Consider the following 135986-nt stretch of genomic DNA (forward strand, 5'->3'; position numbering starts at 1 on the left):
GTGGTGAATTGGTTCACCTCCACCAGACATTGCTGTCCTACCTGTGGGATACTGTGCCGTCACGTAACCAATTCTCATGACCTTGGCCTGGTTCCCGCTAATCCGGAAGCCCACTTTGGCTGCCTCTTGCTCCAAGTTTTCATGTCATGGTCTTCATGTTTTTCCAGACGTCAGCCAACAAAACAATGCCATCTGCGAAGTTGAGGTCCGTCTGGCGTGTTGATGGACGCCAAGGTATCCCAAAGCCATCTTGGTCCATAGAAGTCTGCATAATAATAATAATAATAATAATAATAATAATGATGATGATGATGATAGTAATAGTAATAATAATGAGTAATAATAAATAGTAATAATAATTTTGAGCTGTGACTTAAATAAGGGAACGGAATCTATATTTCTTATAACTGGAGGAAGTGAGTTCCTGAGCCGAGGAGCAGAGCAACTGAAAGACAAGATGAGCAGAAGGAACAACAAGATGAGTGGCAGATGAAGATCTGAGAGAGCAGGAAACAGAGGTTATTTGAAGCAGATCACACAGATAAGGAGGGGCAAGGTTATGGATGCACTTAAACGTGAGAATTTAATATTTAAAGTTTATCTGAGCTTCTATGGGCAACCAGTGAAGCTGTTGAAGAATTGGGGTAATATGGTCTCTTAATGGAGTATGAGTTATGACCTGAGCTGCAGAAAGAAGAAGTTGAAGTTTATGGAGGGACTTATTGGGGAGACCAAATAAGAGGGAGTTGCAATAATTGATCTGGGAAGTAATAAGACTATAGACAAGGATGGCAGCAGCACGGGGAGTAAGGAAGGGACGAAGTCGGTTAATGTTAGGTAAGTGAAAGTATGTGTAACGATGTAAAATAATGAACATGGTTTTGTTGTGGTTAAATTCCTGTTAAACTTGGGATCGCAACCATGGGTTTATTTTGAAAGATTTGATTTTAAAACTTTTATTTTGAAAATCCGCAGTGGAAGTCTGCTACTGGTAAACGGGCTTTCCCTAAGCTTATCCCTTTAGTAGCAAAGAAGCTTTTGCTGTGGTAAGTTCTTCCTCAGTCCGCCCTGACTGAACATGAGTTTAAAACATATTTGAAGATCCCCATTGAGGTTAACATGACAGTGCATTAACAGCATGAACTGCCCCTCCAGTAGCATCTGAGTAGATTTCAGTTTTATGATCTTGTTTCGCAATTAATGGGTTAGACGGTAGGAAAAATGGACACGCTGAGCTAGCAGCTAACAGCTAGAGGAGACTGTCGTGTCTAATAATTTGAAATTTCTCTTGATAGTTGGGCGGGATCCTGTTGCTGGAAACCCATGGTTACTCATGTCCCATGTTATTGCAGGTATGTGTATTTTGTGCTGCAGGCTAATTCTGTTTAAGAAGTACTGCTTATTAAGTTTTGCCCAGTAGATGGCAGCATTGTTCCATTTACTATTGTACATGAAAGGAAATTTTGGCTTTGGTCTGGAAGTGTATTTATTTTCACATGAATGCGCATTTAAGTGAATTAATTTCTCTTTTTTCTTTACCTAAACCACAATGCAGTAATATTTTTATTTTATTTTATAGAATGCACCCTTTCCTCATATCGGTCTCAGTGGTGATGTAGCGATCCTCTGTGAGGACGCAGCAACTGGATCGAAGGTAGAGGGTTCAGAATATTTTGATGAACTGTTCAGGGATGCCATATGACGCTATCAAATGCCTATGTGAAATCGACAAAATTAATCGAGAGATGCTGCTGGTATTCCAAAGTCTGTTCGGTGATTGTGAACAGGATTAAATTCTGCTCTGTGCACAACCAGCCACTGCAGAATCCGGCTTGTTCTTCCCGGAATTTCTGGTCCAGGGCCTTATGAAGTCTTCGGCTATAGTGTGATTCCTCAGTTGTTGCAGTCCGCCAGGTTGCCTTTCTTGGGGAGCTTTACTGTAACTCCTCTTAGCCAATCTTCTTGCACTTGTGCCGATGACCAACATAAGCTGACGGGGCACTGATGTGCTTCAGCATTTCTGCAGACACCATGTACATGCCCAATGCATTGCCATTCTCAAGGAGTTTGATCACGGCTGCAGTTTCTTCAGTGGTTATGGCGTCTGTCCTAATGTCCAAGTCATTCAGAGTCTTTTTGAAGTGTTCCACCCCTGACAACAGAGGCCTCTAGTATAAGAGGAGATTTTGTCATATCCAGGTAACTTCAGGGTTAACCCCGGGTTTTCTGCTTCAAATGTGATTCACTTTTTACTGAGTTAAATCAGGACTTAACTTATGCCCTAATCTGGAAACTAGCCTGCTTGTTATGCCATTCCATGCTAAAACCACCAACTGTAGTTCACATTTTGTATCACATTGTTGCAGGAATGTGCATGTACTAATTGGTAATTTAGAAAATGTATAAATGTAGTTATACGTGATTCTATTCTGCTGCTGAGTGTATGTTCTTTAAGGCTCAGAACTGAAGGCTGCATTCAGGACTTTATCACACTGGTACATAACGAGAGGGACCTTGAACAAGTGTGCACACACGTACACACACAAACAGCATCTCACTTCATGCTTGCTCTTTCCCTAGCCTCTTATGTCACTTATATGTTTGGTCTTATTATTGTCTTATTTGTTGTGATTTCTGAGCACATGCAGAGGTTTTTGCTTGGGAAGCAACTGTCACCTTGTTTTCAGGGTCTTATGTAACACTCAGTGGTATTGAAATATGTAAAGCTTTTCTACTCTACCTAAAGTTAAACAGCTGAGAGCATCTTGAGGACTGCAGAGAAAAAGGTTTGCACTTGGGATTTTGAACTGTGGTGTTTCCACTGCTGAGGACTTTTGGACACAGTTTAAAAAAGTCTTCATCAGAAAAGCACTTGTAATTGTTAGAATTGATATTTTTTAGGTTGTCATTTGTGCTTAGAAACATATAATTATTTATGCTTGGAGATATATAATCATTTATATGTTGATAAAATATCTTAACCTTATTAGGTCTGATAAGGACTGTGTACACTCTGTACCATGAGATGAGAGGAAGCGGTCTCGAGTTGGCCATGTCATCAGAGAATTTCTGGAGGAGACAGTCACAGATGGTGAAGAGGAAAGGGGACAGAACAGGGTGCTCAGTTGCTGCAGTCTCACAAACAGTGGTCTGCCTGTCAGGAAGTCACTGATCCACTGGACCTGTGTATCCTCCACCTGCATGTCTTCCAGCTTCTCCCTCAGCATCCTGGACTGGATCATGTTATCGGGGCCAGAGAAGTCGAAGAAAATTATCCGAATTGTGGTGCTCGTTGTTATTAAAGCTTTAGCTTGAGTGTAGAAAGGAGCTCTTCTCTTCTGTGGTGGTTAAGAGAAAGTGATGTATGGTTCTAATGAAAACATTAGACAGAACTCTTTTGCTTTGATTTTTTTTTTCAGTCACATTCTGTTTACATAATTTTTATTTAGACGATGTGTTCTCAAACTTCTACTTGCAAATGCATTTCTGTCTGATTCATCTTTTTAACACTCCTCATAGCATGAAAAATAGAAAACAGCGTTCACCTGGCGTGTTCTTTATTTGATTAGACATTTACAGGAACAGGTCTCTGTTTACAGCTTATCATCCTCAAACTTTCAGACCAGTCAATATTTGCGTGGACTTTGTCCCTTAAAAATACATGACATAAACAGAACTGACCTAAACAGCTGTTTTCTCTCTTCTCAGTAATTTGGTCACTCTGTTATTGCCTCAGAGGTAATTTGTTGTTATGCATATCTCAGGACATCTGACTTTTCAGATGTTAAATGGATTTCCTGCAGGTGCTCCAGTAGCATACCGGCCCACAGTTTGTAGGATTCTCATGTATTTTTAAAACATGTCTGAGAATCACATTATATTTTGCATACTATGTCTGGAACTTCTTCTTTTCTTTTCTTTTTTGCCGTAACATCTCAAAAATGTTGCGATGGGGGCAACAGAACCCTGGAACAGAAAGTAATACTAAGAAAGAAAGAACTGTTGGAACATTTTACACATGATTAGTTGATAACAGGTTAGTAAGATGATTCAGTCTAAAAACAGCATCTCTGATGGTATGGTGCTGCATTAGTGCCTAATGCCATAGCAGCTTTCACATCTGAAAAGGCGTACATGTTAAACAGTATGTACAGGTTATAGAGCAGGAAATGCTCTGATCCAGACATCCTTTTTAGGGAAGGCCTTCATGTGTCAGCATGATGATGCTAAACCACATACTGCATTTATCCCAGCAGCATGGCTTCATAGCAGGCGAATGTAAAATGGCATGATTACTCAGTTCAAACATTTGATGTTTTTCTGTGTTCTATTGAAGATAAAATACAATTGTATGGAATTGTAATTGAAATTGATTCTATTTCTTACAGTTCAAGTACACTAAACCTTGAGCTTATTAAGCAATAAAATGGGGAGCAAATAGTAAGGGATACAATATCTGAGAGATCTTCAGTTTTTCCTTTTTATCCTGTTTTTTCTGGGAAAATCAAATTTGTGTTGACACAGTATTTCGTTAATATTTCAAACAAATGTACACACAAAGTTCACACAGTCCTGTGTGGTCTCCTGTTTTTCTGTTTCTCCTGAGAATCTTCACTTATCAGCAAAATGTTAACGAACTTCTTCTAGGAAAACCTTAATTTTTAAATGAAAAAAACAATAAAAGGGAAATATAAATTACACTATTTTGTGTGCATGTAGTGTTTAATTTATTTTGACTTTGCATGTTTCAAAGTGAGTACTGTGTTATTGTTCAAAAACACAAGTTATTCTTATAAACTTAATTGAAGCTGTATTTGTATCCTTTTAATTAAGCAATTAATTCATCTTCTTAGGTATGAAAGAAAATTAAAGAAGCAGAAATTCAAACACCAGGAGGCACTGCAGAAAGGGTCAACAACTGCAGAATAAATGACAATGAGTGAAAGCATAACAAACATAACATAAACCAGATGTATTTTATCCAGATTTATTATTTTATTGTTTGTCATATTGTCACACATCTTTTCAGAATGATAATTAAACTAACACTTACGAATCTTTCCTTTTCCTTATGTTTTTAATATTTAACGGCAGGATTGGTAAAGTCCACAGTGAAGTAAAGTTGAGCTGTTTTCAGCCTGTCACTGACGGATCCAAGTGGATTATTTTTGAGTCAGGCTCACAGTCACTGGTGTCCATGGTGGTTGGGGTCGTACTACATTCATCAAACTCTCTAGCAAACTCCCAGAACTTGTCTCTTACGTCTCTGTTCACAATGCACAGCGCCCCGCCTCGTCTCTGATACTGGGTTTCAGCCCTGTTGACATCAGCTGTACAGGTCCATTCACTGTTGGATTCACTGTTGGTCACACACCACTTTGAATGGTCCTTTGTAGGACTCCATGTACTAGCAGGACCCAGAACCTTTTTTATAGTTTTAATGTTGTACACATGATTGGGGCCTGAGCAGTCAGAATCGGCCCGATCTTTCTGGCAGCCCCACGTCTGCACATACACATGACTCTGAACTGCCTGGGCAATAGTGTGGTACAGGTCTCCATCTGCAAAAGGATCAAGGAGCATTTAAAGCATTTCCTGTCTTTTTGAAACATTGAACATTTTAAAACCCGTTTACACTCACACTCTCTTCTCAGACACTGCATTTCAGCCATTGATGAAGACATAACGTCAGTAACAAAGTGAATAACAGTACGTGGATTTCAGATATGCAGCAGCTGTCGGCAGCTATAGGCAGCATAAATATCATCGCCTAAATTTCTATTTGGATGTAAATACATATATGTCAACTGGCATTGAGCTAGGCTGATCCTAAAACCTGTCCTCTCTTTAAAGATTCCAAGTCATCCATTCTCATCCCCAGTGATATTTGTCTGGTTTAAGACCAGACAAATATCACTGTAACCATTAAAAGCTTAACCAACAAAAACGGGTGTTATGGCAGCCAACTAGGGGGCTCCACTCACACCCAGGTTGCTGGGAGGTTTGTTGTCAAGTGTGTGGCGCAAAGTTATGTGGAGACGGATAAAGTCGGAGTGAAAAGCTGGAGTTCCTGTGTCGTCTGTGCCATACCTCCACAGTGTAATTTAAAGGATGATTATTACTTTAACCTTTAAACATGCAGACATCTCACCTGGCTCTTGCAACTGTTGTTTAGCAATGCTATAAAACCTCAGACCTCCTCTTGATGTGAGTGTTTGGTAATCACTCGATGGGGGAACTTCAACCCATTTTGTTGCATCTATGAGCTCTTGATGGAAATCATCTGGAATATCATGTTCAAATGGAAAAGCTCTGATGTACTGCAGATGTTTGCCTGGAAAAAGTTAAACAAGATCTTTACTGTGAGGTTTAGATCAGCCTCTGGGCTTTAAATTGTGAAATGTCCAGAGTTCGAACTGAGCTTTTTACCGATCTGTATGAACTGGTTATAGTTGAAAGTTACACAGATGAACGTCTGAGCAAGTTGTAATCCAGATTCAGGCCAGAAATTGTTTTGGTCTCTTCTGAAGGGGAATTGAGGTGTGCTGTGCAAGAGCCAGACCCCAGGTCTGTCTCTTTCCACCATGATCACCCCTGTGGACAGTAAACAGTTACAGTGCTGGTCATAAAATAAGGAATAGGATGCATTTTATTCAAAGCACTTTAATCCTTTCACTGCCTTCATAATAATGATTCAGTCATTTTATAAGATCAATAGTCTAACAAACTTTTTCCAGTGTTTGTTTTATATGTTTGACAATGTGTTGTCTGTAAAAAGAAGCTTTCTTTACCTTTACTGTGGCCAAATGTGGTATGTGAGGAACATCCTGGAGGTTGATCACTGTAGCTGATGAATCCAAAGTTTGGCAGCTGTAAATCATACAAAAAAAAAAAAGAAAAAATCTGCATTAACACTTTCAAGAGACATCCTCGACCTACATGACAGCACAGTCTCATAGACGTTTGTGAAATGGTGAAAACACTGAATCTAATCTAATTCCTGCTTCTGGATGTGGATTTTTTTCTCCTGGTAATAAAAATTCCTCAGTTGCCTGAAGCTGTCTCATGTGATGCGCTTTTGCCTCTTCGACTAAAGTGGGCATGTTGTTTTTTTCACTTGTCCACTGACAGCACTACCCAGCCATTGTTTTTCTTCAATCCCTTGCATGCGCTTGTAATAGTTTCAACTGGATATGTCAGAACTACTGTTAAGCACCTACAATTTAAACTAATCATTATTTCTCTCCATTTCATGGAGCTAAAATGAAAAATCATGATAAAACAGCATTCACACTTTAAATCTGCACGTGTACCTGTATTGAGTGTTTCCAGCATATGCATTAAATGATGTGTTTTGGTAGAGGACCATTACTGGACCAAACTAATGGTCTCACCATGTTTCTAATTTTCTTCAAGATTGGTCTCAGGGTGTGGGCCAAGGCACCAGATGGATCTTTGAGGTTCTTGTAGTCGGGTCTATTGTGCATGTAGGACTTGCTGTTTGCTGAATCAATGTACAAGTAGTTCATCTTGTTGTTATATCTTCTAGGGTTAGATCTAGGGATAATCTCTCCAGGTGCTTTGTAAATGATGAACCTGATGAGAAACAAACAAAACATGACATGAAAAGAAACAAACTCCAAAGTGAAAATGTTAACCTGTTAGATGCACCTGTTCACCCAACATCAGCCTACGCAGAGGTTTGATCAAAAACCCCTTCGTATCATATTTTGATGCTCTCCGTACACTCTTAGTGGCATTTTCCAACATGAGGAAGAATGAAAACTTCTTATTGGGAGGTAAAAAATTAAGCCACATACAGTCGGGCAAAAAAGCATTTAGTCAGCCACCAGATGTGCAAGTTCTCCCACTTAAAAAGATGAGAGAGGCCTGTAATTTTCATCTTGGGTATGAGAGACAAAATGAGAAAAGAAAATCCAAAAAAAATCACATTGTCTGATTGAGGTGGGGGTGTGGTCTCTGGCCTGCTGCAGTATGGTGAGCTCTCAGGGCAGCGTTGAGGTGGCAGAGGAATTAGGTGTGGACTAAAATTAATCATGCTCTTTCTGCTCTATTTATGTACAGTGATGAAGGAGGTGAGGAGAAGAGTGTGAGGAGTCGTGAGAGCAGGGGATGCTCCTGGAGTAGGGATGGGTACCGGTATCCGGTGCCATGATGGCACTGGTTCTGACATAAACAGTAGTAACCAGACCGAAAAGCAGCGCACATTTCGGTGCTTTATTTTCCTGAGCTGTGATACACTTTAGATTCTAGCCAATCATTTTACGTTTCCGAGGATAGTAGGCGGGTCCAGGTACGTACGTTCTTTTAGAGCAGAGCTACAGATTAAAAATGCCCAAGACGAAGTGGTCAAAAGTCTGGCTGTACTTCACAGCAAAAGATGCAAACTCAGCAGCAACAAGTGCTTTAAGGTGATACTGTGCAAAGGAGGTAGCACCTCGAATCTGATGAATCACCTGGCGACGTATAGCATCCCCCAAGAACCCGAAGAAGAGAGTCCTGGCCCCTAGCCCTGCCAGTGTAGCAGAAATGATGAGGATGATGATGCAGCAGCAGCCGTTCTTCTCTGCGTGAGTAGCTTAATGTTGTTCATGTGTAATTTACGTTGAGTAGGCTAACCACATTATTACATTAATGCATGTAAGGTGAACTAGCAAACATCATCATATCTACATGCGGCTGTCTTCTTGTTTGATGGCAGATGCTCCCTTCACCCTGGCCAAAAAGGCTAAAATGACCAAAGAAAAAGAGGGAAACAGTTAAACATGAGAGGTTTTTGGACAAAGTTTGTGTTTTTTCCATTGTTTAAGCACTGCTTCCAGCCTAGAGTGATACCATATATGCCCCATAGCTGCAGAAAAGGCTAACATTGTTATCTTTTTACAAAAAAACAGCTGAACATGAGAGGTTTTTGGACAAAGTTGGTGTTCTCCATTCTTTAAGCACCGGTTTGAGCACCGTTTAAGCACCGGCACTGTTTCAGAAGTACCGGTTTGGCACCGGTATCGGATAAAACCTAAACGATACCCATCCCTATCCTGGAGTTACCTGTGCTGTCACGTTGAAAAGTGAAACAGCTGAAAGTCGCAAAGAGTTGTGAGCACAGAAATCCTGTGTGTGTGTGTGTGTGTGTGTGTGTGTGTGTGTGTGTGTGTGTGTGTGTGTGTGTGGAGTCCGTGCCACACCAATTACTAAAGAATTTTTTGCTAATTATGGTGGAAAATAAGTATTTGATCAGTAAGAAAAGTTAATCACAAAACTTGGTTATATACCATTTGTTTTCAATGACAGAGGTCAGGAGGGGAAATCTGAACTGTGTATAATGTGCCATAGCCCCGTCCCCCAGGGCATGAAGCAGGCATGGAGGAGATCCAGGCCCAAGACATCCCGAGGCCCCAGAGTATAAGAGCCCAAGGAGGACCACTGGAGGGGCATCGTGCCACCCTCATGGGAAGGGCTGAGGATCCCCAGACGAGGCGTCACCCAGTAGCCACCGAGCAGAAGCTAGAGGGGGCTGCACCGGCGTGCCCGCTGGCTCTGCCGGCAGCCAGCTGTGCCAGAGTGAACCGAGCCGCAGGCCCAGAGGCCGGAGGCCCGAGGGCCCCCCGCACCCCGGAGGAGGCCTGACCGAGCAACAGGCGCCAGGCCCCGCCAAGTAGTCACCGGGAGTGAGCCGGTACATACCTGAGTGCCCAGCCCCGGACACCAAGAACCACCAATGCACCGACCCCTGAGGGCATCAGTCACCGGCAGGGAGTGTGGTGAGGGGAGATAGGGGAGAGACCTGACATATAGACACAGACACAAACATGCATTCCCACCCTCATGCACACATATACAAACACTCAGCACTCACCCAACGTAAGGATTGACATAAATGGACATGTACACACAATCACACTCCCCAAACATACTCTTTACCCCGGGTGTTGTTCTAAAGTGCATTTAAAACAAGGGAGAGCATGGTGCTGCTGCCAGAGAGCAGCAGGTGTTAGCACGGCCCCTCCCGAGAACCCTCAGTGTCTACATGGATTTAAAATTGAGAGGTGGGCACCAGCGCCAGAGGTAGGTTTGAGTACACAGACCGTCCACTGGACGCCATTAACGTGCCCACCCTCAAGGCCCTATATATATGTGTGTGTTATGAGAGTGTGAGTATTGTGAATGTCTAAGTTGTGAGATAAAATTGAGGCACAGGTGGCCAGAAGGGGACAGGGGGGGAAGGGTCTCCCCTGCACCCTTGTGACACACCCGCACCCCAAGGCCCTACCTGTGTGGGTGAGTGTGGTGGAGCGGGAAGAGGGAGGTAGCCGGGGATGGGGAGGAAAAGGAGGGAGGGGACAGTTGAGATGACATCATACAATCTAGTAAGAGTGGTTAGTTGCCTGGATCCAGCCACTCTTACTAGATTGTATGATGTCATCTCAACAAGGACAAATTAAGTTGCTGAATTTCATGCAGATGCTACATAATTTAATTACGTTCACCATAGAAACATGGAATTATTTAGTTCAAATTACAAGTTTGGATCTTATGCATGTAACAACCATCCAATTTCATTTTTTTGAGTGCATCTTTTGCTCGTTTCTCCTCCTCTTCTTTTCTCTTTTTTCTAAACTGAGCACCTGATGACTTTTCTTGTCCATCTTCCATTGGTTTTAATTTTGCACTCCAGTATGAACACCCATCCCCTACAACCTACACCTTAGTTCACAGATTCACTTTGTCTATGGTTTATTTCTGGGATTTCACACAACCCAGGATTCAAATCATGAATACATGATGGGCTTGGATTTACATCATTATGAATGAAATGTGCTCTATTTGGAAGCAGCCAGCCCCGCCCCTTTCGACGGGTTGTGTGTGAGACTTTAAATCATCAAACTGTAAATTATAAATTGTTATTGATCCTTTACCCCGAGTCCTAAAGTGTATATTTATTTTCTTACTCTTCTTATATTTATTGTTTGTTTACTTGCACTGCTGTAACTGGAGCCTCGTCGTCTCGTCTCTATATGCTGGACTGTCTGTAGCGGAGATGACAATAAAGTTTACTTTGACTTCAGCAGCGAGCAGGCGCACCGAGGGCTCTCGCGCTCACTTTTCGCGTACAGAATTTCTAAAAAACATCGGTGCAAATTATAAGTCTGTATCATGATGTCTGGTGTTTTCGTGTTTGTTGGTTTGTTTTTATTTTTGTTTTACTTTGGTTGGTTATTAGACGCCGCTCCAGCCACCAGTGATTCCCACACGGAGAGTGGAATATGTAAACAAACCGGTTAACGTAACCCCCTCGGTGCGCTCTGCATGCTAATTGTTAGCAGAGCTAGTGAAATCTCTGAAAACATCTGAGCACTTTTGCAAACATGTTCTATGTTGACAACCTGACCAGAATGTCGCGCATACGGCGCGACATTCGCGCCGTATGCGCGACATTCGCGGCTAAAACACTGTTAAAAGTGTAGCTGGTGACAGAAAAACGGGGTATTTTAAAACTACACCACCACCATTGCTGCTTGTGATTTGATCTGCATTCTGGGATAACTGGCTGCCCCAAGTCTACACAAGCAATCGATTATCTAGGATCGACCTGTTTTGACTTACTTTGCACGGCAACCAATCAAATGTTAGAGAAGCTGCATGGGCAGCGTTAACCCCGCCTCCTGAGTTTGATGGGTGAGGCTGACAGATAAAATTATTTCATGATGAGAGCCAGGCACCAGGACTGCCAAAATGAATTAATTAAATACACCATTAAATAATTAATTAAATGTGTCAATAATTAATTAATTAAATGTGTCAATAATTAATTAAAATGTGAAATACATAAATAATTAATTAAATGTGTCAATAATTAATTAATTAAATGTGTCAATAATTAATTAAAATGTGAAATACATAAATAATTAATTAAATGTGTCAATAATTAATTAATTACATGTGTCATAACTATTTATTTAATTAATTAATTCCAATTTTAATTAATTATTGCCACATTTAATTAATTATTTAATGGTGTATTTAATTAATTCATTATGGCAGTCCTGGCGTTCCATACATGACAGTCCGCATGATAATAATAATAATAATAATAATAATAATAATAATAATAATAATACATTATATTTGAGGGTGCCTTTCTGAAACCCAAGTTCACCTTACAAAGAGAAAAATGTATCAATATAGCAGTAGATTAAAAATAGATTAAAATAAATTAAAATAGCAAAACAATAAACAATAAACAAGATTTGACAACATCTGTATTAAAGTGAGTAAGCCATACAAGTATGTTTTGAGCTGTGACTTAAATAAGGGAAGAGAATCTAGGGGGACACTGATTCAGGGTCTCTTTGAAGTGTTCCACCCCTGACACAACAAATCCAGTAAACGTGTTTTTATGGTTTGGTGTAGTAATCTGTCCTCATCTCTTTTTATTTAAATGTTTTTTTTTCTCTGTACTTTATGTTTATTTTATTGGTAAAAGTCCTGTCAGCCTTCTGCTGAGATCTGTTCTGTTCTAATAAACCCAAATTTCAGGAACACCTTTGGAGCTGTTCAGTTTAGCACCACTTAGCAGTCAACAAATGTTGTCTGAAGGTAAAGACCCTACAGTGTTAATCTAGCACACATGCTCAGTCTGATTTCATTTGGGAATAAAAGGTGAGTTTAAAAAAAAAACTTTGACCATAACTGACTACATATACTGTATCATCAGCTCAGCAACCACAAGGCAGCGATCCTACCTTAAAGCCACTCTGGATGTTATTATGTCTATAGTATATTATTTTTATTATATTGGTAAATGTTGGGATTGTCAGGTATCCTGTTTGAAGAAAACACGTCGCAGCCACTTAAATGAATGTATATCAACGTATTCACATAAAGAAACATTTATTTCAAGGAACATAAAAATGCTCAAATTTTAAAGATGACTTATTTTGTTCACGTGTTAGCTGTTTACTCGTTTTATGACGAGGTGGATGTTGTCGTTAGTATCCCAGATATCAAATACTGATTGAAACAAAGTTAAATCAGTATCAGGCAATTCTGTTGAATCAACACTGAAATCTGATATCTGCAACTCAAGAACTATATAAGGATATTTAACATTAATTGTACAAATGTTGCTGTTTACAAAGCACAGATTATTTTAAGAAGTTTACATTTAAGAATTTGTGAGCAAATGGTGCATTAGGTTGTAATTGTGTGGAAATATGTGTTTAAGGATATAAAGACGTACATTTAATGAGTTACAGTAAAACTCTAAATGTTAACATAAACGGAAAATATCCGTCAAAAATGGTACCAAAATATAACGTGAATTTAACATCCGTAGCCGATATCGGGCTTAATTTGATTTTGGGGGACGTACGTTGGAAATGCCAGTTTTGGCACTATTTAGGAACAGCTTTCAGATACATAAAGTTGCCTCTGATGTCGCTGCTGATGTGACGTTAAATATGAGGAAAGCAAAGAGGGAAACCTTTACGATGTGTTTTAAACGCAGAGGAACAGTCGCACAGATAAGTGCTGCTTATGCGCCATAATCACCACAAATGATGCCATAACACCTAAGCGTGAGCAGCGTGTGGCAAAGCAGCATTCATATTACGTTTAAGAATATGTGAAACAGACGTTTTTGCATGCACATCCACTTTGGTGGTCCACCGTCAGCCCTCCTCAGTGCGTCTGCGCTCTCCCCCCCCCCCCCCCCATTCTTTCCTCCTCTCGCTCTGTTGCTCAGGCGCTGTTCTCTACCTGACAGCAAGCGGAGAGAAACACACAGAACCGCGCTCCCAGCAGCTCACCAGCAGCTCACCAGCAGGTATAAAGGGTCGCGCTGGAGGGAGCATCGGGTCCCCGTGCTGAACACTGAGCGGTTGTTGCATACTGCTATACACAGCGGTATGGAGCGCTCCTGATTCCAGCAGGACGCCTGGAGGAGCGCAGCCATTCTTTCCTCGTTACATCTCGGATCTGTTTGGACGTTCAGAGGCCGACCATGTCTGTACGAGAGAAGAGGATCCAGACTAAAGACAGTGTTAGCCTGCTGCCCTGCTTCTATTTCGTAGAGGTGAGTCAGGCTTTGCTTTGTACCTCCATCAAACGCCTGCTACAGCGAGGATGTCATTTGATTTGATCGTATTTATATCAGAGCTGCATTATTATACACGAGCCTCTATTAGTAGGTGCGTTATATGAAGCTATATAAAAATAGGTAATTCTAATTGGTCAGCATTAAAATGCAATAGCCTGTGATGAGCAAATGGCGCGCACGTTTTCATCGAGATTTTCATCCACTTAAAGTATGTGATAAAGCACAGCATCCCCCCTTTACCCCCTCTGCATGTGCTCAGCACAGCCACCTGTTCTCATTATCAAAATAGGTCAAGTAAAAGCCAATGGGCTGCTGCTTTTTTCTATTTTTTAAGTAGCTGTGCAGCTGCAGCTATTGAATTTTATATTTCTAATATGTATGATATTAGCTGCTCACACAGTAAAACGCTGACATCTCAACAATCATCCGTGGTAATAATATCACAACGTAGCATCATTTCTTAATTTATTTTTAATTTTTTCTGCTTTCTGTTGGATCCAATAGAAAGCAAAATGCAAACCACGAAAACAAATGTTTTTAAATTAGGGGAGACCGGGGATAGTTGTAACACTTCCAATTTCTCCAATCAGGGCTAAGTTTCAAATGATGTGACTCATCCTGTGCATGCCCAATTCAGTTCTGCTATTACATGTGAAAAATCAGCACATTTTGTCAAACACAGACAATTTAACATGAAAAAAAGTAATTTGTATGCCAAAAAGTACGTTTTTCTACTCTATTTCAATTTCTAATAGCATTATCTGCTTTGCAGTTAAACTCATCAAACTTAAATTATGTTATTTGTATGTCTATGGGGATATATTCTGTGTAAGTCTTTAGTGCTAATGTTTTAGCCGTTGGCTGTAATGTTAGCTAGTTCATGGCTATAGGAGTCTGGGTCAGTTGTAACAGCAACAGTCTGGGTTAGTTGTAACAATAATGCAGATGTTACCACACTATTACTTTAACTTATATTAAACAAGTTGGGGCAACGGCATCAGCAGAGAGAGGTTCACTGGTCGCTTTTGTATATGCGGTTAATGCCATTGGCAACACAATTCCTCCACTGTTTGTGTTCCCACACATACATTATGCAGACCTCTGTGTCAGAGATGGACCAGTAGGAAGTACTGGTAGTGGAAATAAATCAGGATGGGTGCAAGAAACAGATTTCCTCATCTTTCTGAAGCACTTTGCAAACCTCACCAAGGTAAGCCATGATAAAAAGTAATGGAATTGCGATGCTGGTGAACAACTACATTTTTTCAGCTTCATTGTTATGTTCAAAATTGGTGCAAGAGTTGTAGGTTATAATGCCCACTGAGCCAATGAGGCCAAACTCAAGGAAGACCAACCAAAGTTAATGAAATATTCAGTTGCAGAAAATTCTATAATTTGTCTTTTTTGGGGGGTTGGAATATGTTCAAAAGCTAGATTTCTGCATTCTGTCACACACACACACACACACACACACACACACACACACACACACACACACACACACACACACACACAGCTACATAAATGGCTCTAAGTGCATTCATGTGTTGAATAAACAAAGATTACATGTTAATGTTTTGTCAGTACCCTTATTTCATTGTGTTACATTTCACCCCAGGATATGTTACAACTAACCCAGACTATGGGGTTAATTGTAACATTTCACTCTTTGTGCTTGAGACCATACCATGCAATGGGTAATTGTGCTGCAGAGAAAATAGCTGCACTATTTAATAGCAGAGACATGTAAATACTTTGCATTACATTTTGAATCCACTACCTTAAACGAGCTCCAATTTACAGACAGAAATGTCAAAAATGTTACAACTATCCCCGGTCTCCCCTTTAAGTGTTTGGGTTCATGAGCATCAGTTATGAGACCTCAACATTTCTGAAATATGTATCATTCAAAAAGCAAAAATCACATATCATAATCATCAGATTTTGCAGAAATCATTGCACAGTCTCACATTCAGCTGCTGTTTTTAGCCCAACTTAGAATCGTCCATCTGCTATTCGTTTTTCCAGCCAACCCCCAAAATACAAAATGAAAACACGCTGGTTTTAACTCCTTCTCAATTGAAAACATTTTAGTTGCTGGATAGTTTTTAGGCTGTGAGTATACATCTAAGGGAATCATTAGACGTATAATATACCCTAAACCAAAAAGACCTTTGTCTAAGGACCTGGAATTAGTCTCCTGCCTACTGTAACAAAAGGAGATCAGAGTCAAAATTTCAAGTTGCAGGGTCTACACAAAAATGCTTTAAGCAGAATATTATGGAAAAAGTATGTAAGTGCATGTTAGGAAGCTGTAAAGTTTAGTCAGTAAAAAGAAAGTACACCTGCCAATTGTAAGTCTTTTCTTCTCAGGAATAATACCACGATCTGAAGCACACTGGCATCAGATAATGGAAAGAATCAAAATATTACGAGGTTAGTTCAGGCCTCAAACGCTGTGGTGAGGAGTCAAGAAAGCTGTGGATAAACTAGAGACCTCAATGAACCGAAGCAATGTTTTAAAGAACAGTGGATCAAAATGAGTGTTGCTCACTATGTGTTTATACTCCTCTCTGCATTTAATTATTAGTTTAATTAATTATTAGTTACTATTAACCTCTGTCTCTCTTCCACAGCAGGTCTTTATCCTGTCTTCCTTCTCTCACCCCAACCAATCACAGCAGGTGGCCCCGCCCCTCCCTGAGCCTGGTTCTGCTGGAGGTTTCTTCCTGTTAAAAGGGAGTTTTTCCTTCCCACTGTTGCCAAAGTGCTGCTCATAGGGGTTCATATGATTGTTGGGCTTTCTCTGTTCTCTTTGTATTATTGGAGGGTCTTTGCCTTACAATATAAGGCGACTGTTGTTATAATTTGGCACTGTATATATAAAATTAAAATGAACTGAATAGAAAACAACTACTTGAAAGGAAGAGTTCTGCAAGCTGCTGGATTATGGTGTATTGAGTTGTTCACACAGTCCCCTGCATTGTGTCTTAGTTTTTGTTAAAATGACACAGTGTAATTTCACTTGTGTTGTTGTTCTCAGGTTGTAGTTACCTAATCTATCAAATTTTGTAATTTCTTGTTATGTCCTGATAGTAAAACCTTAGAACTCAAAGGGGGTGCACTTTCTTTTTTACCATTTTTAGGTGACAAATTAGTGCATTTAGTGCAGCCATGACAGAAGCAGATGAAGGCCAACAGTGTAGCGGTGCATTTTTATTTTCACACACATTTATATCAGGAAAATCAGGTTAAAAGGTCGGTTACAAGATAATGAAAATGAACTGATGATTTCAAACACTGAAGCGCTGCATGCAGCTTCTGTTGGCCGTTGCTCATTCCCCCACTGCTATCTTTATGCATGCCCTAATTCATTGCTGGCCTTTGGCTCTACAGTTATACAGCATTATGTATAATATATGACTCCATTTAATACTGTGTGATAGGTATTTCTGGAATGACTGCAACATTTCCATGAACGTCTCTCTCAGCAGTGACATTGTCAGGGGATTCCCTGGATTTTGTTTTGGGAATCTTTCATTCACACAGCAGTGCGACCTCACTGCAGTTAATGTGGCAGAACAGTGAAAGTCAGCCTCGAGCTTTTTAGAATCACTGAAGCAGCTCACTGAAGGATTTTTGCTTTTCTATTTTTGCAAACAGCAGGAGGCTTAAAGTAGGTCAGTGCTGAAAGTTTACTGTGCCCAAAGAACAAAGTCCCTCGTACTTATTGTTGTGGTGAGAATGATGTGTACACCGATCATGGGCATGCATGTCATGTTAATGTGAGCTTCACATGATTTCTTTGAAGTCTTGTCTTTGCAGGGTGGACTGATTGTACAGCATTCACCTTTAATACTTAAAACAACAACAATTGAAAGCACACGTTTTAGTTAATGTTGGAGTTTCTCTAATTCACATATGCTCAAAAGCTTAAAACATCTAGCTGTTGATGTGAGGTGAAGTTGAAGAATTTGGAGGCAGTCCTCCTCCTCCTGTTTACTTTGTGCAATGTACCAGTACCACTGGGAGCAAAACAGCCCCAGAGCATGATCCTACTGGGAGCAAAACAGTGAGTTAAACGTATTTATATGTCATTAAAGTTACAATACAACCAGAAATATAAATAATAATATAAAACATTAATTAAAAGCTTGTTTGTATAGAAATGTCTTCAGCTGCTTTTTAAAGAGTCGATGGAGTCTGTACAGCGTAAAGACAACAGAGCTCCACAGCCTTGGTGCCCGGGACCAACAGTGACCTCTGACCTGACGACCTAAGTGCTCAGGATGAAGTTTCAGCAGGTCAGAGATAAACTGGGGAGCCTCACCGTGCAGAGCGCTAAAAGATAAAACTACAATTTTAAAATGAAACCTAAAATTTACTGACAACCAATGAAGAGAAGCCAAAACTGGATTCTGGAGCGTTCTGTACAGTCTGAAGGCGATCCAAAGCTGATTTGAAACAAGTAAAAAGACCACTACAATAATCCAAACGAGAAGAAATAAAAGCAGGTTCTGCCTTTGACACCAGCAGTCTGAGTTTAGAAATGTTTCTTGGATGAAAAAAACAGTTGTTTGGAGTGTTTGTCAAGCGACATTGAACTGTCAAATATAACACTCAAATTTCTGAGACAGCCAGAGCATGCTCGGCAGCTGGAACAGTTTTCTTAGGTTTCAAAGCCTCGCTTTTACTCCTCTCGCCGTTGTGGCCACGTAGCTCAATTCTCGTCTCATCGTTAGAACGGCAAATGTTCAGTTGAGCTTTGGAGGAGTGGATTTTGGAGCAGTTTGCAGTTTGACCCTGGAAAAGGTGTGCTTATGTACATTTGTCTGATCTCATTATGTTGGAATCTGCAGTTGTTTAGGAAGAGTTTCAAGAGACCTACCAACTAGTGTAAATTTGTAATTCTGCTTCTTTGACTTGACTTTTGTTGTGAATACCAGTCAGTCCAATGACTGTTGTTAAATCCTTGCTACGCTGCAAAGAGAAACGAGTAGTTGTGGTAAACGATGAGCAGTTAATAGACTTTGGTCAAGTTAGAAGACACCGTAGATCCTTTAGCACCACTTACTGAAAGGCTTGAATGCATGTATATATTTGTATGTATACTTCTGACCCTGTGTGGATTAGATCAGTAGTCCCCAACCTTTTTTGCACCACAGACCGGTTTATGTCTGACAATATTTTCACGCACCGCCCTTTAAGGTGTCGCAGATAAGTACAACAAAATAAAACCAAAAAAAAGAAGAAGATTTATTCATAACAGACGGGAAAAGACCCAGGGACACCGAGTTAATGATAAAAGCCCTGAAAACCATATTTCACACCGAAGCCTCAGCTCTCGCGGCCCGGTACTAAATGGCTCACGGACCAGGACCGGTCCGTGGCCTGGGGGTTGGGGACCGCTGGATTAGAATAAATCTAAAATAAAGTGAACCTTGTTCACCCACTTTCTTTTTGAACATGAATATTGTACAATCATTCTACCCCAGGAAAAAACATTTGAGGGGCAGACAGTAAGCAGGGCATTACTGCTAATCGAGTGAGTCAGTTTTGTGCAATTATAAGAGAATCACAGTTCATCTGCGTGTTTTAATGCAGCTCTGGAGGCTTTGCTGCAGATTTTCTCTGTGTAAAACAAACGGTGGTGGATCAGGTGCTCTGATGAAGGAGTCCTGTTAGCGTTAGTCAAGGTTTTAATGGTGAGCACAGTAACAGCGCGACTGCTTTGGAGGCTAGAAACATGTTTTCTTCACTCTGCTTGAGATCACGGTCTCAGTAATGGCTCCGCCTCTTCGTTCTTCACGGTGCGTAAACAAACGCCGACTCCATGTTAAACTGTGAAAGTGTCATCACGTCTGCTGCTGTTGTGTTATCAGTGTTTCTGTTTAAAACCGGCGCGTCACAGAGCCGTGCCTTCAGTGAAGCATCGAAGAAAAGAATTTGTGTCGAGAATTTTTTATTATCAAATTATTCGAAATACTCGATGAATCGTTGCAGCTCTATTTCCAACTAGAGCATGGATCACACTCGTCAGGCTCCCCAGGAACCTGATGTGTGTGCCAGGACACCTGAGAGGAGAGGTTGCCTGCTTTGGAGGAACAGTGCGGTGTTTATTCTGGTTGTGTAACGCTGGAGAAGCTCTTCATGCATGTATTCGTCTTACAGCTTGTTTAATGTGAGGAACAGAGAATCTGTTGTCTTCCACTGTGTGACAAACTGAGCCTGACTCTGTGCGCCTCGTCCGCTGTTTTCTCAGCCTGCAAACTGCAAAGCAAGCTATTATGTGGCTGCATGTCAAACAGCAAACTATCTGGATTCATTAAGCTTTGATGCTATCAAGTATTTCCCTCAATATTCATTCAATAAAAATGATATATGATAATAATAATACATAGTCAGCTTTATCACGGCTTTAGTCTAACATGTGCTTAACACGGTCTTTTAAGTTTGCCCCAAAGGTTTTTCAGAATGCTAAAAACTGACAATGTTTTTCAAGGTTCTGTGGTTCGGTGGCTAAAAACAGAACTTGTTGTTTGAGACAGATGTCCTGAGCGTATGTGTGAAGCAAAGCTGCCAACATTTATTTTATGTGCCATTAAAAGTGTGCACTTCACACAGCTAGTCCTGACTTACTGCAGCCTCAAATTCTGCCAAGAGGCTCTTGTACATCAGCCATGGAAACAGTTGGCATTGCCACCCAGTCACACCTGACACCCCCGTGCTTTCAAACAGCTTGCTTCATCTGTTGGTCTAATAATAGGAACACACAGAGCAGAATGAGGTGGAAACAGTCTATTTAGCCCTTCATCCATTCATCTTAACTGCTTATCCAGCTTGGGCCAGTGTGGGGACTAGACGCAGAGAACAGCCTGGGCAGGTCACTGAGCTCAAACAGACACAGTGCTTATTAAATATTTCCTACAGAATTTCAGTGAGGATTACTGAATATTAACACGTTTATATAGATGTAAATATCGCTGAGGTTTGGTTCAGCTCACTGGTGTGACTGCACAGTCCGTAACTCAACATGTTACACTGTAGTGGGACAGTTCAAGCTTCCAAGCCTTTAGTTTATGAGCACTGTTGCCTTTTTATGGGTATTTTTCAAGCTAACATTTGTTAGCCTCAAAGTTAGAGAACAGCACAGGCCTGGAAGTTTGTGCAAGCAAAGATGACACAGACATCAGTACAAGCTACATATGAACTTAATATTATTGTTAAGACAAAAAACAGACAAAAGACTTGGAGACGAGGAACAAAGTTTCGTTGATTGAAGTTGCTGCAATATTCTTTTTCTTGTCACAATAAGAACAGCTCCACCTCCTTTGTTTACTGTTGTTGGCAGTCACATCTGATTTGCTTTTCCTCTTCTGCTTCAGATATTATTTAGCATCAGCTGACAGCAGGTGGACTTCTATTCCAAATGTTATTTGACAGTAAACTGAAAGTGGGTTGTGAACCTAAATAGATTCAACCTGTTTCGAATGTTCTCCTGGTGACGTGAGTCATTATTAGCAGGAAGTTTCACTAAGCCTCGTGGATTTTAAAAGATTAATGTTTGATTCCTGTAATACTGCGATTGCCAAGCAATATTTACGGGAACACAGACAAAAATGAAAAAGTATATATATAAGTATAAGTAAGTATATATGAAGGTATTTTTAGTCTATGAGTCTCAAAGTTTAAGGAAGCTGCAACTAATGTAATCATGCTGCCTGCACAGTTTGGTGATTGGATACTGTAGCAACTATCCAGCTACTGTGGGTCGTCCTCAATAAGAGTGAGAGCACTTCACTGTTTTGTACAGTTCAGTTACTTTTTGCATGCATACCTAATACTGCTGGGTGCATACTATGACCCAGCCAAGGAGCAGTCTTTCTTTAGAGATTCTCACAGCTACCTACTCATTAGTTATTATTCATCTCTAGCTACAGAGCTAATCTCTCTCTTCGACAGCATGTTCTCCTCCTCCTGTTACCCCAAACTGGCCCCTGAGCCTCTGTCAGAGGTTTCTTCTTATTAAAGACGGTTTTTCCTTCTCACTGTCATGAAGTGCTTTCTCAGAGGGGATCATTTGATTGTTGGGCTTTTCTCTGTATTATTGTAGGGTCCTAACCTTACAATATAAAGAGCACCGTGATTTGGCACTGCGTAATTAAAAATGAATTGAACTGAACTGTGTGCACTGCTCCGCCTCCATGTGCATGTCGTGGGCCTACATGTGTTATCTAAGGAGAGGAGATTCTCAGCTAAATCACAGCCACACTTCTTCCTTCTGCAGCTAAGCCAGAACAAACACAGCTGACAGCCACAGCAAAGCTTCAGCAACACTTGTAGGATAAAGAACAACTCTGTTGTTCGACTGACACATTTCATCTCGTGCCCTTCACCAGGGTCATGGTGACAGGCTTTTTTTTAATGCATCTTGGAAGTAGGTGAAGTTGTGCCAGAAACCACTGCTTCTGCAGTAGTTCAGTCATGAGTTTGCTGGGCTCCTAAATAAGACTTTGAGTAAAAATGCAAGGCACAATCAATTTTATTTGCAGTTTTGAAATAAAACTTATGATATGACAAAAAGAAAAGGGCAATGAGACACAAAGTAGGCTGGCAGCGAGTGTTTGCATATGTAGGCCAATGGAGGATCTCTGCTGGGCTGAGCTATCCCACAGGAGACGAGGCTTTTCAGAGAAAGGCAGCATAAGCAATGCAAGACAGTCTTGGCTCCGATCACTCTGCTAATCTTCCATTCTGACAGCACTGGTCGCTTTGCGAGCCTTCAGTTGACTCACTAATCACTGTCTGTAAAATAACTGTGTTCATTAGGTATTCAGTCAAATAGTCATTACTTGGGTAAACTAGCCTATCACTAAAATGGTCCAGTAACCCTCATTCTGTTTGTCTTCTAGCTGAGTGTGAAAAGCCTTTGCCTCTGGATGCTGTACAACAGCCAAGCCTGTTTTTGAAATATGTGTCAAGTTGGGTGCTTCAGATGCTTCAGATGCTTTAGAAAATGTTGTTTTTTCTTTTCTATTCATTCTCTGAGAAACGGGGAATTAATATGACAGAAATATCCATAGTACCAGTTTGCCCAGTGGTAGAACTCTCCATCTATGTACAAATGTGTTGTTAAAATAAGTAATTGACATCTATCCGTCTGGAAAGGGTTACAAAGCCATCTCTAAGGCGTGAACCACAGCGGCAGTCAGAATCCATAAAAGGAGAAAATATAGCCAGCCTACCAAAATTACTGCAAGAGTGCAACTAATCCGAAGGCAAGAAAACCATCCAAACATCATTAACCTGCAGGCTATTTGTCTCAGTTAAGGTCAAAGTTCTTTGTTCAACAACAAGAAAGAGACTGGACAAGTGGCATTGATGGCAGTGTTCAAAGGAGAAAACCACTGCTGACAAAAAGAACACAAAGACTCGTCTCTTTTGGGCCAATATTCTGTGGATTGACAAAAGTGGAACTTTTTGAATGTACAACTTCCAAAAAGTTCAACTTTGGAACTTACATCCCATTACATTAGTGTCTTAAAACTAACACATTTGCTGGAAGCATCAAACATGGCGGTGGTAGCATGATGGTTTGGGGCTGCTTTGCTGCTTCAGTGCTTGAATGCTTCGCCTCTACTGATGGAACCATGAATTCTGCTCTCTATCAGATAATCCTGAAGGTCACAGACATGACTTTCAACATTTTGCTACAAGTCAGACACTTAACCCACACATTACAATGAATAACAGGGGTTTTTAATCGTATATACAGAAACCTGACAGAGATGACTGGCAATACTTTACCTCAAACAACTGAATGGATACATACGCTGTTTGAAGCAACTATTTAAGATAAGATAAGATAAGATAAGATAACCTTTATTAGTCCCACACGTGGGAAATTTGTTTTGTCACAGCAGGAAGTGGACAGTGCAAAAGTTATGAGGCAAAAATTAGAATACAATAAGAATAAATACAGTACACAACTGTACAGAATAGAATAAAATAAAATACTATATACAGTAGAATAAAATAAAATAAATATACAATAAGATAAAAATAGAATACAAATACAAATACTATATACAACTGAGTAAAAATACAACGATGACAGAAAGGATTATTGCACTTAGTATTATTGCATATGTATGGATGTGTGTGCTTGATCAGTTAAAGTCTTTATTATGGAGTCTGACAGCAGTGGGGAGGAAAGACCTGCGAAATCTCTCCGTCCCACACCGTGGAGCAGCCCGTGATGCACTAAGTGTATTTTTTAAGCCACTTATTGTGTTTGTGTCAAGAGATTTTTGTTTTTATATAATTTGATCAGCTTTATGAAATGTGTTTTTCTGTTGTTTAAGCAATCTAAATGTCTATGTGATCTTTCACCTAATAACTTTCTGATGAACTTATTCAGCTACTAAATCCACTTCCTGTTTTTTCTGAGAACAAATGTAGAAAGGGGAAATAACCCGTTGCTTTGGGTTTGTGCAGAGTCAGAGTGACGTTGTTACTTTTACACACACACAGACATGTATAAAAATAAAAGTACGCAGGCAGCAGGGCGCAGTTGTAGGGTGCGTTTGCTGCTGCCCACATGTGTAAAAACGACTGCAGTCTCTGTGTTTTCTAACTCAGGTGTCTTAGCTGAAGAATTACAGGGTGATTTAAAGAAATCCCCTGTCAGTTTGTTTGGTTTTTTTCCACAAAACAGTAAATTTCAGAAAGGAACCCTTCCTTACTATTCAGTTACAATACCCCGTCTGCCTTATATGTTAGGGACTCATCTAATTATTGTGTAGTTTCTTATAACTATTTAAATAATAATAATCGATTGGATTCATATAGCACTTTTCAAGGCACCCAAAGTGCTTTACAATGCCACTATTCATTCACACACTGGTGGAGGCAGCTACAGTTGTAGCCACAGCTGCCCTGGGGCAGACTGACAGAAGCAAAGGTGCCATATCGCGCCATCGGCCCCTCTGGCCAACACCAGTAGGGTAAGGTGTCTTGCCCAAGGACACAACGACAGAGAGCCCGGGAATCGAACCGGGACCTTCTGGTTACAGATGCGCTTCCTAACCCCCTGAGCCACGGTCGCCCCAATGTAGCTTCTTTCCATATTGCTTATGCTCCCTCTCTCTTTTTAATTTCATTTTCCAGTTGTTGCTGGTTTTTGAGCCTTTTTTGAGAGAAGCTTCCCCCTTACTGTGGCCTTACTTGCATCCCACATCAAGAGAAAACATTACCTTCATCGAACAAAGTATTCGAGTAAAGCAGCTTGTAGTTCTTGTTTAATCCAAGTATCTGTTAGTAATGAAACATTTAGCCTAAAATGGTCCCGTAGTCCTGTATTAATGTTGATGACAGCTGGGTATAGTCAGAAATAGTGACTGGTTCAATTGCTGTTGTGTCTTTCAACCTATACTTTTTTTTTTTTTTTTTCAGTTCACTCAGCATACCTCTATATTTCTTCTTGGAACGGGCCTTAATACTGTGTCCCTCTAGTCCTAACGTTGCTCCTCCAGCCTTCCTTCAGCTCTTTCTGCTCAGTGCGTCTCAGCTCAGAGCTGCTTCAGCTGCAGCGAGGCCTCTGTTAGTGCTGCAAAGATGGTGTCCAGTTTCATTTGCACTTTTGCTGGATACAGACATTTTACTTGTACATCTTTTCTTTTGAGTTGTCTGATCATTTTGTAAACCTTGGATTTTGATGTCCTTTTCTGGTAGTTGTGTCACTTTCTACCGAAGCAGCTTCACAAATCCGATCATATCTTCACTCTGGAATAAGGAGCTTGGAAAAGTCATCACATCAAACATTAGGATCTTCACTCTGAAAGATGCTAATGTTGTTGCATCTCAGTCTGATTTGGAGATCCTTGCAGCTTGTGGAGAGGTCCATATCATGGTGAATCTGGTATGGTGCAAAATCGCTGTCTTTGACTGTGCAAGCTCTTTCCTCTATTTGTCCTGTTCTTCCTTTGTGTTTAGCAATTTGGTCTTTAATATCTGTAACCGCTCAAGACATTTTTGTGTAATTATGCCCATCTTGATATACTTTATGCAGCGTTTTCAACTCTTTGAGTAGCATTAGGTCAGGCTGGCTTGGTGCTCTCTGTTTATCTTCCTTTTCTTTCCAAGTATCTGTACACAGAGTTATTGTCTCATGGTTGTAGTCATTTTGTAGGAGTGTATTTATTTTTTGCTGCTATTATGTATAATGTCACTTATTTTTCTCACTGTTTGGTGGAGCACCACTGTTTTGCTAAATTAGCTTCTGTGATGTCACTGGAAGTGTTACTTTGTTTTGTTTTTATTCATTCATTTTTGTGATAATCCAACAGAAACACAACGTTAACATTCTCTGACAAAGGAGCATAAAAAACAAACATATCCCAGACCAAGATCAATAAAATAAGATATCATAAAGGGAATTTACAACCTTATAATACAGCATTCCAGGATTCTTGTTCATTCACCCAGGTATCTGGTCATTTTCAGTTGTCATTCACTCCTTTGTGTGAACTCTTTTCAGTATGTTTCCATTGTTATGGACGGTGGGCTTGTTTCTTTCCATTAGTATCTGTAGAATACAGTTTTTGACTGGACTGTATGTCTCTCAAGGTATAGCTCATTTAGTGGAGAATTAACTAGAAGGATTTTCTCTGTTTCTTCTTTGATTCTTATCCAGAATCCTTGGATTCGGACATATTTCTATATTTTAGGTTTTTTTATAACATGGGGAGATAACAAGAGGTGTATTAAAAATCAGATTTTAAATTTCCAATCAGATTCTCTCCACAGTTGACTAGTTGACTGCTTATTCGCCTCTGTCAGTGCGCCCCAGGGTGGCTGTGGCTACAATGTATCTGCCATCACCAGTGTGTGAATGTGTGTGTGGATGGGTGGATGACTGGTTGTGTAACGCGCTTTGGGGTCCTTAGGGACTAGTAAAGCGCTATACAAATACAGGCCATTTACCATTTATTCCCTTGTGACAGGGGTTGCACAAGAACTATATAAGGATATTTAACATTAATTGTACAAATGTTGCTGTTTACAAAGCACAGATTATTTTAAGAAGTTTACATTTAAGAATTTGTGAGCAAATGGTGCATTAGGTTGTAATTGTGTGGAAATATGTGTTTAAGGATATAAAGACGTACATTTAATGAGTTACAGTAAAAAGAAGTCCCTCTAAATGTTAACATAAACGGAAAATATCCGTCAATGGTACCAAAATATAACGTGAATTTAACATCCGTAGCCGATATCGGGCTTAATTTGATTTTGGGGGACGTACGTTGGAAATGCCAGTTTTGGCACTATTTAGGAACAGCTTTCAGATACATAACGTTGCCTCTGATGTCGCTGCTGATGTGACGTTAAATATGAGGAAAGCAAAGAGGGAAACCTTTACGATGTGTTTTAAACGCAGAGGAACAGTCGCACAGATAATGATCTTCCGATACATTATCAGTGATAATAACACTCAATAGTTCCCATTTCTCCTAAATATGTCCTGTATTTTGGCAGGACTCATATAAGGCTTTTGTATTTATGAGAAACATGTTCCTTAGTTGGGAGATGTTTTTCTTCTATGCTGTTAGGATCAATCAAAGCTCTTTCTTTGTGGTTCAGGATGTAGTGTCTTATTTGAAGATATCTATATGCGTGTTTAGAGGGGAGTTGGAATTGTTCCTGAAGCTGGTTAAATGACTTGTTCCATTAATGAGTTGATTTATTGTATTAAGGCCTGCATTGGCTACCTACTAAATCCACTGTCCACACAGGGACAGTTCTACATTGCCTCTCACTGGCATGGCACTTGAGACAGATAAAGAGCCCCCCAATTTTTTACTTATTGTTGTCCACACCTCCAGAGTATGTTTTGTCCAATCCTTTTCTATTTTTAGGTTTTTGTCAGATTTTGCATTAATGAAAGGTAAAGTGTTGGAGTCCCCGCCATAAGTAAGAGTCCTTCACCTTTTTCATCTTCATTTGGAGCATATAAGCCTCCAGTTGTTCCAGTTACCATCATATAACGGCCTTCATCATCCTGAAAAACCTTTCCATTACTGTAATAAGCACATTTGTTAAACAGGACAGCAACCCCTCTGTTCGTCCTGCTCCTGCAGGATGCATCATATTCTTGGTTGATGTTCTGTCTCAGATGCGCGAGTTTATTGAATGAGAGCTACAGAGCACCGCAGTCTCTTTAATTGTCCGAGGATTTTTTTCCCTTAATTAGGTTATTAATTCTTTTTACGTTATAACTAACAAAGTTCATATCTGTCATATTCGCCACATGATGGCATATTCCCCTTTGTGTTCTAACATGTGTATAATGTATACATGCTTAGTCTGTAAGTGAAAATGTAAACTATGTCTGTAACATGTCAGAGAGAAGGAAAAAGAACAGGGCTTCCACGCTTCCAGTCGTCCACATTGTGGACAACCCCATTTATACTGGGGCAGAGAAGTGTGACCCTCCTTCTCTGTGGGAAAAAATGCTTAATGCACAAATAACCAATATCCCACTGTTGTGTAAAAATGAGTGTGGTCCACTCATATTAATCCTACACATCCACCGCCTGGACTTTATGAAGCATAATGTTTGTAAATATGTGACAGTTTACATCTATATTTTGGGGCGATTGTGGCTCAAGAGTTGGGAGTTCGCCTTGTAATCGGAAGGTTGCTGGTTCGAGCCCCGGCTTGGACAGTCTCGGTCGTTGTGTCCTTGGGCGAGACACTTCACCCGTTGCCTACTGGTGGTGGTCAGAGGGCCCGGTGGCGCCAGTGTCCGACAGCCTCGCGTCTGTCAGTGCGCCCCAGGGTGACTGTGGCTACAATGTAGCTGCCATCACCAATGTGTGTGTGAATGGGTGGATGACTGGATATATAAAGCGCTTTGGGGTCCTTAGGGACTAGTAAAGTAAAGACTAGTATTATAAATACAGGCCATTTACCATTTATATTTTGGCAGGAACAAATATCCAGATATACTCTGTCTTCTTTCTTTTTTCCTTTTCTACATGTCAATCAGCGTACCTTTAAGTCACTCTAGCATTTAACTCATTTAAAGTTCTTCCTGCATGAGGGCTCTTAGGTCTGATGTTGACAACGCTGTGTCTCTTTGGGTCTTCCTGTTGCATGTCCAACCTTCCTTCCGCTCGTCTTCGATGTCGCACCATGTTCTGACTCTGAGCTCTTTCAGCAGCGGTCTTCTCTCCTGCATCCAGTTTTATTCTCAGGTTTGCTGGGTATAGACATTTCGCCTGCACCTTGTTGCTTGATAACCTCATATGTTCTGGTTCTCTTCTTCTGTAGGTCGGACGAGTAGTCGTGGTCACAAAAGATTTGTGTATCTTTGAAAAAGACTTGTCTCTGGCTCCATGCTGTCTGTATGGTCATCTCACTATGATAGATCTAGGAGGCGTCGTGGGGTCTTTAGGTCGAGGACCACATGAAGGATGCACCCTCTCAATGATGATACCCATCTCCATTGGGAGTTTCAGTGATCCAGCTTCCGGTTAATTTTGATCATATCATTTCCTTCACTTCCCTCTGGAATCTGAAAAATCCACGTTGTTGCGTGTCAGTCTGTTTTGTAGCAGGAATCACAGCGCCGTCTGGTGTCGCATAACTGTGTCTTCTGCTAGTTCTTTCATCTATTGGTCCAATTCGCTCTTCGAGTTGGTCTCTAATATCTGTGACCTCTTGTTCCAGTCTTTCGAGTGACATCTTTGTGTGGTTGTGTCCATCTTGGTTCTCTTTACGTAGCTTTTGCAGTTCTTCCAGTAGCATTAGATCCGGCTTTGTTTTTTGTTCATAGTCATTTCATATAGGTTTTCTGTTCACCTGGCTGTTTAACAGCCTGTTGACTTCAGTCATCCCTTATTTCGTGTGTTGTGTGGCGGCGCTTTGTTGTTTTGCTGCTTCACCGGCATCACCGGAAGTCCGCCTGAAGTGTTTCTTTTTTAGTCACTATGTGTTTATATACAACTCTGCATGTGATCATTAGTTATTATTAATCTCTGGCTCTCTTCCACAGCGTGTCTTCGTCTCGTCTTCCTCCCCTCACCCCACCCAGTTACGGCAGATGGCCGCCCCTGAGCCTGGTTCTGCCGGAGGTATCTTCCTGTTCAAAGGCAGTTTTTGCTTCCCACTGTTGCCAAAGCAGTTGCTCATAGGGGATATAATAAGCAAACTTACAGAAAGATTACTCCCCTGTCTCTGCCATCTGTTGTGGCGTCTTTCAATGGTGTAGAATTATAGGAAATTAAACATTGCCAATTCTTAAAACTTAGACCCTGTAATGATGGGTTAAAATATACGTGGAACGTGCATATCAACATAAAAATGTGATATTCAATTTATGTGAATAAAATCAGCATGTACTCATGTACATGCTGATTGTTGGGTTTTTCTCTGTATCTATGAAGCGCCTTGAGGCGACTTTTGTTGTGATTTGGCGCTATATAAATAAAATTGAATTGAATTGAATTCGTCTTGATCACGTAGTTTCTGTCAGGGTGGTGAGGCCATTATGGAAAAATGCACCCAAAAGCAGAGCGACAAAGACTAAGATTTACAGAGTTTACTTTTACACCAGAGAATGAAGATAAGTACAAGTCTGGGGAAGGAACACACAGGTTTCTTCCTCGTCTGAAGGATGTATTGACTAGGGATGGGAATTGATAAGAATTTGGTGAGTCTGATTCATTATCGATATTACTTATCGATTGTCACTGGGTTCTCACTAGTGCCGCTTAGTGATGGTGGTAACTCTCAAAGACATTTCTGCAAATATCTGCATGTTGTATTGTCAAATGTTTGTGCATGTTGGATGTATTTCCCCTCTTTGTTGTGATCAGTGTTGGGTTGTTACTCAAAAAAGAAATGTATTACACACATCACACAGAATGCTTTTATTCAAAGTACGTTAGTTAATCACTCCAAGGAGACAATAATTCATTATATTGCTCATAGCGTAACTCTTGGTTTTTAGCTAGCTTAGCGTTAGCATGCTGTCTGTGCAGGTGCTTGCAAAGAGCCTAAGTTGTGTTAGCAGCATAATACAGTTGTTTCTGTCCTGGATGCAGTTTGCACTTTACCATTAGCTCTCGTCCTTAAAAATACAAGTAATGTCCAAATCCGCCCTATAAGTGCCCAACTATTCCAAAGATTCTCCCTGGATTCAAATTCAAATTCAAATTCAAATTTTATTTGTCACACACACACAACCATACACAGTATGACATGGGGGTGAAATGCTTGTAGCTGTACAATGCCCGACCATTAAATGACAGAAGAAAAGTTTTACAATATTTACAATTTACAGTTTACTACAAAAATTTACAAATTAACTTAGGAATTTACAGTAAAGAATGTGCAAATAGCAGAAGAGATTATAAAGATAAGGATTATAAATTATAGGAATTATAGGATTATAGGAAATGTGTGGTGGTGCGTGTGGTGACGTGTGTGAGAGTCCAGTCTTATAGTGACATGTTTGGGAGAGTCCAGTCCTACACCTGGTTCAGGCCCCGAATAGCCTGGGGGAAGAAGCTCCTCCTCATTCTCTCTGTTTTGGCCTTAAGGGAGCGGAAGCGCTTCCCAGACCTCAACAGTGAGAAGAGTCCATTGTTGGGATGGGAGAGATCCATCATAATCTTCCTAGCTTTGGACTTGCACCGCTTGGTGTAGATGGACAGCAGGTCAGGGAGCTCTGATTGAATGATGCGTTCGGCTGAGCGCACCACTCTTTGCAGATCTCGTCTGTCCTGCTTGGTGCTGTTCCCAAATCAGGTCCAGATTCTCAGCAGGGTTGAAGATTCAGCTCTCACATGCCAGCAGGCCATTAATCACTGAGATATGAAATTATCCTGCGGGCCGGATATAATTGTATCATGGGTCACATGTACGTTTGACTTCCCTGGCAGGATCGATAGGCCACAGCCTAACAAGAGAGTATAGTTTTTATATACCAATACATGGAAAAAGAAAATTTTATAGTAAACATTTTAATTTTGAATCAGTCACCTTATAGATGTTATGAATTTTGGTTCTCTAGGAAGTTTCATCTAGATTAAACCGGTCATGTAGGAGGAATTCAGGAGCAATTGTGGAATTATTTTTGTCTAACATTAAAATTAGTTTGATGATCTGAAACATCATCGTCATCCTCATCATCAGCGTTTATTTATATAGCACTGTAAAAACACACCTGGGAGACCAAAGTGCTGTACAATACAAATATAAATATAGTAATAAAATAGCAAAAAGCAGACATAGCAATAAAATTAATAAAAGTGTCAGTTACCCACAGAGTTAAAAGCCAGGGAATAAAAATAGGTTTTTAATCTGAACTTTACAACTGGCACTGATGTAGTCTGTCTAATATGGAGAGGAAGGCTATTCCAAAGCATTGGCGCTGCAACAGGAAATGCTCGGTCTCCTCTAAGTTTTAGCCGTGACTTTGGGACCGAAAGCAACAGCTGCTCAGCTGACCGAAGTGAAAGAATGGGGACGTGGGGCTTCAACAAATCAGACGAATTTCCTTTTGCCAGTTAAAGATCGTACCGCAGCATTTTGCACTAGTTGCAAGCGTGACAAAGTGCCCTGCCCAACCCCTATTAACAGAATTCCGATAATCCAAACGTGAAGTAATAAAGGCGTGAATAACACTTTCCAAGTCACGCTTGGAAAGAAATGGCTCAACCTTTCTTTAAACATTCTTAAACATTTAAGTTTGACAAAAAGCTGAGAAATCAGGAAGGAGGTAAAGACTTTGTCATAGCGCTGTAGCTTGGTTATACATTTGATGCTGAATCCTCTTATAGCGAGTTTGGTATTCCTTCAAACTGTAAATGCATCACTCAGCAGCTTCAGGCTAAATCAGTGCCTCCTCCTTTATGTAACTACACTGACACATGTGGACGGTGGTGCTACAGAGGGTATCTGCCCCCAGCAGGATGTAATCACAGCTGCAGCACTGACCCTCTAACCTGGAGGCTGGTTCCAAAGGGCTTTGTGTCCATTCTACTTTTGTGTGACAGAATTCACTTTATGACATTTTTAACTTTCTGCTGATATACTGGAATTACTACCAGTGAGTCACTCAAAAAGCTCTATGACTGTTGGTGCCATTGGCCCAGGACCCACCAAAAATAACTGCCAGGAAAAGCCCACTGGAGCCTGCTTTCCATTTTTACACATCTATTATTCAAAATGCACTGTCTCTACGCTGTGCTCTCATCTCTGTAATCACTAAGGAGCTGCCAGGAACACATACGAGCCAGTAGAAGGATTGTGTCAGAAGAACTTTAAGGGATTTTATATGCTTCAAGTCCAAAATTCTGATCATTATGGGTTACAGCTCATGGAATCCTGTACCTTAAATGATTATAATATTTATTTTCAAATGTGAGTAAATTACTGTTCAAACTCTGTAAGTACTGTGTGTTCATGCCAATGCCTGTCCCTGCTTTTACACTCCGGCAGGAGTGTGAACAGTGTGTGCTGTGGGTGGGTGCGGTCCTTGATGATATTGTGTGCCCTTTTCCTGACCCGAGTGCTGTAAATGTCCTGAGTGGTGCTGTTCCCTGGGGTGGCTGTAGCTCAGATAGCAGAGCAGGTCAGCCACTAATCAGAAGGTCGGTGGTTCGATCCCAGGCTGCATCCTGGCTGCATGCCAAATATCCTTGGGCAAGATACTAACCCCATGTTTGCCTACTGGTGGTGGTCAGAGGGCCTGGTGGCTTGCTATCGCCAGTGTGTGAATGGGTGTGTGAATGGGTGAATGACTGAATGTAGTGCAAAGCGCTTTGGGGTCCTATGAACTAGAAAAGCGCTATACAAATGCAGGCCATTTACCACACTGTGATGGAGTTTGTCAGGATACGCTCCACTGTGCATCTGTAGAAGTTGCTGAGAAGCTTGGAGGTTAATTCACAATTTTATTGTTGAGCCTTCATGATGATCTGCCATGTGTTATGGGTCCAGGTGAGATTCTCACTGATATGGGTGCCGAGGCATTAAAGAAAAACTTTAACCATTGGAGAAAAAATTATTCATAAACATCCCACAGATGTAATATTATCTACAGCTACTCTTAGTACCATTGATGTTAAGTTAGACTCTTTTTCTCCAATTGATCTTTCTGAGTTAACTTCAATAATTACTTCCTCCAAACCATCAACTTGTCTTTTAGACCCCATTCCTACAAAACTGCTCAAAGAAGTCCTGCCATTAATTAATTCTTCAATCTTAAATATGATCAACCTATCTCTAATGATCAGCTATGTACCACAGGCCTTCAAGCTGGCTGTAGTTAAACCTTTACTCAAAAAGCATCTCTAGACCCAGCAGTCTTAGCTAATTATAGGCCAATCTCCATTAACCTTCCTACAGTAGTTGTCAAACAGCTAACTGATCATCTGAGGAATGGTTTATTTGAACAGCTTTAGAGACGGTTACATTACATTATATAGGTTTCCCTTAGGCCAGGGGTGTCAAACATACATGTGGCCCATGACACAACTATATCCGGGATATGGTATGTTTGTTTGTGGGAGCTGAATCCCTGCTGAAAATCCATGGAGAGTCCTTGGAATCATTAGTCTGCTTGCCTATTGATTCTGCTCATAGGTTCTTGCATTTGTCCTTTAGTGCAATAAAAATAAAAGTAAAGTGCAAACTGCATGCAGGACAGGAACATCTGCATACTGCTTCTAACACTCTCGCTCTTTGCAAGCATCTGCACAGATAGCATGCTAACGCTAAACTAGCCAAGGACCCCAAGTGACAAACATTTGACCACACAACATGCAATTAATTTCCACAAATGTAATGTCTTTGATATGCTGCTTACTAATGGTGTTGACTCTTAAAGTGGAGCTAGTGAGAACCCAATGAGAATCAATAAGTAATAACAATAATGGAATTGGAATAGCTAAATTCTTGTCAATTCCCATCCCGAAGACAGCAAGTGTAGTGGTACGTTCCAGGTATACTGAGAGATGGAGGAGCCTGATTTAAGTGCAAGCATGCTGGGGAAAAGTGAAGAAATAAGGGAAAGCATAAAGTGAGCAGCATCTGGGTGCATTTCAATGATATTGGAGACGGCAAAGCTGAGGGCAGAATTTATAAAATTAGGAGCTGACACCCATTTTTATTTTTACCCATTTTCCATTGTGGAAGACAGAAAATTCCAAACCTGTCCAGGCCTTAAACTTCATGTTTGTTTACCCTCGTAAATGCATAGAAACAAGGTTTTTATGAAAACACTGAACAAAAAATTTCCTTGAAAAAGTCTAAAATCTACAGTTCAGTATTGAGTGTTACATAAAATAAAGTAGATACAAGGTGTCTTTGATTAGCAGAGATGCAGAGATGTCTGCATGTACCACAGAGCCATGGCTCAGTGTCTATCTAATTGAGTCTCACAGGCCTGAATGTGCGCTTGAAGCCATTTTTAATTATTAACTGCTCACCAAACACAAACAGAAGCTGAAATTTTGGACTTTTAACTGTATTTTCTTCAGTTTTACTGCTTTTCCTACAGATAAAAACTTCCCTTATGGCCACTCATACTACACAAAGCAATTAAGCAATTACAAATTAACCTGTTTAACTCCAATGCCCTCGGTACCAGAGGTTCTCTACTATAGAAATTTCAGTTTCTTTATAGCTACAGTTAAAAAACAAAACAAAACTGGACAGTCTGGGCAATGAACTGTTTACACATTTCTTCCAATCTAACTCCAAAGAGTCGCACTGACAAATTTCTCTCTCTGTCACAGCATCTTTTTTGTAATCATGTAGAAAAACAATATGTAAGTTCTTTCCTCTGACAGAAAGGAGAATGTCACTGGTGCAGCCCACTTAAGGTCAGAGTGGACTGTATGTGGCCCACAGTGTAAAATGAATTTGACAGCCGTCTCATGCATCAGAAGACATAGCATACATTTACACTGCTATGCAGATGACACCCAGCTCTATCTGTCCATGAAGCCAGATAACACACACCAATGAGTTAAACTGCAGGAATGTCTTAAAGACATAAAGACCTGGATGGCTGCTAACTTTCTGCTTCTTAATTCAAATAAAACTGAGGTTATTGTACTCGGCCCTGAAAATCTTAGAAATATGGTATCTAATCAGATTCTTACTCTGGATGGCATTACCTCGGCCTCCAGTAACACTGTGAGGAACCTTGGAGTCATTTTTGACCAGGACATGTCCTTCAACGCACATATTAAACACATATAGCCTTCAGTCTTTCAGTCTGTGGCACCAAGGCCGTGGAACAGTCAACCACCACAACTACGTTTGGTTGACTCTGTGGAATCCTTTAAAAAGCAGTTAAAAACTTTTCTGTTTAAATCAGCCTTTTGTTGATCAACGCTTTTTAAATTTTAAATTTTTCATTTACATTTAACATTTTTTATTGTGTATATTGTCTAATTTGTTACTTAACTTTCTGTTTGTTTTCATCTTTGTGTACAGCCCTGTCTATGAAAAGCGCTTAATAAATAAACTTTACTTACTTACTTACTACATAGTACTGCTTTCTTCCATTTGTGAAATATTTCTAAAATAAGAAACATCCTGTCTCAGAGTGATGTTGGAAAAACATGCACTCATTACTTCCGGGCTGGACGACTGTAATTCATTATTATCAGGATGTCCTAAAAACTCCATGAAAAGCCTTCAGTTAATCCAAGTGTTTTTATCTCAGTTTGAAAATCTCTTCAGTGATCTATTGGTTTACCTTTTCAGCTTCATTTACTGATATTCACTGAGGATCATCTCTGTACAATGAAATAAATTCAACGTGGCTTTAGCAAGAACCCAGAACAACAGCACCATCCCTTCTAACCAGGGCATTCTCCTTTGTGGCATACATCTAACTCACGATGTTTCACAGCATCTGAAAAACATTTAATTACTTTGTTAGGCAATTAACAGAGAAATTCAATTAAATGTTTGTTAATTACATAGAGGACAGTGAACTTTACTTATTTCAGGGGTTGGTTACAATAAACTCTACGATTCATTCCGCCTTTGTGAGACTTTTAAATAATGGAGGTGAGCCAAAAAAAAGCATTGATGTGTGTTACCTCACAGCTGAAAGGAATCATGACACTATGAAATGTTTCAAATGCAGTTAGCTGCTATTGACCTGTGCAAATCATACTGCACTCTCAAAATGAGACCATGTGACATAAATTATTCCGCTAAAATCGGCTTTGAAGAATGAAGGGTACAGTATTTCTCCTGGAGCAGCTTCGTCTGCAGTGTTAGCAACGTGAGTCACTGACCTATATTTGTCATATTCACAAGCTGAGGGAAGCTGGCAGCGGCCGGGAAAAAACAGACGAGAAAATGGGAGTCGGGAGGAACGTAGGGATGAGCTCAGTGTGTGGAGGTGGTTCACTGTCAAACATGGATGACTCCTGCATCCATCGTGCTTCCTTTATTCATTCACCCAGCATGTTATATTTAATAGGCATCATCAAAGGAAGATGGACGCTTTCACAGCTCTGATTAGTCTTTTTATTTTTTATCAGCAAACACTAATCACAGCTTGTTTGAATGCACTCTGTGCAGACCGGTGTAAAACTAGCAGGGCTCAACAACCTCATTCACCTCGCAGTAGTGCACACGGGGGCAGGGATAGCTCAGTAGGTAGAGTGGTGGCCCCATGATCGGAAGGTCGGGGGTTCGATTCCCCTGAACAGCTACCCTGAGGTACCCCTGAGCAAGGTACCGTCCCCACACACTGCTCCCCGGGCGCCCAGTGGCTGCCCACTGCTTCACTGAGTGAATGGGTTAAATGCAGAGAGGGATTTTCCCCACGGGGACCAATAAAGTACACCTTCTTCTTCTAAAGAAGCATATAGACCCATCTTCACTATGCACTGTGTGACTCTTCCATCATTCTCATCTCCAGCATGGCAGCTAAGTCCTTCTGAAGTATTTATCTTTCATGTCCAGGTAATCTGTAGGGCTGGGCAGGGGGTCATCTGTTGAAAAATCTACTGTCGAGGCTGGTGTGGGAAGGTTTTTCACAACAGGGTGAGGCAGGAATGATGAGTTTGGTGCCTCAGGCCCCGGCTCATTTCTGTCCACCAAACTGTGGATTCTTCGTCCTTCCATTTTTTAGGAGGTTCCAGCACTTCCAGCACTCCTGCCTATGAGTGGAAACCAGTGTCCATAGCTGCTCTGGGACCTGAAGAGAGAGAGCAGACACGAAGGTGTTACTGCATGTGCTAGGTTGTGGTGGCCCATGATGATGATGATGGTCCAGGAGAAGCAATGAATCCTGCTTCTTCACAGGCAGCCCGTCCACAAACTGCTCTCACACACTCACAGTCACATTTCTCTCTCCGGCTGCAGCCAGTTGGTCACCGTGTCTCTGAGCCTCTGGACATAAGAGAGGACAGTGTTTAATGATTGTAGCTGCTATACATGGTTCTAGAATGTTTATGCAACTTACCCTTTGAAAACAATATAAATTGAGAACATAATATTGTCTGATAATAGATGTTTGTATCCAAAAATCAGTGTTGTTAAAGCTAAACAATACATTCTTCCAGGTCTCTGAAACATTAATTAGGTATTAATCATCCATTTATACATTCTCAATAGAAGTGTGTAGGCACGTAAGTACTTGGTCAAAATTGAACCAAAAATGCTGGAAAGGCATGTAAAGAGCATGTAAGGGTTGTCCTGGTCCTGCTCTGTCGACCCAGTGTTTATGTTTTTGATGATTAATATTCTTTGATGAATGTTTCCATGGTTCAGTCTCTTGCAGTTCTTTTGTATTTTGTGATTTCTTCTGCGTTTCATGTGTCACGTCTCATCGAGTTACATCCTCGTTCCAGCGTCAGCTCTGCGTCTCTCTTTTTATCTCTTGTTTCCTATTGTATTTACTTCCTGTTCTAGTGTTAGTGTGTTCAGTTTTGCTAACACAGCATACCTTCAGAGTGTTGTTTGTGAGTTTGTGTGTTTAATGTTGGGATTTTCATTTCTTTCTTATTATGTCTTGATTACAAAAATCTCAGCAGAGCAACATTAGATGCTCAAATTTCCGGGCCAAGTAATAAGACAAGCAATTTAATGACTTGTAATGGCTCATTCATCATAAAATATCGATATTTTAGTAATTTAGAGTAAATTTGTAGTTTATCATTAACAGGAACACAGTGGAAAAGAAACTATAACATTCGGATTGTCTACATTCAAAGGAACTACTTCCTCTTCCGCCTTTCACAGTCATGTGCAAAATAGGGCTGTATAAATGCCTCGCAGCCCCTTGGCGTGCGCACTCACAACAATGGCTGAGCGTAATCGTAGTCACGTGCGGACTTATTTTACCTCCACAAACAGCTGAGACGTGGTTTGCGATACATGTGGCAAAAAAGTGCTCCAAGAGTGAGGTGTTGTGGCCATACTAGGGAGACATTCATAAGGGCTGTTGGGGGGGATGGGGGGGTAAAAACATTTTACAGAGTTTATTTATCGGATAAACTACGTTAAATGTCACCGTTATTATTGGCCGGCCCAGAAACAGCGGGGGTGTCCAAATTCAGAGGATGCTTCCACCTGAGGACCCGGCCTTCACGGTCTAAAGAAAGCCGGGTAGTACGTCACGAGCTCCCTCGGTGGAGTAAAACTGCCGTCTGCTCCTTGCTATCTAAAATATAACCGGGCGCTGACGTAAACTCTTCTGTTTAATTATTTTCTGTTTGACGTTTATTCAGCTGTGTGAAAACCCCAGAGGAACCCTCCCAAGTAGGGATGGGTACCGGTTCTGACATAAACGGTAGTAACCAGACCGAAAAGCAGCGCACATTTCGGTGCTTTATTTCGGTGCTTTTTTTCCTGAGATGTCATACACTTTAGATTCTAGCCAATCATTTTACCTTTCCAAGGATAGTAGGCGGGCCCAGGTACGTACGTTCTTTTAGAGCAGAGCTACAGATTAAAAATGCCCAAGGCGAAGCGGTCAAAAGTCTGGCTGTACTTCACAGCAAAAGATGCAAACTCAGCAGCCTGCAACAAGTGCTTTAAGCTGATACTGTGATACTGTCAAAGGAGGTAACACCTCGAATCTGATGAAACACCTGGCGACGCATAGCATTTTTTTAAGAGCCGAGAAATGCGCCGTATTTGATAGCTTGCTGCGAGACCTCACACCGTGCACATCTACTGCGGGTGTGGTGCCTGTTATCGGACCCGGAGTTAGCAACATCCCCCAAAAACACGAAGAGGAGAGTCGTCTGTGAAGGTTCTCAGTCATCCAGGTCATCGTAGTCAAAGGAGCTTGCAAAGAAAAGCGTCTGGACTTCTTTAAGTTACTTGAAGACGTTTCACCTCTCATCCGAGAAGCTTCTTCAGTTCTAAGGTCAAATGGTGGAGAGTCCCAGATATAAACCTAGTGGGAGTTTCCCCCCACAGAGGGACAAAAGGACCCCCTGATGATCCTCTAATCGCCTGAGCCAAGGTGTGAAACTGGGTGTGGGTCCCGTGGATGAGAGGTGAAACGTCTTCAAGTAACTTAAAGAAGTCCAGACGCTTTTCTTTGCAAGCTCCTTTGATGAAGAGCAGAGTCCTGGCCCCTAGCCCTGCCAGTGTAGCAGAAATGATGAGGATGATGATGCAGCAGCAGCCGTTCTTCTCTGCGTGAGTAGCTTAATGTTGTTCATGTGTAATTCACGTTGAGTAGGCTAACCACGTTATTACATTAATGCAGGTAAGGTGAACTAGCAAACATCATCATAGCTACATGCGGCTGTCTTCTTGTTTGATGGCAGATACTCCCTTCACCCTGGCCAAAAAGGCTAAAATGACCAAAGAAAAAGTGGAAAACAGTTAAACATGAGAGGTTTTTGGACAAAGTTTGTGTTTTTTCCATTGATTAAGCACTGCTTCCAGCCAAGAGTGATACCATATATGCCCCATAGCTGCAGAAAAGGCTAACATTGTTATCTTTTTACAAAAAAACAGCTGAACATGAGAGGTTTTTGGACAAAGTTGGTGTTCTCCATTCTTTAAGCACCGGCACCGTTTCAAAAGTACCGGTTTGGCACCGGTATCGGATAAAACCTAAACGATACCCATCCCTACTCCCGAGGGAATAATAAAGTTAAATTTAATTTAATCTAATCTAATAACTTTAATCTCAGCCAAACCGATTTACTCACGAACAAATAAAACACTGAAAAAGTCAAACAATAACATTTTTAAGTTATCAAAGTGACTTATATATCATGCTTAACCCGAGTAGCGAAAGACCGCAGGGTTTGAAGACGATGTGTCAGTCGGCTCAGATATTTGAAGTTTACACAGCTACATTCACTCCTGAAAATATGTTAAAAGTTTTTTTGCGACCCAGAAAGAGAAATAAGAGTAATATTAAAACTAAGTTGCTGCTGCCATTGTTAGAGACTGGAATTGGCTGGGCCGCGCTATGAATTCTGCGATATGGTTTTTTGAATTTTGTTGTCTGGGTGGAAATTTGGGAGAAATTCGGGAGAATGGTGGCTCCGGGAGATTTTCGGGAGGGGCACTAAAAGACCACGCAGACCACGCCCCACCACAGATTGATTCACACTATTTGCTCAAATCCAGCTAAATGCACTCAGACTGACTCGGTGGCGTTTCATAAAACAGATGCACTGAAAGAAAACAAAAAACACTAAAGCAATATCAAATATGGTACTTCATATTTTTCCCATATTATAGTTTTTCTTCTTGGTAAAACCCACTGCTCATCTGGCAAGCAGAGTGTGGTTAGATGGGCCATGCTGGGCACCTAGGAGATGTTATGGTACTGGGCACTGGCAGTTGAACTCTGGTGAAGAATGTCAAAAGGAAAACCGAGTATGCTCCCGTTTGCACACATAAACCTCCTCTCAGCTTCACAGTTCTGCTAAAAACAATGTCCCTAGCTCACTGTATAAAGCAGATATTTATGTAACTAGTTGAGTATTTTGCTTACACATCAGTACAGCGAGTACTTCCATTTGCTGAATTGAAAAAGTAAATACCACATTTATAACTCTGACCTTATTTTATAGTTGGGATTGAACTGAACATGTTATAATTAATGTTGTCTTAAGACCTGGTTGTCATTTTGTTTGTTGGGATGTAATTAATAAGAGGAATTAAGTCCACGTGCCATCTTGCATAACCGTCCATCCATCCTGACCTTTCTATGTTGTTGTTCTTATTATGAAATGAAATGTTAATGTGCTCATTGACCCACGGGTTCATATGGGCATTTGCAGCTTTGACTGGCTGTTTAGCTATTCAGTGGCAATCTGCTGAAGCTCTTGCTGTTTATGACTTTGAACTAACGCCTCATTTTCTCTGTCTGCTGATGTTGTGTCTGTGTGTAGCTGCCCATCCTGGTCTCATCTGTGGTGAGTCTGTACTTCCTGGAGTGGACGGATGTGTTCAAGCCAGTGAAGTCTGGCTTCAACTGTCATGACCGCAGCCTAAGCCTGCCCTACATTGACCCTAACCACGAGGTCATCCCCTTCCTGATGTTGCTCAGCCTGGCCTTTGCTGGACCTGCCATCACAGTAAGGCTTCACACTTGACAACAGCCTTATTTTAAGTCTTGAAACAGTGCAAAATAGCCTTTAGCAGTCATTATGGAGGTGCTCTAGTCTTAGATTTTATAGTATAAACACACAACCATTGTAAAATGTAAATTAGAAAGAAGGGGAAGAGATCTGCATTTTTTCCTCTGGGTGTCCGTCATCTTTATCACAAATCAAATTACCAGAAAAGCTCTGAGAAAACTGTCAAAGCTAACAGGCAGTGAGACTCCAGACCTGGACAACTCAAGTGCAGGACTCGGGAGATTACAGCTCAGTGCATTTATTTACAGTGAAGTTATTTACAGTTACCTTTGCAGTTATTTATTTGTAAAACATGCTTGGAATCGTATGATTTTCGTTCCACTTCTCACGTGTGCACCACTTTGTGTTGGTCTTTCACGTGGAATTCCAATAAAATTGATTCATGTTTGTGGCTGTAATGTGACAAAATGTGGGAAAGTTCAAGGGGGCGAAATACTTTTGCAAGCCACTGTATGTACGACAGTTACAATACAATACAACTTTATTTATGTAGCACAAAGACCAGAGGTACATCAAAGTGCTTCTCAATAATACAATAGTAGGAAACTAAATTAAAATTACATAAAATTGAAATCACTTAAGGAAGTGCAAAATACACTACCAGATGAAACAGAGCGCTAATTACTCGGCAGTGCTAAGTTAAATAAATAAGTTATTGATCGTAATTTAAAAGATTGAATGAATTCAGACACGGGAATATCAACTGGAAGATTATTCCAGTAATGCAATAATATAAGTTAAGATTGCATACAGGTGCGATTGGAAAATGCAATGAATACTACCTGATAAAAACACCAACTAGTGTCAGAGTTCATGTGCAAGTGGGGGTGGGGCAGTCAGTGAAAGGGCGGTGTTGGATTCGGAGGGAGGAGCTGGATACAGGTCTGGAGTTCATGTGTGTGAGAGTCGAGAGGGACGGAGCAGGGCGAGACTTCAGCTTCCTGACAGCCTGATGGACGAAGCTGTCTCTCAGTCTGCTGGTTCTAGCCCGGAGGCTCTGGAGTAGCAGGAGCACGGTTTTAACTAACCGATTAGCTCGATGATCCAGTGAATACAAAGTCTCAGCAGCTACTTTAAGTAGTGGCTTCTTAATTAGATCATTAGGTGGGTGATTGGAGCAGGTGTGTTCGGCCACAGACGGGAACCTGTGATGAGTCCCGCCCACAAACACATACAAACAAGAACAAGGACCCAAGGAAAAAGAGAATGTCATGAGGGACCATGACCAAAAACAGGGTGAGGACATCTAACAAAGCTGAAGTCACAGAAAACTAAGAACTAAAGTCACAAATAACAATACAATAAAAAATCATCTTAAGACAACAAGAAGTTCAGGGAAATGCAGAATAAAATTATTAACAGAAAAAAAAATAATACAGAACTCGAACACATAATATATCAATAAAGAGCTGTAAAAGCTGCTAATAATAAAATGCTCAAACAGATTTAAGGAAGGATCATGTCAGTTAAACCTCAGTTAAGTAGCAGAAGTGTTGATGAAATTAACAGGCATGAATTAACATGTGTGCTAGAGTGGCAACAATGAGACAACCCCCAGGACAATGTTAAATTGTCTCTGATCAAGGAATCAGAAACTGACTTCATGAGGGGGGCCTGAGGGCCCAGCGTACTCTAGTGGGTGCCTGTGAACAGCTGAAATTACATTATTTGGAAATGGTCCAGGAAACCTTACCAACTTTGATTCTACAAGTTTTCTTCTTAGATCTTCACTGAGTTCATTAGAGTTCAAGGTTCAAGGCTCAAGGTTCTTTATTTGTCACATGCATAGTTAAACAAGTATAACACACAGTGAAATGTAGCCTGACACGCTCCTCGACATTTGCAAAAAGGGGGGGGGGGGGGGGGGTAGAGGAAGAACATTATATATATAGTATATACATTAGGTGAATGTACAGTAGTAGCAGCAAGCAGGTGAATTCTGTGCATTAAGTGAATTAAATAAGAATAGACAATCTGACTATTTTACAGGATAGACAATATAAACATATTTAAAATTAAAGGAATTTGAAATGTACATTGTGCCTTGGTTTAGTGTCTGGGAGAGTCCTGTCTCAGTCAATTATAGATGATGTGAGAGGGCGGGTGTGTGTGTTTAGGGCACGGATGGCTTGGGGATAGAAGCTCCTCTTGAGTCTCTCTGTCCTTACCCGGATGATGCTGAACCTTCTACCAGATTGCAGAAGTTGGAACAGTTTGTTGCCTGGATGGGACGGGTCCTTCAGTATCTGCGCTGCTCTAGTCCGGCATCTCCTGGTGTAGGTGTCCTGAAGCGGGGGGAGAGCAATCCTGCAGCAGCGTTCTGCTGTACGGATCACTCTCTGGAGAGCTTTTTGGTCCTTCACACAGCTGTTCCCAAACCACGATGTCATGTTCTGTGTGAGGATGCTCTCCACAGCGCCTGTATAGAAAATCCTGAGGATCTTTGGAGAGACCCTGAACTTCCTCAGTTGTCGTAGGTGATACAGGCGCTGCCTAGCCTTTTTGGTCTGGACCTGAATGTGGGCAGCCCATGTCAGGTCTGAGGAGATGTGGACACCAAGATACTTGAAGGACTGCACCCTCTCCACTGGAGCTCCATTGATGATAATGGGCTTGTAGTCTCTGTGCTGACTCCTTCTGAAGTCCACCACCAGCTCCTTGGTCTTGCTGACGTTCAGCTGGAGGTGGTTGTCCTGGCACCATGATGCCAGATTCTTCACTTCATCCATGTAGGCTGCCTCATCGTTGTTGGAGATGGCACCCAACACCACTGTGTCGTCAGCAAACTTCACAAGGGTGTTGGAGCCGTGGGTGGCCACACAGTCTGAAGTGTAGAGGGAGTAGAGCAGTGGCGAGAGGACACATCCCTGAGGTGCTCCTGTGTTGATGGTGATGCTGTTAGAGACGCATCTATCCACCCTCACCACCTGAGTTCTGCCAGTGAGGAAGTCCAACACCCATGCACACAGACGGCTGTTAAGTCCCAGATCCCTCAGCTTTGTGAACAGTCTGCAGAGCACTATTGTGTTAAACGCTGAACTGTAATCAACAAACAGCATTCGCACATAGTTACCCTGTTTCTTGTCCACGTGGCTGAGAGTGGTGTGTAGGACGTGGGCGATGGCATCCTCTGTGGATCTGTTGGATCTGTAGGCGAACTGCAGCGGATCTGTGGTGTCTGGGATGGAGGAGGAGATGATGTTCTTCAGCAGCCTCTCAAACACCTTCATTACTACCGAGGTCAGTGCAACTGGCCGGTAATCGTTCAGGGATGAGGGTTTGCTGTTCTTGGGCACAGGGATGATGGTGGATCTTTTGAAGCATGTGGGGACCGCAGACTTCGCCAGGGACTCGTTGAAGATGTAAGTGAACACACCTGCTAGCTGGTCAGCACAGCAGCGCAGCAGACGGCCGGTGATGCCGTCTGGCCCCGCCGCTTTCCTTGTGTTCACTCTCCTCAATGCCGCTCGGACGTCATGCTCCGCGATGCTGGTCACCGGTCTCTCGCTGATGACGTCACTGTCCTCGGTAGTCAGGCGGTAGATAGCATTAGTGAATGCAGAGTCAGCATTGTTCTGAATTCTGTCCACTACCAGAAAATCCTTGGCTTCAAAGTGGCTTCAAAGTTTCTCCATCCATCCATCCATCTATCCATCCATCTTCTTCCGCTTTATCCGGGGCCGGGTCACGGGGGCAGCAGCCTAGCAGGGAAGCCCAGACTTCCCTCTTCCCAGCCACCTCCTCCAGCTTATCCGGGGGAACACCAAGGCGTTCCCAGGCCAGCCAAGAGATATAAGCTTTCCAGCGTGTCCTGGGTCTGCCCTGGGGCCTCCTCCCAGTGGGACATGCCCGGAACACCTCACCCAGGAGGCGCCCAGGAGGCATCCTTGTCAGATGCCTGAACCACCTCAGCTGGCTCCTTTCGATGTAGAGGAGCAGCGGCTCTACTCTGAGCCTCTCCCGGATGGCTGAACTTCTCACCCTATCTCTAAGGGAGAGGCCAGCCACCCTTCGAAGAAAGCTCATTTACACCGCTTGTTTTCGCGATCTCGTTCTCGTCATTACCCACAGCTCGTGGCCATAGGTGAGGGTAGGGACGTAGATCGACCGGTAAATTGAGAGCTTCGCTTTTACACTCAGCTCTTTCTTCACCATGACAGACCGGTGCAGCGTCCACATCACTGCGGCCGCAGCACCAGTTCGTCTGTCGATCTCCAGCTCACTTCTCCTATCACTCGCGAACAAGACCTCAAGATACTTGAACTCCTCCACTTGGGGCAGGAATTCATCCCCAACCCGGAGTGGGCACTCCACCTTTTTCCGGCTGAGAACCATGGCCTCAGATTTGGAGGTGCTGATCCTCATTCCCGCTGCTTCACACTCGACACTAATAACTGCTGTCATATCGAGTGAAAAAAATACAACATGCTTTTTTTACATAAATATTGGTACAATAAGTGGTGTAAAGTGTGTAATATAAAGTATTGAATGAATGTGTTTGAATGGGTGAGTGCAGCTTATAGTGTAAAATGACTGAATTGCCAGTAAGTGTAGAAAAGTTCCGCATATAAATATCAGTGCCATAATATTTAGACACAGTCGTGTAAATCTGATGTAGAAACCTGGTTTGGATATAGGGCTGGGATAACGCGTCGACGTAATCGATTACGTCGACGCAAAAAATACGTCGACGTAAAAAAATCTGCGTCGATGCGTCGTCACTTTCAAAAAAAGACATGGCGGCAGCGAGTAGCGGAATCATGAGTGAGGCAGTTGCAGTCAACTTAAATCACTCCACCCGAACACGCAGTTCTACAGTATGGGGATATTTTAACAGAAAAGGAAGTGATTCAGTCGTTTGCCGACTTTGTAAGGTGGAAATAGCCTATCATAAAAGCACGACGGCTATGCACCAGCACCTCAAACGACTGCATCCAGGAGCAGCTTCTGCAAAGGACAAACCACCGTAAGTTTTCAACTTTTTTACTAACGCTAGTTTTTACCCGTTAATTCATCCAGACCCCCCCACGCAGACGTACACTCACTCATAGACACAGGGATAAACACCCAACCTCCGTAAATGCAAAACTCATTTAAGCTGCTGAGCAGTAACATATAGCAGTTGCTGTTGTTATTGTTTTTTTGGTTTGTGGCCCATGCTGGCGAAATGAGTCTGAATGCACGCAGGCTGATTATCAGAATCGGCGAAAGACAAAAATGTGAGACAGCGAATTGGCCGCAGGAGAAATGTTAACAAGGATAATGCACCACCTGCTAAACGTAGCCGTCGTGGACACTATTACAACATTGTTAAAGTGCTTGCAAAAGCAAAATGACAATGAACTCTTGATTTGTCAAATTTAATGTGTTTCATCCTATTTGAACGCTGTTTTTATACATAATGCTTCTCCAGCTTGATCTTATAGGTCAAAGTTATGCCATCTAATGACTAGAAAGCAGTGCACCAGTAAAGGTGCCATCAGCCCTGGGTGTTTAAACGTTATCTTTTCCAGCCATCATGATTACTGCATATCATATGTTCAACATTGGGGATTATCATTAACCTCTTACTGTTATGCTATGAAAGCACATGGCATAACAGTATGTGTGTATATATCTATCTCAACCAGATCCTTATCAAATTATTTTGATATTATGCTTTCCATATGATTATTTTGTAATTATTCGAATTCATCTGTGTGCTGTGTGTGATTTATGATTTCAGGAATAAACAGAAAAGTCTGGAGGACTACTGTCAGAGAAGAAGTATACCATGCACCCCCCAGGGGGTGGCTGTACTTACTGAGAGCGTCTTAGCTATGATTTTAAAAGACAAGAGACCACTTGCTGTGGGTGAGGGATTCAAAGAAATGCTGACCACTTTCCAGCCAGGTTACACTCTGCCGTCTAAGCGTCATTTTACAAGCATGATGGAGAGAAAGTATGAAACTTCAGTGGAGAAACTAAGGAATGAACTAAAAAAAAAGCCTCCAAAACATCCAAAATCTCCCTTACCACTGATGCTTGGACAAGTCTGGTCACAGAGTCCTACTTAGGGGTAACTTGTCATTTCATTATTTGTTCAAAGACGCCATTTCTGCTGTTTGTATATTATTAATTTTTTGCTATGATTTCCTTTGTTATATTTGTTTTGCAAAACATTTAATTTTTTGTTTAAAACAGAAGATTGTAGTACAATGTTATTGTGGATTTTGTTTTGTGAATGAAGAGCACTTTTTGGCAGAAAGCAAAGTGAATGTTACATTTTGTTTGTTTAAAGACACCATTGTTGCTATTTATTTGAAATGTTTTGTTAACTTTTCCTTAATTTTATGTATGTTTGCACATTTCATTTCTTGTTAAATGCTATCTCTATTGTATTGATTGTACGACCTCTACAACTTTATTTTGAATTTTTTTTTATTAAAAGGTCTTCAAATGAATAAATTTGTGTTTTTCATTTATATACATAAATTAGTAAATGTGAAATTGCTATACAAGTCAAATAATGGGGGAAGAAATCGTTAATCGAATTGAAATCGAATCGGATTGAAAAATGAATCGTTAGATTAATCGATGCATCGAAAAATTAATCGCTAGATTCATCGATTAGGAAAATAATCATTTTGCCCAGCCCTATTTGGATAATTTACTTCTATGCATCTCTGAGTCTTTGGACGTGTTGGTTACTTTCACAGTAAGTTTTATAGACTTTTAGATATCATCACTGTAAAAAGCATAAAACTTAAAACACCTTGGAAAGTAATTAAACTTTGCAAACATAAATTCCCGTATGAAAAATTTGCAAGAGAAAAATGTGGTGTACATTTCTCTCTGGTTTAGGGTGGGTCATGTGTCCAGGGTCAGTTTTGATAATATGCACATCACTGGAGCCCCCCTCTCCCTCTCCCTTTTGCACCTGTCCAATGCTAAATAATCTCTAAATATTTATTTTTTCCATCCTTCTGGTTCTGCAAAGATGTGTAATCCCATGCAGAGTGCATTTGTGTGTTAGCTACGTGGCTGGGTTTATCCGAGAGCTTTGAGTGGAATCCAAAGAACAAGCTGTGGCACATTGCTCACATAAAGCAACCAGTTCCCGTTCATGTTCTCAAACTGGCTGATTATGTCAGAACCACTTTGGCAGAGATTTATAGTCTGAATTTTCTGAGTGTCTCCTCCTCTGTGAGCAGACGTAACAGGTGAGTTGTTGTGTTGACAGATAATGATTGGAGAGGCCATCCTGTTTTGCTGTCTGTCTCGGAGAAAGCTCGGCGGTGGCGGTGAGGCTAACATCAACGCAGCTGGCTGCAACTTCAATTCCTTCATACGCAGAGCCGTCCGATTTGTTGGTAGGTTGATTTTTTTAAACTGCACACTTACTCATGTCACATAAAGGCAGTCCATGGTAGCCAGTTAAGAATTCTAGTACCTTTGTGGTGACACTTTTTTCCTTATGGGAGCTCAAAATGGGAATTTTACAAGACTCCCCAATTTATTCATATACATGCTGTTTTTTTATTCTATGCCATCAAGTGCTTTATAATTATTTTACGCACACTCTCGATACATTGGGAGGTGCCCAAGGGTACTTGGGCATTCCGAGTGGAGCAGCAAGGAATCAAACCATCAAACCTCTGATTAGCAGACCTGCTCTACCCTCTCTGAGCCACAGCCACCTCTATGTGTGCATTTTATCTGCTAACAGTAAAATTACTATTATCTCAATGGATTCATGCTTTTCGTTTTGGTTTTGCTTTATTAGCATTGGATATTAAAACTGATTCAGTCTCTAAAGACGATGCATTCATCCACAGTGCTAAACCAAAATCATATAATTCCAGCATTACCCAAAAGTAACAAACACAAACTTTGTTTTTAAACCATTTTTGGTTTGGTCATTACTACATGGTAAATCATCCAAATGGTAAATCATCCAAATGCATCCACTTTATAAATTAGCACATCATCCACATTGCAGTGTCACACTATTTGCTTCACTTAATAAATCCGGCCTGTCATGGTCCTGGGCCATGTTGGCCCAGTGTTCTTAGTTTTCTTGTATGTTTGTATTTTGTTCCCTGTTTAGGTTCTGTTTCCTGAGTTGCCCTGTTGTGTTGTTCCCTGAGTGCTTTCCCTTTGTGACTCTCACCCCCTGTGTGCCCCTCTGTGTATTCATGAGCCCTCGTCCCCTTTCGTGTTTATTCCGTGTCTCCCCTGCCCGTTATGTTGGTGTTCTCCCCGTGCTCTCTCTCCTCCTGTCTGAACCTCTGTACTTCCTGTTTCACCTCTACCGTCAGTGTTGTGTTCACTCCTGCCATGTCCCGTGATTATTATCAGTGTCACCTGTGTTCCCCGTGTGCTCCCACTTCCCTCGTTAACCCTCTGTGTATTTATGTCTGCGTCTCCCTCAGTTCTGTGTCGCGTTTTCCCTCATGTTGTGTGTGTTCTTCCCTGTGTTTCTTGGCGAGCTTTGTATTTAGTTTTCCCAGTTTAGTTTTGTATTTCCTACGTTCTGCCTCTCCAGCATTAAAGCTGTAATTTTTGAGTTCATCCCCGTGTCTGTGAGTTTTGCATTTTGGGTCCTCCTCGTGCCTGCCACACAGCGATCCATGACACGGCCACATAAATACTCTCTCACTCACACAAAGAAAATATAATACATAATACAACACTTCACGGTAATTTTATGGCAAAGTTGTTTGTCGACTGCAGCCTCAATTGTGTAGTTAATTTATTATTCATCGTCATTTTACCCTCCTTCATTTTTGCTATTATTAATTGTTGGACAATTCGTGCGGCGTTGAGAGCAACCATTGAAAAACTGAGCTGAGTTAAACTGGACTGGATTGTGAAGTGATCCAGCGTCAGACTATACCGCGATACATTATTTTGTCTAAATAATACAACCATACAATTTAAACTAAACATTGTAAAATCTGATATTCTCACTCTTTTTCCTCTTGGTAAGCACATATCTCACCATCTATCCTCAGGAGTTCATGCGTTCGGTCTTTGTGCCACGGCCCTCATCACAGACGTCCTCCAACTGATGACTGGATACCCAACACCATATTTCCTAACTGTGTGTAAACCCAATTACACCACCCTAAATGTCAGCTGTGAACAGAACCCATACATAATGGAAGATATTTGCTCAGGGAGTGACCCTGCAGCAATCAACCAGGGCAGGTAAGGAAAGAAAAAACACTCGATATGCTCCACTTTACACTGAAAGACTTGGATTCTGAACACTTTCACGCAAACGACACACAAATTAAGAGTGGATCAGTTTTGTAGTCAAGAAAAATCATTTAACGTGATTCTTTGTGATGCTTTATATCACTAGCTATAAAGTACATTAGCACTCTTAGAGGGGAATATAAGACAATTGTCTTATAAAACAGAGAAAAAAAGGCTTTTTCTTTTTAATATTATTATGAAGTATATCACATAAAGAACAGAGCAGGGATAGATTGGAAAACTTACAGACAAGACAGAGTTGGTAAGAAAAATAATACCAGCAGGACTGTGAATGTGTGCAGTGAATGTGAGGGTGTTAATTTTATTCAGTCCAGGTTTAATGCAAATTAGGAGAGAATTATGACAATAATAATAATTATAGTTCAAGCCAAACATCACCACCAATAATCCCAATCAATAACTACGACCAACAATGACAATAATAACAGTGTCAATCCCAAAATGACTTACTTACCTGGATGACTGAGCATGCATCAAGACAGATAATGACAACAAATTACAACAATAATACCGTTATAAGAAAATTATAGGGAATAACTCAATTGCATGCATCATCAATTCTGCAAAAGTATGCTGGAAGGATGATGACGCTTCTTCAGAAGCTGGACAATGATGCCAGGAAAAGCATGAAGCAACTAAGTAGGTCATTAGAAGAAGAAACAAACTACTGGAGAGAGGAAGATGATCAGGGAGCCAGAAAGAGCCAGAAAGAGACATTCTCTCGTTAAAGAGAATGAGGGAAGGAAAACAGCCTAATTACACACCAGGGAGGGAGAGAGTGTATGAAACAAGTGAATTCAAACACATGACATTAATGAAAACAGGAAAAAAGAACAAAGGGGAAAACACAGATAAGTCAAATGAAAATTCAGTTTGGATTTCATTTCTGCTGTGCTAATAGCAACACAGGCAAAGTCACCACTCTGAAAGACTTTTGTCATTTGGCTCTTTTACATCAACAATGTGGACTTGTGATTTAAATCAAAGGATTTAACACAAGTTTTGCACAAATTGTTTAGATGTATCGCCATTTCAATACATGTCACATATTTCAAAATCAAATGTTCAAAGTAAAGCTTTTAAATATGGATTGTTTTTTAGATCTGGATAAAACACCTTTAGAGTCAATGGCCTGTATTTGTGTAGCACTTTTACTAGCCCTAAGGACCCCATGGCACTTTACACATCCAGTCATCCACCCATCAGTGATGGCAGCTACATTGTAGTAGCTGACCACCACCAGTAGGCACCGGGTGAAGTGTCTTGCCCAAGGACACAACGACCAAGACTGTCCAAGCCGGGGCTCGAACCGGCAACCTTCCGATTACAAGGCGACCTCCCAACACTTGAGCCACGATCGCCCCACCAATGACCACCTTAAATGACCAGCTACAAATATCACACGATACTGTGTTTCCTGTGATTTATCTTCATGCTTGTTTGAATTATGATCAGGTGAATGACTTTCTTTGCCTTAAGAAACTCTTGAGCTGTTTTTGCAATATGAATAAGACTGAAACTGAGAAGAAAGTACGAGCCTGTACACTTCACAACTCATTCTGCTACTTCTATCAGCAGTCACATCAGCAAGAAACATTACTGAAACAGTTCCACCTTGTACCATACATGCCCATGCAATAATGCTGTGATATACTTCAGATCATGAGTGTTCTTTTCCATCTCTATACCTTTCTCTTACCATCCTTCTAGTACAAGTTAATCTTGATTTCCCCTACCCAAAGATTTTTCTTGACTGAGTAGGTCATGTTGTGTGGTCATCATGGTCTTTTGGTGTTGCTGAGTTGGCCGGTGCATTCTTTTTTTTTAACAATGTACCATGTTCTGCCTTTTAGAAGTTACGCTGGATTATACAGTTTTGCACACTGCACTAGAGCTCCCTCTTGTGGCTGATGTGTAATATTGTTTTAAGTGCTTTGGAAAAAGAAAAATAGAGGAAGTCCATCCAAGATGGCTGAACGTAATGCCGAAATATTAAAGTTTTAACCTGATATGGACCTTAAAATATTGTTGCTTTGGACGATATTTGTCTGTAAGAATGAGTGATGATAAAATAATAATTTTTGTTTTGTTTTGTTTAAAAATGGTATGATAATTTGTAAGTTTAGGTGAGATCAACACCAAGGTACCTGTAGCTGTCCACAGTCTCAATGTACCTTGTATGTTCAGTGGTTGCAGTGGAGGATGTTTGTGCCTGTGGAAGTCTACCACCAGCTCCTTGGTTTTTCTAGTGTTGATCTGGAGGTAGTTCTGCTGACACCAGTCCACAAGGCCATGGGTCAGTTTTCATCAGTGATGAGGCCAACTATTGCAGAGTCATCAGAGAACTTCTGCAGGAAGCACTGGGTGGAGTTGTGAGAGAAGTCTGCAGTGTAGATGGTGAAGAGGAACGGAGCCAGAACCGTTCCCTGTGGGGCCCCGTACTGCAGACGACCCTGTCCGACACACAGCCCTGAGTTCTCACATACTGTGAGCGGTCAGTGAGGTAGTGAAAGGTTGTGAAAACTGCATTCCCCAGAATCCTTTGCAGTAGAGATGGAATGTACTCAGGTTTAGCTAGAAAATGAAAAGTTTTTGGGAAGCCATTATATATCTTGCTCTGATGTCAGGTTTTTGTGTTGTACCCCCTTTTTTTGAAGTCTCATATGATGACTATTGTTCCTGTCCATTTTCTTGGCTAAGTGCATTTGCTACAACAGAATCCACCATTCCATACTTGGTATCCGTAGCCAGTCTTGGTAATGATCTGGCTGAGTTTGTTCGCCACTTCCCAATCCTCCTGATGAAGGCCCTTCCTGTTGATCTTGTACAGTTCAAGGCATTACAGGATCCATGTGTGAGGCACTGAGTCATAGGCTTTGTTGTAGTCTATTCATGCAGCGCGCAGGTTGGCCAGTCTGGTCTCACAGTCTCAAGTGACTGCCCTGTCTACACTTGTACTGTATTGACTCTGTGTTTAATCATTACAAGACAAAAAATTAGATTAGATACAACCTCCTCTTTTTGGAATCTGTACATGCTTATTCCAATATAAGTAAGACAAGACATTGTAATTCACATGCTTAAAATGGATGGAACCTGGACTTTTCTGGTCATGATTTCCGATACCATACTTATCCATACCCATAGAAAAAGTGCTTGTGTTAATAGGTGAATGAGGCAAGTTCTGTAAAGCTTTGAGTGCTCCGGTGCTTTGGAGTAAAAAAAGCATGTTTCACTTCGCATTACCTCAGTAAGGCGATGTGAAAATGAACAAATATCATCTTAGGCTGACTTAAATGTGCTTTGTTCCCCTTTTATTAAAACACAGAAAAACACGTCACACAAAAATATTGCAAAAGGAAACAGTTGCCTTATATGCATAAAGTATATAAAGTCAAAACGCACATCTCACTTAAAAATTAAGATAGCCAAATGTAAACAAATCAACTTGTTAGAGTCCTAAATGATCACCTTTAAAGTGCTAATAACATCATGTACAGTGAGACAAGCATGGAGAACAGCACTGACTGGGAGAGGCTTTGAACAGACGACATACTCAGTTCAATTCAACATGTACGACTTTAAGAATGCACAATGCACTCTTTACTGTAACATAAGTAATACCACACAAATTCATTATTACCATTTGCATAATGTGCTTCTTCTGCAATAAATAATTTCAACTTGTTCTAGAATATATTTCACCTTCACAACCTGCAATGAAATTGTTGACATATTTTTTTATTAAATACTTTTTAATTCAATCTAATTAATAATAACTTCTGTTGTTGCAGGATGTGGTAATAATCTTCCCTGTGGTATCAAAAATGGTATTCTGTATCAAGTATTTTCCTAGACATTGGCATGAAGTTTAAATATCTAGTAATGTGACAACTAGAGATGGACCGATCCGATATTACGTATCGGTATCGGTCCGATACTGACCTAAATTACTGGATCGGATATTGGAGAAAAATAAAAAATGTAATCCGATCCATTAAATATCACGAAAGCACCTCGCAAAACTTGCAACACGCCGTAACTCACCTCAGAACGTTAGCACGTCGGAGCAGTGTGCATCACGTGATAGAGCGGCTGTGGCATGCGGGACCTGTCGGTGGTCTGGATAGCATGTGGAGCTTCGCTAGCAACCCGGCATTTCATCTCCGACAAAGTTATCCCCGAGAGAAGTAAAGCAAGTGTGTAAGTCCATCTCTGAATGTTTGTAAAGCATTCCCACGTTAAGCTTAACAAGCGACTGCCTCTCGCTCTCCGGCTGCTACTTCAATCATGAAACTGATCAATGATCAGCTGATCGGCTTTTCTGTCGTGAGTCCGTCTCTCTTGTTTGTTTTTGGTCCACTTTGCACCAGAAAGAGGAAACCAGCGGCTGAACAACAGCAGCACGTTTAAGCTTGATAAGCTGTTGTTAGAATTTATTTAATATTACTTTCTACTCGAGGATCTTTTTCTACGTAGCTGACGGCTGGTAACTGTGCAGGGGCGGATCTAGCAAAGTTTAGCCAGGGGGGCCGATAGGGCATTAACAGGGAAAAGGGGGCACAAAGACATACTTTTCTTTCTTATTCTCATTTAAAATGTCGAGCTTTTAATAAATAATTATCTGACACCCAAAGTTTTAATTTGATGTAAAAGGAATAGAAGTCAATTACTGTATATAGTGACTATTAAGTCTAATATATATACCCTAGTAAGCTATAGTACTTTTTCCTTTGGGAAGGTACCATCTGTGCAGTCTGCAATTTTGTTGAAGAAAGATGTTGAATCTATTTAATATTTCTTGAAAAATAATTGATTTCTGTGCATTTTTTTGTCACACTGCATCAAATTAAGGTTGATTACGTCGATTAAGCATCATGAGGTGGAGCGTGAGGGGTGGTTCCCTATTTTTTATTTATTTATTTTTGTTGTTGCTGGGAGTTGGAACCCTATTAGTTAGGTTGCTTAATATTTACGCTAAGTACTCTTTAAAATACCAGAATAGGGAGGATGGTGTAGGTCTAAGTTTATTAGATTGATCAGTATTGCTGAACTATGAAATTTATTTTTTTTGCATACAGGTATAACAGAATAGCTTTAGTGTAGTTGTTGTTTTAAACTTGAGTATGAAGTTATACAAAATGCAGCAAGATATTTAAAAAAAAAAGTTTTGTTGATTAAAAAACACTATATCGGATTCATATCGGTATCGGCAGATATCCAAATTTATGATATCGGTATCGGACATAAAAAAGTGGTATCGTGCCATCTCTAGTGACAACCATAGTCCTTTAAGATGCAGCTATAAAAAAATAGAAGTATTTTAGATGTTAGGAGGGGTATCACTGCATAAATGGATTGGTTCTTATAAAGTGCTTTTCTACTCCACCTGAGTACTTTTTGCCTCATTCACCCATTCATGCAAGCACTTTTTTCTATGCAAGATTTATACTCTGATGGATGCACCAGAGAACAACTTGTAGTTATTTTCTTGGCCAAATACATTTGGTATGCAGACTGGAGCATGCAGGGATTGAACTACCAACCACTAACCTTCTAATAAGGCAGACGACCTGCTCTGCCTCCTGAGCTATAGACACCACATAGCAGTGGGATGCCTCACATTACAAGGGTGCACAGTCTCGTCACATCTGATTTGTAGAACTGAACAATAAACACAAACGTTTTTCCTTTTGCTCCCTACATTTTACATAAATATATATTTTCTACTCCTTACATTTTCAAAACAGGCTCACTACTTCTTACTGACCAGTTGGTATAGAAGAGAATAACTCCCCCCAAAATGCAGCATTTATGTCATGAGAACTGCCCTGAGCAGTAATGACAAGAAAAATGATATCCTAGTCATTATACAAGAAGGGAAAAAAAACAATTTAAATTGGAAAACCAACTGGAAAAATCAATTTGTCATCAACATGATTACAATTACCAGTAATCAAGTAACTTGAACAAATACTTGTTTGTACAAAAGATGTACAAAAAAAACAACCACACAATTTCTAGGATGTTATGTGTTTTCAACGGGTACTTTATTTTCAGATGCCATGGTTTTCTTCGTATATGTCCCCTAAGGCTGAAGTATCATTTTCTGATTGTTAATTAGAAAGAAAATACAAAAGCTGAAGCAGAAGAGACAAGTTTCTCTGAAGAGATGGTGAATAGACAGATTTTACAGAATGAACATTACAAACATTTAACCTCTCTAATATTGATCACCACCTGCACTCATGTATATATCATGTATATATCTATCCACTTAGCACTTTTAATTCTTATTCTTATTTTTATATTTTTATGACAGTATGTTTGCACTGAAGCACCGCAGCAATTTCCTAATGTTGTAAACCTGCTCAACATTTGGCAATAAAACCCTTTCTGATTCTGATTGTATCTGACAGAATTTCTTTTAAAGCAGCACAACTGTGTGTATGTGCTGTATGTGTTGTTCTAAGTTTACAACTGGACTTCCTCCCCCTCTGAGAGAGACAGTGGTCTGTTCCTTCCTGCATGTGTTCCAAGAGCCAAAGAGGTGCTTTTTGGACGCTACTACTACGACTGGTTTAAAGGAGGCTTCAAATGATTATTGCACTCCAGCTTTAAATATTATGCATGTCTTTTGTATTATTTATTACGTTTTGTATTGAAACCTCAGTTTTAAACTGACATACATTGTAACACTTGTGTTACAATGAGATTATTGCAGGTATAATTATAATGGTTATGTCAGCACTAGAGTTGACCCACTTCTAGTGCTGACATAAGCTGTGCTATCTGTTTTCAAACCCTTAATGCAATTTGCATGACACCACAGATGTTGCAACTGTGCAACTATGTTTCCATAAATGCACCAACACTTACCAATGTGCACATATGCAGAGTCAGGAGTTAGCATGAGGCTTTAATATCAGGAGCTGTCATAAGTAGGTCATGGATGGAGCAGAGTGAGAAACAAAGCTACAGATTCACTTTCCTTCTGTAGCACTCTGCAGTTTATAACGCTAGCTTAATTTGGTTCTGCTTTGTTTATATAGGCCAGTTTACAACAATAGTAGCCTTAGGCAAGCCTTGTCTCTATGCTTGTATGTGTTTCATTAGTAAACATATGACTGCAATGTTGCAGAGCACCAGTGTTGGGGAGTAACGGAATACATGTACCGCCGTTATGTATTTAAAATACAAAATATGAGTAACTGTATTCTGTTACAGTTACCGTTTAAAAAGGTGGTATTCAGAATACAGTTACTTTGTTGAAATAAATGGATTACACTGCGGTACTTTCCTGTTTCATTTTGTCGCGGGTCAGGACTGTTTGGGTTTGTTTGACTGTTGTTCTGTTGTTCTAGGCAGCGTTACGGTTGCCATGGTTACAGGGCGACGCTCTCTCTCTCTCTCTCTGTGACTGCGTGCTTCCTGGGTGAGAGAGCGCCTTTTCGTCGTTGTTGTTGTTGTTGTTGTGCTAAGCTAACAGGCAGAATGCTACAAGCATAGCTCTAAAGAATGTAGCATCATGGGCAGTGTAGTCCGTGCTGCAGGGAGAATGGACTGCCATACACGTTATGGGTCTGTGAGCGCGAGGAGGGAGAAAAAGGGGAGTGGAAAGGTACGAGCTGTCATCGAGGAAAAACGGGAGCTGGAAGCATGTAAATATAATAATAACCACTGCAGCCAAACAGAGTGCCTGACGAGCCCAGTTGTAAGTAAGCTATTAAGACTCGACTGTACACCGTGTTCGTGTTTTCCTCCGAAACAATAAGTTCCGTTGGAGCAGCCTTTCAACGCGTCTCTCTGTCAAGAAAAGTTGACCCACACAACAAAGTAAAGCTAGTTTTCGGCTACGAGCCAACAGGGACCCCGCCGTATTAGTCAGAGGTGTCACGGTCCTGGGTCTCCTGACCCAGCGTCTTAGTTCTTTGTGATTTTTGTATTATTGTACTTGGTGTGAGTTTCTATGGTTTCTTGTTTCGATCCCTTGCCCTTCATGTTTCTCTATGTCCCCTCTGTTCTGTGTAAGTCTGTGTCTGCATGTTTGAGTTCCCCTCTGTGTCTCTCGGTTCTTAGAGTCCTCTGCCTTATGGTTTATGTCTCTGTGTTTCTTAGTTGCTGTCTCCACTGTGTCAAGTTCGCGTCTCTGTGTGATACTTCCTGTTTTACTTTGAAGGTCCGTGTCTTATGTGAATGTGTCCTGCTTTGCTTGTCTCGTCAGTTCTAATTTCCCCCAGCTGTGCTCTCCTTCTGTGTCTCATTCTCCTCGTTACTTCCCAGTGTATTTAGTCCCTGTGTTTCTCTGAGTCAGTGTTGCGTCGCACCCTCAACAAGCTGTGTGTGTTTTCCCTCCGTGTTACCAGTGTTTTGTTTCCAGCTCAGTATTTCTGCTTCAGTGTTTTAGTCCACCAGCGTTTTTGTTTGTCTTTTGGTGAGTTTAGTTAGTAAGAGGTTTTACAGCAATAAAGCTGCACTTTAAGTTGAACTTCTGTGTCTGAGTCCTGCATTTTGGATCCACCACTCCTGCTTACCCACCTGCCACACAGCCAACCATGACAAGAGGTCCCTTTACTACAGTTCGGAGTCGCGGACCTTCAGTAATAGTAATAAATCACACAGCAATAGTACATTCACGTTGTTGTAAAAAGCATGATAATATATTAAGTAATCCTAAGTATTCAGAATACGTTACTGTCATTGAGTAACGTAACGGAATACGTTACAGAATACATTTTGGAGCATGTATTCTGTAATCTGTAATGGAATACATTTTAAAAGTAACCTTCCCAACACTGCAGAGCACATGAAATGAGGTTCAGTTTTGGTTCAGTCATTTAGTCCCTAAGATAGTGTGTAGGATTTTGTTTTTGATATCTCAGGCCAGTTGTGTTTCTTTTTACCTCCTGCTCTCCTGCTGAGGTGAATCTTGGATGAATTTGTTTTTGTTCTTTTGTCTCTTGCAGGAAATCCTTCCCATCACAGCATGCTACTCTGGCATCCTTTGCTGCCGTCTATGTTTCGGTGAGTGATGTTTTGAGCTCGTGCAAATGGTGATCCCCAGTGTTACAGCAGAAGTCCCTCACATCTTCTTAGGATACCGTTGTTTATTTGACTTAACAAAAAAACTTCAATTCAACTTATCTTCTTATTTTTTTATCAGTTACATAACAAACAACTCAACCCTCTGTGAACCAAACAGGCTTTCTTTTCAGTTAAAATGTAAAATGAGTTTTTCTCCTTATGGAATATGTCTGTGAAGGTTCTCAGTCATCCAGGTTATCGTAGTTTAAGGAGCTTGAAAAGAAAAGGATCTGGACAAAGAGTGACCTTGGTCCTTTAGATGCAGATGGACAGTCAAGTCCATCTCGATGGGACAAGACTCAGCTGTCCATCTGAAGGACAAAGGTCACTCTTTTGAGGACGCCATTGTTCACATTTTGGACAGAGAAGACCAATGGTTTGAAAGAAGGGTGAAAGAAGCCATCTATGTCCTCTGTGAGCGACCATCTTTGAACAGAGGCGGGGCTTACGACACCAACTGTCTGCCATCTATAATCCCGTTTTGAGATCCTTCCCTCCGCACACATCCTAGAGCATTTGACCTCAGGAAATCACAAGATGGGGTGGGGCTAGGTTTCACAATGAGCTCACCCAAAACCCTGGCTGATTGTGACCTACACCCGTTTTCACACCTTGGCTCATGTGATTAGGGAGAGGATCATTAGGGGGTCCATGCCTTGAGGCGACTTTTGTTGTGATTTGGCGCTATATAAATAAAATTGAATTGAAATTGAATTGAATGACGTTCATGGGGGGACACTCCCATGGACCTTAAATCTGGGACCCTTTACACCAGTTGCTCTTAGAACTGAAGAAGCTTCTCGGATGAAACAACTTCAAGGAAACTTAAAGAAGTCCAGACACTTTTCTTTCCGAGCTCCTTAGACTCCTCATGGAAGATGCTTTGAGCAGCAAAAGTGAAAATTGTTGTATTTAGACATAGGAAGAATGCACTTATATTGGTGAATGAGACATATTGTACAAAGTGCTGAAATTGTTCAAAATCAATTGTATCAGCTTCAGCTGAGCATAGCTTCAGCTCATTCCTTAGCTGTGCAGTCCATAAATTTGTTTTTATTGTTTGGGGGAAATGGTAGTATTTTGAGACAGACCCACAGTATGCTACCTCCCTAAGCGTATATGACAAAAACCAATAAGCTTAAGGCTATAAATAAAACCAGTATTGTATTTGCTGTATGTTGCAGATGTATTTCAACAGCACTCTGACGGACTCATCCAAGCTACTTAAGCCCCTGCTCGTCTTTTCTTTTATTATGAGTGCCATCATTTGTGGCTTGACCAGGATTATTCAATACAAGAACCATGCAATGGACGTCTACCTGGGCTTTCTACTTGGAGGTGCTGTTGCTGTCTATCTGGTATGGAATTAGATGTGGTTTTTGCCACTATGGGTACAGATGTTCTCATCATAATAAAAGTTTATGTTTGGAGAAACATGTGTTGGCTGCTTTTAAGTTTTCAACCAACTTAATTTAAATCAAGGTTAGATATTTTATCAGGTATGTATGAGATTTAATTGGATTCAAATTGAGTTAGACAATCACCAAAGCCAGTGGGATTTTTTCTCACATCAAAGCACTCGATCAAATAGTCTCATGAAAGACTGGGGCTTTCAATGTAGTATAAAGCATTGAACCGACTAAATTGTTCACAGTGTTATGGGTGGGATTAAGGGACCTGAATCCATCCAGTTCAACAATAGACCCATCCTGAAGGCCCATGAGAAGTATTTTCTGTTTTTCCTTAATTTATACACACACTTGAAATCGCTTGTAATAAAAAGGGTAGTATTACTGTAGTTACAAGGCCCTGCCCAAATTACACTAGGGCTGCCACAAACGATTATTTTGATAGTCGACTAGTCACCGATTATTTTTGCGATTAGTCGACTAATCAGATCATCATCCATTGAACGTAAAAGTACAGCTTATTGCACCAGCAGCATCTGCTCTTATATAACTATCATTAGCTTACAGCTTTAAGTGTTTAAGGTCTGTGCTAACTAAAAATAAAGACGAGATGATAGTTTATTCAATTTTAATGAAATCTGCAGATTGTTTCGGTGAAGTTTAATAAACTCTTGCTATCTAAAATATAACAGGACACCGGAGTAAATTCTCAGCATCTCACACTTCTGATAATCAGCTGTCTGCTTGACGTTTATTCAGCTGTGTAAAAACTATAACTTTAATCTCAGCCAAACCGATTTACTCAGGAACAAATAAAATACTGAAAGAAGCCAAACAATAACATTTTTAAGTTATCTAAGTGACTCATATATATTTAACCTGAGTAGCGAAAGACGGCGGTGGGTTTGAAAACGATTTGCCGGGAGTCTGGTGTTCTCACGGCTCTAGCTAGCCTCGCCCCCGGCTCGCTATCGAGCTAGTGGGTAACAGACGTCTCCGAAAACGTCGGAGCGCTTTTGAAAATATGTGGTGTCTTGATAAACTGAGCAGATATTTGAGGTTTACACAGCTACATTCTCGCCTGAAAATATGTTAAACGTTTATTTTGTGACCCAGAAAGAATAATAAGAGTAATATTAAAACTAAGTAGCTGCCGCCATTGTTGGAAACTAAGCTGGGCCGCGCTATGAATTCTGGGACACAGCTTCTTCTTTTTCGGGGTTTAACGGCAGCTGGCATCCTTGTACATGCAGTGCTTCCATCTTCTGTTTCAGTCCGTTATTACACTCTTAAATCCTGCTACTTATTCCTGCGTCTTTTGTGATCTTACAAAGCTTCAAACGACGCGTCGACTATTAAATCAGTCGTCGACGATTTTGATAGTCGACGTAATCGTGACTAGTCGACTAATAATGGCAGCCCTAATTTACACTAGCCTATCCAAAATCAGAATCCAGGTATCAAGCATGAAATCATATTAATATCATATTAGGTTTTAAGTAAAAGAACCTAGAAGTGTTTCTCTGTTTCTCTGTTGCCAGGGATTGTATGCAGTTGGAAATTTTCAGTCTAGTGAGGAGACCAGCAGCAGTCCTCCTGCACTTGTGCACTGCCCACCTTGCTCCTTGCCACATATTAGCCAGGAAGCTGTCCTCAACCACCTGCAAATGAAAGCTAGCATATCTGGGGAGCCTACCATCCCCATCTCCCATTCTGAGGGTCTGCTTCACCGAGGTCTTCAGCAGCAGAGGCCCGATGGAAGCCTGAAGCGCTCTAGTGCAGATGTGGAAGTGATATCCCCACACAGCCCCCACAGCAAAGATGCCATGATGACCTTTAGTCACACTCTCCCTCGGGTCCACACCCCACAGGCTATGGCAGCATATGAAGAGGCAGCTAGGCGCCATGCTGCCACCCTCCACCATGCCTCCATGGACTCTAGCCGCTCAAAGCAGCTTTTGTCTCAATGGAAAAGTAAGAACAACACTCATAAGTGTTCTCTTCAGGTCCCAGATTCATTCTCCTCGTCTGTAGACTCGTCATCAGGGCCACCCTCCCAGCATCCACACCATCATGGCAGCATGGAGCTCCGATCAAGCTCTGAGCCATCTGCAATGGGTCTGAATGGTGGTTTTGATGCCCATGCATATATGGCCAAACTGGCCACAGGTGCTAGTACCACTTTACCCACTAACTGTAGTGGTATCACTGGAGGAGCTAGGATAAACATGCAGCCTCGACCTGGGTCTTCTCAACTGGTCCACATACCAGAGGAAGGTCATGAAAGTTATGCCATCTCTGACAGGACAGTGGGAGGCAGAGGAGGAAAAGAGGGGATGTCAACAACAAACAGCACTATCCAGGCTACCTGGCAAAGAGCTGCAGAGAAGACTGCAACCTGCAGGACTAATGAAAATGGGCAGAATCTCCAACCTCGAATCATGCAAGTGATTGCTATGTCTAAACAGCAAGGACTTCTACAGACCCATTCCAAAAGCTTAGATGAAAGCAGCATGGCGTGCAACAACACAGGGAGTTTCCAAGGCACTGCTCACTACAGGGCACTTACTGATCAAGACCCCACCAACACCACAGGGCCCAGCTCATTGGGCAGCACATCAGGCAGTATTTCAGGGAGCACTGGTGCAATTGTCAGAGTAGAGGCACACCCCGAAAACAGCAGACCAGTGATCCAAGCTCCATCTACAGATGGAAGCGGAACATGGAGGTGGCGATCCCTGGATCACGGCACTGGAGCTGGTGGAGGTACAGAGACGATTGGTGTAGGGGGAGCATCAAGTGGGTGTTTGAGGCAGTCTTTTGAGCTCAATGATCTGAACAGAGACTCAGAAAGCTCTGACTCAATACGTGAAGGATCTATTGACAGAAAGCGTGCCAATCACATTGTTACTACCACCGCCACCATTAGCACCCCACCCATAATTACAGTTCACACGCAGAAAACTGGGCAGTCAGAGCAGAGGGTTCAACCACAGGGCCTCTCTACTATAAGGGTAACTCCAGGTGATGGAAGCACTTCTGGGTCTGGAGGAGGTGGTGGCGAAGGTGGAGAGAGTGCTTCAGAAACCCCTTCAGTCACCTCAAGTCGAGAGTCCACACTACAAAGAAAAGTCAATAACATCATCCTGATTCCAGAGAGAGCCAACAGCCCAGATAATGCTCGGAATATTTTCTACAAGGGAACATCTATTACTCCTGTTTACAAGGACTAAAATAATAAAAAACTCAGCACTGATGAGATGCAACAATATTTTTAAGGAATCCCCAAATATGATAATAAAATAAAAGAAAGGGTTTTAGTCAGCATGATTTTTGTAAGTGTTTACACTAAAGCACAACCTTTTAAGTGTTGTAGAAATCACTGTGTACTTTTGTGATCACTCCCTATTGTAATGTAGATGCTCTGCCAGTGGAACCTTTTTTATAGTGTTTTGGATAAAAACATCCACAAAAAAGTAGCGCAGAAACAATGAAAGTGTAGCAGACTACTAAAAATACTTGTATCATAGCCGTAAAACCAATGTTTCGTTCTCTGAACTGTAAATACTGTGTATGGTGCTACACCCCCCAAAACAGTTCACGTACTACATGACATAATGTAAAATCCCAATAGATGCAAAATGTAATATTTCATAAAGCGTTAAAGAATGACATGTGAAAGAGAGAACTTTTATATTCTGTCTCTTTTCTGTACAAATTCCACATATTCAACAAAACACTGTTTAAACCATAAGTGTGCTTAGCATTCCTTCTGTAGCTATGACGTCAAATATGCTGTGACTTGCACTGAAATAAGTGTTTACTGTACAACGTATATTGTTAACCCCAATTTTGTCTTTATATCCTCTACCTATATTTGGACCTCCACGTGGGTCCCAGATCTAAGCACAACAAGGCAGCAAAGTGGTGAAATCTTCTTCTTTATACTGAGAGGTAATTAGTAAATTTTTAAAAAGGCAGTGCAATTAACCTCAAGTCTCCTTCCCTACGTGGCAGGTTGATTTAAATTGTCTTTGTAGCTTTTAGTGAAACACTTTAACTTTTTGTTCACAATAAAGTAACAGAATATTCAGCACCTAGAGTTTGGATATAAAAACCATGTCTACAGTCCCTAAATTGCTCACCCATTTCAGCAGGTGGCCCACATGTTAAAAGGCTACAGCACAGGCCTGGGTTTGAATCTGCTCCAGGTCCCTGCATGTCGTGTCCCTTCTCTCGACTTGCTTTCCTGTCCACTTTCTCCATAATGTCCTAGCAAAACAAGGGGAAAAAAACCTATGCATTTTCAGGCACAGATCTATAGCAGTGTAAAAGCATGTGTTGCACCATAATTTTAATGTCACGTACCCTTTGTTAAAATTTGAATTATAACTTCTGAGGTTATTTTGCATTTAACACATCTAAAAGTAATTTTAATTACAGTCTCGTTAACTGATAGAGACACCTTACAAATCTGGTCTTTAGGTGATGACGTGATGAATCCTGCTTCTGGGCCCAAACTACTCTGAATTTATTAAGGCTCTTGTGTTTTTAACATGTTTTAATGCTTTCTATCTTGTTCTATTTAATCTCAACAAGCCCTTAAAAACAGTCAGTGATCACTGTTGGCCTCTCTCAATTTTTATTACTGCTAATCCTTTTAAAGCTCAGTTTTTAAAACCTTACGATGTAACTACAGCCCAGCCCATGCAGCAGTATATTAATGACTAACCTCGTATTGTGGATGGATTATCTCAGTTGTTCTCCTGGCTGAAGTTTGGTCCGTTTACAGCATCCTGCCATGTGATTACATTTGTTCCTAACCATCAGGAACACTCACGTTAACTTTTATCGAGTGGAAAAAAGTTAGCGTTCATCCTCCAGCTTCACTGTGTTTATGCTATGCTAACGTAGCTGTGTCGCTAGTGATCATGTAGCACATCATTATATACCAGCTAGCCCAACTTCAATAACAATGTTTCCTCTAAGCTGCGCACATGCGCAATTGCGCACTGCTGGCATGTCTCTGCGCACAGAAAATCTGCGTTGCACACAAAAAAAATCTAACCTGAATTGAAATTAAAATTAATACTTTAACAATTCTGTTTTGCAGTGTGAGTCAGTGACTGGCTGCTCCCGTATGGGATTAGAACGATGCCACCTTATCCCGTAGTCCAGCCAATGATGCGATTCACATTCGTATATACACAGCTAATCAACGTGGTTGACAGGCTATGACAGCGTCCTTATGTGCCGGTGTTTTAGCAAAGCAGCTGATGTGGAGTGAAGCCATGTTAATGACAACGTGTACAACCATTGGAGATGTGAGCAGGACAGACGGAACAACTGACAGACAAAGTGTGGACTTTATACCAGTTTTTAAATTGTGTTGATCGGCCGCGTAAAACCAGAGTTTCTTCCTGAATACTGTCGTTGTTTATATTTACTGCGGGAAAAAAGGTTAAAAACAGCGTTTTATAAGGAAAACGCTCGAAAGCCTGTGAGCAAAGACAACAAAAACAAAAGTCTAACATAAATGTAAATGCTGTGCTTTGATTATTTTAATAAACCTTGGATGGATTCGATGCTGGCGTGACCACAGTGCACACGTCTGCTGTTGCTCACAGTGGTCCAAGGGACGCTCTGGGAGTTTGTGTGTTCGCTCAGACACATGAAACATTAGAGGAAACATTGTTCAGTAACCCTACAAACGTCACTGCTGTTTAGTTTTCTGTCTTCATTTATGTTGGAAGTGATAACAGAGCTGCAGGTTTGAATTGTTTCAGAAATCTCTCAGTCAGAACATGCTATATTATGTTTAGGTGGAAGTTAGCGAGCTAACTTCCTGCTAACTTCAAACTCTGTTAAATTTAATAAATTCTGTTTTCATGGATGCCTGGATGTTAAACTTAATTGTTACACCTGGTAGAGCAGCAACACTGATCATTTTATTACAGATGAAAGAATTTAAACAGTTTTTAACTCTCAGTGATGCTGCAGTGTTTGTTTGACGTTGGGGCCTGAAGCAGAGTTTGAGCCCAGGCACGGTTAATGACGTCAGACTTAAAAGACCGGATTATATTGGAGAAACAAAGAAACACACAAAGTAAAAGTTGTATGTACTTTATGTTATGAATGCTCGATCCACATAAGAGCAGATATAGATGAATAAAATGGGTGACAATCTGTGTTTTGCTAAATGACAATCACTTTTGAAGATGTTTTTTTTTTTTCCTGGTACCAGACTAGTGATTTTTGGGTTTTTTGTAAATATTGGTGACCAACAACTGGAATATTTACTATGAAAGCATGGAACGTTTCAAGTTAGTCACATTAGATATACAACAGTATACACACACACACACACAACAAAACTACAAAGAAAATTGAATAAAATGTCAAATTTATAGAGCCCCCACAGCAGGATGTCATTCAGGATGTCAGGATTCACTTGTAGCATTGCCCAACAGCCCTATATATATATATATATATATATATATATATATATAACCAACCCTCATTTACAGGTGCTATGTGTAACAAATTTCAAAGAAAATTGTAATACCTCAGCATAATTATCACGATGAAAATAAAAAATGTGATTTTACATGACTAAGCGTGTAAAATGTGTGGACCAATCTTTCCACGAATGCAAGAGCAGCATCATGTTCGCTGCAAATTTATTTTGTGCCATTGAGCAATTTATTTCTATCAAAACTAATCCAGGTACTTTTCTTTAATACTCTATACTGTGTAGAAGCCAGTGTATGCACATTCTCTCAATAATTGTATTTTATGGTGATTCTGAAATCTCTCCCATTATCACGGTTATTGTGACTGTTGATTAAAAACAAACAGAGATCTGCTTAGAAGTTTCCACTTTGGTGGACATTCTACCATCTGCTTCAGGGATTATCACCATGACAGGCACCAATTATCTTGCAAATCAGCAAATGAGATGCAGAACATGGTCTGCATAATCTTGGTGTTCCAGCTTCCCTTCGAATACTGTTCTGGTCTGTGGAGTTGAAGATCTACCGGACTGGGGCCTTTGTTGGTCTTGGCCTTGTTTTTTTTTTCCTGTCACAGCAGTCAGCTGAATCACTCTTAGTCTGGCCCCTCACCCAGGACCTGGGATTTTGTTCCCTTGCCACAGAAAAAAAAATCCCAGCAACACTGGGATCACTGTGACAAATAAATCCCTATAGCATGGTAAGGTTGCTGTTCATGGAGGGGCATTTCTATCTTTGCTATCACTGTTTGAATGTTACCATTGTACAACCATGGTACGTTCTGGACAGGTTACAAGTCTGTGATGAGGGTGAAAGGTTTCAGTGAAAAGCACAACTGCAGTGCCACTTTTTGCAAATATTTTTCCTGTTGTTTCTTAGCACCAAATCCTGCAAAAAGACAAAACCCTCAACCTCACTGGTTCTCACCAGCCATTGCCATTCAGGCACATCACATATGGTAAATGGGCTGGTTTTATAGAGCGCTTTTCTACTCTGAGCACTCAAAATGCTTTGTACAACTCATTCATTCACCCAATCACGCCCATTCATACAAGCACTTTTCTATGTTTTTAGTGCTGTCTAACTAACATTCACACTCTGATGGATGCATCGGAAAGCAACCTGGGGTTAGTATCTTGAATATTTGGCATGCAGACTGGAGCAGACTAGGATTGAACCACCTAACCACTTAACCACCTAACCCTCCTAACGGTGACTTGCTTTACCACCTGAGCTACAGCCACCCCATATGAACACATGAACACATCTTCAGAACCCATTGGCACCACATAAAAATGACATTTAAATCTTTTTCCATATTTACGGTAAAGTACAACACTTAAGAACACAAACCTTTCCTAAACCGAACCATGTACAACAGAAAAGATTAAGTTCCCAAAATTGAACCACGGTCTGAAAAACCTGTGACTTCCTCCTGCTCAAGGAGTATTTTGCGAGTTTGGAAAAATGGACTGTAATAATAATAATAATAATAATAATAATAATAATAATAATACAGGCAGCACGGTGGGTAGCACTGTTGCCGCACAGCAAGAAGGTCCTGAGTTCAATTCCACCATCAGGTCTTTCTGTGTGGAGTTTGCATGTTCTCCCCGTGTTTGCGTGGGTTCTCTCCGGGTACTCCGGCTTCCTCCTACCGTCCAAAGACATGCAGCTTGTGGGGATGGGTTAACTGGATAATCTAAATTGCCACTAGGTGTCAATGTCAGTGCGAATGGTTGTTTGTCCCTGTGTGTTGGCCCTGCAACAGACTGGCGACCTGTCCAGGGTGTACCCCGCCTTTCGCCCTATGACAGCTGGGATAGGCTCCAGCGCCCCCCGCGACCCTGAAAAGGATAAGCGGAAGCGAATGGATGGATGGATGGATAGATAATAATACATTTTATTTAAAAGCACCTTTCAAGACACCCAAGGATGCTTAAAAAAGAGGTAAAACACATAGTAGAACAATGACAAAATGAAGAACAATAAAAAAGAAGATAAAATAAACAATAAGTTCACAGTGAATATGCAGGTTTGAGTTGAAACTGGGGGAGAGAACCAATGCTTCTTATATCAGGGGGTAGAGAGTTCCACAGCCTGGGAGCAGAGCAGCTGAATGCTCTGCTTCCCATCGTGCTGAGGTGGAAAGAAGGCACAGGAATTTGGAAAGAGGAAGATCAAAGTGAGCGAAGAGGTAGTGCTTAACAGGTCAGAAAGGAGGAGCGAGGTTATGACGGGCCTTGAAGGTGAGCAGAAGTTTGAATACTACCGTGAAGTTCCTGAAGGAAGGGGTTGATGTGCTGGTAGGAGGGGGTTCTGGTAATAAAGCAAGCAGTTGAACCAGTTGCAGCTTATGGAGGGATTTTTGGGGGAAACCATGTAAGAGAAAATTACAATAGTCAATGCGGGAGGTAGCGAGACTTTGGACAAGAATGGACGTAGACTGGGTGGAAAGAGAAGAAAGTAATCGGTTAATGTGGTGTAGATGGAAGTAGGCAGAATGGGTGAGATCGTTGTTGTGAGATTTATTGGATAGTGAGCTATCTAGGATGACACCATGGCTCGTTACCTGAGGTGAACAGGAAATCGCGGAGCTGTCAGTAGTGAGAGTGAAATGATTTGCCTTCAGTAGGTTGGATTTGGTGCAGATGAGAAGGATTTCAGTTTTATCCTCTTTGAGCTTAAGAAAATTAGAGAAGGTGGGGGGAGGAATGAGGCCTGCAGGAGACATATAAGTGGGTGTCATTGAGAAAACAGTGAAAGTAAAGATTACATTTAGGGAAAATGGTACCAAGAAAAGAGAATACACCTTCTGTTCATAATATATGTGCTGGACCTTGGAGTGCACCAGAAGTGAGTGGGTCACTTAGTCATTTTAATGTGGGAGTCTGTGGGGACTTTAAATTCTGAGTCAGCCAGGATTAGCCTTAAGAAGAACAACATTTTGTGGCACTTCCACAATGATTTCATTTCTCACTTTCAGAGCTGTGCAATGAATGTGCACCAATGAATTTTACATTAGCCTCTTAACACCTTCAAAGGAAAACATCAGAATTGCCCCCCCCCTATGACATTTATTAAACCAGCCTGTGTGATGTCACCTGAACATTGCCACGTTTACAAAATTTTATATAAAAGATGCGATGGTGAGAATTACACATTATATTCTTTAGAGTAAAGCTTAGGTCAAAGCAATCCTATCCTCACTCTCTTAAATAAATTAAAATAAAAGTTGGCCATAAAGAAAAATGACATGAATATTTACACAAAATTTAGTTACTTTATTTCCTGATTTAGCTGTCCCAAAGGTCAAATCCAAAGTAAAGTAAATGTAGCACACGGGTAGAAATGTAAATCCAGTGGGTAGAACTGTGAATGAATACTCTCTCCGTGTGTAGACTCTTGTGTTGTCCCTGGGTGAATAAATGTTTTCTGATGTGATCAGCTGTATGAATTCTACACAGAAAAATGCATTTACAGTCAGCTGAGTTATAATAGTTCACTTGTTGTGATATTGTGCTACAGTCAAATACTACAAAGTGTTGATTGCATAAATCATTGGATCTAGCATCTCACACACAAAATCAACCACTGGATTCTGTGTGTCCAGAGGACGATGATCAGGGTAGAAGACAAACTGTGCACTGTCTCAACTATTTGAATAAATGTTTGTTAATGAAACCAACCAGTATATTTCCTGTTGTGATTTCAGATCAGCATTGATTCGAGTATTAAAGACGGGGTAGACTCAGTATGCTCTACCAAGAGGGAACGTCGCTGAGCAGAACGCAGATGGAAAAAGGTGTCATTTCAAATTTCAAACACAAAAGACTACCGCTAGGTAATCTTGAAAAGATTGTCATCACCATGGCTCCTGACTCTGCTGTTTTTACTCAGTTTGAGTTTGTGACTTTCTCCCTTTTAGAGGATGTGGTTCACCAGCTCCCCCCACCGTGATCCTGTCCTAGTACAGAGCACTCTGTTCTTGCCATTATTAGCTGTGTGGTTCCTGCAAATTTCAAACATGCAGTAGTGCAGCCATTGCTTAAGAAACCTGGCCTCGATCACACTCTATTGGCTAATTATAGGGCTATTTCCAAACTGCTTTTCTTTCCTGCATTTTAGAGAAAATTGTATTTTGTTAACTGAAATATTTTCTAGATGATGACAGCATCCTGGAGGTTTTTCAATCAGGTTTTAAAACACTTCATAGCACAGAGTCTGCATTATTAAAGATCCATAACAACATGTGATTCTGGTAACCATGTTGTTCTGGTGTTGCTTGACCTAACTGCTGCCGTTGACACACTGGACCACAATATTTTAATATTTCGATAAGTGATTTAGTGGGCATTGGTGGCACTGCACTTAATTGGTTTAGGCCCACAGGGCTTAATTTTAGGGCCACTGCTTTTTTTGCAGTATTTATTGCCTCTGGGTTCCATCCTTAGAAGGCATCAATCTCATGTCATCGTTACACTGATGACTGCCAAAGTTATTTGCCCCTGAGGCAGAAGGATGCCCACTCTTGGCATGTTAGATGACATTAGAGTTTATTTGGCCTTAAATGTTTTAAATTTTAATGAAAAGAAAACAGAAGAGTTGCCTTTTAGTAGCCCTGCATCTACACTGGAAAATCTTTGATGAAGCTTGCAAACCATCTGATCCACACAAGGGAAAAGTAACACTCTTTCCGATGTGACTGAGTTGTCCATTCAGTGCATGAACCCACAGTTGCCTCCAGCACAAAATCCTCCCTTTTCTTCTGTTTTTGCCTCGTCTTGGCACCTGGTTCAGGGATACTGTGGGTGTTGCACAGGGCCTTGGTTTTCACATACAGCTCTGTGGCAAATGCACCTGAGTGTTTGTCCTTAAGTGTGTCACACACAGCTTGTTTGCAGATAAAAGCTTCTGCCAGGTCTAAAGTCTCTTTCTACAGGAACTTGTGGAGTCCTTCGGTTACAGACAGAAGTGTGAAACCTCAGTAGTGCAAAGACTGCTGAGAACTTGTAGAGCTTTGCTCTGAGACCAACAGCTATGGGGGATCCTATGGCAGGTAGCAGGCACTCCAAAATGGCAGTCAGTGTCTCAAGAACTGCACTAATTGATCACAACTGACATGCCCAGCAAGTATTTGAAAGTTGCACACGGTCAGTTTTTGACCTAACTATATGCTTTAGCAAAAAGCAAAGTTTGAAGCCTAATCTTGAAAGTAGAGATAGTGTCTGTCTTCTGAATCCAAACTGGAAGCTGGTTCCACAGAAGAGGGGCCTGAAAACTGAAGGCTCTGCCTCCCATTCTACTTTTAAATACTCTAGGAACAACAAGTAGGCCTGCAGAGCGAGAGCGGAGCGCTCTAATAGGGTGATATGGTACTACAAGGTCATTAAGATAAGATGGGACCTGATTATTTAAGACCTTGTATGTGAGGAGCAGGATTTTGAATTCTGGATTTAACAGGAAGCCAAAACAGGAGAAATCTGCTCTCTCTTTCTAGTCCCTGTCAGGACTCTTGCTGCAGCATTTTGGATCAGCTGAAGGCTTTTCAGGGAGTTTTTTGGACATCCTGATAATAATGAATTACAGTCGTCCAGCCTGGAAGTAATAAATGCATGAACTAGCTTTTCAGCGTCACTCTGAGACAGGATATTTCTCATTTTAGAGATGTTGTGCAAATGGAAGAACGCAGTCTTACATATTTGTTTAATATGTGCGTTGAAGGACATGTCCTGGTCAAAAATGACTCCAAGGTTCCTCACAGCGTTACTGGAGGCCAAGGTAATGCCATCCAGAGTAAGAATCTGGTTAGATACCATATTTCTAAGCTTTTCAGGGCCGAGTACAATAACCTCAGTTTTATCTGAATTAAGAAGCAGAAAGTTAGCGGCCATCCAGGTCTTTATGTCTTTAAGACATTCCGGCAGTTTAACTCATTGGTGTGTGTTATCTGGCTTCATGGACAGACAGAGCTGGGTGTCATCTGCATAGCAGTGAAAATGTATGCTATGTCTTCTAATGATACTGCCTGTATAATGTATAATGTAAACAGAATTGGTCCTAGCACTGAACCCTGTGGAACTCCATAATTAACCTCAGTGTGTGAAGAGGACTCTCCATTTACATGCACAAACTGGAGTCTATTAGATAGATATGATACAAACCACTGCAGTGCAGTACCTGTAATACCTACAGCATGTTCTAATCGCTCTAATAGGATATTATGGTCAACAGTATCGAATGCTGCACTAAGGTCTAGCAGGACAAGCACAGAGATGAGTCCACTATCAGAGGCCATAAAAAGATCATTTGTAACCTTCACTAAAGCTGTTTCTGTGCTGTGCTGAGCTCTGAAACCTGACTGAAACTCTTCAAATAAGCCATTCCTCTGCAGATGATCAGTTAGCTGTTTGATGGCCTGCATTTGTAAATGGCCTGCATTTGTATATAGGACGCTTTACACTACATTCAGTCATTCACCCATTCACACACACATTCACACACACATTCACACACTGGCGATGGCAGCTACATTATAGCCACAGCTGCCCTGGGGCGCAGTGACAGAGGCGAGGCTGCCGGACACAGGCGCCACCGGGCCCTCTGACCACCACCAGTAGGCAAACATGGGGTTAGTATCTTGCCCAAGGATATTTGGCATGCAGCCAGGGTGCAGCCTGGGATCAAACCACCGACCTTCTGAATAGTGGCTGACCTGCTCTGCCACCTGAGCTACAGCCACCCACAACCAGTGTTGGTCAAGTTACTTGAAAAAAGTAATCAGTAACTAATTACTGATTACTTCCCCCAAAAGGTAATCCAGTTACTTTACTGATTACTTATTTTCAAAAGTAATTAAAACCCGTAGATTGTCTTGGGACCTTTTTGTGGCTTTTGTGTTCTTCGTATCCAAGCCATTTGCACTGTCTTGAATGGAATATAGCCAGATTTTCCAAAAAAAAGTTCGGTTACATTTAATTTTAAAATTTCAGTCTGACTTCCTTAAATTAGGTTCAGTGGCTAAGCTACAGATAAACTTACACTATTGTGCCAAGTGGTCGATGTGTGCCCCATTGAAACCCATTATAAACGCTATTTTTCACTGCAAAATAATTACCGCTAATGTAATCATCATGTTTCCACTTTCAGTTTCGTTTTGGACTAGGGGCCTTAGAGTTGTAATTTTTTTATTTGTCCACCAGGTGGCGCCCTTGTTTCACATTTGACGCCTGCTCGAAAATACACCTTTCCAGCGGGCTGCTCGAGACAGACCCGCAGGAGAGGGAGACTCATTCCCGGCGTGCAGCAGCAGCTTGGCCCGCTGCTCGGGCGGGACCATTTTCTGCCCTTAGGGCTTTTAGAGGGTTCTTTTTTTTTTTAATCAACAGAAAATTATATATTTGTTGTCACGTGGTATCTGACGTGTGTGCTGTGTGCTTTTGGGGCTAAAAAAAACAGGGCACTTGTGTAATACAACTGAGATTTAAAGGGTTAAAACAACGAAAATATAATTAAAACTTTGTATGAATATTTCAGGGAGAAGTAGTTTTAAAAGACTGACCAATTTAAAGTGAAAGAAAATATGAATATATAAAGTTTTTATAGCACTTTTTGGGGAATTGTCCTTAGGATGCATTTTTTTAATGTGCTCCTGCAAAAAAAATAATGGCAGGTCAAAATGAATGTTGGTGCCAATCTTTGGACCATCTAAAGGCCTAATTATAATAACAATCAAATATTACTTCAAATGGTTTTTTTTGGAAAATATTTAGGGTTTTTTTGTTTTTTGGGGCTAAAAAAACAGGGCACTCGTGTAATACAACTGGGATTTAAAGGGTTAAAACAACGAAAATATAATTAAAACTTTATATGAATATTTCAGGGAGAAGTAGTTTTAAAAGACTGACCAATTTAAAGTGAAAGAAAATATGAATATATAAAGTTTTTATAGCACTTTTTGGGGAATTGTCCTTAGGATGCATTTTTTTTAATGTGCTCCTGCAAAAAAAATAATGGCAGGTCAAAATGAATGTTGGTGCCAATCTTTGGACCATCTAAAGGCCTAATTATAATAACAATCAAATATTACTTCAAATGTTCTTTTTGAAAATATTAATTTTTTTTTGTTTTTTAGGGCTAAAAAAACAGCGCGCTCATGTAATTAAACTGGGATTTAAAGGGTTTAAACAACGAAAATATAATTAAAACTTTATATGAATATTTCAGGGAGAAGTAGTTTTAAAAGACTGACCAATTTAAAGTGGAAAAAAATGAATATATAATATTTTTATTGCACTTTTTAGGGCGGGGCCGTTTTGTGGCCTTAGGACCAATAGTGTGACCATTTTTTTAGGACAAATTGGGGTTAATTACTTAGTTACTTAGTTACTTTTTAAAAACATGATTTACAATCTGAATAGGTGATAAAGCGATAGATCTTTTAGCCCAATTCTACTTTTTCTACATAATCCATCATACAAAATGTAATCAAATGGAAAAGTTTCTTTTTTTTAAACTTGTTTTATCAGTTTTAATCTTTTAACTTTATGCCTCAAGCAAAAATGAAATTCTATGCAACATTCTCTGACTTGAAGAAATTTGTTTAACATTTAAACCTATTTTGCATGTGACAAATAAAGAACCTTGAACCTTTCTGCACATTCCAGCACATAAAATAAAAATATTTTTTGTGTTTACACTCAGTCTTTCAAATAGATGCAAGTAAAACACAGCAGAAAATAAATAAAATCAAAGACTCAGTGGTCCTGTTGCTCTATTTTCACCTGTAAAGCAGGACTGGGGGTACGCGGAGGTTTACCCTGGTGCAGGTGTGCCGCAGTGGTCAGTGGAAGAATCCGCGAGTTTCTCTGTGAATTTCCCATTACGTCGTAGCTACTCGGTGCTTGCTTGGAAGTTTAGGGGGTTTTTTGCTGTAAAAAGAAGTTTTCTTCCCACGCACGATGGACACTAATGTTTTTGTCACTTTTTATGGAATCAAACTCAAAGTAAGGTCAGTACTTCCACGCTTTAAACGCTGCACGCTGATACTCTCTCCTGCACTCGATATATGATCCACTGTTGATCTGCACACAGCTGTTGTCACGAACGTCACACTCGCTTACGTCACTGTCATGAGACATTCTCACAAAAAATCACAGTTTTAGTAACGCAGTAACTGCGTTCCTACGGGAAAGTAACGGTAATCTAATTACCGTTTTTGCAATAGTAATCCCTTACTTTACTCCATCCATCCATCTTCATCCGCTTTATCCGAGGCCGGGTCGCAGGGGCAGCAGCCTAAGCAAAGAGGCCCAGACCTCCCTCTCCCCAACCACCTCCTCCAACTTATCCGGGGGAATACCAAGGCGTTCCCAGGCCAGCCGAGAGATATAATCTCTCTAGCGTGTCCTGGGTCTGCCCTGGGGCCTCCTCCCGGTGGGACATGCCTGGAACACCTCGCCCAGGAGGCGCCCAGGAAGCATCCTTGTCAGATGCCCGAACCACCTCAGCTGGCTCCTTTCGATGTGGAGCAGCAGCTGCTCTACTCTGAGCCCCTCTCGGATGGCCGAACTTCTCACCCTATCTCTAAGGGAGAGGCCAGCCACCCTTCGGAGGAAGCTCATTTCTGCCGCTTGTATCCGCGATCTCGTTCTTTCGGTCACTACCCACAGCTCGTGGCCATAGGTGAGGGTAGGGACGTAGATTGACCAGTAAATTGAGAGCTTCGCTTTTACACTCAGCTCCCTTTTCACCACCACGGACCGGTGCAGCGTCCGCATTACTGCAGCTGCAGCCCCAATCCGTCTGTCGATCTCCGGCTCCCTTCTCCCATCACTCGTGAACAAGACCCCAAGATACTTGAACTCCTCCACTTGGGGCTGGAACTCATCCCCGACCCGGAGTGGGCACTCCACCCTTTTCCGGCTGAGAACCATGGCCTCAGATTTGGAGGTGCTGATCCTCATTCCCGCTGCTTCACACTCAGCTGCGAACCGTTCCAGTGTGAGCTGGAGGCCCTCACCCGATGAAGCCAACAGAACCACATCATCCGCAAAAATCAGAGATGAGATTCTGAGGCCACCAAAGCGAAAGCCCTCCGCCACTTGGCTGCGCCTAGAAATCCTGTCCATAAAAATTATGAACAGAACCGGCGACAAAGGGCAGCCCTGGCGGAGCCCATCACCCACCGGGAACGAGTCCGACTTATTGCAGGCAATGCGAACCAAGCTCTTGCAACGGTTGTATAGGGATCGAATGGCCCGTAGCAATGGGCCAGACACCCCATACTCCCACAACACCTCCCACAGGACACCCCGAGGGACACGGTCGAATGCCTTCTCCAAGTCCACAAAACACATGTAGACTGGTTGGGCAAACTCCCATGCACCCTCAAGTATCCTCAAGAGGATAAAGAGCTGGTCCAGTGTTCCGCGACCAGGACGAAAACCGCATTGTTCCTCCTGTATCCGAGGTTCGACTAGCGGACGAACTCTCCTTTCCAGCACCCTGGCATAGACTTTCCCCGGGAGGCTGAGGAGTGTGATCCCCCTGTAGTTGGAACACACCCTCCGGTCCCCCTTCTTAAAGATGGGGACCACCACCCCGGTCTGCCAGTCCACAGGTACTGCCCCTGATCTCCACGCAACATTGCAGCCAACCAGGACAGCCCTACAACGTCCAGAGCCTTCAGGAACTCGGAGCGGACCTCATCAACACCAGGGGCTCTGCCATCAAGGAGTTGTTTAACTGCCTCAGTGACCTCACCCCCGAAAATTGGCGGGTCATTCCCCTCATCCCCAGACTCTGCTTCCTCCTCGGAAGACGTGTCAGTGGGATAAAGGAGGTCCTCGAAGTATTCCTTCCACCGCCCGACAATTTTCTCAGTCGACGTCAGCAGCGCTCCGCCAGCACTAAACACAGTGCAGGTAGAGCACCGCTTTCCCCTCCTGAGACGCCTGACGGTTTGCCAGAATCTCTTCGAGGCAGTCCGAAAGTCTTTTTCCATGGCCTCTCCGAACTCCTCCCACACCCGAGTTTTTGCTTCAGCCACTGCCCGAGCCGCATTCCGCTTGGCCTGTCGATACCTGTCGGCTGCCTCCGGAGTCCTACAGGCTAACCAACCCCGATAAGACTCCTTCTTCAGCCTGGTGGCTCCCTTCACCTCTGGTGTCCACCATTTGGTTCGGGGATTACCACCACGGCAGGCACCAACCACCTTGCGGCCGCAGCTCAATGCAGCAGCTTCGGCAATGGAGACGCTGAACGTGGTCCATTCGGACTCAATGTCCCCAGTCTCCCTCGGAATGCTGTTGAAGCTCTGCCGGAGGTGTGCGTTGAAGATCTCGCGGACTGGGGCCTCTGCTAGACGTTCCCAGCACACCCTCATTACGCGTTTAGGTGCACCAGGTCTGTCCAGCGTCCTCCCCGCCACCTGATCCAACTCACCACCAGGTGGTGATCAGTTGACAGCTCAGCCCCTCTCTTTACCCGAGTGTCCAGAACATATGGTCGCAGGTCTGGTGATACGATTACAAAATCGATCATCGACCTACGGCCTAGAGCGTCCTGGTGCCACGTGCACTTATGGACACTCTTATATTCGAACAGGGTGTTCGTTATGGCCAAACTGTGATTAGCACAGAAGTCCAATAACAAAGCACCGCTCGGGTTCAGGTCAGGGAGGCCGTTCCTCCCAATCACGCCCCTCCAGGTCTCACTGTCGTTACCCACATGAGCATTGAAGTCTCCCAGCAGGACAACAGAGTCTCCAGGTGTAGCACCTTCCAGCCCCGGTAACCCTATCCCGAGCAGGGTAAACTGTTCCCTCGATATCCTTTTCATAAGGGTCTTCTGAATCGCTCTTTGTCTGGTCCCTCACCCAAGACCAATTTGCCATGGGAGACCCTACCAGGGGGCAAAAGCCCCCAGACAACATAGCCCCTAGGATCCCTGGGACACACAAACCCCTCCACCACGATAAGGTAGCGATTCAAGGAGGAGCCTTACTTTACTCGTTACTTGAAAAAGTAATCAGATTACAGTAACGCATTACAAGTAACACGTTACTCATATTTATTCATATTCGATCATATTTAAGATTGAAGAATTAATTAATGACAGGACTTCTTTGAGCAGTTTTGTAGGAATGGGGTCTAAAAGACACGTTGATGGTTTGGAGGAAGTAATTATTGAAGTTAACTCAGAAAGATCAATTGGAGAAAAAGAGTCTAACTTAACATCAATGGTACTAAGAGTAGCTGTAGATAATATTACATCTGTGGGATGATTATTGGTAATTTTTTCTCTAATGATAAAAATTTTATTTGTGAAGAAGTTCATGAAGTCATTACTAGTTAAGGTTAAAGGGATGGTTGGCTCAACAGAGCTCTGACTGTTTGTCAGCCTGGCTACAGAGCTGAAGAGAAACCTGGGGTTGCTCTTATTTTCTTCAATCAGTGATGAATAGTAAGATGTTCTGGCTTTGCGGAGGGCTTTCTTATAAAGCAGCAAACTATTTCTCCAGGCTAAATGATGATCCTCTAAATTTGTGACACACCATTTCCTCTCCAGCTTACGAGTCATCTGCTTTAGGGTGCGTGTTTGAGAATTATACCACGGAGTCAGGTACTTCTAAGTTTAAAGCCCTGAAAAAAATGACTAAATTACTATCTTACTTAACTCTCTCCCCTCTAACTCTCTGTGCTCTTCTGTCCTGACTCCTACAGGTTCATAGGGATGGACGAGTTATTATTATTAGTGTATTATTATAATGTCCACTGATGACAACCATACCTGAATGAGCTCAGCTCCATTTTTCAAAGCTAAAACAAGTGACACAAATCAACATTATGCTAACAATTTAACTTAGTGTGCTAGCTAGGTTTATCAAAATAAAGCACTTGGTTCATTAATTACATGGGACTTGCTGCTGTTAGCTGGAGCTAACTAACTGTTACTACCAGGAGTGATGAAGGCTTACTTTCTTGTCTTTCTGTGTGCAGCATGTACGCTAGCGCGTCCCCCGGTGTAGATGCAGTAGAGCATAAAGTAGCACTGAAAACGTGGATTTTCAGTAATGTGGCCGATCACTGTGAACGACTGGAACGGATTGGATAACGAAGCACTGACTCTACCCTAACAGTGTAAAATGAAAGGGACCAAGAGTTTTATGATCATATTTAAGTGAATATATTTATCCATCCATCCATCCATCTTCATCCGCTTTATCCGAGGCTGGGTATATTTATTTATATTTAATTATTATTTATTTAAAGTCATATTCCTGCAAGTCCCTTTTCCTGCCTGCTGAACAGCCGAATCATCACATCGCCTTAATTCCTGAGGTTCTTCAGCCCTACACACCCTCTCAGGTTAGCTGGCCAGCTGCTCCTGGAAGTGCCGAGATCTAGGAGAATGGTCAGAGGAGATAATTGCTCCTAAATTATGGAATAACTTGCCATTGCACGTTATAGAGGCATCTTTGCTGTCCACTTTTAATACACATCTTAAAACCCAGTTTTATTCTTTGGCTTAGACTTTTTTTACTTTTTCTTTTAATTATTTGACCTTTTTTTTTTATAAAATTTGTTTTTTTATTTAGGTCTTATATATTTGTATTTAGTTCCAGTATACAGCACTTCGTATCACCTGTGGTTGTTTTAAAGTGTTTTATAAAGACGGACGGATGGATAGGTGGATAAAAAGGTAAGCGAGTGGTTTTGCTGCATCAGTGCTGCCAGAGGGTAGCTGAGCTCCAGAATCCACATGGCACAGGTGACAAACCTTCTAAACAGACAAGTTTCATGCAAGTCTTCCACGTAAACAACTACAATGGCCACATCTTGATGCATTCTCAATCATCCAGGAAAGTAAATCTCCAAAAGTTGATTCTGTTCATCTGGACGTAGCGTTTTGTGGGAGAAACGTTTCGTCACTCATCCAGGTGACTTCAGTCTCAGCTGACTGCAGGTTTCCCCAATCTTATAAACAGTACATTTACATAATGTCTGAAACCAGCCCACTGAAGGAACAATGGGCTGGGAGGTCAGTTCCTTCATCATAATTATGCAAATTCAAACCAAATCAAATCACTTTTATTGTCACATCACATGTGCAGGTACATTGGTACAGCACATGTGAGTGAAATTCTTGTGTGCGAGCTTCACAAGCAACAGAGTTGTGCAGAATACAATAATGTAAAACAAGCAAAATACAAGAATGGCTAAATCTGAAACTAATAAATATATGTACAATATATATATATGCATACACTATATGCATTTCTGGATGTGTATACTAAATGTGTTTTTCTGCGTGTGTGTGTGTGTGTGTGTGTGTATACACATTTTTACAAATTAAATAGTAAAAAATAATAAATAAAATATATAAAATATACAGAGTTGAATATGTGCAAAACAGTGGCATTTATATACAGTGTGGAGTGCATAATGTTGAAGTTCCAGCAGTGAAGCTGAGGTGTCTATGACGTGTTCAGCAGTCTGATGGCCTGGTGGAAGAAGCTGTCTCTCAGTCTGCTGGTACGGGACCGGATGCTGCAGAACCTCCTTCCTGATGGAAGCAGTCTGAACAGTTTATGGCTGGGGTGACTGGAGTCCTTGATGATCCTCCCCGCTTTCCTCAGGCAGCGCTTCCTGTAGATGTCTTGGAGGGAGGGAAGCTCACCTCCAATTATCCGTTCAGAGCACCGCACTACTCGCTGGAGAGCTTTGCAGTTGTAGGCGGTGCTGTTGCCATACCAGGTGGTGATGCATCCAGTGAGGATGCTCTCAATGGCACAGTGATAGAAGGTCCTGAGGATGCGGGGGCTCATGCCGAATCTTTTCAGTCTCCTGAGAAAGAAGAGGCGCTGCTGCGCCTTCTTCACTGTTTTGTTTGTGTGTACTGACCACGTAAGATCCTCAGCCAGATGTACTCCAAGGAACCGGAAGCTGCTCACTCTCTCCACTAGCGCCGTTGATGGTGATGGGGGTGTGTACTTCTCTGCACCTCCGGAAGTCCACTATCAACTCCTTTGTCTTTGCGACGTTGAGGGTGAGATGGTTGTCTTGACACCAGTGGGTCAGGGCGCTGACCTCCTCCCTGTAAGCCGTCTCATCACCATTGGTGATAAGACCCACCACTGTAGTGTCGTCCGCAAACTTCACAATGATGTTGGAGCTGTTAGTGGCTGTGCAGTCGTAGGTGTAGAGTGAGTACAGGAGAGGGCTCAGTACACACCCCTGTGGAGCACCAGTGTTCAGTGTGATGGGGGATGAGGTGATGCTGCCCAGTCTGACCACCTGGCGTCTGTCAGACAGGAAGCTAAGGATCCAGCTGCAGAGGGAGCTGCTCAGTCCTAGATCCTGCAGTTTCCTGTCCAGCTTCGAGGGAACGATGGTATTGAATGCTGAGCTGTAATCTACAAACAGCATCCTCACATACGTGTCTCTCTTCTCCAGGTGTGACAGGGCAGTGTGTAGTGTCAGGGCTATGGCATCATCAGTGGACCTGTTGTGGCGGTATGCAAACTGTAGAGGGCCAGTGAGTCGGGTAGTGCAGAGCGGATGAAGTCCCTGACCAGCTTCTCGAAGCATTTGCTCATGATGGGGGTCAGGGCTACAGGTCGCCAGTCGTTCAATGAGGAGATGGTGGAGGATTTGGGTACAGGGACGATGGTGGCCATTTTGAAGCAGGCTGGGACTACAGACAGAGAGAGGGAAAGGTTGAAGATGTTGTCTCATGACCATTGATCAACAACCACTGATCAACAACCACTGATCAATGGCCATGAGTACCATTCACAGAGAGTTGGGGAATGGCTGCAATCACAGCATTGTCAGATGGCCATGGCCACAGAGATTACAGGTAAGCAAAATGTTCTAAACAGACCTAAGCCCAAAGTGGCCTGGTTGTCACCATGTTCACAGATACAGTCTGGCAGACTTCTTCTCGATATACTTCCTGGTTCCACCTGAGAAATCATTAATAGAGAAGGGTAGAAGAAGAGAGAAAGAAAAGCAGAATAAAACCAGTCAGACCAGAAAGCATAAATAAGCAATTTGGTGAACCTGATTTTGCAGTAAGAAGCACTTTGAATGTACCAGTCCATTTACTATTTCACTGGATAAAAAAGGATGCATTTTGTGCACTAAAGCTTTTGAAGAGTTCATTTGTATAAAATCTAACATACTGCAGAAGGGTTTCAAACCAAACTGTCAAGTAAATGGTGAATAATTAAAAAATGTAAAATCAATAATTTAAAAGTACACACAGGATATGCAAAAGCTGCTTCACTCAAAAGGATAAAATGCCTGTGTAATAATTTAAAGATAGAATATGTTGTTTTCTACATTAGGTCTGCTGAGACTAGGAGGAAAAGATAACAAAGAGCCTCGGCTGCGTGACTTCTGTTCAGCAGTTGAAATGTTGTTGGTACCAGGACAGCCCTATTTATCCCATTTGCTTCCTATACCTGATTTTTGAATGATAACGTACCCATTACAGCCATACATGCATGTCGCTTCAAGATGAAATTAAGTTATGCATACCACCAGACAGGCTTTTGTGGCAATGTAACATCTGTGGGGTCTGTTACAGCCCTGGGCCTTGGAGGGAGTGAGACTGCCTTTTTTTGTTCATGCAAATCCAAGTGAGTCGTGGGTGATTGGTTACTGGGAGACCTGTGCCGGCCTTCTTTTATGCAGATTAAAGTGTGCCAGACCACGCGGACGATTGGCTGCCTGGTGGGTATAAAAGGCTGAAGATCCCTCACACTACGGGGAACTACTGTTCTGACGTGAGCATGCAGTGTCCTCCTCGTCTGCCTACCATTTGAACTGTGTTTGTAACCCCTAATATACAACTGACCTTAGTTATATTAGAGTCTTGTGTTTGCTGGTTCTCCTTAGTTAACCCTTAGCTTTTATTCTTGCCTGTTCTTCTCTTTGTGTATTTGTGTATTAATTGTTTGCCCGGTGGTCTGTTGAACAGCCCCGTCGGTTTTCAGTTTAACGTTTGCAATAAAACCCCTTATTTACTCTGATTTCGTTAGAGGGCTTGTGTATGTTTCTCCCCCACCTGTCGCCTAGCAGAGGGGGTGGTAACAGGGTCGGAGACAAATATCCAAATGGTTTTAAGCAAAACATTTAATTTTTGAGACGGCCCATCATGCATAACGGCCCCCCCTTTCTTGTCCACCATTGCTTTTCTATGGCTTCATGCTCCAAGCGCTCTCTGCCAGACCTAAATAAAAGGTCTAAGTTATATGAACACCAAGATGTCATTATAAGTTTCCTGTAGACATTTGAGTGCTTGCCAAATTCTCCCAAAACGAATGAATTTAGAGGTAGTGAGAGTACAGCTGTGTAATAACATCAGTTTACATCAGGGTCCACAAAAACCACGATATCCTAGTTTATATGTTTTTTTTTTTGGGGGGGGGGGGGGGGGGGGGTTGGTTTTTGTATCTTGTGTTTGCAAAGTAGTAGAGAATGGAAGCCACAGTTAGGAAACAGAGTCAATGAATAAAAACACAGGGCTGAAAGCACGACATTATCATTAATAATGGTCGATGGTCAATGCTGACTTCTTTTTTGGAGGACACTTACCTTTTCCACTTACAGTTGTCAGGACCTTCTGAGTTTGGGCTTGCGCTGTGCAAGGAATATTACGTCGGACTATCACCACTTCCGGAGGACATAATAAGAACTCCTTCCCAGCGGCAAGCCAAAGAGGAAACGTAAACAAAGGAGGCAAAAGCATGGCTTTAGGGCGGGGCCGCCCGCACGGATAAAGAAACAACGATTTAGCCACCGCTCCCGAATATCTTCCTCTCCAACGTCAGGTTCATAACCAACAAAACCGATGAACTGAGGTTACAGATTGCAGTCAACAAGTGTGTACGGGACAGCAGCGTTGTACTACTCACAGAGACTTGGCTGCAGCCATCAATTCCGGTCCTCTGTCACGACAGGAACGGCCACCCCGGTAAGAACAAAGGAGGGGTTTATGCATCTACACCAATGACAGCTGGTGCAAAAACACAAAGATATTTGACTGTGAAGTGCAGACCCTTCTACATACCTCGCAAGTTTACTGTTGTCATGGTAACAGCCGTGTATGTACCACCCGATGCTAATGCTAACTCAGCCGTGGAGGAGCTCCACAAGACAATAAGCAGTCAGCAGAACTCCATCCTGACGCAGTGCACATCATAGCTGGGGACTTCAACCACACTGATTTAAGGTCAGTATTCCCCAGATTTAAACAGCATATTAAATGTGCAACACGGGGGAGACCTTAGACAAACGTCTCCGGGTGTATTCCAACCAGAAACCCTTGATGACTAGAGGTCCAGGTCCTGCTGAAGCAGCGTGACCCCACTTTCAGATCCAGTGATGTTATGCAGTACAGTGCAGCCAGATCTGAGCTGAGAACAGTTATCAGAGAGGCCAAGGCAGCGTACAAGAGGAAGACTACTTCAGCAATAACAACTCAAGACCAGTATGGCAGGACGTTCAGCACTTAACCAACTAGAAACCCTTACTGAGGGTAACGTGGCGCTTGTGGAGGAGCTGAACCACTTCTATGGGCTCAAATTGTGATCATAGATAATTTATACTTGTAAATCAAATGCGTGTTGTGTAACCTTGTAAACCAAAATATGTTAAAGTTTTATGTTTGTGCATCTACAGATGAGAATTTGTGTGTTTGCAAAAAATATTTACATGAGTTACAATTTTTTTTGTTAAGGTCTGCTTACAGGTACAGAGCAAAAAACTTCGTGTAAAACTCTGCGCTCAGGTTTCCTGCCTGTGTGGGGATTTCAACTTACAAGTACAAATTTTGACCCGATTTTTCTTCCTTTCAGCTGATTTGTCAATGTCATGTCAATCACAAATGTAACAATCCAATCAGAGAAGAGATGGGTTTGGCTGTTGGAGGGGTGCTTTAGGTCCTGGAAGGGTAATATAGTTTGAAGCTGGAGGATCTCTATATAAATATCATATATAGAAATACCATTATTACTTTAGGATTAGTTTAACAGAAAGAAAAAGAAATAATAATATGGAAATAGTTAATTAAATTGAGAAATAATAAATGTATTAAATATTTATGACACATTTAATTAATTAATTGATTATTGACTCATTTTAATGATTTAATGGTGTATTTATCTCATTCATTTTGGCAGACTTGACTCCTTCAGCTCTCAACATGAAATAATTTTATCTGTCAGCCTCACTCATCAAACTCGGGGCGGGGTTAACGCTGATCGAGTCATAACCGTTGCTTTGGCCTGGTGGCCATTGTTTTTAGAAGGCGTTAACAACCGGCATGTGGAAACTAACAGAACTGTACTTGGAAAAACCCTGTTTGTGTGTCACCAAATACAATTTTAATATTTTTTTAACCAAGAATGTAACGGTTTAATCTTCAGCTATCCGGTCAGTTTGTAAAGATGGAGCCTCTTTGCAAAAGTGCTTCGATGAGTTCGGAGACGTCTGTCCAGCCCAGTCTCACGGCAAAGCGTAGGATAGACCCGTTCGCCTCGCAACTGCTCGACCTGTTATTACCACTGACAAAGCGCAGTACTGAACAGCCACAACCTCCGCTGTCACTGACTTCATTTCCTGAGGTTATATTTATCGGGGTTTTATTTCCTGATGTTCGTATGTGTCATACGTGTTTCAGTCGCCAATTCTGAATTATTACTAACATTAAAAACATGTTTAAGGAGGAGAGAGAGAAAATTAATCCGATTAACATCTGATCTTTGGGTTTTTGTTCAATAATCTTCGTGACCTGTGTATAAACTCATAAACTTTATTAAGATAGATAACGTTGGTGTTTCCGTCACATACTGTTGGGTTTAACTGTACCAGGTTTGTTCGACACTGTGAAATGGTAAAGGGCCTGTATTTGAAACACATACAGACTTCATGATGTTTGGCTAATATTTTTATTGTGAATATTAATCATGAGGGTAAGCAGCACTGTACACCACGGAGCGAGGTCAGCATATCCACGATATCCTCAGCTCTCTGAGTTAACCCAAAGTTTCCTAATTGGGTCACATGAAAGTGTCGGCAGCGTCAAACTAATCTAACGGTCATCTACGAATAATTTTTTATTTTTTTTATTTTTTTAAGTTTCCAAAAACAAAAAAATTAACACAGTCACAAACAGCGGGACAGAGGAACCCAGACAATAAAGACAACAAAAAGAAAATCAAAACCAAAAACAGGACAAAAAAAGAAAAAAAAGGGCAACAGACCCAACAACAGGATACGCGGCCAGCACTTATTAAGAACAGCGGAAAAGAAAAAAGCAAATGGTATACATGTCACACAATAATCCAGTAAGTTCAATCCACATTGAAGATTGAATCCAGAGATCACTAGGAGGAGCCGATTCATAACAGTTATGGGCAGCAGCTCAGAATGATAATAATTAAAACAACGTAGTCAGGACCCAGGGCGTGGACTGCCCTTCTTTATGTGATCTATAAAGGGACCTCATATCTTCCTGAACTTCTCCATGGAATCAGATGTAGAAAACCAAATTTCTTCCAGGTATAAAAAGGAGACCATCTCCTCGCGCCACCTCTTGAAGCAGGGAGGGGAGGCCGATTTCCACTCCTTTAGAATTAGACATTTGGCAATAACCATACCAAACATTAAGGCCTGTTGCACAGCAAAGGGAACTGCCAAGGAGTTGCTGGAGCAGCCCAGGATTACCATAAGACAGTCAGGATACAGTTGCCGATTGTAAACAATGCTATAGAAACTAAAAATACTAGTCCATGAGGCTGTAAGTGTAGAGCAGGACCAAAAAAGGTGGCCAAGAGTACCGTCCACAAGTTTGCATTTATCACATTTGAGGGAAATGTCCAATGTTCAATTTGGTTTTGGAATAGTGCAGCCTATGGACTACCTTAAATTGAATTAACTGAAGCCGGGCGTTAACAGAGCATAGTTTTATCCGGCTTAACACTTTTGCCCATGCATGGTCAGAGATAACCAAACAAGTGTCCCTTGTCCAAGCCTCTTTAATGTGGCGAAAGGGGGCTGCTGAAGAAAAAAGATTAACAAGCCGAGAGATCAAGTGCTTTGAGGTGGGAGGTTTGTTCATTAAATTGTGAAAGACATGCTGTACGGGGATGTTACCTAAATTAGAGAATGCTTGCTTGACATAATTCCTAATTTGTAAGTATCGAAAAAAATGACTTGTAGGGAGGTTGTACTTGGTCTGAAGTTGAGCAAAAGAGGCAAAATGATTGTCAATATAAAGATCCTTTATAGCAGTTAACCCTTTAACAGGCCATTGTTTGAAAGCAGAATCCATTGTACTAGGCTTAAAACTAGGATTGTGGCAGATCAGGACAAAAGTTGCCATTTTCGGGAGGTTCAGGATTCTCTTGATTTGATTCAATATTTTTATAGAGTTTCAAAGAATAAAGTTATCACATAATGGTATACTTTTAATAACCGGTTTTGAAAATAAGATGGTTGGCAAGGATGCTCCAGTGTGCTCGATAGCGGTGCTAGGCTCCATTTCGAGCCATTTAGGGCTGGGCCCGCCTTCCACAGCATCATCAGCTATAGACTGATTCCAGAAGACCCAGGCTCTGGCGTTACAGGCCCAGTAATAATGTTTATAAACTGGAAGGCCCAGACCTCCCTCGTCCGTGGGCTTTTGCAAGTGAGACTTCGAGATGTTGGGGGGCTTGTAGGCCCAAATAAAAGGCATGATAATGGCATCCAGCCCTTTGAAAAAGAAATACCTGAGAAAAACGGGAACGTTCTGGAATAGGTACGTGAATTTAGGGTGCACAATCATTTTAATTATATTGATACCGCCAATCACTGAAAGTGGGAGAAGTTTCCATTTATCTATCATACACTTGAGCTCATCAGTTAGCACCGAATAATTAAGCCTGAAGAGGAGTTTTGAGTTCCTAGGGATGTTAATACCCAGGTATGAAATATAATCATGGGAGACCTTAAAGGGCAAACTAGACAGGAAACTTCTTCCAATTTATGGTGAACCCTGATAAGTGGCCAAAGGTGTCAATCAGTTTAAGAAGTGGTGGAAGGGAGACCTTTAAGTCTGAAAGAGCCAATATTATATCATCTGCATAAAGACCTATTGTTAAGTCTAATTGTTGAATGTTGCCATTGTGTTTCTTAAATTTGTATAGTCTTAGTTTAAGCAGTAGGATCAAAGCCATTCCTTTGATCCTGACCACCTCTCCAGCCACTGTGCTGGGGGAGGTTTTATTGTAGATACATCCTATCTGAAAGATCTGTTTCTTTTGATGTAAGCTTCCTGGGTTTATGACCCTTTGGTCAGCAGGAGGTCTCACACACACATTCTCACATTCTCACATAACACACACACACACACACACACACATTCTCACATAACACACACACACACACACATTCTCACATAACACACACACACACACACTCAGTGTATACATTTATATACAGTGCCTTGTCTTTGTAACCAAAGGGGGGTTGCAAGGGGAGGTGTTTTGTAAACTATTGTTTGAAGTTTGTCAATAAAAGGCAGCGAGAGGAGGCCACCATTGTGGTCATTTCAACGTGCTGGTCACAGATGAGAGGCCTCCCTTGCGCAAGAAATCGATCGAACACTGTTGCTTTGTTTTTCGTTCATGGGAATAAGTCCTGGATACAGCGGGGTCTGAGTTTAGACCCAACACCTATGGTGTACTCTGATGTGCCACAATTTATACCAGAGATATGGCAATGGCCAACGGCTCAAGAGCTAAAGCAAAAAGCGTTGCAGGGAGGCAACAACCCTGCTTGGTCCCACGGTGTAAGAGGAACGGGAGCGACCTCTCATGGTTGGTAAGGACCGAGGAACGAGGGCAAGCGTAAAGCAACTTAACCATATTCAAAAATTTCGGCCCAAATCCAAATTTGTCAAGAGTAGCAAACAAATAACTCCACCTGGGCATCAAGTGAAATCACAGCAGAATTGGGCAGTGTTGTTGAGTACATTGCATTTAAGAGACATCTAGTATTTGAGAAAGAAAGTCTATTGGGGATAAAACCCAATTGATCAGGATGAATTAAATGGGAAAAACTCAAAATGTCAAAAATCTGTTTTTCATAATATAAATATCATCAAATAACTTTAGAAAAACTTCCATTTGACTCGTTACATTTAATGTTAAAAAAATATATATTTTATTGTTTAATTAATGTTAAAATGTTAGTCTGCCAAATGTGCAGCAATTTAATGTATTTATTCTCTTTAGCTGATAGTTTGTGGGGCCCTGGTAGACTGTATAACTGCATCTCTACCAGTTTCTCTGCACTGCAGCCTCCTCTGTGCCACGTGAAGGGATTTCCCTTAATGCAGGAGAAATGATCTCCACAAAAAGGAACAGGTTCGGCCATCGCACAGTGGAACAAATTCGCTTCTTAAAAAAAAATTTAAAAAAGGGTTACCTTAAAAGCATCATGTATTTAATTTGCAAGTTCATAAGCATTTTCCTTTTCACAATCAATTCTACCCCAGGTCAGAAATATGTATAGGAAAATTTCCCCAATGTAATATTATTGATAAATACACCCATCTTGCGATTAATTGCATACCTGCATGGAGGCAGGACCTCACAGCAGAAGCATACTCCATAATGTGTTGTACATTATTATATGTATATTATATGTAACGTGGTGTTTTCCAATTATTGTATTTACCAACATCAAGAAGTGAAAAGCAAAGAAAGACCACGCCATGGTGCATGTTTGAACAAGGAGAGTTTACTGGTCAAAATTATTTATTAAACAAATAAACCACATTTTTTAACACGTTTTTAACACGTTAGAAGCAACACAACGGCGGCCCGTATCAGACAGGACACCGCTCTGTAGAGTGGGCAGTCATAATGAAGCAGTTGGTTTTATTGTGTGGATTCAAGCTGCTCTTCATATTTTTGGCCACCAGATGTCACCAGAGAGGACTGTGTTGAAAAGCTTCGAGTAATAAAGCGTTTTTCAATGCAAGCTTCAGAAAGCTTCATTTGGCCATCACTAATAGTTTGTTTCGCTCCTCTGAGTTCACTACTTTACTCGCTGTGGATGAAAAGCAGCTCTGCCTGCGCAAACACCTCTTCTTATGCGGTAGACTCACTTTTCCCTTCTTCTTGTCCTGCTGTGACTTGTTACTGTGCAGTCACGTGACTCATCTGCAGGCACAGAGCTGCAGAGAGTGAGAAAGAGGAGTAATAGATATGATTATTAGTGCTAGTAGGACGGAGATTAAGAGTAGAATAGAACACAAAATGAAGGAAAGGTGGCAAAAGCAATGGAGGGAAGAGAGGAAAGGGCGATGGTTTTACAAAATCCAAAGGAAAGTGGGAGACATGAAGTACAGGAAGAAACAGGAGATTAGACGGTTATATCTCGATTTAGATTCAGACACACTGGTTTTAATAGCACATTACGTTCAATAGGAAAAAACTGTACAGGGGAGTGTGACTGCAGTAGGGAACAGGAAATATATGTTGTATTGCATTGTCAGAAGTATGATATTGAAAGAAGACAACTAATCAGAAAGCTGGACGATATGAGAGTAAAACTTGATTTATTTATTTCGCACGAGCTCTATAAGTAAAAGCTACTTTTCCAGCTATCCAAAACATGCAGCTCAACTGGAAACTCAAAGTCACCCACTGAAAACTGACTTAGTTTGAAAATAAAAGACCATTTAAAGATTCAACCAATGCTAAATTTTGAATCTATCCAAAACATGTCTAGTTAATGATAAAGGACTGAACAGGTCTCCAGTAAATCTAATCAACTTCTAGATGGTGATTTGTGGTTAGAGATCAAATTTACTCATAAACGTTTTACCGGATAGATTTGAGCACAGTAGTTCCATAACCCAGTTGTCCTCCAATAATTTCCACCTACACAGATATGAAAACTGATTTTTAGGATGATTCCTCATCCTTTCTGTCACTCCTCAGCGTGCTGAACACATAAAGATTGCAAAACAAAAAAAAATCCCTGCTGGGATTTGAAACTAGGATCTCTGTTTAGTTACATCAGTTCTGGGATGGAAATTTCTTCTAATTTTAAGTATTGTTTACATATTTTAACAATCTCAACTCTGTGTTACTTAGTTATATACATATGTAATGGCATCACATGTGTGTCAAATGTTGTTTTACACATAGTGGGGCATGTCTTTGGATGGTGGAAGGAAGCTCGCCGCGGAGTCGTCCGCTGCACAGCAGCAATCGCCGCGGGAGGCGTTTCCACACCGCGGCCACAGAGTTCCACTACTTGCCGCTTAGCTCACCCGCCTCCTGCTTGGCGGGTGAGCTAAGCCACCAGATGTCATCGCAAGATGAGGACGAGGACGTCATTTCTCAATTGTCACCAGTGCCATCCAGCAGGAAGCGGCGCCTCCGCCGTCATTCCACACTACAGCCAGAGCCCATTCGTCAGAACAGCAGGCAATGGTGAGTGATGTTGACTTTACCCCTATTGCTTCACCTGTAAATAGTAATGGGGACTGTTTTTCTCTCACGGCTGAGAGAAGTGAGGTGAAGGCGGTTCGTTCTATGGACATTCATTCAGTAGAAAGAATAGACTTTCTGACTGATTGTGACATTTTTTCCGTTAAAAAGTCAGAATGTATGGACAAGACTCTGATTGTGCACCCTGACCCGGCCCACGTTGACCGCAAAGGCCGGGTCCTAAGGAGGATTATCTCTGCTATGTTATAGAAGTCTTCCCCCCAAAGACTCAGAGCCGACCAATAAATGTTAAGACAGAACTTATCCAGAGGAACATCAGCTGTCCACAGTGCTGGAGGACAAGCGGCATGCTCACTGAATACATCAGCAGCCAGAAGGAGGCGCTCATGGAGAGAGAGAAGAAACTAGAGGTTAGACATGGACAGATGCAACAGTCATCAGCAAAACAAGCCCCTAGGAAACGATGTATGAATGCTTGTGTTCATCTCATTATTAATGAGAGCCTGAAGGTAAGAGTTAAGTACTGATGTCTGAATCATAACAGTTACCATACAGCATGCCATATTATTTCACAGGTAACTGCAGGAAAAATCTTCTTGATGCATGCTCAATCAATCAATGTGCTTCTCGGTTTTTTTTGTTTTGTTTTTTTATAAAATGTTATAAAAATTAATCAGTTATAATCAAGTGGAGTGAGTGGAAAGACACAACACATTTACTCGTTAAGCAATATGTTTCACAGCTAAATGGGATCAGCTGCTCATCAATGGTGACATTAGTCCAGGGATGTCAAACAGGGGGAGGTGGTGCACACACTTATTCCACACTGTCCTGATGGCATCTAGCTTGCCTCTCTGCCGTCGAGCTGGTCTGTCGTCTCGGTTATCAAAACGGATAATCCTGGAAATTTTGTGGAAGTTTTCCAGAGACGTTGATGCACGGAAAGGTTCTTGCCGGTTTCTGCATCCCACAGGGATTCTGTGGATTCCCCTTTGGACCTGAAAACTCCTGCAAGGATAAGAACCCCAAAGTAGGCCTTTGGGGTTCTTAGATGAATTTGGTCCATCTCCTTCCATCTCTCTCCAAAAACACACTGTCCTTCTAGATTACTGCAATCCAGAATAATTTTCTGGATGGAATCTGGGATGAAAAGCTCAAATGAAGACTTGATGTCCTGCACATGAGTAACTTCAGCCGTGTTGGCCCTGGCTTATCACAGTAGCAGCTCTGTAGGGTGGCTCATTTCTTGGGCAAGAAGACCATTCAATTTCACCAGTTATTGACATCCATATTTCTTCACTTGCTGTCTGGTGGGCTTGTTCTGGTCCTGAGCTGGCTGCAGATGGGGTACTCGTCTTCGTTTTGTTACTAAATGGTGCTCAACCTCATCCTCTTCTTCAAAGTCACTGTCAGACTCTGAATTTTCAGAAATGTGAAATATTCTGAAACCTCTTTGTCAACATCATCATCCGAAGCTCCTCTCTCTTCCAAAATCAATTGGATGGCCCTCGCAGCAGATAATCTTTTGCCATCTTGATCAGTTGTGATAAAGAACCACACTGGCAAAGTCTTATTTATAGTATTATGCCCCTAATTTGCAGGTGGGACAGGGTATGAGAAAATAAAATTTGGATCCCTCAATAAAGAGGGTAAAATGTGTGGGAATGTCAGAGCAGATGGTGTTGATAGTTTAATTTTCAACAATGCTGCAACTTTGTGCGCCAGCAGGAGGGGAAGAAAACACTATCAGCAGCACCAGAAAGGAGGAAGACAGAGTGTGGGAACACAGGACCTGCACTTTAAACACTTTTATTAGACCTGGGTCCAGTGGACCCGAACACCTTGTATGTAATCAGTATGAGGTCATTGAAAATTAGTTCGGATTTATGTTCTTCACAGAAAATAAGCCAAAGCCAATGAATTTCAGGTTGAATAAATAATTGAATAAATAATTAACTGTTTAATTTTTCTTTTGAAAAAAGCTGAAAACGGGTCTCACAGACCCGAACACCATACGAGGGTTAATCATAATTATGCAAATTCTCATGACCATTGATCAACAACCACTGACCAAAACCCACTGATCAAAGACCACTGATGGCTATGAGTACCATTCACAGAGAGTTGGGGAATGGCTGCAGCTGAGAAAAAGACAGAGTGGATGTGCTATTAGATCGATGCTACTGTGACGAGATTGATATTTGAACACTGAATCGTATAAATGTCTATTTTTTTCTTTATGGAAATGTAAAAGAAAAGTATACTTCAAACACGCTCCATGAAAAATGGCTTAACCTTTTAATGTTGATTTTTAGCTCTATTTTATTTATAGCCTCGGCTATGAGACATTAAACAGCAGAAGCAGAGTCAAAGTTTTAGAGACATGTACATTTACATTTCATGTGTGTTTTTATTGTGTTGACTCATTATTGTGGGAAGTAAAAGTCATTCAAATGTGTTAAGAATTCATCTCATACTGTCACGGCTGTCAAGGCGAGCCGTGTGGAGTTAGAAGAAGGACCCAAGATGCAGGCAGTGGATGAGATGCTGGTGAGTTTATTTACACAGTGGTGAGAAGGCAAAACAGGCAAGAGGGAAGACAAAACTAAAGACCTGAACTGGGAAAGCTAAATGACAAACCTGAGATGAAACAAAAAGGGATGAGAGGCAGAGAGACGAGCAGGACACCGAGTAACACAGACTGACGCGGAGTTACACAGACGAACCGGCAACAGGCAGGAGAACACACAGGGCTTAAATACACACCAGTAATCAGGGGATGAGAGACAGGAGGGCAACACAGCTGGGAGGAATCTGAGCTGACGGGACAGGGGAAACATAAACTGATCACACTCACATATGACACAGACCTTCACAATAAAACAGGAAACTCAGACACATGGAACCAGACAAGACATTGAACTAAACAGACAGATTCACAAACAGATGGGGTGACACCACAGACAGACAGATACAGACGCAGACTCAGAGGCAGACCGAATATAACACATAGAACCTAAACAATCATCCTTATCATCTAGAAAATAATAACAAACTAAATGCGCTGGGTCACCGACCCAGGACCATGACACATATATCATTACACACTGCTCTCCTCCACAGCTGCCTTTAATGTGAGTGAAGTTGGCCCCCCCACCAATGTTCCCTTTAATTTTTCACGTGTCTGAGCGAACACACAAACTCCCTGAAATGTTTCTCCCACTGAAAACGAACAGATGAACAGAATCAACCTTTAGAGATTTACTTACCTGGATGATTAAGCACGCATCAAGACATTATTTTATTAATATTTTTAAAATGATAGCGGCACACACGAAAATTTTTGCAGCACAAACCTGCACAAACGTTTAACATCAAATTTTGTTTGATTTGGGTAAAGGTTGACCTTTTGACCTTTACATTTTCATTAAAATCTTTAAAACAGAAGCAGCACAAATGACAATTTTAGCAGCACAAACCAGCACAAACATAGCACAACTGATTGACACCGATCTTGTTTGATTCCGTTAATATGGGGGGGCTGGTTGACCTTTGATGACCTCTAGAAATTTTATTAATATCTTTAAAATGATAGCAGCACAAAAGAACATTTTTGCAGCACAAACCAGCACAAACGTTTGATACCACTTTTGTTGGAGTTGAAGAAGGGGGGGGGGGCAACTTCACTCACATCTGCCTTTATAGGTTAAACATGAAACCTGGCTATCAGACAAGGTACCCGACTCCGCAATACAACTGCCGGGGTTCTCTGTGCACCGCGCAGACAGGTCACAGGATCTTACTGGGAAAAGCAGAGGCGGTGGTGTGTGTTTCATGAACAACAACAGCTGGTGTGATTATGCGAACGTGCACCCGGTCAAATCCTTCTGCTCACCGGACCTGGAGTACCTGATGATTAAGTGCCGGCCATTTTGGCTACCGAGGGAATTTACAGCAGTGATTATTACGGCTGTTTACATCCCCCCACAAGCCGATACTGACCGAGCACTCAGGGAACTGTACAGCGCGATCAGCAGTGAGGAAACCGCACACCCAGAGGCAGCGTTTATCACAGCCGGAGACTTTAATAAGGGAAACCTAAAGAAAGTCTCACCAAAACTCCATCAACACATTCCTTTTAACACACGTGGAGAACGGCTACTCGACCACTGCTACACCTCTTTCCGGGATGCGTACAAAGCCCTACCCCGCGCCCCATTCGGCCAATCAGATCACCGCTCCATCCTGCTCCTGCCCGCCTACAGGCAGAAGCTGAAACAGGAAGCTCCAACCCGGAGGGCGGTGCACTGGCTGCTAGAGACATTAGTGAGTACACAGACTCAGTCTGTGGATTTATCAGGAAATGCGTGGAAGATGTCGTCCCATCCAGAACAGTTAAATCCTTCCCAAATCAAAAACCCTGGATTAACGGAGATGTTCGCGCGGCACTGGCGGCACGGAACACCGCCTTTGCCTCCGCGAACACATCGGACTACAAACACGCACATTACCAACTCCGGAAGACGATCAAAGCAGCCAAACGTGAGTACAGGGACAGGGTGGAGCAACAGTTTGACAACCCTCTGAGTATGTGGCAGGGACTAAACACGATCACAGACTTTAGAGGGAAACCCAGCACACCGCAGACCACGGCCTCTCTGTGTGAGGATCTAAACGTATTCTACGCTAGATTCGACACAGCGAACACCATGAGACCGGACAGTGTGCGCACCGCGGATGACGTCAGTGCGCACACTGTGTCTGAGGAGGATGTGCGGAAGTGCTTCAGGAAGGTGAACGCGCGCAAAGCTACTGGTCCGGATGGGATTCCCGGCCGCGTCCTCAAGTCATGCGCGGATCAGCTGGCTGGAGTGTTCACACACATCTTCAACCTTTCCCTCTCTCTGTCTGTAGTCCCAGCCTGCTTCAAAATGGCCACCATCGTCCCTGTACCCAAATCCTCCACCATCTCCTCATTAAACGACTGGCGACCTGTAGCCCTGACCCCCATCGTGAGCAAATGCTTCGAGAAGCTGGTCAGGGACTTCATCCGCTCTGCACTACCCGACTCACTGGACCCTCTACAGTTTGCATACCGCCACAACAGGTCCACTGATGATGCCATAGCCCTGACACTACATATGCCCTGTCACACCTGGAGAAGAGAGACACGTATGTGAGGATGCTGTTTGTAGATTACAGCTCAGCATTCAATACCATCGTTCCCTCGAAGCTGGACAGGAAACTGCAGGATCTAGGACTGAGCAGCTCCCTCTGCGGCTGGATCCTTAGCTTCCTGTCTGACAGACGCCAAGTGGTCAGACTGGGCAGCATCACCTCATCCCCCATCACACTGACCACTGGTGCTCCACAGGGGTGTGTACTGAGCCCTCTCCTGTACTCACTCTACACCTACGACTGCACAGCCACTAACAACTCCAACATCATTGTGAAGTTTGCGGACGACACTACAGTGGTGGGTCTTATCACCAACGGTGATGAGACGGCTTACAGGGAGGAGGTCAGCGCCCTGACCCACTGGTGTCAAGACAACCATCTCGCCCTCAACGTCGCAAAGACAAAGGAGTTGATAGTGGACTTCCGGAGGTGCAGAGAAGTACACACCCCCATCACCATCAACGGCGCTGCTGTGGAGAGAGTGAGCAGCTTCCGGTTCCTCGGAGTACATCTGGCTGAGGATCTTACGTGGTCAGTACACACAAACAAAACAGTGAAGAAGGCGCAGCAGCGCCTTTTCTTTCTCAGGAGACTGAAAAGATTCGGCATAAGCCCCCGCATCCTCAGGACCTTCTATCGCTGTGCCATTGAGAGCATCCTCACTGGATGCATCACCACCTGGTATGGCAACAGCACCGCCTACAACTGCAAAGCTCTCCAGCGAGTAGTGCGGTGCTCTGAACGGATAATTGGAGGTGAGCTTCCCTCCCTCCAAGACATCTACAGGAAGCGCTGCCTGAGGAAAGCGGGGAGGATCATCAAGGACTCCAGTCACCCCAGCCATAAACTGTTCAGACTGCTTCCATCAGGAAGGAGGTTCTGCAGCATCCGGTCCCGTACCAGCAGACTGAGAGACAGCTTCTTCCATCAGGCCATCAGACTGCTGAACACTTCATAGACACCTCAGCTTCACTACTGGAACTTAACATTATGCACTACACACACTGTATATAAATGCCACTTGTTTTGCACATATTCAACTCTGTATTTATTATTTTTTACTATTTAATTTGTAAAAATGTGTATCCACACACACACACACACACACACACACACGTAGAAAAACATTTAGTATACACATCCAGAAATGCATACACTATTATATATTGTACATATATTTATTAGTTTCAGGTTGGCCATTCTTGTATTTTGCTCGTTTGTGTTGTTGTGTTTTACACATCTCTGTTGCTTGTGGGGCTCGCACACAAGAATTTCACTCACATGTGCTGTGCCAGTGTGCCTGCACATGCGATGTGACAATAAAAGTGATTTGATTTGATTTGATTTGACATATCTACACTGGCATTGGTATCAGCAATACTGGCCCTGTATTTACTTGGTATTGGACAGACACTAAAATTTGTTGTATCATCACTCATCTCTAACATACAGTGAATTTTATAAACCGCCATCTTTATTCATTAAAATACGCAAAATACTTTTAACTGTGAAGATTTGGAGAAACTGTTTTTTGGCATCACTTCATAGAGTTTTAACTGTCAGCCTTCTGGTCTCCTTAAAATATGTGTGCTGCATATTAAACTCAGCCTAGCAGCCTCGGAGTCATCACCTTTGCAGGCCATGTATTTGCAGTAAGCACAATGAGCATGTGCAAAGACAGTAGGATGCAGAGTAATGAAAATAAATTATTAATAGAAGATATTCCTCCTTGAATCGCTACCTTATCGTGGTGGAGGGGTTTGTGTGTCCCAGGGATCCTAGGGGCTATGTTGTCTGGGGGCTTTTGCCCCCTGGTAGGGTCTCCCATGGCAAATTGGTCTTGGGTGAGGGACCAGACAAAGAGCGATTCAGAAGACCCTTATGAAAAGGATATCGAGGGAACAGTTTACCCTGCCCGGGATAGGGTTACTGGGGCCCCGCCCTGGAGCCAGGCCCGGGGAGGGTGCCCGAGGGCGAGCGTCTGGTGGCCGGGCCTTAGTACATGGAGCACAGCCCGAAGAGGAGACATGGGCCCATCCTCCCGCAGGCCCACCACCCGCAGGAGGCGCCATAGGGGTCGGGTGCATTGTGTGCCGGGTGGCGGCCAGGAGCGGAGGCCTTGGCGGACTGACCCCCGGCTGCCAAGACTGCACTCACATTCATTTGCACATTCACACCTAGTGACAATTTGGATTATCCAATTAACCTACCCCCACAAGCTGCATGTCTTTGGACGGTGGGAGGAAGCCGGAGTGCCCGGAGGGAACCCACGCAAACACGGGGAGAACATGCAAACTCCACACAGAAAGACCCTGATATTGGAATTGAATTCAGGACCTTCTTGCTGTGTGTAACACCCCTTTCAACACTTGGGATACAGATTTAAATGGTTACCTGTGTGTTGGGCCAATAGCTGAGGTTCAACTACTGGAGCAGAGTGGATGACTAATGAAACGCTCTGAGAACTTGGCTTGATCAATTTGTATTCACAATTAAAGAGAGACATAGGAGGGGTGGAGAATAAACTTAACCCGGGTGTCTATTATCTTGTGTAGTCTGGGAGATGATTGAATGTCGGGGTGGGTACAGTTTCCTCTGCGGTGGGGTCATCGGGTGGGCTGCCCCGGGTCCTGAGGGGCTGGGCGATGCTGCTGCCGTAGGCCCCGGTCTGGATGGGCCTGGGCTCCCTTGCCTTGGTGGGTGCAGGAGGACGGGGGTGCCTACTGGGGTCAGCGGGGGAGCTGGCCCTAGGGAGAGGCATAAACACAATCTATTTGTCGTTTCAGGTTGTAGTGTTACACAACATTTTCAGATCTAATAGAAATATAATAAGTTTTTTGTAATTCATTCAATTTATTGTCTTTATTTATAACTGGCATTATTGTTTCATTCTATTATAGAATCTTACAAGAAAGAGGCAAAATTGTATTCCATCATGCTTTATTAGCTGCTTCGGTGAAAAACAAATCAACAATGCAAAAAATAAATAAAAATAAAGTGTCGGCAGTATAAAAGAGTGTAGAGTAGTTTATGTTTATGGTGTGGGAAATGAGTTAAAAAGCAGAGTGGCTTTGGGGACGAAGGTGGCTCTCCTCCTCTCAGTCCTGCGGGAAATGCAGCGGAGGCGTCGCTCAGAGGGGAGCCACTGAAATGCTGGGTGAAGAATGTGAGACATCAACAATTATGTTATGATAAATTACGTAATAACTACAACAGAAGACTGACCTTTGTGGGAATGTGTCACGGTTCTGGGTCCGTTGGACCCAGTATTTTGAGTTTATTATGTTTTGGTTTTATTTTGCATCATGGATTGTTTTCTTGTTCTCTTGTGGTTGTGGGGATTATTATTATTATTATTATTATTAGAATTTCATGTTTCTATTATCCATGTTTTAGGAATTGTGGTTTCATGTATAGTTCAGTTCCATGTGTCATTTTCTGTCTCTGTGTCTAGTCCATGTCTCTGAGTTGTGATTCATGTTTCCTGTTTTATTGTGAAAGTCTTTGTCTTATGTTGGTGTGTGCAGCTTTGTTCCCCATGTCTCATTAGGCCTGATGTTCTGTTTTCAAGTCAGCTGAAAGGGAGGTGGTTAATGTTTCTAAGCCAGCCTTTCAGCCATGTACTTTTCAGCAAGGGCGCAGGCAGTTGGTAGGGACAGAAATTGCAGGCTGTAACTCAGGCTCTCTGAAGGAAGGGGCTGTCTGTTCCCCAAGGACATTTAAGGACTCTAGTTGCACCTCTCTACAATCTATTAAGACTGTGGCTCTTCCCAGGGACTGTTCTGTGTCCCGGTTGAATGTTTCTGAGGTTGCCCACTCTGCTAAGACTATATGCCCAGACCCAGTTGGCAATTGTTAGATTATAATATTATTTTATGCCATGTTATACCCCTAATTAAAGATTGTGAATTATTATGTAGTTTTAGTTTGCATTATTCTCCTGAATTAGAAGAAGCTGATAACTATTGCATTACATTAAACTGCTGACTTATTGTGAATGAATGATATTGTTTTATGATGCATTATACTGCTGAGTTATAAGAAATACTGTTTGCAGAAAGTCATCGCCTTATTTGTTTGATTAGAAGAGAACAGAACATGCTGGAGTTTTCTGCCCCATCTCAGCAGGAGCAGATAGACGGGGAGCCAAGGTCGTAGCTTAGACTATATGCTTCCGGCGCCCCCCGTGTGCGGCAGCCTGTTACAGCAGCTCTGCTCATTCTGAGTTTCTTTCTTTCTTATCTTTTTCTTCTCGTAATTTTTTATAACTAACGTATCAGTAATTAGACTCTGCAACCATGTTCTACCGTTTTGTGCTAGTTCTGGTCGTTTTTCTTAGTTTATTTCTACTTTTTTCACCCGTGTCTGGGGACCCAGAGCAGCGATCCTTTGTTTACAGTAAGGATCAGCTGTTAGCGCTGCGTCCTGCAGCGGTACTGCCGGCGGACAGACCCGACATTCCCAGCGAGCTGAGGAGGCAAAGACGGGGGTGTCGTGCTGGGAAGAAGCGCCGTCGCCCAAGAAGGAGACGTTATCGACCATCTCTTCCTTCTGTAATTATTGGAAACGTAAGATCTTTACCCAATAAGATGGATGAGCTCACGTCGCTAACCTGGTCACAGAGGGAATACCGGCAATGTAGCATCATGATGCTTACGGAGTCGTGGCTAACACCGCTAACTCCGGACACGAGCGTGACACTACCGGGATTTCAGATGCTGCGAGTGGACAGGACGAGAGAGAGCGGTAAGAGGAAAGGAGGGGGACTGACAGTGTTTGTGAACGACAGATGGTGTAACCCTGGGCACATCACTGTGAAAGAACAACTCTGCAGCAGAGACATTGAGCTGTTAGCCGTTAGCATGCGTCCGTACTATCTGCCCCGGGAATTCTCGCATGTTATCGCGATAACAGCGTATGTCCCCCCCTCGGCCAACGCGGATGCAGCCTGTGACTCTCTCCACTCTGTGGTCAGCAGACTGCAAACACAATCACCGAGAGCCCTTCTCATAATATCAGGGGACTTCAATCATGCCTCACTGGACTCCACACTGCCCACCTTTACTCAGTATGTTACCTGCTCAACCAGAGACAATAAAACACTGGACTTACTGTATGCCAATGCAGAAGAGGCATACAGTTCATCACCTCTCCCTCCACTGGGCAAATCTGACCACAACCCGGTGCACCTTGTCCCTGTGTATGAGCCCTTAGTGCGCAGGGAGCCACCAGCCACCCGCACAGTGCAGAGATGGTCAGAGGAGAGCGAGGAGGCTCTTAAGGACTGTTTTGAGTCGACTGTGTGGGAGGTGATCTGTGACGACCACGGAGAGGACATCGACGGCCTTACTACATGCATTACTGACTATATTAATTTCTGTGTGGATAACACCGTACCTACCAGGACTGTACGGTGTTTCTCCAACAACAAACCTTGGATTACCCCAGAAATTAAAGCTGTCCTCAAGCAGAAGAGGAGGGCCTTCAAATCCAAAGACAAAGAGGAGTTGAAAAGGGTGCAGAGAGAGTTGAGGGGACTGATAAGGAATGGGAAGGACAGCTACAGGCAGAAGATGGAGAAACAGCTTCAGCAAAACAACGTTGGTGAAGTCTGGAGAGGCCTCAGAACCATCTCGGGCCACAAACAGCAGAACTCTCTGCCTGGGAGGGATGTGAGATGGGCAAATGAACTGAATCATTTCTTCAACAGATTTGATTCAGCCATGAGGCAGTCTGCAACATCGGCTGCAGACTCACCCACCCCCACTGCTGCTGTTCCACCTCAGACACTTCACACCTCCTCTACTCACCCTGCTCACCCCCCCCCCACCCCCAACAACAGCATCCAATACACACTCAACACAAGGCTCCAGCCTGTCTCTCTCAACCACCCAGGTTAGGAGGGAACTGAGGAGGATTAATGGCAAGAAGGCAGCGGGCCCAGATGGCATCAGCTCGAGGGTCGTCAGGTCCTGCGCGGACCAACTGTGTGGGGTGATGGAGCACCTCTTCAACCTGAGCCTGAGGTTGGGAAGAGTCCCACAGCTCTGGAAAACCTCCTGTGTTGTTCCAGTGCCAAAGACTTCACGCCCCAAGGACCTCAACAGCTATAGGCCGGTGGCTCTGACATCCCACCTGATGAAGACCCTGGAGCGGTTGGTCCTGGCTCAGCTTCGGCGCCTAATAAGCTCATCACTGGACCCACTTCAGTTTGCCTACCAGCCTGGCATTGGAGCGGATGATGCCATCATTCACCTCCTACATCGTTCCCTCACTCACCTGGAGACCGCTGGAAGCACTGTGAGAATCATGTTCTTTGATTTCTCCAGTGCCTTCAACACCATTCTTCCCTCGGTTCTGAAGGACAAGCTGGAGAACTCTGGAGTGGACCATCACCTCACTACCTGGATTTTGGACTACCTCACCGACCGACCACAGTATGTGAGGACTCAGGGCTGTGTGTCGGACAGGGTCGTCTGCAGTACGGGGGCCCCACAGGGAACGGTTCTGGCTCCGTTCCTCTTCACCATCTACACTGCAGACTTCTCCCACAACTCCACCCAGTGCTTCCTGCAGAAGTTCTCTGATGACTCTGCAATAGTCGGCCTCATCACTGATGGGGACGACAAGGAGTACAGAGGACTGACTCAAGACTTTGTGGACTGGTGCCAGCTGAACTACCTCCAGATCAATGCCAGTAAAACCAAGGAACTGGTGGTAGACTTCCGCAGGCACAAGCATTCTCCACTGCAACCACTGAACATCCAAGGTATGGACATTGAGGCTGTGGACAGCTACAGGTACCTTGGTGTTCATCTGAACAATAGACTGGACTGGACTCATAACTCAGACGCCCTCTACAGGAAAGGGCAGAGCAGGCTGTACTTGCTGCGGAGACTCAGGTCATTTGGAGTGGAGGTCCCACTCCTGAAGACCTTCTATGACTCTGTGGTGGCTTCTGCTATCTTTTATGGTGTGGTCTGCTGGGGCGGCAGCATCTCTGCTGGGGACAGGAAGAGACTGAACAGGGTGATCCGAAGGGCCAGCTCTGTTCTAGGATGCCCTCTGGACCCAGTGGAGGTGGTGAGTGACAGGAGAATGGTGGCTAAGCTGTCATCCCTGTTGGACAACATCTCCCACCCCATGCAGCAGACTGTGACAGCACTGAGCAGCTCCTTCAGTGGGAGACTGCGGCACCCACGGTGTGGAACGGAGAGATTTCGCAGGTCTTTCCTCCCCACTGCTGTCAGACTCCACAACAAAGACTTTAACTGAACAAACACACACATCCACACATGTGCAATAACACTAAGTGCAATAATCTTTTCTGGCATCGTTGTTTTTTTACTCAGTTCTATATAGCATTTGTATTCTATTTTTATCTTATTGTATATTTTTATTCTATTTTATTCTACTGTATATAGTATATTATTTTATTCTATTCTGTACAGCTGTGTACTGTATTTATTCTTATCGTATTCTAATTTTTGCTTCATAACTTTTGCACTGTCCACTTCCTGCTGTGACAAAACTAATTTCCCACGTGTGGGACTAATAAAGGTTATCTTATCTTATCTTAGGCGCTGTGTGAGAGAAAGCATGTGAATGTTTAGGCTTTTTATGATAAGGTGGAGGCACCAGAGGCTATAAAAGTTTGAGCAATGCTCCACCATTTTGAGATCTGATGCTGTCTGCGTACAGTTTCCATCTCCCACGTGTGTGATCATTAAAATCATCGTTTGACTCAACCCGACCAGACCAGTGTTGTTATTGTGGTTTTTCTCTTGTCTCCATCCCCAATATTTATGAACCTTAACACAATATTGGGCATTTTGAGACCATTCCTGAGCTTCTCTCTCCTCCTGTTTCTGCTCCTAGGGTAGCTCGGGCCCAGCGTTCCCCTCCACCCGTTTCAGTTCCTCGGATGGAAGGGTTTGGTGTTCAGCTGGTGCTGGCACCCGTTCCTGTGTCAGCTGGAGGCTCAGGTGAGCCCTTCCAGCAGTTTTTCTCGTGTTCACAAGGCTCAGGAGGATTAGCTCAGTCACCATCACAACCACCATCACTACAACCTTTACAGCAGCCACCTTCAGCTCAGTTTTCTGATCAGCAGCCACCTTCAGCTCAGTTTTCTGATCAGCAGCCACCTTCACCTCAGCTTTCTGATCAGCAGCCACCTTCAGCTCAGTTTCCAGTGTCACCTGATCAGCAGCCACCTTCAGCTCAGTTTCCAGTGTCACCTGCTCAGCAGCCACCTGTAGCCCAGTCACCAACTTCACCACCACTACTTTCACCTCAAGTTCAGTTATCCATGGCTCAGTCGCAGCCGTCCCGCTGCCGTCAGGTTCCGCAGCCGTGTCTTCATCCACGCCTGTTCCGGCCTCCGCTCCGCCTTCGTCTGGTCCTGCCTCGTCTGGTCTTGCCTCGTCTGGTCCTGTGGTTGCCACGCCGCCGTCAGAGCCAGCTCGACCCGTTCCGCCTCGTCTCTGCCAGCCATTTTCCGGGCTTCTAAGGTGGCGTCATGACCTTCGGGGACGGCCTCCGGAAAGAGTCTGTCACCGCCGCTGGCATCGTGGCCACCCTCCGGACCTGCTCAGTGGCCGCCACTGCCTTCCAAGTGGTCGGCCTCCAGAACTGTTTTCCCGTCACCGCCGCTGGCATCGCAGCCGACCTTCAGTGGCCGCCACTACCTTCCAAGTGGTTAGCCTCCTGATTGGTTTTGCCTCCGCCGCTGTTGCCGTGTGCACGGTCGGTCTCCAGAACTGTTTGCCCGTCGCCGCCGTTGCCGTGTGCACGGTCGGCCCCCTGAACTTTTCATGGACTCTTGTTGGGCTCTGATTTGGTTTTGTTTTTGATTTTTGATCTGTTTTCCTGTGTTCTTGGACTGTTTTCTTGTGTGTTTGGACTCTTGTGCTCCCTTTTGTTTCGTGAAGTTTGCAGATGACACCACCGTTATTGGACTCATCTCGGATGGGGATGAGTCTGCCTACAAGATGGAGGTTGAACGTCTGGTGTCCTGGTGCAGCCACAACAACCTGGTGCTAAACAATGACAGTGGAAATTATTGTGGACTTCAGGAAGCACACAGCCCCACTCCCCCACATCATCCTGACTGACACCCTCATCACCACTGTGGACTCATTCCACTTCCTGGATACCACCATCACCCAGGACCTGAAGTGGGAGCCCACCATCACCTCCGTCATTAAGAAAGCCCAGCAGAGGATGTACTTCCTGAGGCAGCTGAAGAAATTCAACCTGCCAACACGGACGATGATGCAGTTCTACACTGCAATCATCGAGTCCATCCTCTCCTCCTCCATCACCGTGTGGTACGCTGGAGCCACTATCAGGGACAAACAGAGACTGCAGCGTGTTTTGCGCTCTGCTGAGAAGGTGATTGGCTGCAGACTCCCATCTCTGCAGGACCTGTACACCTCCAGATCTCAGCTGACCCTTCTCACCCTGGACACAGTCTGTTTGACCTGCTCCCCTCAGGCAGGAGGCTCCGGTCCATTCGCACCAGAACCTCTCGCCATAAGAACAGTTTCTTCCCCTCTGCTGTTGGACACATGAACAATAACCATAAGACTGTTCCCACCACAAACGCATGACCTATACTGTGTTCACTGCATCGGTCCCATGCACTGATCATCACCTGCATTCATGTATATTTCAATCTGCTTATCACTTTTTTAAATGTTTATTTTTATTTATTTATTTTACAGGCTGCGTCACGCCTGTTCAAGAGTTGCCCACAACAGATGGCAGGAATAAAATCTCCGCAAAACTTTTCTGGCACAACTTCACCTGTTTCCAAGGTGCATGGAGAGGATGAAAGAATTCAAAAAGCAGGAACTCCAGCAACACTTGAGGGAAGATGAACAACTTTAATAATTGACCAACGCGTTTCGGCTTGTGGCCTTCATCAGGGTCATAGTAAAACATTGTAAAAATTGCTTAAATACAAGACAGGAAACAGAAAAAAGATTCCAAATTAACCAGTCAAAACTTCATAGATAGGTCAGCTGACATATAATAGGTAGGTATTGGTTAATTGGCTCACGCCCAAGTAAATATCGGACTAGATCATTACTGATGAGGAGGAGGGGGGAGTGACATAACCCCCACATGTCTGAAAATAACACATGCATGAAATGCATAAGGAGGATGCTATAAATATACACACGGGTTTTAAAAAAAAGGGGGGGCAGTCTTTAATGGTAAAAGCACGTTTGAATTAGAAAACAAGATTACAGGAAGGAATAAATTCAAATTCAAATTCAAATTTTTATTTGTCACGTACACAGTCATACACAGTACGATATGTAGTGAAATGCTTGGACAACTGAATAATAAGATAAAATATATAAATTAAATTGAAAATAAAATAACTGTACAACAAAATACACAATACACAATAACAGCAGCAGTGATTTAAGTGATTTAAGTGATGAAGTGAAAGTAAACTCTCCAACTACAAACTAAATGAAAAAATGTTTGGCTGTCCAGACAAAACCTTCTTGGGGTCCAGATTTGGACCAGAGTCAGGGGATTGGGGATCCCTGTTGTAGGGTCTACCTTACCATGTAAAGCACTTGAAGGAGACTGTTGTTATGATTGAAATAAAACCCAACTGAAAAACTAAACACACTAACACTTTGTCACAAATTCAGCAGAGAGAAGTCCCTCGCTGTGCACACAGAGCCGAGAAAAGAGACGCTCATGTCTGTTCATTTCTGCTCTGTTTGATGAAAACTGTATTACTGAGGAACAATGAGAGGACTTGCCTCTGAACACTCAGCGTGAGGAGTTGACACTGCAATAACATTCACACATCAACATACAGAAGATTGTTTCAGTGTTAGGTTTAGTGAAATTTGAGGTTAATGGTGTGCCTCAGACTTTGTAATTCCCGTGTGTGTGACTTATTCAAACATTCTCCTAAATGCAAAACAAGGTTTACCTTTTAAGACTAAATAAATCTGAAAGCTTTTCCATCCTAAAAGAGGACAACAATGTGTAGTTTATGATGTTCTAAAGGTTTCAGCAGCTTTTTGAATTTGTCACACGTGTGGAAATGTATGAGTGAGTCTTTGTATCTTACTGTGAGTGATGCTCGTCAGCACACAAACCCAGAGTTTCTCTACAGGAACACAGAGAGAGTTATTCCCTGTACTGTAAGGACACATTCAGCATTGTGCAGTAACTCCAGATCAGCCCAGTTAAATGATTACATGGATGTGAGTGTGATCGTCAGAGCAGCACTGATCAGTGTCAGGTTATAATGACCAAGGTGTACACAAACACTAAGTTTGATATTAAAATGTGTGAAGTGTAAATTCAGCCAAAGCCTTTAACCGGGCTGTGAAAAAATACAATGCCCGTGTCTCAATCTCGCATCTCATATGAAGTGAAGAAATATTTTTAAAAATAATATGAAGGCAATAAGAGAGTGTTACAAGCATAGCTCTAAAGAATGCAGCCTCATGGGCAGTGCAGTCCGTGCTGCAGGGAGAATGGACTGCCATACCCGTGATGTGTCTGTGAGCGAGGAGGGAGAAAAAGGAGAAAAGTACAAGTTGTCATAGAGCAGAAACGCGAGCTGGAAGCATGTAAATACAATAATAATCACTGCAGCCAAAAGCCCAGTTGTAAGTACGCTATTAAGACTCGACTGTACGCTGTGTTCGTGTTTTCCTCCCAAACAATAAGCTCCGTTGGAGCCTTTCAATGCCTCTCTCTGTCTCTGGCTAGCAAACTTGACCCAGACAACAAAGTTCTGTAATCTGTAGTGGAATACATTTTAAAAGTAACCTTCCCAACACTGTTAATAGACCTCTCTGCATTGAATCATACTTGTTATTAATCTCTGTCTGTCTTTTCTCCTGTCTTCCTTCTCTCACCCCAACCAGTTGTGACAGATGGCCGCCCCTTCCTGGTTATTTGAGAGTTCTGCTTTCCTGTTAAAAGGGAGATTTTCCTGCCGTTTTCATCAGATTCCACTACACTGCATTTTCGCAGGAAATGCAACTTTTTATATTTTTTATTTAACATTTAATTAACAATATATATATTTGGATTCAAACTAGAACAAGACTTGGTATTATTTAAATGGTATGCTTATGTCTCTGACATTACCCCCCAAAAATTGGACTCATGTCTCAAAAGTTGGTCTGCTAAAGGATTGTCTACATTTGATAGCTTGATTAAAGATGGAAATTTAATTAGTGTTGATACATTGAAACAAAAATACAATCTGGAAAGACAGGATTTATGCCGATACTTGTTAATAAGACACTATATAAAGAGGACAATTAGAGTGGTGTCGGACACTAATGTAGATTTGATAGCAATGCTCAAAAAGGCATATAGTGGTGACGTCAACAAAAAACACATTTCCTGTTTGTATACATTTTTTACAAATAAGATGGGAGAAGGAGGGAGGAGTGTGCATAACATAAACAACAATTGAAATGCACTAGCTCACAAAGATGGAGGGAATTTGGATGGAAATTTTGATTAGGTTCTTTATCACCTCTTACCAAAAGACTCATTATGATGGGAATCCCCCGTATGCTGGAGAAAATATGGACACAGACCTCTGACATTTGCAGGCAGAATTTTAAACCTTGGGTGAAATGTGGTCAATGCAGTTCTTAAGCATGCATGCAAATGTTCATTAGTCAGCTGTGAGCGAGTTTTCCCCATTCATCTTTAAATGCCAGATTTTCACTTCAGGAAGCACACAGCCCCACTCCACTGACGACTTGCTGTTGGCCAACACCCTCAATGACTTTTACTGCCGGTTTGATGAGACATCGAGCAGCTTTCACACCTCAATAGAGACACTTTGGTCACTCATCCTCCCACCTTCCCCACTCCCCCCACAACAGAGCCATCGACGCTATCAAAGACTTCACCCACAGGAGCCCCCTTCTCACTTCACACCTATGAGGACTTCACACCACCTTCTCCCACTACAACCCTTCATATTCATGAAGCAGATGTGAGGACGCAGTTTATCCCTTTAGACCTACTAAATAACCAATTTAATTCAATTCAGTTGTAAGGTCTTTATATCAAGCTCTGCTGTGTTCAAGCTATTAATTACTGTACGCAGGAGAACCAAAACACACATCAAACATTAAAGTTCAGTTATGCCAGCTTTAACCTTGGGATGCCTCAGCTTCTCCTTTATATCCCCCACACTCAACTCTCTGCATCAGGAAGCTCCTGGCACTGGTCACCCTGGGAGTTTCGTCCTTCTACGCCCCAACAGTGAGCAGATAACATAGTGAAGCATCGCCAAGCAGTTTTCACAAGGTCATGCTGACACAAAATTTGACTGACTTTAAACACTGGTCACTTCAGGTGTTGCTCTGATATACAGGAAATGACATCACGGCTCAAACTCTTTGTCAGTAAACCATTTCTTTATTTAACATGTAAAATTTTGGTTTAACTGTTGCAGGATTTCATTACACAAACAAGCTGAAAAAAAAACTGCAGAACACCTGGATCAATGCATTCAATAAAAATTTAACAGGAAACAGATTTCTTAATCAAACTGCTGGAACAAAGCTAACCACTCAACACAAACACTACAGTAGAACAGTTTAGAAAGCTTAAAATGTAACGAGAGGCACATTTTCATTCATAGGTGCCTCATCAGATCTTTACAGAAGACTCCACCTGAACTCTGTGGAGCCTGATCTCAAGGGTTTAAGTCTGACCCTGAAACCAGAAGAGGATCTTTCTGTCTCTGCAGATTCACTTTGATCCAGAGATGGGAGTGATTTCAGTCCTGCATCACGCTGATGTTTGCACAGAGGAGATAATTTAGTAAATGTTTTTGAACATTGGTAACAGTAAAACAGTTCCTTCATAATCATTATGCAAATTTTTACTCTGTGAATGGTACTCATGGCCATTGATCAGTGGTTGTTGATCAATGGCCATAAGAATTTGCATATTAATGATGAAGAAACTGACCTCACAGCCCATTGTTCACTCACTGGGCCGGTTTCAGTCGTTATGCAAATGTACTGTTTACAAGATTAACGTAAAAGCGGGAATCAAGACGTAACAGTTTATTTGTAACATGGAATCGTTTGTGAGTGGAGTATGAACTGAGATTACTCAAACTCTTTCACAGATGAAGTTCTCTTTCATGTGTCTGCGTTCATGCTTAGTATGATCACATGATTGGGAAAAGGTTTTGTCACAGTGTCTGCACTTGTATGGTTTCTCTCATGTGTGGACTCGTTTATGCTTTTCAAGCTGACGTGCACTGATGAAGGATGACCCACACTGATCGCAGACATGCTTTTTAACGCCACTGTGAATGACTTCATATTGTTTGAAGTGCTTTGAAGTGCTTTCTTTACAGTAGTTCATTTCGTCTCCAGTGTGTCTACGTTGATATATTTTCAGAGTCCTTCAATGACTTCAAGTTTTTCCACAAAGGTCACAACAAAAGTCTTTCCCGCAGCGATGACAGGGTTGAGAACTTGATCCATCTGTGTTGCTCTGCTTCTAAACAAAGACACAAAGACAGTGTAAGTCAGTCCGTCAACATTTTTATCCTGAACGTCGCCTGAGATAAAGAGCATCTCTGCCAAAGTCCAATTACATTTTACTGTTTACATTGTCACACTCAGCTCAATTTAATGTGCTATAAAAACCATAAGAGTAAAAACATTAAATTAATAGTTTAATGCTACAATAACAGTAATACAATTCTCAAACACTATCCCTCAAACAGTCGGGCTGACAACATAAAAACAAAAATACATACCTCACAGTAGCTGCACTTGTAGAGTCTTTCTAGTGTGGATCTGTTGGTGTGCTTTCAGGTAACGTGGAGATTTAAAAGTCTTCTCACACAGGTCACATTTATAAGGTCTCTCCTCAGAGTGGGTAAACATGTGACATCGTAACTCTGTGTTTGTAGCAAAGTGTTTGCCACACTGCTCACAGCAGTACACATCATGTCTGGTGTGAATGCGTAGGTGTGTATTTCGCCTCCCTATCTGGCTGAAGGTTTTTCCACAAATGTCACAGCTGTATGCCTTAATTCCAGAGTGGGTAACTAGATGGCTCTGTAAGCTGCTACTGCGAGTAAAAGCTCTGCCACACTGATCACAGCTGTACGCTTTAACTCCACTGTGGATGAGTTGGTGTGTTTTTAAGCTTCCAGAGTGGGTAAAAGACTTTCCACACTCGTCACAGCTGAACGGTCTCTCTCCAGTGTGGATGAGTTGGTGTGTTTTTAAGTTTCCAGAGTGGGTAAAAGACTTTCCACACTCATCACAGCTGAACGGTCTCTCTCCAGTGTGGATGAGTTGGTGTATTTTTAAGCTTCCAGAGTGGGTAAAAGACTTTCCACACTCGTCACAGCTGAACGGTCTCTCTCCAGTGTGGATCAGTTGGTGTGTTTTTAAGCTTCCAGCGTGGGTAAAAGACTTTCCACACTGCTCACAGCTGAACAGTCTCTCTCCAGTGTGGATGAGTTGGTGTGTTTTTAAGCTTCCAGAGCGGGTAAAAGACTTTCCACACTCGTCACAGCTGAACGGTCTCTCTCCAGTGTGGATGAGTTGGTGTGCTTTCAAGTTTCCAGATTGGGTAAAAGACTTTCCACACTCGTCACAGCTGAACGGTCTCTCTCCAGTGTGGATCAGTTGGTGTGCTTTCAAGTTTCGAGAGTGGGTAAAAGACTTTCCACACTCGTCACAGCTGAACGGTCTCTCTCCAGTGTGGATCAGTTGGTGTGTTTTTAAGTTTCGAGAGTGGGTAAAAGACTTTCCACACTCGTCACAGCTGAACAGTCTCTCTCCAGTGTGGATGAGTTGGTGTGTTTTTAAGCTTCTAGAGTGGGTAAAAGACTTTCCACACTCGTCACAGCTGAATGGTCTCTCTCCAGTGTGGATGACCTGATGCATTTTTAGGGAAGCTTTCACAGTAAAATCTTTCCCAAACTCGTCACAGTTGTATTTTTTTCTTCCACTTCTTTCTTCAACGAATTTGTCGGGCTCCTGAGAGCGTTGACTTCTCGATCCACGTTGGTCCTGCAGTGACAGAGATACAAACAGAGGCAGTGAGTTGTGGGAAATTCATTATTCTAACCGGCCTTTTATTAGTGGTATTTTGTGACCTTTTATTGAATAAGTAGTTATACTTCTTTTCATACACACATTGCAAATGTGCTCATGAGAGTTGGCATTCAGTCTTTTGAGGGTCAATGCAAACACACTTACAGACACAGATAAATATTAGACTTGTTTCTAGGGCAAAGGTGAGAGACATTTGGCCTGCAAAGTGTCTGTACGCCTGCCCAGTGAGATTAGCACATGATGTAAAAGAGTTTACCCACGCTTATTTACCCACGCTTATTAGCACAGAGGAGCATAGCTGATGCTATAGCAGTGGAACGGAAAATAGTTGGGCATTTTAAACATTCCGCCTTAGCCTACTCCCGCCTCGAGGACATTCAGGGACAGGTCAACCAGCCAAAAAAAGAGACTGCAGCAGGACGTACAGACGCGCTGGAACAGCACGTATTACATGCTCCAGTCCCTCATTGAGCAAAAGCGAGTTCTGGGCGTTTCTGAGCACGAACTCCCTGACTATCTCACCGCTCACCAATGGGCTCTTACGGAGACGACTGTTGCCATCCTCGCCCCCTTTGAGGAACTAACTAAAAAAGTGAGCAGCTACGACGCACTAGCCTCTGATGTCATCCCAGCTGTGACTGTGCTTGTGAGACTTCTAAACAGAGAAACAGACGAGTAAATACCTCTCATCCCCATGTAGCAGTGTGGAAAGTGAAAGTCTTTTTAGCTCAGTGTCACACATTATAGATGAAAACAGAAACAGTCTGACTGCTGATAATGCAGAAAAGCTACTTTTCTTATAAAAAAAAAAAAAAAAACCTGCCACTCACTTTTTCTCTCCATTAAGTGAGTCATCTTAGACTTGATGTTAATACCTACCTCAGTTGCACTGACTGCCACAGTTCTATGTTGGTGGATGTTGTTAGTTTATTCAAATATTGTGCACTAAATAGCAAAGATGTTTATTAATGCCCCTTGTGTTGTCCAAAGCGGCAGAGTTTACAATAAACTGAAAACAATACTTGAGTTGCACTGTCACTGTTTACATTTTTTTCTCATAATTATTTATTCTGTGATGTGTTGCATACAACATGCTTTTCATTTTAAATAAATGTGCTTAATTCCAAGTGTGAGTGAGTGAGTGAGTGAGTGAGTGAGTGAGTGAGTGAGTGAGTGTGTGTGTGTGTGTGTATAGCGTAGTGGACTACACGCCTTTGGAACCCAGGATCGCACGTTCCATTCCTGCCTGGGGCGTCTGTATCCAGTAAGGGTCCTAAGGCTAGATCCCCTATGCTAAGCGAGCCTACCGCAGACATGAGTGAGGAGAAGGATATATATATATACTTATATATATATATATAAGTATATATATATATATATATATATATATATATATATATACACACACACACACACACACACACACACATACAGCTTCAAACGACGTGTGGACTATTAAATTAGTCGTTGACGAATTTGATTGTTGACGTAATCGAGACTAGCTGACTAATCGTGGCAGCCCTAATATATATATATCAATATTTTTCAATACACGTGTCCATATTTATGTCTCCAGATTGTTTGTATAGTGAGCCTTTAAGACTGTACTCTTGGAACAGTTTTTATTTTTGCTGCTTTTGTCTTACACTGTCAAATAAACACAGATTTGCAGCGTTTGTATGTGTGTGCAAAAGCAAATGTGCCAGGCCTCAAAGACAATGGGTGCTTTGCACAACAAAAGCAGGATGTGAATCGAGCATATGACCTGTACAAATCTCAGCAGGGGTGATTAACACCTCGGGACTTTCACCAGAAAATAAAAAAGTCAGAAATTCTAGTAGGTGTTGGGTTCAGGGGATTTCTGCAAATTTGCGCAGGGTTAGTAAATCAAGTGTTGAAGTTAGCTCGGTGCTTACCTTTAGATGAGCCCACAAACCGAGAGAAAGTCCGTGATGAAGCTGCAACTCTTTCTCTCAGCTACGATCCAGGAGACAAGGGTGGGCGGATCGATGCAGATATTTATCCAGACGTTGGTAGTGGTTTTTGATCGGTACGTTAGTTTGTTTCTCTCCTGTAGATTCACTTCTTTACTCGCTGTGGATGAAAAAGCAGCTCTGTCTGGGTGAACACCTCTTCTTATGCGGCAGACGCACTTTGCTCCGCCCCCTTCTTCCTGCCCTGCTGGGATTTGTTACTGTGCCGTCACGTGACTCAGATGCGCTCAGAAGACGCATTTGGACTGCAGAGAGTGAGAAAGAGGAGCAACATGTGGAGATATTTTATGACTGTAATTGAAAATGCTGGAGAACAGATGGAAGGCGTGTCAAGCCACAGGAGACCACAACAAGCTGTAGAGTTCAGCTTATTTTACCTCAGTTAAATGCTTTGACTGAAGTCTCACTGCACACACTCAAACTTAGTGTTTGTGTACACCTTGGTCATTATAACCTGACACTGATCAGTGCTGCTCTGACGATCACACTCACATCCATGTAATCATTTAACTGGGCTGATCTGGAGTTACTGCACAATGCTGAATGTGTCCTTACAGTACAGGGAATAACTCTCTCTGTGTTCCTGTAGAGAAACTCTGGGTTTGTGTGCTGACCAGCATCACTAACAGTAAGATACAAAGACTCACTCATACCTTTCCACACGTGTGACAAATTCAAAAAGCTGCTGAAACCTTTAGAACATCATAAACTACACATTGTTGTCCTCTTTTAGGATGGAACAGCTTTCAGATTTATTTACTCTTAAAAGGATAAAAGATCTTTTTAAGAATTTTGCATTCAAGACGAGAATGTTTAAATAAGTCATGTAAATGAGAATTTCAAAGTTGGTGGCTGCAGTATATACAAATTGGTGTATCTCAAAAATAAAACTATGAAGACACTCAAAATTAATTTGGAAACTGTTTTATGCAACTTTTTTACATTTACAATTTTGAGGGATGAACCTCTGAAATTTCTTTAACTAGAAATTTGTGTAAAAATACTTCTGTAAACATTTGGGATATAATGGTTGTATTGATGTATAGCAACTTGAAATACTCCCAGAAATGGCACTACAACATGTAAAAATATAACGATAAGCTCAGGCAGACTTGGTTCTGTGGTAGGTCTAAAGGGTTAAACTGCTTCCTCACATCTGCTTCAAGATTATGAAGGGTTGTAGTGGGAGAAGGTGGTGTGAAATCCTCATAGCTGTGGAGTGAGGGGGGAGCTCCTGTGGGTGAAGTCTTTGATGGTGGTGATGGCTCTGTGCTGGTGGGAGTGGGGAGGTGGGGGAATGATGGACCAAAGTGTCTCTATTGTTGGGGAAGGTGGAGGTGTCAAGGCTGCTTGATGTCTCATCAAACCAGCAGTAAAAGTCGTTGAGGGTGTTGGCCAGCAGCAGGTCGTCAGTGGAGTGGGGCCCTGTGCTTATATCCTTACTCTCATTTCCCTTAGCGTATCTGCAACATGCAACTTCTGTCGGTGCTGTGCTACTGGAAACTGAATTTCCCGGAGGAACCGAGCCGAGGGTTTAATAAAGGTCCATCCATCCATCGGACATTTGCACACATGCTTAAGAATTGCATTGAGCCCATTTCCTCCAAAGTAAAATTCTAGCTGCACATGTCCATGAAAATTTTTCCCACTGAGATGAGAGCCAGCACTGTTTTGCAGTATGTTTTAAGTTACATTGTTTTGAGTTTGTCATAAATATTTACTGCACAGTTTAAAGCACTTCTGAATTTTCCTGAATATTGAGTCTTTTTTGTGGTGAATTGTTTGTACCAACATAATTGATTCTGTTCATCTGGACGTGGCGTTTTCAGTGTTCCAAGTGACTTCTCAGTAAACAGTACATTTGCACACTGACGGAAAACAGCCCACGGAATGAACAATGGGCTGTAAGGTCAGTTTCTTCATCATTAATATGCAAATCATGACCATTGATCAAATTCCACGAGTACCCTTCACAGAGAGTTGGGGAATGGCTGCAATCCCAGCATTGTAAGATGGTGAAAGATGTACCCTTAGGGTTAGGGGCTCCAGATTGGACCCCCTGCCCTGCAATAATACATACAAAACCCAACAATCCCTTTGGTGACAATGGGAAGGAAAATCTCGCTTTTAACAGGAAGAAATCAGAAATCTCCGACAGAACCAGGTTCAGGTTCTTCTTTCACCCCACAGACGGTTGGGGTGAAAGAAGGAAGACAGGATAAAGACATGCTGTGGAAGACAGACAGAGATTAATAACAGATATGATTGAATGCAGAGAGGTCTGTTAATACATAGTGAGTGAGTAAGGTGACTAGAAAAGAAAAACTCAACACATCATGGGAATCCCCCGGCAGCCTACATCTATTGCAGCATAAATAAGGGAGGATTCAGGGTCACCTGGTCCAGCCCTAACTATATGCTTTAGTAAAAGGGAAAGTTTGAAGCCTAATCTTCAAAGTAGAGAAGTGTAGAGTAGAGAGTGTCTGCCTCACCAATCCCAACTGGAAGCTGGTTCCACAGAAGAGGGACCTGAATGTCACGGTTCTGGGTCCGTTGGACCCAGTATTTTGAGTTTATTGTGTTTTGATTTAAGTTTGCATCAGGGATTGTGTTCTTGTTCTCTTGTCATGTTATGGTGATGATTATGATTTCTATTATTAGAGTTCCATGTTTCTGTTTATCTGGGTTTACGATGTGGGTTTAGTTTCATATGTCATTTCCTGTCTGTCTCTCAGTGTCAGGTCTGCGTCTTGGTGTGGTGTTCTCATTTCCTGTTTTATTGTGAAGGTCTGGGTCTCATGTGAGTGTGTTCAGTTTTACCTTTGTCTCGTCTTGTTGATTATTCCCAGCTGTGTCCACCACCTGTGTGTAATTCCCCTGTGGTTCTCTGTGTATTTAAGTCATGTCTTCCGTCATTGTTGTTGCTGGTCCGTCTGTGTTTCCACCCTGCTTCATCTGTGTGTTTCCCTGCTGTCCATCATCATTCTCCTCTGGTCGTTCTCGTTAAGGTTTGTGCTCTGTAGTTTAGTTTATCCCAGTATAGTTTAGTTCTAGCTCCTTTTGCCGTTTGTATTTACTTTCATGTTCAATAAACCACCTTCACACCTTCACGACTGCCTGCATTTGGATCCTCCTTTATTTTCCACACGGCTCACCTCACTCGCCGTGACAGTACGGACCAGCCAGATATGGATCCAGCGGCATTCACCCCACCCACGGAGCTTCGGGACCTCATCACGAACTCCGCTTCAAAAATAATCAACCTGTGGCTAGAGCATGAGGGAGAAGCATTCCTCCACGTTCTGGAAGCCAGACTGCAACAGCTGCTCACGGATTATCCCTGGCTATTGGACTCACTACACCCACTCGTGCAAGACTTCATCCTTCACGAACTTCACCTACACCCACCAGCCGCTACCGCTTCCCAACTCAGCCGGACGCCGGAGGTTTTGCCCGGCCCGCCGGAGGTTTTGCCCGGCCCGCCGGAGGTTTTGCCCGGGAGGAAGCGACGATCGCGCCGTCGGCGCGTCGCCCCACAGCTGGAGAATAGGACTTCAGAACTGCCGGCTGTGGTGAGTGGAAAAGACGCTCTGTCTGTTTCACCAGTTCATATGACTGTTTATACCGGGGCTGTGTTCGTTGAGTCAGCTGCTCAGCCGGTAGCTCGGTTAGCTGCCCAGCAGTCGCTAACTCAGTCAGCCACTCACTCATCACCTCCATTACAGTCACAGTCAGACCCAGTAGACACCATGTTACAGTCCATAGCCCAGTCAATAGCTCAGTTGGCAAGAGATTCATCAGCCTTATCAGTTCAGCCAGCCACTCCACCACCTGTTACTACTTTGCTACCTGTAGTTCAGTTGCCACCAGTTCAGCAGCCTGTCCACTCACTTACCCAGCCTTTATCCTCACAGCCTCATTACAAGCAGGGAACACACTTCACACAGACTTTAACTGGTTCAGTTAAACTGGCCATCTCAGAGACAGTTGCTCCCTCTAGGGCCTCCCCAGAGGCTGGGTGCCAGTCACCAGCCACCTCTGGACCCCTAGAGGTCGAGATGCTAGCACCAGTGGCTTCATTAGAGGACTTTACTGAGCAGTCTCAGCCGTCATCCCCTGCTGAGAGCTCCAGTGAGTCCGCCCCTCTACCCCTGTCCTCTGCTGGAGGACCAGAGGGACCCATTCAGCCGTCAATCTCAGCTGGGGGGCCCGAGGAGCCCGTCCAGCCTCATGTTTCGTCTGCTGGGGGTTCGGGAGAACCCAGCCAGCCTCAAGTGTCTTCTGCTGGGGGTTTAGGAGAACCCAGCCAGCCTCAAGTGTCTTCTGCCGTGACACTGAAACCTCAAGGCTCTGCCTCCCATTCTACTTTTAAATACTCTAGGAACAACAACTAAGCCCTGTCAGTACTGCAGCATTTTGGATTAACTGGAGGCTTCTCGGGGAGCCAAGACCAAAACCCAAAGTGGGTTTTGGTCAGTGATTGTTGATCAATGGTCATGAGAATTTGCATAATTATGATTGTCTGTGAAGGTTCTCAGTCATCCAGGTCATCGTAGTCAAAGGAGCTTGCAAAGAAAAGTGTCTGGACTTCACAAGTTAAAGAAGTCCAGACGCTTTTCTTTGCAAGCTCCTTTGACCATAATTAAGATTAAGGAACTGACCTTCCAGCCCATTGTTCCATCAGTGGGCTGGTTTCAGTCATTATGCAAATGTCCTGTTTATAAGATTGAAACCTGCAGTCAGCTGAGACTGAAGAAGTCACCTGGATGAGTGACGACGTTCTCCCACAAAACGCTACGTCCAGATGAACACAATCAACTTTTGGAGATTTACTTACCTGGATGATTGAGAATGCATCAAGACGATATATTGTGGTGGTTAATGTGCAGCTCTTGGTGATTTGGGAGAATCATGTTTTTAATCATGTTGTGGATTGAATGTTGGGTTTTATTTTATTTTGTCTACAGACGTTTTTCTCACCTGTGATCGTTCAGATTGATTTGTTGAGTTGACTTGAATCACGTGAAGGTTTAAAGCTGCTCCTCCCCCAAAAATAATAAAGTATAATCATGAAGAATGTAATAATGTCTTCCTGTGTCAAACACAGCTGCAGTCAAAGCAGGAAGGAAAGCTGGTTCAAACTGTTGAGAGGCCCCATCATTAAAGCACAGGTAGATCTGGCTGAAATGAATGTTTAGCATCGAGGGAATTCAGATGTTCTGTTCAGTTTTCTTTCTATAGGTAAAGTTCACAGCAACAGTCGTCTTAAACTGATGTTGTGATCCACTGTATGGTTTATGATGGAGACACTGAGTCTGGTTCAGCTGCTTTGTTGGATTCTGTATGTTAAAGAGTCTGTTTACATGGTGGAGGGGGTGGGGGCTGAAGGTGTACTTTGGGAGTCATACTGTTGTGATACTGGGGAGAAAAGGGTAGGGTTTGATAGACTCAACCATTACACACAAAACTTCAAAAACCGGTGTGTGAGGCTTCTAGCTGTGTTGTTCAGCAATAAACTCATCTACAAATGTGTTAGTAAAGAGTGACTTGTACTTCTGTCCCATTAAACAGTGGTTTAACAAATTTCACTGCAAACTATAAAAGGAATCTGGATTGAAATAGGACATAGTAGTGATGGATTAAATGCAGGAAACACTAGTATAAGGTGTCTATGGAACAAATCTCCTTCAGCGCTCAAATGACCAAAGTGAGGCCTGCAGGCGTTTCTCTCAGTTGGTTGTGTTCAGGGAAAAAGCAGCTAAATACACTGAGACTGCTCCACATTGTTAGTGAGTTAACTCTGGATATCTGCAGGTTTGTCAAACTTGGAGTGAACAAAAGCAGAAAAACAGTAAAAGATGCAGACAGTGAAAGTCTGGTTTATTTCATGAACACAATGAAACATTTTACAGTCCACAGAGCAAAGTAGCATACATGATAAATAGATACACATAACACGGACAGTGAGAAGTAAAACTCGTCGTCTTACCACATGTTATATTCTGTAAACTTAAAATAAACCACAGAAATTAGAGTTTAGTGTTTTAAAGTCATTATTAAAAACATGAGTCAACATTACTGAAGTGACACTTTAACGATGCTTCATATCACAGTCTTTATGATGATAAAACATGTTCTCTCGTTAGTAGTTGTCTGCGCTGACACTTGTCATGAAAATGTCCTGAGCATGGGTTCCTCTTCAATCACCATTGATCATTAATAGGACGCACAAAAGATTTGTTGCATTATCCCCATAAACAACACGCTTTTATAGAAATCATTGTGACACAAATATTTAGATTCTTGTTTCACAACATGCACGAACTCAAAATCTTTAGAGTTTCATATTCATAAAGAAACCCAAAGAATACATTTATACCATTGTATGAGCTGCACTTCTTGTAAAAAACTGATTGGAAATGCGTTTGAGAAAAGCTCCTGCTGTGAGGGCACACACACACACACACACACACACAGAGGGAGAGAGAGAGAGAGAGAGAGATCATTACAGGTTTTTTACAGACGCTAGGACACATGTCTCAATACTTAGGTCACAAAACTCCTCACACAGTGAGCACAACAGAAGTCTATGTGGACTAAACTGAGGACCAGTTATCATTGTTTTGGCACAAAATGCATTCAATGACTACATCTCTCAAATTTCATGAATTATTTTCTCACTCAGACGCAACAACTGCCAAAAACCTTTGTACGTACAGGACATTTTGCATGTGCTTACATACTGTTTTCAAAACTGTTAAACTTATGGTCAAAACAATGCAAAACTTAAAAAGACAGCAAAATCCAACAGCAATATTTTATTGAAACATATTTTAAATCTAAAAATGCAGTTTAACCAGCCACAGCTGATTCTCATTGTAGATGAACATCTACACAGGTGTTACTCCTTCAATTTCATTACAAAAGGAGACGACTGCTGAATAGGTTTGTTGTGTGACGTAAACATGGACCCAGCCAGAAATGGAGAAGTGGCTGAAAGAGGAAGAAGAGTGGCTGGGAAGGGGTGAGGAATACATATGCATGGTGGAAGAAGAATAAGAGGAAGATCAAGAGCTGTAGTCTCAGATGAGATCAGAGCTACTGTAACTGATCATGTAGTAAATCATGGTCACTCAATGAGAGGCTGGTCAGAGAGTGCAGCCAAATCTGCAACGCTCTACAGTGGCATCTAGTGTTAGAGTTTTCCAGCAAACCAACAGGTAACTTGTATTCTGCAGGGCATTTGCACATTTCAGAAGTAAATAAGCTTTTGTGTAATTGTTGTTGCATTTCTGCTTAGGACTCAACGGTTACCTCACACAGGAGGGAGAGGACAGATGTTCACTGATGTGCAGGAAACTGCCATTGTTGATATGGTCATCAGAAACATGGGATAAAACTCACTGAAATTAGACACAGAGTCTTGGCAGACAACGTTACTTTTGCAAACATTCACAGTGTAAGCATAACAACAATTTCTAGAGTCCTGAAAAACATCAGGTCAGGATGAAGCAGTTGCACACTGTGCCTTTTGAGAGGAACTCTGAACATGTCAAGCAACTCAGGAACCAGTATGTCCAGGTAAGATCAGAATGAAATACAGATCTGTTTTTGAACAAAACCAAACACACACAAAGACAATTTTACAAATTTACTACTGTAACAGCTTATGTTGCCTTGTGGATTTATGTTAGAGAGTCATGGAGATTGAAGGCAGGTAAACGCACCACATTTTCATCTTGGTGGATGAGGCAGGTTTCAACTTGGCCAAAGCACGGCGACGAGGGAGGAATGTGATTGGGAAGAGCGCCACAGTGAATGTCCCGGGCCAGAGGGGTGCCAACATCACAATGTGCGCAGCAATATCCACTGATGGACTGCTGCTACACAGACCACTGATTGGGCCATACAACACGGAACGGCTCCTTGCGCTCCTGCATGATCTCTATGGTCGGGTTGTGCTAGGTGAGGAAAGGGATGCGGAGAAAAGGAATGAGCCAACATTTAGAACTGTATGGGACAATGTGGCATTTCATCACTCCCGTGCAGTCACCGAGTGGTTTGCAGCCCATCCCAGAATGGAGTCTCTTTTCCTCCCACCTTACTCTCCATTCCTCAACCCCATAGAGGAATTCTTTTCCTTGGTGGAAGGTTTACGACAATCATCCACATCAGGGGTGCCCAATCCCGGTCCTCGAGAGCTACTGTCCTGTAGCTTTAAGATGCGTCCTTGTTTCGACACACCTGAATCAAATGATGGCTTGTTATCAGGCCTTTGCCAAACTTGATGGCACGCTGAAGAGGTAATCAAACCATTTGATTCAGCTGTGTTGCAGTAGAGATGCATCTAAAAGCTGCAGGACGGTAGCTCTCGAGGACCAGGATTGGGCACCCCTGATCCACATGATCAAATGTCCCTCCTGGATGCAACGAATGCTGGATGCCTGGAGATATCAGCAGAAGATTGCCAGGGATGGATCAGGCATGCCAGAAGATCCTTTCCTAGGTGTATCGCCCTGGATGACATAAGATGTGATGTGGATGAGAACCTGTGGCCAAATGGAGAAGACCAAGTAGATTAGCATTACTATTGTATGTGTATCAGTGGATGGTGTGTATACAAATTCTTGTATTTTGGGAATACTTAGTGCAAAAACATAAAAATACATAAACAAATATTAACGAATTCTGCATGATGTCTGATTCATTCCAGTAACATATATTGAAATTATAAACAGATGTGTCCTTGTTTTACACAAGAAAACACTGTAATGCTACATGTTGTTAGTGTTTTTTAGGTCATTGTTTTGTGGGTGACAAAGTGTGTTTGTCGGCTGTCAATCTTTGCTAGTGTTCTGGAAGAATGAGTTTATTTGAGACCTGAATAAAGTGTTTTGGTAGTTGTAGTGCATTTTGAATGTGAAATGAACTGCTTTGCCAAGCTGAGGGTCAGTGAGGAGAATTGTGTGAAGAGTTTTGCAAAAGTGACCTAAGTATTGAGACATGTGTCCTAGCGGCTGTATGTTTCCATTATTTTCCTGTAAAATGAATGTGTGACAGTTACAGTAATGAGTGCTTCTATTTTTGTAGGACACAGAGACGACCACCTGGTGGAGGCAGGTTAAGGCTTTTGTGTTTATCGTGTGACAAGGGTTTTGAAGGGGAGAACCATAGGCAACCTAATTGTTTTGGAACTATTGTTTTGAATTAATTGTACCAGTGTGCAAAACTCTGTTGTAGTGTGTGTGTTTTTGAGGGCTTGTGTTTGATGTCTGAGGGCAAAGTTTGGTTTTTCAGCAGGAGTGAATAGTTTTGGGTGTAGAGCTTCATTTTGACCTGGAAATAGGATGTTTGGGAAATTGAGTGAGATGTTATGGATTTGTGTTTACTGTTGTGAGGATATGAGGCGTAGTTTCAAGAAATGTGTTTTAGCAATCGAGAAAAACTGTAAAAACAATTCAGCAGACCCTCAGAGTGCAGATACAAACTGTTTTCAGCTGTAGAGGTACGCTTCATGTACTTATCAACATACAGTTCAGAGGCTGGCATTAGAGTGCATTGGTGCTTGGGCATCTTTTATTTAGCATGGTTATACCATTGTGAATGTAGCTATAGAAACATGCTCAAGAGTCTATCATATGTTTGACATGCAACTAAAAATTCAAAAATATGTTTTTAAATCAGTAACTTTGCAAATTTAGAGGAATTGTTTTCGGACAACATGTGTGTCACATTTTAAACGGGGTTTGAATAATCAGCACTGACATACAGACATTTATGCGCTGGGTATAACAGACACGCTTACCGTGTGAAAGGCCCGCTGATGTCTTGGAGCAGAGAAACACTCTGTATTGTTGCTTTTCTCTATTGTATAAGCAGCGCCCGAGTGTCAGAAACGCTCTGTGTGGGAAGCAAAGTTGGCCACAAATGACTAAGATGTTGGTGTTAACATGTCTTTTTATTTCATTCACACAGACAATGAATACTGAACAACATACATTAAACCAGGGGTCTCCCAGCCCAGTAGTTACCAATCATGCGAAGCATGCCTGGTTTAACCTGACGGGCATAACTACTTGCTTCTAACAGCAGCGCAATGTTGTCGTTAATTGTGCATACTATGTGTTGTGATGATCTCAGTTCAGTCATGGTGTGTTCTGCAGTCCTGCTGAATTGTTCCAGTCCCATTGACTGTGTATGAGCGTACAAACAGGCGTCTGGCGGGGATGAATCGGAATGTCTTGAGCCTTAGCATCACATCATCATAGTGTGTGTCAAAGTAATACTCGGGCAATTCGAGCAAGCAGCTGTGTTGCAGTTGACTGGGATGAGCTGTTTGACATCTGTAGCATGTTTCCTGTAGAAAGGCGTTTAGCACCAACATCACCAGGTGGTTGGTTGCAAGCTTGATGTCGATAATGGTTTCCTCACACAGACCTTATCCTGTAGGATCCTGCACAACTGTGGGGGGGGGGGGTCTGGATTAGCAACCATGGTGGTGGGGAGTCTGGCGAGTCTGAGAGGTCCCATGTTGCATGTCTCCCTCTGAAAAATGAGAACAATAAAAAAAAAAAAAAAAGTACAGCTATATTACTACCGGCTTTCTATCCGGCTGAAAGTTTTTCCACACAGCTGTATGCTTTTATTCCAGAGTGGGTAACTAGATGACTCTGTAAGCTCTTACTGTGAGTAAAAGCTCTGCCACACTGATCACAAGTGTACGCTTTAACTGTGGATGAGCTGGTGTGTTTTTAAGTTTGAAGTCTGCGTAAAAGACTGACTTTCCCAAGCTTTGAGCGCTGACTTCTCAGTCCACGTTGGTCCTGCAGTGACAGAGATACAAACAGGCAGTGAGTGAAATGCAGTCGTGGAACAAACTGAACCTTCAAACGTCCTCAATTAACACTAGTTGTAAACCCCAGGCTGGTGATGTGAAGTTCATGAACAAGTTTGCTCCAAAAGCCGATTCTTTGTAGCGAACGAGACAAACTGGCTTCTGCCACAAGGAGATAAATAATCTGCCCTACCGCACCCACTTCAACACCTTCAGCCCCCACCCCCTCCACCATGTAAACAGACTCTTTAACATACAGAATCCAACAAAGCAGCTGAACCAGACTCAGTGTCTCCATCATAAACCATACAGTGGATCACAACATCAGTTTAAGACGACTGTTGCTGTGAACTTTACCTATAGAAAGAAAACTGAACAGAACATCTGAATTCCCTCGATGCTAAACATTCATTTCAGCCAGATCTACCTGTGCTTTAATGATGGGGCCTCTCAACAGTTTGAACCAGCTTTCCTTCCTGCTTTGACTGCAGCTGTGTTTGACACAGGAAGACATTATTACATTCTTCATGATTATACTTTATTATTTTTGGGGGAGGAGCAGCTTTAAACCTTCACGTGATTCAAGTCAACTCAACAAATCAATCTGAATGATCACAGGTGAGAAAAACGTCTGTAGACAAAATAAAATAAAACCCAACATTCAATCCACAACATGATTAAAAACATGATTCTCCCAAATCACCAAGAGCTGCACATTAACCACCACAATATATCGTCTTGATGCATTCTCAATCATCCAGGTAAGTAAATCTCCAAAAGTTGATTGTGTTCATCTGGACGTAGCGTTTTGTGGGAGAACGTCGTCACTCATCCAGGTGACTTCTTCAGTCTCAGCTGACTGCAGGTTTCAATCTTATAAACAGGACATTTGCATAATGACTGAAACCAGCCCACTGATGGAACAATGGGCTGGAAGGTCAGTTCCTTAATCTTAATTATGGTCAAAGGAGCTTGCAAAGAAAAGCGTCTGGACTTCTTTAACTTGTGAAGTCCAGACACTTTTCTTTGCAAGCTCCTTTGACTACGATGACCTGGATGACTGAGAACCTTCGCAGACAATCATAATTATGCAAATTCTCATGACCATTGATCAACAACCACTGACCAAAACCCACTTTGGGTTTGGGTTTTGGTCTTGGCTCCCCGAGAAGCCTCCAGTTAATCCAAAATGCTGCAGTACTGACAGGGCTTAGTTGTTGTTCCTTGAGTATTTAAAAGTAGAATGGGAGGCAGAGCCTTGAGTTTTCAGGCCCCTCTTCTGTGGAACCAGCTTCCAGTTGGGATTGGTGAGGCAGACACTCTCTACTCTACACTTCTCTACTTTGAAGATTAGGCTTCAAACTTTCCCTTTTACTAAAACATATAGTTAGGGCTGGACCAGGTGACCCTGAATTCTCCCTTATTTATGCTGCAATAGGTGTAGGCTGCCGGGGGATTCCCATGATGTGTTGAGTTTTTCCTTTCCAGTCACCTTTCTCACTCACTATGTATTAACAGACCTCTCTGCATTCAATCATACTTAATCTCTGTCTGTCTTCCACAGCATGTCTTTATCCTGTCTTCCTTCTTTCACCCCAACCGTCTGTGGGGTGAAAGAAGAACCTGAACCTGGTTCTGTCGGAGATTTCTGATTTCTTCCTGTTAAAAGCGAGATTTTCCTTCCCATTGTCACCAAAGGGATTGTTGGGTTTTGTATGTATTATTGCAGGGCAGGGGGTCCAATCTGGAGCCCCTAACCCTAAGGGTACATCTTTCACCATCTTACAATGCTGGGATTGCAGCCATTCCCCAACTCTCTGTGAAGGGTACTCGTGGAATTTGATCAATGGTCATGATTTGCATATTAATGATGAAGAAACTGACCTTACAGCCCATTGTTCATTCCGTGGGCTGTTTTCCGTCAGTGTGCAAATGTACTGTTTACTGAGAAGTCACTTGGAACACTGAAAAGCCATCACCACCATCAAAGACTTCACCCACAGGAGCTCCCCCCTCACTCCACAGCTATGAGGATTTCACACCACCTTCTCCTACTACAACCCTTCATAATCTTGAAGCAGATGTGAGGAAGCAGTTTAACCCTTTAGACCTACCACAGAACCAAGTCTGCCTGAGCTTATCGTTATATTTTTACATGTTGTAGTGCCATTTCTGGGAGTATTTCAAGTTGCTATACAGCAATACAACCATTATATCCCAAATGTTTACAGAAGTATTTTTACACAAATTTCTAGTTAAAGAAATTTCAGAGGTTCATCCCTCAAAATTGTAAATGTAAAAAAGTTGCATAAAACAGTTTCCAAATTAATTTTGAGTGTCTTCATAGTTTTATTTTTGAGATACACCAATTTGTATATACTGCAGCCACCAACTTTGAAATTCTCATTTACATGACTTATTTAAACATTCTCGTCTTGAATGCAAAATTCTTAAAAAGATCTTTTATCCTTTTAAGAGTAAATAAATCTGAAAGCTGTTCCATCCTAAAAGAGGACAACAATGTGTAGTTTATGATGTTCTAAAGGTTTCAGCAGCTTTTTGAATTTGTCACACGTGTGGAAAGGTATGAGTGAGTCTTTGTATCTTACTGTTAGTGATGCTCGTCAGCACACAAACCCAGAGTTTCTCTACAGGAACACAGAGAGAGTTATTCCCTGTACTGTAAGGACACATTCAGCATTGTGCAGTAACTCCAGATCAGCCCAGTTAAATGATTACATGGATGTGAGTGTGATCGTCAGAGCAGCACTGATCAGTGTCAGGTTATAATGACCAAGGTGTACACAAACACTAAGTTTGAGTGTGTGCAGTGAGACTTCAGTTAAAGCATTTAACTGAGGTAAAATAAGCTGAACTCTACAGCTTGTTGTGGTCCCCTGTGGCTTGACACGCCTTCCATCTGTTCTCCAGCATTTTCAATTACAGTCATAAAATATCTCCACATGTTGCTCCTCTTTCTCACTCTCTGCAGTCCAAATGCGTCTTCTGAGCGCATCTGAGTCACGTGACGGCACAGTAACAAATCCCAGCAGGGCAGGAAGAAGGGGGCGGAGCAAAGTGCGTCTGCCGCATAAGAAGAGGTGTTCACCCAGACAGAGCTGCTTTTTCATCCACAGCGAGTAAAGAAGTGAATCTACAGGAGAGAAACAAACTAACGTACCGATCAAAAACCACTACCAACGTCTGGATAAATATCTGCATCGATCCGCCCACCCTTGTCTCCTGGATCGTAGCTGAGAGAAAGAGTTGCAGCTTCATCACGGACTTTCTCTCGGTTTGTGGGCTCATCTAAAGGTAAGCACCGAGCTAACTTCAACACTTGATTTACTAACCCTGCGCAAATTTGCAGAAATCCCCTGAACCCAACACCTACTAGAATTTCTGACTTTTTTATTTTCTGGTGAAAGTCCCGAGGTGTTAATCACCCCTGCTGAGATTTGTACAGGTCATATGCTCGATTCACATCCTGCTTTTGTTGTGCAAAGCACCCATTGTCTTTGAGGCCTGGCACATTTGCTTTTGCACACACATACAAACGCTGCAAATCTGTGTTTATTTGACAGTGTAAGACAAAAGCAGCAAAAATAAAAACTGTTCCAAGAGTACAGTCTTAAAGGCTCACTATACAAACAATCTGGAGACATAAATATGGACACGTGTATTGAAAAATATTGATATATATATATTAGGGCTGCCACGATTAGTCAACTAGTCTCGATTACGTCAACGACTAATTTAATAGTCCACACGTCGTTTGAAGCTGTGTGTGTGTGTGTGTGTGTGTGTGTGTGTGTGTGTGTGTGTGTGTGTGTGTGTGTGTGTGTGTGTGTGTGTATATATGTATGTATGTATATCTATCTATCTATATCGATCTATATCTATCTCAATAAATATATATATATATATATATATATATATATATATATATATATATATATATATATATATATATATATATATATATATCAGAAAGGGTTTTATTGCCAAATGTTGAGCAGGTTTACAACATTAGGAAATTGCTGCGGTGCTTCAGTGCAAACATACTGTCATAGAAAAATAAAAATAAGAGTAAGAATTAAAAGTGCTATGTAGAAAGATATGTGCATGAGATATACATGAGATATATACATGAGAATAAGAATAAAAAGTGCTGCGTAGAAAGATATATACATGAGTGCAGGTGGTGATCAGTGCCAAACATGGAATGATGCAGTGACACAGCGTAGGGTCATGTGTTAGTGGCGGGGACAGTCATATGGTTATTGTTCATGTGTCCAACAGCAGAGGGGAAGAAACTGTTCTTATGGCGAGAGGTTCTGGTGCGAATGGACCGGAGCCTCCTGCCTGAGGGGAGCAGGTCAAACAGACTGTGTCCAGGGTGAGAAGGGTCAGCTGAGATCCGAGCTGCACGCCGCAATGTCCTGGAGGTGTACAGGTCCTGCAGAGATGGGAGTCTGCAGCCAATCACCTTCTCAGCAGAGCGCACAACACGCTGCAGTCTCTGTTTGTCCCTGATAGTGGCTCCAGCGTACCACACGGTGATGGAGGAGGTGAGGATGGACTCGATGATTGCAGTGTAGAACTGCATCATCGTCCGTGTTGGCAGGTTGAATTTCTTCAGCTGCCTCAGGAAGTACATCCTCTGCTGGGCTTTCTTGATGACGGAGGTGATGGGGGTGTCAGTCAGGATGATGGGGGGGAGTGGGGCTGTGTGCTTCCTGAAGTCCACAATAATCTCCACTGTCTTCTGGGCATTCAGCACCAGGTTGTTGTGGCTGCACCAGGACACCAGACGTTCAACCTCCCTCCTGTAGTCAGACTCATCATATATATATATATTAGGGGCTGCCAGAGTGATTGGAACAGATACTTCTTTGTCACAAAAAACATTCATGAAGTTTGGTTCTTTAATGACTTTATTATGGGTTAACAGAAAAAAGTGATCACATCTGCTGGTTCAAAAATATACATACAGCAGTGCTAATATTTGGTTACATGTCCCTTAGCCATTTTCACTTCAATTAGGCGCTTTTGGTAGCCATCCACAAGCTTCTGGTGGAATCTTTGACCACTCCTCTTGACAGAATTAGTGCAGTTCAGTTAAATTTGATGGCTTTCTGACATGGACTTGTTTCTTCAGCATTGTCCACGTGTTTTCAATGGGGTTTAAGTCAGGACTTTGGGAAGGCCATTCTAAAACCCTTATTCTAGCCTGATTTAGCCATTTCTTTACCACTTTTGATGTGTGTTTGGGGTCATTGTCCTGTTGGAACACCCAACTGCACCCAAGACCCAACCTTCATGCTGATGATTTTAGGCTATATTGAAGAATGTGAAGGTAATCCTCCTTCTTCATTGTCCCATTTACTCTCTGTAAAGCACCAGTTCCATTGGCAGCAAAACAGCCCCACAGCATAATACTCCCACCACCATGCTTTATTGTAGGCATGGTGTTCTTGGGGTCAAAGGCCTCACCTTTTCTCCTCCAAACATATCGCTGGGCATTGTGGCCAAAAAGCTCGATTTTTGTTTAGTCTGACCACAGAACTTTCCTCCAGAAGGTCTTATCTTTGTCCATGTGATCAGCAGCAAACTTCAGTCGAGCCTTAAGGTGCCGCTTTTGGAGCAAGGGCTTCCTTCTTGCACGGCAGCCTCTCAGTCCATGGAGACGCAAAACACGTTTAACTGTGGACAATGACACCTGTGTTCCAGCAGCTTCTAATTCTTGGCAGATCTGCCTTTTGGTGATTCTTGGTTGACTCTTTACCCTCCTGACCAATTTTCTCTCAGCAGCAGGTGATAGCTTGCGTTCTCTTCCTGATCTTGGCAGTGACGAAACAGTGCCATGCACTTTATACTTACAAACAATTGTTTGCACTGTTGCTCTTGGGACATGCAGCTGCTATGAAATGGCCCCAAGTGACTTTCCTGACTTGTTCAAGTCAATAATTCACTTTTTCAGATCCATGCTGAGCTCCTTTGACTTTCCCATTGTAGCATTTGTGGGCGTTTGTATCCAATGAGCCCTATTTAACTGGTCTAAGAGAAGTCACCAGCTGTCGTCACTCATAATCACTCACAAGAAGTTAAGAGGCCATGCTATGAAGCTCAGTTCACTGACAACTTTCTAAGTCACCAAAATTGCTAATTCATGTTGCTGTATGTATATTTTTGACCCAGCAGATGTGATCACTTTTTTCTGTTAACCCATAATAGAGTCAATAAAGAACCAAACTTCATGAATGTTTTTTGTGACAAAGAAGTATCTGTTCCAATCACTCTATCAGAGGAAAATCAGAGTTTTAGAAATAATGGGACACTCGGTAGAGCCATTATGTTATATTGTTTACAAGTGTATGTAAACTTTTGACCACAACTGTATATGTGTGTGTGTGTGTGTATGTGTGTATATGTACATACATACATACACATATATATATGTATATATATGTGTATATGTACATACATACATACACATATATATATGTGTGTGTATATATGTGTGTGTGTGTATATATATATATATATATATATATATATATATATATATATATATATATATATATATATATATATATATATATATATATATATATATATATATATATATATTAGTGTGTATTAGGGGTGCAAGGATACACAAAATTCACGGTTCGGTTCGATACTTTGGTGTCACGGTTCGATATTTTTTCGATACAAAAAAAATTGTTCATGCCTTTTTAATTTGTCATTTATTAAAATTATAAATATATATTTTAACACAAAAGTACAGTTTTTAAATTTAACCCTAACCCTTGTGCGTGTTTTTTATTTTGACAGCGAATACGCACCTGTGGACCACTTATGTGCAGCCCTGGTTATTTAGCTTGTCATATTGCAGCCACAGAAATTCTTTTGTCCATGAAACCATAAAGCTGCACTTTCTTTTTGCCTTATAGTCTGATTTGTCATAACTTCTCCGTTTTGTGGTAAGCTTTTCTTTGGCTGTCACTTCTTCACCCTGACCTGTCTTATTTGGCTCAGCAGAACTAAAATATATATCTGTCTGTGAAGGTTCTCAATCATCCAGGTCATCGTAGTGAAATATATATCCTGCCGCACTCACATAAGCTCAGCGATTCTCTGCGCGATCAACCTCTCACATGTTTAAGCTGCGGGAGATTTCACTTGTCATGTTTGCATAGTAAGCTAACAATTAATAAGACGATGTCAGAGGAATTGGTGCACAAATTATCATCACTCACAGATCAGTGCTGTCGCTCTCTATACA

The 135986-nt window shown here is 42.2% G+C and overlaps 2 protein-coding genes, 1 long non-coding RNA gene and 2 pseudogenes across 5 annotated transcripts in view; 3 read left to right on the plus strand and 2 right to left on the minus strand.

Annotated features, from left to right (window-relative positions):
• The first annotated feature begins 1244 nt into the window (after positions 1-1244).
• LOC146566604 (uncharacterized) lies at positions 1245-5088 on the plus strand. The gene is made up of 3 exons (XR_014893800.1): positions 1245-1352; positions 1580-1654; positions 2991-5088. It is a non-coding gene; the product is annotated as an uncharacterized LOC146566604 (long non-coding RNA).
• Positions 5089-5133: 45 nt separating this feature from the next.
• LOC146566605 (deoxyribonuclease-2-beta-like) lies at positions 5134-13975 on the minus strand (annotated as a pseudogene). Its single transcript, XR_014893978.1, has 7 exons — positions 13958-13975; positions 13841-13914; positions 7395-7596; positions 6792-6870; positions 6430-6594; positions 6166-6334; positions 5134-5599 (listed from the first exon to the last, which is right to left on the minus strand). The product of XR_014893978.1 is annotated as a deoxyribonuclease-2-beta-like (transcript).
• On the plus strand, positions 13778-72743 carry plppr4b (phospholipid phosphatase related 4b). The gene is made up of 7 exons (XM_085286156.1): positions 13778-14095; positions 42538-42723; positions 50009-50138; positions 51783-51978; positions 61017-61074; positions 62319-62492; positions 64085-72743. The coding sequence occupies exons 1-7, from the start codon at positions 14024-14026 to the stop codon at positions 65774-65776; spliced, it is 2508 nt and encodes an 835-aa protein (XP_085142282.1). The 5' UTR covers positions 13778-14023; the 3' UTR covers positions 65777-72743.
• Positions 72744-114203: 41460 nt separating this feature from the next.
• On the minus strand, positions 114204-118026 carry LOC146566607 (uncharacterized; annotated as a pseudogene). Its single transcript, XR_014893979.1, has 3 exons — positions 117784-118026; positions 114553-115822; positions 114204-114290 (listed from the first exon to the last, which is right to left on the minus strand). The product of XR_014893979.1 is annotated as an uncharacterized LOC146566607 (transcript).
• A 13741-nt stretch (positions 118027-131767) lies between these two features.
• LOC146566608 (uncharacterized) overlaps positions 131768-135986 on the plus strand; it is a 183448-nt gene continuing 179229 nt past the window's right edge. Inside the window, exon 1 of the mRNA XM_085286158.1 lies at positions 131768-132010. The gene's annotated coding sequence lies outside the window, so the exon portion shown is untranslated. The remainder of the gene's footprint in view (positions 132011-135986) is intronic.

The sequence above is a fragment of the Mchenga conophoros genome, linkage group LG9 (genome assembly GCF_057382185.1).
Source record: "Mchenga conophoros isolate Kocher_MC1m ecotype Shallow Benthic linkage group LG9, M_conophoros_male_GT1.1, whole genome shotgun sequence".
Taxonomy (NCBI): Eukaryota; Metazoa; Chordata; class Actinopteri; order Cichliformes; family Cichlidae; genus Mchenga; species Mchenga conophoros.

What these genes read in the sequence shown, in the direction of transcription:
- plppr4b (XM_085286156.1), top strand. Translation starts at nt 14,024, where the DNA reads ATGTCTGTACGAGAGAAGAGGATCCAGACTAAAGACAGTGTTAGCCTG. An exon ending in CCTGCTTCTATTTCGTAGAG is followed by an intron (nt 14,096 to 42,537) that starts GTGAGTCAGGCT and finishes GTCTGTGTGTAG; the next exon opens with CTGCCCATCCTGGTCTCATC. An exon ending in TTGCTGCCGTCTATGTTTCG is followed by an intron (nt 61,075 to 62,318) that starts GTGAGTGATGTT and finishes TGTATGTTGCAG; the next exon opens with ATGTATTTCAACAGCACTCT.